Source organism: Caloenas nicobarica, chromosome Z, assembly GCF_036013445.1.
Source record: "Caloenas nicobarica isolate bCalNic1 chromosome Z, bCalNic1.hap1, whole genome shotgun sequence".
Classification (NCBI taxonomy): Eukaryota; Metazoa; Chordata; class Aves; order Columbiformes; family Columbidae; genus Caloenas; species Caloenas nicobarica.
Genome location: NC_088284.1, coordinates 13,433,368 through 13,546,032, shown reverse-complemented (window position 1 = coordinate 13,546,032; position 112,665 = coordinate 13,433,368). Strand labels below are relative to the sequence as shown.

The window sequence follows — 112,665 nt, the reverse complement described above, 5'->3', positions numbered from 1 at the left end:
GACCCCCCTTTCCATTTATTTAGACTTAACTAGGCAGCCATAGGAGAAAAAAAAAAATCCTCTAAACTCTGAGTAACCTCATAAAGAGTATTGCAGGTTGCCTCCTTGTTCTACTCCAGGCACTGTGGATTTGAAGGCTCTGGTCCCAGTCCAAAGCCTAAACTCGGTGTGGATAGAACCTTTCTCTGCCTTTGCCCAAATCTCTTCCTGTATCCCCCTCTGCCCTTGAAAGCGAGGAGTTGCCCTGCCAAATGCTTTGCAGACAGCAAAGCAGATTCCTGGGGCCAGGTGAAGGATACCAAACCCAAGATATGCAGTGGTGTCCAGACCATCTAAGGAAACAAAAGCTTTCACAACCCTCTCGTTTGTCTGTCCCCTCAGTATCACCCTGAGAGAGAAACTGCTTCTGACACATCCACCACCTGGGGCAGCTGCACAAGAGGTCAAGGGACCTGCACGAGAGATTTAGTTTTTAGGAATTAAATGGCAAGATAGGCATCACCAGATCCTGATAGAGGTGATTAACAAAATAACAGCTGTGTTCCCACCAACTAAGCAAAAAGGAAACACAAGCCTTCTTAGGTGTTGTGGATTTCAGGAAAATGCATATTCGAGATTACAGCCAGGTTATGCACCCTCTTTATCAAGTGACTCGAAAGAAGTATGATTTTCAGTGGGGCCCTGAACAACAACCAACCTTTGAGCAAATTAAACAAGAGATTGTATGCTCAGCAGCCCTTGGACCAGTCCAGACAGGACAAGGTATTAAGAACGTGCTCTATACTGCAGCTGGGGGCAATGGTCCTACCTGGAGCCTCTGGGAAAAGGCACTGAGTGAGACTCGAGCTCGACCTCCAGGGTTTTGGAGCAGAGGATATAAAGGCTCAGAGGCCAACTATACTCCAGCTGAAAAAGAGATACTGGCAGCATATGAAGGAGTTTGAGCTGCTTCAGAAGTGGTTGGTACTGAAGCGCAGCTCCTCCTGGCGCCCCGATTACCAGTACTAGGCTGGATGTTCAAGGATAAGGTTTCTTCCACTCATCACGCAACTGATGCTACACGGAGTAAGTGGATTGCATTAATCACATAGCGGGCTCGAATAGGGAAACCTAATTGCCCAGTAATCTTAGAAATGATCACAGGCTGGCCAGAAGGCAAAGATTTTGGAGTGTCACCTGAAGAAAAGGAAGTGATATGTGCTGAAGAAGCCCCACTATATAATGAATTACCAGAGAATGAAAAACAGTATGCCCTGTTCACTGATGGATCCCGTCATCTTGTAGGAAAACATCAAAAGTGGAAATCTGCTGTATGGAGCCCTACACGACAAGTCACAGAGACTGGTGAGGGACGAGGTGAATCAAGCCAGTTTGCAGAGGTAAAAGCCATACAGCTGACATTAGACATTGCCGAACGAGAAAAGTGGCCGGTACTTTATCTCTACACTGACTCATGGATGGTGGCAAATGCCCCGTGGGGGTGGTTAAAGCAGTGGAAGCAAAATAACTGGCAGCACAGAGGCAAGCCTATTTGGACTGCCCCATTGTGGCAGGACATTGCTGCTGGGCTAGGGAACCTGACTGTAAAAGTACGTCATGTAGGTGCTCATGTGCCTAAAAGTCGAGCCACTGAGGAGCATCAAAACAATCAGCAAGCAGATCAGGCTGCTAAGATTAAAGTAGCTGAGGTGGATTTGGACTGGCAACATAAAAGTGAACTTTTCTAGCTTGGTGGGCCCACGATGCTTCAAGGAAGGGATGCAACATATAGATGGGCTCGTGACCGAGGGGTGGACTTAACCATGGACGTTATTGCACAGGTTATCCATGACTGTGAAACATGCGCTGCAATCAAGCAGGCCAAAAGGTTAAAGCCGGTGCGGTATGGGGGGCGGTGTTTGAAATATAAATATAAGGAGGTCAGGCAGATTGACTATATTATACTGCCTCAAACCTGCCAAGGCAAACGCTATGTGCTTACAATGGTGGAAGCAACCACAGGGTGGCTGGAAACATACCCTGTGTCTCATGCCAATGCCAGAAACACTATTCTGGGCCTCGAAAAGCAAGTCATGTGGCAACACGGCACTCCAGAAAGAATTGAGTCAACCAATGGGACTCATTTTAAAAATAGTCTCATAAACAACTGGGCCAAAGAACATGGCATTGAATGGATATATCATATTCCCTATCATGCACCAGCCTCTGGGAAGACTGAGCCATAAAATGGCTTGTTAAAAACTACCCTTAAGGCAATGGAAGGTGGAACCTTCAAAAACTGGAATAAGCATCTGGCACAAGCCACCTGGTTAGCTAACACCAGGGGATCAATCAATCGAGCTGGCCCTGCTCAGTCAGACCTTTTACGTACAGTAGAAGGAGATAAAGTCCCTGTGGTGCATAGAAGGAATATGTTAGGAAAAGCTGTCTGGGTTATTCCTGCTTTGGGCAAAGGCAAACCCATTTGTGGGATTGTTTTCACTGAAGGGCCTGGAGGTACTTGGTGGGTGATGCTAAAGGATGTTGAAGTCCAATGTGTACCTCAAGGAGATTTGATTCTGGGTGAAAATACTCAGTTTCAAACTGTACGATGTTAGTTGCTGGATGATACTAACAGTGTTCCATAATAGTCTTTCAGGCTGATGCAGTGGTGGTGGTGAACCCTGAGCTAGTTTCATCAAGTGGCGCCCAGTAGCTTCCCTGAGACTGACGTTTCTGACCTGCAGTTCCTGGGCACGAACTGCACCAGATTACACATCATCTCTCCTGCCTAGAGAGACACTGCTGTGATAGACAGAGACCCGCAGTCATGAACTGGTGATATACGTATTTATGTATGTGTATATACATTTGAAGACAGGCAGAAAGCAGTAGTTATTTCAGTATGATTGCCTTTCCTTAGTGGGGAGGGCAAGGGTTTAACAGAGAGCATCTGCCACAGTTTATTGTCACCCTGCAGTAAACAGTGACACTTTGTGAAAGTTTTTGAAAAATTTCCCTACTCATTATCCTGGAGTCTGTATAGCTAAAGACCAAGGAAAATCTCCCAGTGCTAGAAGCAATAAATTTGCTTGCAGTCACTGAGCTGTGCACGCAAACAAGGTGACCAGCTGCCTAAATAATACTTGCCTGCACTGGCACTTATGATATAGCATTGCCAGACTTGCACATGCTAAGCAGTGTTAACAGCTCCACTGTTTTTCCCCAGGTGTGGGAGAGACCCTTCTCACAACAGTACTAGGCAAAAGAAACAGAAACCAGTCAACTGCAAAGCCTGTTTGGTATGTTAGCTTGAATTGGGCTGCTGTTAGGAAAAAAAAAAACACCAAACCCTGGCACTTTAAAAGTTAAACCTCTTCCTTTTAATTCAAAAAGCAGCTTCCCAGTTCAAATCCATGTCAGTCACCAGATAGGCTGCTGATTAGGCAAGCAAATATGTAACTCTTCCTCCCACAAGTGTCACTGGCAGAACACTTCCAGTGAAGCACTGAAGGTCATTATGCATTATTCACAAGAGAAAATTACAAATTTATTCCCTTGCAGCTCAAATAAGTGTTGCCCAAAGCCTTACACAGATGGACCCTATTTATGGTAACACCCAGCCTTGTCAAGATAAGGTTACTGGATGCTCTCAGACCTCCTCAGGTGCTGTGTCCTACACAGAGCGCTGGTATTGAGTCCCTTCCCACAGCTTCAAGCATCTTCTCCCTCCCACACGGACTTGTCCCAGCTGCCTGCCTGCCAGTCCCCAGCACTCTCTGAACACCCAGAACTGTGGGGCAAGCATGATGACCTACCCTAGATGCAGATGAAGTTTGGCTGGTACAAGGGGGTTTCTGAGCTGAGCAGCCATCACTGTGCCACTGAGACAGGCAGAAGACAGCCCGGGGCACAGGTTAGCCAGTGTCCTCTTTTCTCCCATCTCCTCAGGAAGCTAAGAGTCACAGCTACAACAGGGAATTCGCACCCTTGACTTTGAGGGAAGCAAGATGTGGGTCACTGAACAGTGTCTGATTCTGCAAGTACGGCTGCTGGTTTTGCTGGGGTTATTTCTGTAGAAATGACAACTGAACACAGAAAAATGTGTTTCTAGTGAGTATTTAAGCACTTCTGTGGAAAGTAAACTTAAATTTACCTTCCCAGAAATTTAATGATAGCTCTTTGATTGTAGAAAAGAAACTACTGCTGACATAAGTGACAAACAACCTGAACTTCAAACAGTGACTCTTTCAAAATAAAACTGTGAAGAATGAAGTATACATCAGGAATTAGTGACAAAATATTAATTTAAGAGTACCTTTAGATACTAAACATGTGATGGAAAACTGTGCCATGTACTCTGGGTCAGTCTCCCCATGAAAAAAATATATATCTTTCAGTATTCACAAACTTGTTGCTGAACTCAGCTAGTAATTGCATAGTATTAACTCTGTTGCTGCTTTCTGATAAACTCAAGTCCACTCAACCCATTCTAAGTTGCAGATGCCCCAGGCACAGAGATAACATTAGAGCCCCATTGACAAGCACATTAGATTATGTGGACACGTTAGATTATCAGGACAAAATTTAGCTTTCAATATATCTTGTTTATTGCATGTTCTGACAAATCCTACCTTAAATGAACTGGGAAAGAACTTAAAAGCCTATTCTGGTCCTTACACATGCTCCTATAATTACATCTTTGGAAACTGTAAACTCTTCTTGGAAATACTGACTTGTGCTCTAGGGGGTTCATATTAAGTATTTAAGTGGCTCAGTGGTTCAGTTTACCTTCAGCTCTTTAAGCTATGAAAGTAACACACCTGGGCTGAGATAAGATGAAGTTTGCAAAAGCTCAGTCAAAACTAATTTCCAGACCTCAACAGCTATACAGGGTGTAACCTCAGTGTATATAGACATTGTTATGAATATTCAGCTTTCTTTGTATTAGAATGGAAGTTTCATATGTTTCACCTATCTTCTCTGTGTAACTCAGACTGAGTTGCAGTATGATGCATAAATCATGGCATACGCTATTGTTTTGGCAAGGAAGCTGGCAGCAGATGTACAGTCACCCTCCATCCCCACCTTGCTGGCTATTCACACTGAGCCCAGTAACGCTGGAGGCGTTGAACTGCATAGAAGCAGCTACATCAAGTAGGAAGGATCCATAAGAACCAGTGAAAACAGCTCATGCAGACTACAGCACCTGCTGATTTAGTTCTTCATTTCTCCTTAGTATTTCATTTCTGGTGGAAATGATGCTGAGCATGCAGTGAAAATCCAGCAAATCACCTGGTAAACTGAGGGCATTCAGCATCACTCAGCCTCTGGTGGTTCTGGGCTGAATCTGAAGAACACTCATGCAGCACAACAGAGGACAATGCCCTGAGGCCTTCATGCTACTGTGTGCTGGTCATATCTGTGGGAGTTGAAAACAGGAACCACAGCAGTAGGGAGCGCTAAAAAACTGTTCACTGAATGAAGGACCTGGACAATACTCGTTTAGCAGAAGTACCACATGCTCAGAGATACCCTCCTTGGCATGCACCTCATCATGGCAGTCATCGCAGTGTCAAGCAAAACTATAAAGGCAGAAAGTCTGATCTTACAGTGTCCCTTTAACACCAGGAGAGTAAAAGTCCGATATTCATAAAGTCAAAAACTAAACTGAGAGCTCATCTTCCCTAGATGCTCCATCTACTCTCACTGGGATTAATGGGCAGCACTGGTGGTCAGGAAAAGTCCTTGTCCACTGGAGACAAGATGTGCAGTCGTTGAACAGCAGCAACTTCAGAGAAGACCTCTTTTCCAAATCAGGATGGGCACAGTTTGGTGTAACTTTATTGGGTATCATCTCTGAAACAGCCCCTTGAATGCATGTTTTCTCAGGCTGCTGAGGGATACAGAAATGAGAACAATGAAAAGCCACATCATGGTAAAGTTTTATGCCACAAGAGGTAAAAGTAATCCTCCACATTTGTTTTCCAGTTTCTAAATAGAGATTGGTTCTTATCTAGCATGTAAATAGTAATTGATCTTTTGAGAAAAATCCCATATAGTAGGCAATTACGATTGAAGGAAAGGGAAAACTTAAAATTATGTGCATACACAAAGACAAGAAGCATGTCAACACCACTTTGCCACTTTTGTATTTTATTGTGGAACGAAGTTTGTTTCCTTTACATCAAATATCCTCAATGGAAGAGGGGATATTGCACACAAATATCATAAAAGCACTACATATTACTTTCACTGGAAACTAATTTTCTACATTAGATATGACTGGATAGAATAGAAGTGATGCAGGATTATAAGACATAATACCATACACAGCTGCAGACTGACACAAACACCATTCAGAACAAGAGAGAGGAGGTGTGTGAGGTGCTTCTCAGCCAGCAACAAGACTGTTTCTTTCCATAGTTTGGAAGATAATGGCTGCATGCAAATGCGTGAAAGCATACTTCGGATTTCTTCTTTTACAGTTGTGATTACAGCCCAGTCTTGAAGAGGTAGCTCCTGCTGTCTGGAGCTCCTAGCTAGTCTAGTGAAGAGAAGCCACTTTTTTCTTTTTTTTCTTTTTTTTTAAAATTTTTTCTTTTTTTTTCTTTTTTTTTTCTTTTTTTTCTTTCTATATTTTTATGACATTGTTTTACTTAGTTACTTTTTTTTTAGATTTTTTGTAAAGTCACAACAAACAGACTTTTCTCTTTTTTATTTTAAATAGCAAACATTTTTTAAACCAGGTGAATAATATAATTACGTCCTAAGAAATGCTTACCTCTAGTTCCTTTTAGTGTTTTGTTCAATTATTAAGTGAAAAGATGAAAGCTTACAGTTTCTTTCAAGTGTAAACATTATACTTTTTTCTTTTCTAATAAATCCAGACCAAGAAAATTACTATTTCTCTCAAAACATCATTACTGAGCAAGAACCTCTGGCGACAGATGAACAAAGAGAAGCATATGACAGAAATGTCCCCAATGCACAGTAAGAGCTCTTTGGAGCTGACTTGCTTGTGGTGGGAGGGATTGAAAATTGGATTAACAAATTGATTAAATCTTAGTAAATGAGTATCGGAACTCTCCTAAAATGCATAAGCTATCGTAGACAATTAAAAAAACTCCATTCATCTACACAGTTATCTCCATTCACCACAGTATGTAAAATAAGTAAAAAAAAAAATCAAAAGCGATATCTGTGAAAGATGGGGTGAAAATAGAAGTCAATGAAGTCAGGCCCACCCCAGGACTTTGAAAAGGCATGCAAGAGAAGCCCTGTGCAAGTTCAGGAATGGGGTGGGATCCCCAAAGTTGAGCCTTCATTGAATCATATGAAACAGTATAGTAACAGCATAAAGATCATGACTGGGGATGCTGTTATGGGTAACAGCATCATTTAAATTGAGTGTCCTTTACACTCAAGTATTGAGTCTTTATAATTAGAGTAATCAATAACAAACCATGCTCCTAGAAATCTATGCTGATCAACAGCACTCATCGTTAATGTACATGGTACATTTTGATGACTGTTACACTAAACTAATTGTGTAGTAGTAGGACTAGCACAGTTAGACTAGTTCCACAGGCAGGAAAGACATTAAGGGCAAGAGGAGCTAATGGAGGAGTTCATCGTGTTGTTGCACCCAGGCGATGCTGCCGTTTGAAAGGGAATGGATGGAACAGGCATTACCATACCTCAGAATAGCCAGACCGGGGTTTTGATATTCTTGTAGCCACAAAAAAAGCTAATGTACATTTTAAGATCGGCTGTAATTTTCTAATTATCATTATTATTTTAAAAGTAAAACAAATACTTGAGCCATCACAAACTCGCGTGGGGAGACTTAAGGCTTGATTCCAGTTTCATTTACAGTAGGACCAAATGACTATAACTTCCCTGACTGTAGTGAAATTGCTCCTGATTCACAGGAGTAAGTGGCATGAGATTAGTCTCAGGACCACTGCTGTACCTAAAACCGATTTTCTACCAAAGCAGAGATAAAAACCATTTCAGACATTGTCAGAAAATCTGTTCCCACCCACTCAAAAAGTTTGAAATCTGACCTATGGAAGAAAGTAGACAAAGCAGAAAGAGTTGTAGAAATAGTACAACTATTCTGCTGAATGTTTTGCCTATAACTTTGTAGACTATGTATTACAAAAGCAATTTTAAGTGAATGATTATGAGCCCAGCAAACATGTTTGTTTTCACAATACATTTCCATCTGCCTTTTGTGCCATAGTCATTCTAAGTTATTCTTCACGACTTAAAAGGTATAGCAATAAATAAAACAGCATTGCTAGAGATACCTAAAAAAAGATAAGACATTAAAAATAAATCAAAACTCAAAATCCCCAACAACAGATAAACAGTAATTCACAGCATTAAATGGGCCTCAGGAGCCCACATTTAAAGGACCCTAAAGCAGTATTAAAAAAACCCTCATAAAAATTAAGAGTGCAAACATATACCTATTAAACAAAAATATCCTAACAATGTAAAATTGAAATAAATTATAAAAAAATAAAATGAGGTCATAGTTCACTACATTGTGAAACTTAATACCAACCATAATGGTAAATCATGCAGACCAGCACATATATCCGTTCTGGAGGCCCTTACACTGTCTTTAAATTCAGATTTACAAAACTCTGCAATGTAACATGATTTTTTAAATTGGGGTAAAACTTCTGAGACTGAAAAATCTAAACTGTCTGAAATCACAGAACAGTGATGCTGTTCCTCTGCAAGCAGTCTAGAGGAAGAAAGGAAGGGGGAGAGGAAGGAAGAAAGGAAGAGTAAAGGAAGAGTAAAAGAAAAGGCAAGGAAAGAAGAAAGGAAAAGTAAAAGAAGAGGAAATGACAGGAAGAAAGGAAAAAGAAGGGGAAGGGGAAGGGGAAGGGGAAGGGGAAGGGGAAGGGGAAAGGGAAAGGGAAAGGGAAGGGAAGGGAAGGGAAGGGAAGGGAAGGGAAGAGAAGGGGAGGGAAGGGAAGGGGAGGGGAGGGGAGGGGAGGGGAGGGGAGGGGAGGGGTGGGGTGGGGAGAGGAGGGAAGGGAAGGGAAGGGAAGGGAAGGGAAGGGAAGGGAAGGGAAGGGAAGAGAAGGGGAGGGAAGGGAAGGGGAGGGGAGGGGAGGGGAGGGGAGGGGAGGGGTGGGGTGGGGAGAGGAGGGAAGGGAAGGGAAGGGAAGGGAAGGGAAGGGAAGGGAAGGGAAGGGAAGGGAAGGGAAGGGAAGGGAAGGGAAGGGGAGGGGAGGGGAGGGAAGGAAGGGAAGGGGAGGGGAGGGGAGGGGAGGGAAGGGAAGGGAAGGGAAGGGAAGGGAAGGGAAGGGAAGGGAAGGGAAGGGAAGGGAAGGGAAGGGAAGGGAAGGGAAGGGAAGGGGAGGGAAGGGAAGGGGAGGGGAGGGGTGGGGAGGAAAGTGAAGGGAAGGGAAGGGAAGGGAAGGGAAGGGAAGGGAAGGGAAGGGAAGGGAAGGGAAGGGAAGGGAAGGGAAGGGAAGGGAAGGGAAGGGAAGGGAAGGGGAGGGGAGGGGAGGGAAGGAAGGGAAGGGGAGGGGAGGGGAGGGGAGGGAAGGGAAGGGAAGGGGAGGGGAGGGGAGGGAAAGGAAGGAAGGGAAAGGGGGACTTATTTTAGCTTATTGCTTATTCTATCTTTTTTCAAGATCTTGTGAGGGTAGAAGATGTAGGTTACACCCTTGTAAGTATTTGGAAAGCAACATTTCAAATCCCATTTTCTGTTGTGGTCAATCAATTCATTTTACCACCAGGGTGCCTTTCCACCCCTCCACCACCCCCCAAAAAGATATTGGCAGTTGGCTATTTTCACTAAATTTTACCTCAATATCCATTCTCACTAGAACCTTAAACAACATTAATCATTTATCTTACAAAACTACTAAAAAAATCGCCTTCATCTGAAAAATTTTTCTTTGTATTTTCCTGTAAATTAAAACATTTGTTAAAAATTCATCTATTAAAAGTCCACGCAACACTAAAAAAAAGGTTTCTGTACATTTATCCCCATCTTAAATTAAACAAAAAAGGGTAAGACAAAGGAAGTTTGAATACTGTACAGGCTTGCAGGTAACCTTTTTCATCACTCTGAATGTTTCACTAAGCATTGTAACTCTGATACTGGACACCACTTCAATCTTGCTTCCACAGTACAAAAGAAGCTTTCAAAAAGATGCTCATCTTGCCTTGTTGAGCTGTCCAGGCGCATCACTGAAGCTTTCACTTAACTAACATAAGGAATTCATAGCACCAAGCCACTAGACCAGTCAGATAGGTTTCTAGTACCACACATGCACACTCACAAATCTTTATTGGTGTAACTATGATCCTACACAGATGTTTTATAAATTTGCTGTCTCAACATTAAAAAATAAGTGCATCAAGTTTCTTTGTACATTCAAGTCACTTTCTAAGGCAAATTGTCTACTGTATGTACTCCCAACCGCTTTGGTATTTTGCTTCAGTTAATCAGCAGTGGACGTGGGTGTTCACACATGTGGACTGGTCATTTCTGGCTGGAGTGAGTGGACTTTCACTGGGAGCATGCCTTAGACGAACAATTCTGCATGTTGAAAGAAAGGTTTCAGAATTCATGCATATTTGGCCTATGATTGTTATGGTATGTCAGTATGCAGAGTTCAAAGTAAAGTGGAAAACTGCTGATGAACATTTAGGTTGTGTGTCCCTTCCTAGCCACATTCTATTTCTTTTTATTTTCCAGCTATAAGTGCTGCAAAATAAGGATCCCCTTGGGACAGCTCAGATTGATGAAAATTTCATTTTTATTTTCATGTAAGAGCATAAACACTGCAAGAAGCGATACATCTATTGCCATGAGACTAATGCAGATCTAATTATTTATTACTTCCTCCTCCTACCCATCCCTTTCTCTTTTTGTTCCTTTAGAGGGCAAATGCCTCTACCTGGTAGAAGTCAGTTGGGGTTGCTAGTGCATGGTTTCCAAATGTTCAGTGGAGATGAAACCGGATCTGTATTTTCACAGTAATTTGAACCATACTATGGGAATACTCTTTACTTCCCTTAGCAATCAGCAAAGACTGAAAAAATATTAGTGACTTGCATCACCATGACACAGGATAACATTTGGCAGGTATATAGTTCAGCAGTTGAAATAGATGGGTCAAATTTTTAGAAAAGGTATTTGCAAACTGAACAATTTCTGGAAACAAAATTAAATCTTGTAGAGCATGGTCTCATTTTTACAGTTCAATCTTGCATGCGGGAAAAGATTCATCTTGCATAACAACAGTGCTGCTGCTTGCCAAAACCATGATGTTGAGGTCCTGCTGTTTCTCATGGGTCTCTTGGTACCATTCCCTCATCACTTCAGAGTCATGGGTCGGGATTAAGGTCACCTACAACACAAAACAGAAGAAGTCCTGAGAAATGGACAACAGAAACAGCTGATAAGAAAAAACACCTTTGTAAGAAGCACCAGCCAATAAGTATGTTTCTGTTTGGGAAACAGTGGGTTTTTATGCAACAAATACTTGATGGGTGGATTAAAAATAAATAAATAATCACATAGGTAAAGTAAAATTACTGCAAAGAAGATTATCAAAATAAAACCATGGTTTTGTAAGGTGTTGAGATGCAGCTTTCCAGAGAAGTAGTAGTCTGTAGTCTGCACTGATGCTCTTCAGATTATGACCAAATATTTTGTTTACTTATTGATCATGATGGAACAGCACATGAAGTTTCCAAGTGTACATGATTAGCATACAATCCATGAAACATTCACACTCTTTCCTAATTACAAACTGCAACGTTTCCAAACTTGGGTCATATATGATACAGTAACAAGATGAAACAGTCAAGTGGCCCTGTAAATCAGCTCCCAAGTGTTTTATTCACCGGGAACAGGTCAGAAAGGCCAGAAATGGGGGAGCAGCTGAGTGCGGCGCAGCTCTGTACTTCACTCAGATGTCCTCTCACATCACCAGTGAAACAAGGTGCCCAGCCTGGTGACCCCGTTCCTGGGCAGCTGCCACCCATGCCGAGGCATTCTGGGTTCCTGTAATTGCTTCCCAGAGAAGGTTACATTTCCAGGTAGGGATACAACTGAAGAGCCTACCTGCATGTTACTCTCCCACTGTGCCTTGCCCTCCAGCAGGGAGTCCAGAACAGCCCTGCTCGGCTCCTCAGCTGCAGCATCGTTCCCGCTCACCACATAGTAGGATGACCGCACTCTTTTGAAAAACTCAACATCGACATTCTTGCTGTTGCTGTGGTTGGGAATGTACACCAGATCCAAATACACCGGAGGTCCTGGAGGCACTGCTGTAGATTTTGCCACCTTAGTGTTCCCGGGTCCTTCGGAAATCAAACAGCAAAAGAAAATACCACAGTCTGGTTAAAAATATGCATTTATTAATTACTGTTATAACCGCTGAGGTGAGATGTGTCAAATTATGGCATTACTCTTCTACACCTAATGACAGGTTCCAGCTTTGTTGTGTCCCAGTTAGAATAGTAATGGGAGGAAAAACCTGAAGAACTGTAACTATATAATACAATAAAAACTCACTACCACATAACCAACAATTGACTGAACCCTTCCCAGTAATATACTACTATCACCCAACAATTACTACGCAGGGCTGTGATTACTGAATTACCATTCAATAAATGGCGGTATTATTTTCCAGGTTAAGAAGTACAGCTTTTCAAAAGTCTCAGGTATGCACGATTATAAAAGCTAGGGTCACACAGGGAGCCATACAGATTAGAAGCGGTCCTGAGATTTGGGGTATCACCACATAGCAAGTCATGGTAGCTGTTGTGCTCAGACTGCTTTACAGGTGCAACACAAAGATAGTACACATGAGCAGAAAGAGGAGCAAAGAGGAACCTGGGAAGACATGTTGTAAAGCAATTACTTCAGGGAACTGAGAACAAGTGTTTGGTTGCCTGCTGGATCCTTATTTGCATACACAATTTAGCCGCTTATCACAAAAAGTAGAGGGAAGCATGTTTTTGCTGCTGTACATAGTAGAGCACTTGTTGTAAGAAAAGCTTCAGTCAAAAGGAAGTTCAAAATTTAAACACATTAAAAATACTACCTGAAAAAAGTGGCTTTTGCTATACAGAGGATCATGGTGTGAACTGAAAACCAGGATTCAACCAATAACTTTATCTAGATGATCGCCATCTATGTTCTGTTAGCCTTCTCATGTTGTTACAGAGGGTGAAGTTAGGCAAAAAATTATCTGACCAATACACTCTATTTAGGGTCACATACTGTAAGGTCAGCAAAGTCCATTACAGTTGTCTTGCATGCCCTGCCATTCATCACAGGGCAATGTGCCAAATAAGCATCATGATACAATATTTCCTGAATTAGAGAGTTTTCACTATGGATTATATTACAAAATATTTTATCATCAAAACATCTGTGATGTATCTTTCTGAATTGTGGATACCAAGACTGAATACAATATTAGACGTTACATTTCACACTTACATGTCATTATAAAATAGAGACTTGTCTTCTGCTCTAGTGCATACCTTAGAAGTATGCTTTAAAGAAGCAGCATCTCATATAGAGCTAAAGTGATGAAGAAATGTACAGCATGAGGAATTACACTGCTGCTTTGAAATGCATCTGCTAACAGAGACATGAAAATGATGTTCAAGAAAGGGACAATGGACCACTTAAAATGGGGAGGCTGAAGACAGTTGAATGCTGGTTTGTTTGTACTGAGTCCTAGACCTGCTCATTGTGAAAAAGCTTACAATAGATCATCAGTCCTGACAACAGCAACGTCAAAGTATCCCCCAAACACCCCTAACAAGATCTGCCAGAAAAGAGTGGTACAATGCCTCTTTCAGTAATCTAATTAATATTTTATTACTACTTAGAATACACAACAGTCATTCAAAATGACATTAACTTTCTCGATGTTTATTCATCATTGATGGCATAAAACTTTAACCGGATTATGTGATAAACATAGTTAGTTCACTAAAAATACCCTTACTACTGTTATAATTTTTTAAATACTCCTTTTAAAAATTAATGCAGCAAAGTAATAAGAGCATCCAATGGCTGATAGCACTTTTGGCTTCCACAATATTAAACTGCATTAATTTTGTGAAGAGAATTGCACCTACTTATTTCTTAGGATGAATATATAGGTTCACTTTGCTACCGATTTCAATTCATTTAAAGTGGTACTTTTAATTCCATTAGCTGGTTAACAGTTTGGACAGCTAGTGTTAAGTTCTTCTTACTTTAGGTACTCTCTGAGCAAACCAACACATCAAGCTTCTTAGATTACAAAAGTTAATTTAATTTCATGCATTTAAATATGGCCTTTACAGGCTGGATTTATATTTAAAGCCTGGACTTTCTTTAGGGATTTGCTACAAACCACATTCTCAGCTGATATAAGGCAAACTAACTTCACTGCAACAACTAAGAAAATCTTAACACTAGGGAACTGCTATCTGTCTTTACCTGAGGTTGTAGTCTTTGCTGACTTGGATGTTGTTGTATTTGCTGCATTCTTAGTGTCTTTATCTTTCTCTTCCACTCGGGACTTTACTTCTGCAGTAGAAATATTTTTGGTTGCCTTCTCTACAGACTCCTTCTTTTTTGAAGAAACTGTTTTGGAAATTTTGTCTAAAGATTCTTTTGTAGCTGGCTTGGGTAAAGCCCCTTGTTTTGATTTACCATCACTTTTTTTAACAGGAGAAGATGACTTGGTCTTAGTACCCTGCTTCTTTGTCTTTGTCTTTTCTTTGAGGTCCTTCTTCAAAGATTTTCCCAAATTCTGATCAACAGGCAGAGCCTCTGGATCAACCATGGAAACATCAGGGTGCCTAGGGGAAGGGCTGCGATCCTGCATGGGGACAGGCGGTGGGTCAATGTGTTTGTACGTAATTGTCTTGTCTGTCGGAATGGTTTCTGACTCATCTTCAGAGTCAATGTTAGCATCTGCAGTGATGGAAGGACATTCCTCAGTCTCAGGGGGAACATCTGAATCAGTTTGAGAGGGGACAGACTCACTCACAGATGTAGGAGGGGTTTCATCGCACTGCCGCCCTTGCTGCTTTCCCCCAGAAGGTGGCTGGGCTCCCCCAGATTGAGTTAATGGCTTCGCTTGATCTTGAGACTGTTCTTCACTTGCAAACCACTCAAGAGGGTTTGGGTTGATAAATGAGGGTGAAAGTTCAGTTTTGGGATGTTTGTATTCACAAGAGGACACAAGGCACAAGTCAACATCTTGGCGGGATTCTGCTAACGATTTTCCAGGAGTGAAATGTGCACTTGCTTCATAGGAATAGCTAGTAGCTTTGGGTGACCTGGTGGCTCTCCCAGTTGTTTCAAATGAGTAATCTGTGGCTTCAGGTGAACTTGAGACTTTCCCAGTTGTTTCATAGGAGTAAGCTACTGCCTCTGGTGACCTGGTGGTTCTCCCAGTTGTCTCATAGCAGTAACTAATGGCTTCTGGTGACTTAATAGTTTTCCCTGTTGTCTCATAGGAGTAATCCATAGTATCGGGCGATCTGGTAGCTTTCCCAATTCTCTCATAGGCATAATCTGTGGCCTCAGATGATTTGGTAGTTTTCTCCGTTGTCTCATAGGAATAATCCTTGGCTTCAGGTGACCTGCTGGTTTTCCCTGTCATCTCATAAGAATAATCTGTGGCCTCAGATGTCCTCATATCTTTTGCAATTATCTCATAGGAATAATCTGTGACCTCAGGCGACCTAGTAGTTTTCCTAGCTGTCTCATAGGAATAAACTGTGGTCTGAAGTGACCTAGCAGATTCTCCATCTGCTTCATAGGAGTAACTAACATCCTCTGGTGACCTAGTAGTTTTCTCTGTGGCCTCATATGAATAACTAAGATCTTCCGGTGACCTGCTACTTTTCTCTGAATCTTCTTTTTCTGGGCTGAGTAAAGGTTCTGGACTGTGCTTTGTTAGGGGTTCCTGGTAACCAAATGCTTTGACAGAGGACATTTGCAGTGACAATGAAGGTGTGTGACTAGCTGATACTGCTCCTGTGATTTCAGGAGGTGAATCTGGAAAACTAGGAGAGTACAGAGGAGAAGATTCCCTTGGAGTTAATGGAGATAGGTCAGACTTTGGTGACAGCTTTTCTCCTAGGCTCTGAACCTTTTCTGAGGTAAAAGAATGTAGTGACATATCTGTGGGAGGAACGGCACCTGAAAAAGTTTCCTCTGGTAGTGGGGAGGTTACCTGGGAAGGTGTATGAGCTGATGATGTTGAGGATGAAGCTTCAATTTGAGAAACTGAAATAATTTCTGAAATATCTTTCTCCTGAGAGTAAGATGACTGCTCCATGGGGGAAATCTTCTGTGCATAACTAGGCTCCTGTATATCTGAAGGACTATAATCCACTTCTGTTGGTCCATTTTCAGATATATGTTGCATACTAGTGCCTAAAGTAGGATATTCTGGAGACTGCCTACTGAAGTCCATTGCTAGAGACTGCTCGGGGGACTCCTGACCAAATTCTGCTGACATAGTTGACTGCTCAGGAGATCTGTGATCATGCACCAGTGTTCTTGATTTCGCAGTTTTAGGTGAGAAATCTGGTGGAGAAATTGACATGGGCCTTGGGCACTCTTCCTTAGATGGAGACATTTCTGTTTCCTGAAAAGTTGTTGGTGTTTGTACAACTGACACTGAAAGGGAATCATCAACTTCAGTAGAGTGTGGGGATCCAACTTCAGCATGCAAGGAAGGAGATACATCATCAGTAGTTGGCTCTGGAAATGAACTAGTAGCGACAGAAGCTGTAGAGACAGAAGCTACCCCTTCTATATGGGAATATGTGTCTTCTGCTACAACTTCATCAACAGGAGTTGCAGACTTGTCAGAAACAGTGCCTTCAGAAATCGACATTTTGGTATCTTCTTTTAAAGAACCAAACTGACTGATATCTATTTGAGTAGGCGAGAGATCACCTGCAAACTTCCTTTCATCCAAGGCCAGAGAAGACTGGGAACTGCTGGGCTCTGTATCTTCCATTTTCCTCTCTAGGCTGAAGCCTTCCTTAATTACCAGAAACTCCATGCTTTTTTCATCTTGTTTTTCTTGAAAGAGGCCCACAGAGCTGGCTTCAGAAGCTGGGCTCATCTGAACAGGTGATTTTTCTTTTTCAGTTTTCCCCTCAGAAGGACTTCCATAATCTCTGGTGGGAGACTTTAAATCAGGACTCAAAAACGTATCATAAGCAGTCTCTGAACCTATCAGTGGTGGACTCCGTAGAGGTGAGAGAACCTTTTCAATAGGAGATTCTGAATCTGGCACAGGCTCATCCATAGGGCTTACTCTGGATTTTGCAGACTCATCTTTGACTTCACTGAATTCAAAGCTAACAGGAGCTTCTGTTGACTTTTCACTGGTTTCAGAGGGAAGTTGACTGGACTTTTCATCAGTGGGAGACTGATAATAAGGTGTGTGGCCAGCACTACCAGCAGCAGACTGAGAAGGAGATGCTACCTCTAAGGTTTTATCTTCAGGGCTTGCACAGTGCTCTTCAGCAACTTCTTGATTTACATGAGGCAATGTGGAAATGGGGACAGGCTCAGATGAGACCTTGATCTCGTTGGGAGTGAGTGAAAAGTTCACGCTACGTTCACTCAGTGGTGTTTTAGCAACAGGTGATGGAGGGGACAAACTGTCAGCTGGACTCTTGGCTGGACTACGTTTTCCACCAACATCTTCTTGATAGGATTCTTTGATTTCTATTTTAGCAGTGTTTTGGATTTCACTTTCTTTCTGCCGGTATACATCTTGGAATGCAGATTTGCAGAATTTGTCTTCCTCTAATGAAGAAGGTGGTGAGATAGTAGAAGCTGAAGCATTATAGTCTTTACCTTCTGTGGCTTCTGTTTTGGATCCTTCAGATAATCCATTAAAAGCATCTGGAAGTGGAGAAAGTTTAGGTCTGCCAAACTCTTGAGAGTACAGTGATGTCTCATACTTGGTAATGTTCACGTACTCCTGAGAGGGTGACTCACTTTCCTCATTGTTAGTTTCATCACTCATGACGTCCCGGGGTGTTGACATCTCATCCATTGGAGTTGGTTCACTGGATATTTCAATGGTAGACTGTGTGTATCCTGAAGTAGCAGTGAATTCCTCGGGTTGATCTTCCCTATTTTCTTCATCAGAAACAGTGGCTTCACTTTCTGAGCCACCAGGTAATGTCTCATCATGGATAGAAGAGGCTGGTTCAACTGCTGGAGACTGAGGTTCTGAGCGTTTTGCGGGTGTAATTATAAGCAGGCCATATTTATCTTCAACTTCACCAGCTTCTGCAGCTTTGTCTACCACAGCCATCACATAATCTTCTTCAGCTTCTATTTTTTCAGTTTTCTTTTCATCTCTGACATCTTCTGCTTTGTTTTCCTCCTCTTCTTCAGTCTCTTCAGTTTCTGCCTTTTCTATTGCTTCTTCCCTGTCTTCCTCAGCCCGTTCATCTGATGCTTCATAATATGCCTTTTCAATATACTTTTCATCTCTAATGTTAGCATCTGCTTCAGCCATTATTTCTTCTGAGTTCTCATCAGCTTTTCTTGCTTCCTCCATATATGGCTTTGTGCTGTCCAGTGGTGTCTTTTCTTCTTCATCTTCACCACGTTCTTCAGCTTCTTCTGTCTCTGCCTTTTCCTCATAATCTCCTGCTTCGGATGATTCTTCTAAGCCAGTTCCCTCATCTTCAAACTTTTCATTGTCATCAGCTCTGTGCTTCTCCACAGGTTCCAATTCTTCAGGTGTCTGTTCACACTCACCCTCAGCTTCTGTGGTAGTTATGCCTTCGTCAGAGGACTCAGCAGGTCCTTCATTATCAATTTTTCCTTTTTGTACTGTGCCGGTGAGTTTCAGTTCATCCTCTATAAGCGCAACTTGAGGGCTTGTTTCTTTTATTGTTTCTATTTCTTCAGCTTTTAATTCCTCAAAATCCTTGGTTAAATCCTCTGGTGAAGACATAAGGGATCTCTCTGCTTCAAGTTCCTTTCCACTGGCGGCAATTTCTGCAGCTGCTACAGCTGCTACGGTTGTGGCAGCGACTCCAGCTGCTGCAAGAGCAGCTTGCGCTCCACTGACTTTGATCTCTTTCTTCACAGTCTTAACTTTTCCTTTTTCCTTTGGCTTTCCCGCAGGTACTGCTTCTTTTTTAGCAGGTTCCTCCTTCTTTTGTGGTTTAGGTTTTGCTGCTGGCTTTTTGGCTTCAGTCAAAGGAGGAAGTGTCTTCTTTGTTTCTTTAGGAACCTTTTTGATATCCTTTTTAGTTTCTTTTTCCTCCTTCTTAATTTCCTTCTTCTCCTCTTTTTTAACTTCTTTTAGTGAAGCTTCTTTCTTTACTTCCTTCTTAGTTTCCTTCTTCTCCTCCTTTTTCACCTCTTTTTTAACATCTTTCTTGATCTCTTCTTTTTTGGGTTTTTCTTCTTTTTTGATGGGTACTTTCTCCTCTTTTTTAGAAATCTCTTTTTTTGTTTTTTCTTTGTCCTCTTTCTTTTCTTCAGGTTTTGCTTTGACTTCCTTTTTCACTGGCTTCTCCTTTGACACTTTTGGTTTTACATCTGTACCTTGTTTTTCAGAAGTTTCAGATTTTGCTATTTGTTCTTCTTTACTTATGACATCTTTTTCTGCCACTATGGGTTTGGTCTCCACTTTTGCTGGTTTCTCTTTTTTAACTGGAACTTTTTCTTTGCTTTCCAACTTCTGAGGCTTCACAGGCTCTCGTATTTCTTCTTTAGATTCTTTTCTTACAAGCTTGCTTAGTGTTGTCTTTGCAGCAGGCTTGAGACTTTCCTTGCTGTCTGCTCGTTGTTTCAGCTTTGTTTGTTTCACAGCCTGACTAGCAGTGTTCACGGTTAGGTCTTTTTGTGTAACCATTGGTTGTTTAAGAAAGTCTAAGTGTTTGAGTTTTTCTAGTCCTTCTAGAATATTATATTGGGTGCTGTTTCCAGGAAACAGAACTCGGATTATTTTTTCTGTAGGATTAGCTGGGTGCCACACGATCAGAGATGAAACAGAGGTGAAGTAGGATAATGGAATGTCTAATTCTTGGCCATTTGGTAGCAGGAATTCAGCTTTATTTTTGATAGTACCACTCCACTGATGCATAAAATATTGCATCTCTTTGCTATTTTTGAGAGGATTAAGCACATACATCTCAAGCTTGCCAACTCCCAGTTTCTGAAATAAAATGATGGGGTCAATAGTATTTCCTGTATTTCTTAAAAGAGGTTCTGGTTTCAAAGACAATTTGTTTAAATACTGGAGAGTAAAACAGGCTTCTTCCACACTTCTTTTTACTTTAAGGCTGGGATCCAGATTCTTCAGGTTCTCAGGTACATTAAGGAATACAACTCCTAAATCAGGTGAGATCAGATTTTTCATCCAGTCACTGTTGGTAGTAGACCCTTGGGACTGCTCCTCTTCTAGTTCGGCTATCTTTCGCTGAAGCATGCTATTGATTCCTGGCAGGTTGTCATCTCCGATGTGAGTGAGCAGAATGGAATCTACCCTATCCAAGTGACGAATAAGTTTCCAAAAGCAGGATTTTCTTTCAGATCCTCCATTGATAAGAATGTTGAATCCATTCACTGCAAACAAAGCAGAGTCCCCTCTTCCCCCTGGGAAAATATAACAGCAGGGTTTGGAGAGTTTCAAGAAGCCTCCTGAGGTTGGAGGTTCCAAAATGTCAAAGGGTGATGGCACTTCTACCGATTCTGAAAGATACTCTGTGAATTCAGAGAGTCCTTCCATTTCAGGCAATATGGAGGCTGAGTTGAGTTTAATGTTAATAAAATCTTGAAGGTTGTGTCTGTCAAGGTTGGAATTTTTCCAGTCCCCTTCCTCAGGGCAGAAAAGAGTTAGGCTGGCTTTGTTGGCAGGGTGTGTGGTGCTCAGTAATTCACCAATCTAGAGTTGTAAAACAAAAACACAAGAAGATGCATGTAAATTCATTTTTTAATGACAATTAGTGTCAGAACATAATATCTCCTGATCAGATAGATAAAACCTTTTTTCATTTGCTTCCGCATTGGTGACTATCCACCCTAGAAGCTAAAGGAATCTGTCACGACAATTAGGTTTTTTTTAAACACAAAGAATGACCTTATTCCTGGACCCTATTGCCCAAAGAATGACAGTACCTCAGGGTTCCCCCTTCCCTCATCCTCCCTTTACAGGAGGATGGTACAAGCTTTTATACTGAGAAGGAATGAGGACTATGACGCTAATGCTGCTAGAGCTCCCACTATCCCTACCATTCGCTCCTGAGTCTCCCTGCTGCCTCAATCCATCCAGAAGATGCCAGCCGGGTATCTAAGAGACAAAACGCATCCTCTTAACAGGCAGAAAGGAACTGCGACCCAGAGGAGGCCAGCATTCTCCCAGGAGCAGCTGCCTTCCTCTTCTCTCATGGGATATATTCCACCACGCCATCGTTACTGCAGTTTTTTCTGCAGGCTGGCTCCTGAAAAGCCATCACAGCTCCCAGATTAGCATGACTGAATGCAGGACCATTTTCCAGAACACTAAGAAATGAGTTATTGCTTCAGAAATGCAAACAGCTACAGGTTTTGTATTTCTGAGGCTACAAAGTACATGGCTAAATAAAAAGCCAGAAAAATAAGTGTTAGGGTTAAAAATGCTCTTGACGTTATTTTGATTTAAAACTCATGGACCACGAAAGTTGAAATCTAGAATAACTCCATCAATTTTGACAGTATTTGATAACACACTAATACCAAAACCAGCTTCTGAAATAAAGGCACAGAGAACAAGAAGTTCCATGCCACAGTATGAAGAGCTGTTGTTCTATTCCTGTCTGAACTAAAAAAAAAATTTGATGGCCCCGGATTAGTAGACAAACAAACATAAAAAGGCATGGCATATTTCATAACTTGTCCCAGTTCCACAGATACTTTCGTTTGATTTTTTTTTTATTAATGGTTAGTTTATACGTAGCCCATTTCTGTTCTATTTGCTCTTAACAAAGAGACCACCAAATGACATAAACGACTTCTTTAAAGAAGTAATTCAGACATAAAATGTCAGTACAAAGTATGCCAGCACAACATCATGCAAAATACCACAACATTCTTTGCAGACACTCAATTGTCAGTTCAATCTGTAAGAAGAGTTTTTGTAAAGATAATATAGATTATGCTACAGCTGAATAATTTTAAAGTTTTGGACCATGAGCTGAATCAGCAGAATAAGTGAATATATAAAAAACTAATGATGTTTGATTGCGGTACATTTCTTCACGCCTCCACATGTGTATATCTCACTTCCTTTCTTTGTGTTACATAATTTATTTTCAGCATTTACCAAAAATAAAACTCAACAAAGATGCATTGGCTGTTATGCAAAAAAAATAATCCAGCCAATACCTAAATAAAGCAGAAAATAAAATTTTTCTATCTTGTTTTGTCAGTCCTACTTAGTATAAAAAACACTTGTCAGGAGTATAAATGAATCTCACCCATATATCAGACATGGCTTTGTCTGAAAAGGAGCAAAGGACAAAAAAAAAAAAGGAAAAAATATAAGGAGAAAAGGCTGGATAGGATGAAAGATAAGGAAAATAAGAGAACCGTTTCTGTTGTTTATTGCAGAAATTAGAAAAAAGGGGCAGGAGAGACCACAGTTCTGAAATGGATCTAGGCTCTCAAGTGTATTTCTTATTCTGTGTCTCTGGCTAGGGTTGAAAATACACTATTAGAGAGAGAAAAAAGTAGTAAAAGATCAGTTCCTCCAGATGAGTAAATCCAAGTCTGTTGCATAAATAGGGAGATAACTTGAGTTACAGACTATTTCTCACTTAGGTCAAATTTTCTGGCTAGAGAAAAAAATCGTATGGTAATACGCTGGGCTAATTAATATACTGGGGCTAGTTTTGGGGTTAGTCCTCTCCAGTTTATACGGTACCATGTTTGGATTTCTGCTTTAAACTCCTAAATTCTTTCTTTTCTCCTAGAAATGGCACTCTCAATGCAGACAGTTCTAAGCCACTTGCAGCACTGGCCAGTGAAAAGTTGGAGAATAATTATTGCAGACACAGAACACATCTGCTAGGAATAGCAAGTTCAGGAATGCCCCAGAAAAGGCCTCAATGTATTTGCATTTCAAATTCAAAGTCACTCTGGGAGTGAAGAACCATATCTGTGAACCTGATTGTCTTTTCAAGCACTGAGAGATACACATTGAGGAATCCTCAAGTTTTGGAAGTGTCACAGCTGGTGAAGGCAAAGAGCAAGCTGGCTGCTCAGAGAAAACACAATATTGCTTCCTATCCTGGATCACAAAGGCTGAAAGAAAGGTTTTCCTCTGCTAGCTGTTGTTGCAGAGGCAGTGGAACGGTACATCATCAGTCTTATGGCATGGAAGAAGTTGAAAACGCCACTTCAAGGCATTGCCTGCAGGGAGTTCTTCAGGCTAGAGATGGATTTCTGAATTAGACTTCATAATACAACCCTACAAAGAGTATTTACTGATTTGTAAGTACGTACCAAGATCATAGGTCAGATTTGGTCCGGTGAAGTAAAAAGGGGCAGAGGCCAGAAATATCAACTGTACAGAATACTTACATGCTTATAGAATTTAGGTTGGAAAAGACCTTTAAGATCATCAAGTCCAACCATAAACCTAACACTGCCAAGTCCCCCAGGGTCAGGACAGCACAGGAATTCTTTCTTGTGATCTCCGCTTACAAGACCACTAACCACTCTTTTCTAGCCTTTTTTTATCTTTCTTTTTTCCAGTTTGTAGACCACCTAAAAATTTCTTGGTCGTGAAACCCTTAAATAATGTCACATACACAGACTGCAGTATGGCATATGTGACCTTCCTTTGTTTCTGTGAAACCTTGTAGAAGCAGTGAGAGCCCAAGGCTTCAGAAACAATAAGCTGGAAGCCAACACTTTCCAAGAGCCAGGCTGGCTGGCTGGTGAGCCTGGTGCCAGCGACAGAGACGAGCCAAGTGAGCCTTACTCATCACCCACGGGAGAACGTCCTGCACGCCCACCAATGCGGCAATACCTCGTCAGCTGTTAACTCGTGGCCAACCACCACTCCCCTGCTTTCCAGCCAACAATCTTGTTTCCTAATGATAAAGGCAGAGTTTGCCCCTAGTTTTGCATGTAGGCATAAAGTAATTATATGTCACTAATTAGCCAGAGCTGCAAGGAGCGTGGGTTTGCAATTTCATAGAAAAGTAGCTCTGCAAACTGCCAGTGAGTTTTAGACATCGCACATGTTTCAGCAAGCAGGAATCTAGCTCCTTCCCCAACCCTACAACCGTAGGCTGAAAAAGAGGCTTTGAGAAAAGGATCAAATGGATACAATAAGGTCAAGCTGGAGCTCACGCAAACTTTGTTTTTTCGGTGCTGAACTTTAAGATCTCACTCCACTGACATGCTCCTAAATGATTTTAGAAATGAAATTTCTAGGGATGCAGCCATACAGTTTATTTAAATATATACCATATACAGCAGCCAAATTAAGTGTGACAGCTTGTTTACTATGGGTTCCTGCCCTATGGGAGCTTTCAGACACAGTACATTAAGCAAGACAGCAAAATAACAAGTCGTGAAACAAATGGCATTAAATACTGGTATACTTCATACTTATCTCTTTGGTACATAAAAATCACAGGATTTACAGACTTCACTGGCCAAATTTTAAGCACTACTATAAAGAAACCTAGCAGGTAGGCGGTACAAAAACCCACAACTATTCCAACAGACAGCCTCTGTCTTATTTTATGTCACCTATTCTTTAGCTGCCACCAGGCAAGAACCTGATGTCAAGATCAATTTGACTGCTTTCTATGTACACCTTAGATTAACAGCCTGTATATTTTGAACATGACAGTATCTCCTTCCATTGTCAAAAGGTTCTCTGATTTTCTGTTTCTGGAAGTTACAATTTAATTCCCCAAATTAAAATTTAATACTTTAGTTAAGCAGTTAAAATCAAATCTAGAGTAAATTAAATAAATGTTCCGAAAGAAAGCCTAAAATGAAGATTAAAAACCATCAGCATCTAGCTGCCAACCCTAAATCTGACAACACAGAGGCCCTTTTTATGTCTTGTAGAAGCCTATGCCATCACATGACAATATATGGAAGAAACTTTTCTGAACGCACCTCTTGATCTGTGAAAATCTCAATGAAGTTCTGAAAGGAGAAGGACCCTGATTGAAGAATGAGTTCGCCTGTGTTTTCAAAGCATTGTCCAGTTAGTACAAGGAGCTTGTGTCTTGCAGCATCTGTGATCATTAAACGCACCTAGAATGGAGGAGACAAACACATTAATAATGGAAGTTACCGTGTGTTTCTGTATTCCACTGAGAATGTGTAGTTTATCTCTCCTAATTTAAAACATATTTTGCACCAGAGTCTCCAAGGACTGTCAAAATATTATCAAGTTTTAGTGCTGTTTACAAAAGACAATGAGAAAGGGTAAAAAGGAGGGACAAGAAGCAATTAGAGAGAAGGTCTGATGAATAAACCAAACTAATGACAAGGAAAAAAGAGCAAGAAACAGAACAGAGTAAAATTTGATTTAAAAACCCCCAATATTTTCAATGAACAAATACATTCTTTGTTCACCAAGTCGTGGTGAATTTTAATATCACTGTATCAGGACAGCCTTGGCAAACTGTGCTCCATGTGCTAATGACGGGCAATTGCATGTGTCAGACTCAGTTTTTGGAAGGGTGCTCTTCTTTTCCTAGAGTACAGCATTATTTGCCATTCAGTTACAAAAACATCACTGAAACGTAACAGCCACAAATCACACACAGAAGTGTCACATCTGAACTGTCATTCTTTTGTAACCTGAATCATCTACAAAGGAAAGGACAATTATACTTCATCATAATTGTAAGCTTGAACTTCAAGTACTCAGTAAGTCACATGCACCATTTAAATCTTATGATGTCCCTAACTATGGACACCATAAGTTTTTAAGGTGTGTGAGCCCAAGACTGTTTTAAATACACAGTAGTAAGTAAAGCGGATGTCTGATGGCACAAATGAACTTGCCACTGAGAAATAACCTTCTGCATTTTGAAATAAGTCTTAACTACTTTAAAGTAGAAGCTAATTACTTTAATCGACCCTCACTACAGCTACTAATAATTCCTGTTTCCCCCCAGGAGGAGATTTACTCACATACTAAGAGAAATCCATATATTCAGAATAATTCTGTTGGATGAATTCAACTTTTAAGAACAAAACAAAACTAAAAACCTTTGTAAGATTCTGTACTGTTGAGTAAATTTTTCGCAAATACTTTGAAAGTCTTGTCCAACACCAAAAAATCAATTCGGCCTAAGCTAAGGTATGAATTTCAAGCACACTGATTCCTCTGTTTAAGGAGCAACTAAGCTAAACCAGAATAGTGATTCCAGAACAAGGCTATCCACACACATATTAAACTAAAAGAGTAGAGTCCATCTGGAACAACTCCACGTGATACTGCATATAAGCTCCATCTCCATGGAGATGACATAATCACCTCAGCTCTCCTAGCAAGCTATTCTTTCCATTTTTTATATTGATTGTTAAGCAATCAGTTGTTCTAAATAACTCCTGCTCACACCAGGGAGGCTGAGCCAGGAAGGCTCGGCCTGAATCTCTGCTTAACAACTCATGTTTTCAGCACAAGCAGAAAAGAGGCACTGAATAGTGTGTATCTGGAAAAAAAAGATCCCAATTCTACCACATTTTCATTGTTATTTTATTAAGTAAGCGACCCTGATGCTGAGCAGCAGAAAGCTCCTTTAACTAAACACTAATGCTGGTCTGTCACTAATTGCACTAAATAATTATAAATTCAGCAATATCCTTGCTGGATCAAGTACATCTATTTCTGTTTCAGACAAAAATATAGATAAGTGCAGCCAGCTGTCTGATGTGTGTTGCTGAAATCTTGTCTCTCTTAGCTGTATTAAAACCATAAAAGAACTGGCTTCCTCTTCTATGTTTTCTCTCATTGTGGGCAGCAGTGCTGGGCAGTCTGCCAACTTACGTGTAAATTCGCCAGATTTTCCAACAGTAAAATTATTTCCTGACTTGTGAATCGCTGATATGTGACTGTCACGTAATTCCCCTTCAACCTACTTTATTAATCAATGATGAAATAGGTTCTCCAGAGCTATGGCAAGAAAAAAAGTAAATAAATGCTTGCAGATTACAGAGCATAATATATGATACATATCAAAGACCTTCGAGAGACACATAAATTCTATGTCTGGGTATAACCAAGGCTTCCTGGAGGACTACCAGAAATTCATCTCCCAATTTCAAGACCACTCAATTTCAGAAGAAATACTGCAAGGTGATGATTCTTTTCAGCTTTACCCTTGGCTAAAGTCCCAGACAGTTTGAATGAAGTGAACAGAAAGATGTGGCCTCGATCAAAGTGGAGATAAAGATGGAGTGTGAGCAGAAACAGAAGCATCAGCAGATACACAGTTCTCCAGACTTCTGGTACAGTCGCGGACCATTACGGTCTTCTTCAGAAGGAAGTAACTGTTTGTGGAGGTTTCAGAAACTTGTTTTCTTTGGGAAACCACAGTCTCTCTCCTTTTGGGCTTCGCTATTCTGGAAGGTATTTTAGTGTTTGACAGAACACTACAGAAGCTTTGGGCAGAACTGTGCTCAGACTACAACCAGTATGGCTATTACCAGACAGATTAGCAAGAATTTCTTTTAATAACATTTGTCTTTGTTTTTCCTGAATGGATAGATTCAAATTCCTCTTCTGCTGAAGTCAGAACTCCATGGTATATCACTGTCTCCCCAAATGCAACCTGGAAATCTCCTGATCTATGAAACTAAGTTTTCTATTTGCTAAAAGTAGTAGAGCACATGTATTCCAACCTCTGATTTAATTTTCTTGCCTCTTCCTTATCGTATTTTTCTGGCTTGTGTCCAGTCAGAGTCTTGCTTAGCCAGTCAATGTAAATCTCAGCTTGTAACACTGGCCATGACCAGTTTGGCAAGATGAAACCAAATAAAAGATTGCCTCCCACTGTCTAACAAGAGGAAATTAACAGTAACATAGCTAAACATTTTCCAGAGCCAAAGGAGTAAAGCCAGTGTTCAAAAGTCATTAATCGACCTCAGACTGTGTTCTTCCATGTGGTCATCCATCAATGGTATGACAAGCAACAGCAACAGAAACAGCATTTCCTTACTTTTGGAAGGTCTTTTGGCTCTTCTACTCCTCCACACACAAACACAGTTTATAGCTGTTTAGCCTGAATGTCTGAGTGTATTAAGAGCTACTACCCAGCTGATCCCTTAGCTCTATATCAAGTACTTCTAATGCATTGTAAGAGATTTTCATACGTATTTTTTTAGTGAATGAGCTGTCATTAACTAAGGTGACTTATTTAGAGTTTCGCAACTTCAGAAATTTCATTTGTTTCAGTGTGCTTCCTCCTGTTTCTGTTTAATATCACTTACGGCTGGTAACAAAATAGATTTTTCACAATTTTTCACAATTTTTCACTACAGAGGAGAGATGCTTCATTTCCCAACAGAAATCATACTATGTCAGTGCTTTCCAGCACTGGCTAGCAATGCAATTATCCCTATTTTTTCAACCCTCAGTCTCACTAGCGAAATATGTCAGAATTGTCTTTGAGGTACACGCTCAGCTCTTTGACCCTACTCCAGGGAGTTCATGAGGAATTTTCAGTCTTCTTCTGAGGCACTCTCCAGAGTCCATTGATCATGTCATGTGCTTCTTGAAGGACAGGTAGAGCCACCTAGAGTCACCACCACACATATGGCAATTCTTCTTGAAGACCTAAATTTGTCTCAGGGCACCTGGTTTCTTTTCAGGCCCTTTTTCATGTGTAAAATACTAAACAATAGAGGAGCAGAAGGCAGGCATCTGCAGTTCTATCACAACAGCCTCCACTTCATCAAGAAAGGAATTTGGTGCATTTTGAGGAAAGGAATGCTGGTGTCAGAGGTGTGTTTCTGTCCTATGCCTCTGAGGTTTTATCGGGAGTCTGGGAAACCAGGGAGAAAATCAAGGGATGGCTGATGTTTTTGATGATATTTGCTCTTAACATGCCCTTTCATCCACAGTTATGACCTGCTTTCATCCTGCCCACTTAATGGAGTTTTTATGACAGGTCCAGTATTTCTGACTTACCTCAGTACTAACTGCTTCATCTGAGGGGTTGATCAGGACTACAGTTTCTAAGACATCACTTCTGTGGTGAAGAATCTTCTGACCTGCAAGCACAGAGAGGAAAAAAAGAGAAATTAAATTCAACCGTAATGGTTTAAAACAGCACTTTCCATCAGCTGGTTCTACATCCCGCTGTGTGACAGCTTTCTGGTTACCCAGAGAGGTGCATACCGGCCAAAGCAACTGCTGCACTGCTCATCTCTTCAGAAACACCCATGGTACATTGTTCTGTGGGCCAGAAACACCACTCCAGAAAACTCAAGGCAAGGAAAACAAACTAGCTACAGCGCTGGGTCCTGTTTCTTCCCCTGGCAGGAGGAGTCCCCGTAGCTCACCTTGGTCTCATAGAGCTGGTGCGGATCAGGGACTGGAGTAACCGTCACCAGCTGAGCATCTGGATCTGTGTTTCATGGGTGTATCTACACCACAGAGCCGAGATTACAGCATCCCGTAACATGCCCAGGTGGTTTTAAATAAGGTTTTCCAGGAACTATTAGTGGATAATTGCAGCAGCAGGGAAGACAGCACGTGCTGCAAACTTCCCCTGCAAGAGCGCAGCGAATACTTGGGCTGTATAGTGATGTTGCCCATCACGCTAACAAGCACAATTTGTGAGATCAGCTCCCCACCACCACCAGCACCATCCTGCATGGCACACACGTCCTCCCCATCACGCACCATGGGAGTGCTCTGAATCCAGGCAGCCCCTGTGCAGACCCCAGGTCTCCAGCTGCACCAAACCAACCAGGTGAAAGGTGGGACCCATCCAGCCAAAACTCCCTTTTCAGCCTTCTGCTAATACTGATTAACACCAGGACACTGTAAGAAAATCCCTAGTGGGATGGTCAGACACTTGCCACTCTGCCCTGCTTCATCTTTCTCCTGCTTACGAAAGCTGTAGTGAGCAATGTTAGGCAACAAGAGTGAACAGACATACAAAGTACAGCTACTTCCTACATGAATAACATCTGGGCAATTCTGGAGCAGCCTCGCAGCCAGCTTTCATACTCAGTATATAGTCTGTCTCGTTATTTAATAGTGATATTCATGGGACTGGGAGTGGATGCCAGAAAAACACGACAGGACTCTTGACATTTTTGTTTTCTTATGGTAATTGGCAAGTTCTTATCAGGGTCTTTTTCTGTGAGAACTGCAGTGAGATTAATTAGCAGTCGTATTGTCATTCAGAAATCCAGACTGGTAATTAGTCCAAAAAAACAGAAGAGCTGTCTCTTCCGAGCAAACTGCTCGTTGCAATATTAATCAATTAAAATAATTAATTGGACTTAAAAGGAACTATGAGGGACACAGAACAAGCCACCTATTTGTGAACTGCGGAAAAACTCCTCTGTAAATAGATGTGAAGTAAGGAGGCTGGGAATGGCCAGGCTAAAAGGAGCTCTGCGTTCTTGGGAGAGGCAGGCGGGTGGGGGCAGGCTGGGAGGGTGGGCAGCCAGCCTTTCCCACCGCCCCCGCGCTCCCTCCCTGCTGCCCCCGGACCCCCACAGGCAGCCCCCCCACCAGGCAGCCAGCCCTGCCTGCGCCAGTGATGCCCTCCTCCTCCTCACCCACCAGGCTCGCAGTGTGCTTCATCTTTTGCTGTTGCTCTGCGGAAGCTCTGCATTTAGAAGCGTAAGAGTTTGCAGTCAAATAGTAGAAAGTGAATGAGAAGGAAAACATTTTCTCAAGTAAAATGTGAAACAGGGTTGTAGTTTACTTTCTTGTGTATGACAGTGACCTGGACTTGCGGATAATAACGTAATTTGTTTGAGGAAATCTGGTTTTCTTAACATATATTCTTTTTGCTATACTTGAAAGGAGACAGACTGTATATTAGGAAAGGGGAGGAGGGCAGGCCTCCCTCTGCAGCATTACCCTTTGTAAATCAATCTATTCTAATAGTGCTGCTTTCTTGCCTAACAAGAATGCATATGTAAGGATACATTCGATAAAACATCCAGATGGCTCTGTTACCGCAGACTCCTTCAAAAGATGCTACGTGATCTGATATTTTAGTTATTTCCCTCAAATGAAGAGATTAGGCACTTCATTGAGTCTCGTCTTTTAGTGTTGGGAAGGAAACAAAATAAATCATCGCCTTCAGTTTCTACAGAAATTTCTCACTTAATAGTTGGTGACACAGAGCACAGACTTTGCTTCAGGCCAGACTAAGCCTCGTATAAGATTAGATATTAACACATTAAACATGGGTAGAAAAAAAATGCAATTAGCCGCATGCAAAGTTAGACAAAGATGCATAGTGTCCACCTGACTCAGGGCACCCACTTTGAACTTCACTGAAGCTGCTCCCAGTCATGTATCTGAGTAGCTGGGAGGGATGTGACCTGAGGAGTCACACAACTCTTGCTGACCAAGATGGTTGTTACTTACATCCTATGCTCCCGTGGGCCAGATGCCCAGCTCCAGTGGTTGCATTGTTTCATGCACCTTGAGACGGATTTCCAGAGGCAAGCATAGAGTTCTGCACCATGTTCATGATGCCTGTTTAGAGCTGCATGGGTGACTGCCTCCCTCTTGGACTCCTCAGTATCAACATGTGTTATGGCTTATCAGAGGGTGGGACCAAGCACTGGTAGGGTGTGGGTCACTACATGGACTCCCATCCTATGTAAAACTTCTTCAGTTGGTGGCTATTTGCTGCCATCAGTAACATGGTCCTGTGTCACTCCTCGAGAAAGAAAAAGTATGTCTTTTATTAAAACTGTCGACAATTTTGTAAGAGCAGCACAAGTTTACCTAGAGTTCTTTCTTCAACTCTGAGAAAGGGTCTTTAACAAATACAATCACTAGGGGAAAGATATTTTCCCAACAGGACGACATTGCATTGCAGAGCAGCAATGTGCAACCTTTTTGCTCAACATTTCTGGGTATAGATGGCAGGGAAGGCTTGATATATATTAACTCCTATGCAGGGCAATACCCTGTTTGTTGATATACACACATCTTAAAATCTTTAGTCCCTGCTGCCTTTACATCTGTTGCAAGCAAGAGCTGCTAAGACTCTGAAAGACAGTATTGGGGTTTGTCAGGCACTACGCTGGAAAGCAATAACAGATGTTCAAGAATTGCTTCAACTACATCTGTTTCAGATTTATTAACACCACTACTGATGAAGGTTATCAAAAGTTATCACATTCCTTGCACATGATGTATTTAAAGCAATACATTCCTTTGGAAAAAAGGAGCTTTTTGCCTAGTCAAGGGTAGTGCAATAATCCGTGCACTTCAAATAAGTTCAAATTGCTCATTATTTTGCCTTATTTTTCTAGTGGGAACTTCAAATTTGTCCTCCAAAAAAGACACGTTAACCTTGTGTTCAGCATGGTTGTTCTATGTTATCAACAGAGTATTCAGAGTTCTAGATGACTGGTCATCTGATGGTTGCTATTTCTTGTACTAACAGAATAAATCTAGATTTCCTTGTTTTTGATGGAAAGATCAATGGGCATGAATTGTCAAATAATGCTGTCGGTGTGACCAGCCCCAAACCTCCTCACTGTCAACCTAGAGGCACTACATTGCAACAACAATTCCAGACCAAGGAGAAAGAATCAACATCCCCCTCTATAGTAGATTACTACTTATGTGAAGAAATGATATGGAGCACTCCATCTCTTTCACCTTCTCTGTTGAGACTGGGCCACCAGAGCATGTTAAGTTTTCTGCTGACCTAAACTGCATGCTGGAGAAACAGGTAAGTGTATAGCGTTAAGCAAGGTGGTAGGTTTTACAGAGAGTTGCCAAAGCAAATCCTGATGTTTTAAAAATTTGGAGTTCTCTATCTGTAAGCAAGAAGAAAGTTATTTGCAGACTTGATGAAGAAATGGCCGCACAATGCCCAGGCAATGTACTATGAGAGTAGAACTTCACCAAAGCCCCTTCCAGGCACAGTCTGAAAGCCCTACAGGGGATGCTGGGGGTGCAGAAGCTAATCAGTCAGTCTGGTAACTAGCTGACATGATGGGGAGTGCATAACACTGGCATAACTCCATTTATGTCAGAGAAGATAGATTCACTGCCTCTAGGGTTCAGTTCAGCCCAATGACTTTCTAAATTTAAGTTGGGTGCAAGGAAGGTATAGTCAGTTTTTCCAACCAGAACTCATACATGTACAAATATCAGCATACTTTACACATTTCTAGGTGAAAATAAAATCCATACCTGCTAGGATGATGAGTTGGTGTGACAACTGTGGACAAAAAGTCAGCTCTACTAATACTGCTGAGCCCTCTGATGGTGACCAAGATTTGCAAGAGTGACAGTGACTGCAAAGTGACTGTTTTCTTTGTAATTATTCAAACCTGCTTGCTCTAAACACAATGGTTAATTCAGATTCATGTCTAATGTAATATACTTTTTATAGAGAATTATGTGTCATCTCTGCAAATTTATGTTACTCTTTCTTGCATCTGATCTGCTGGAATACTGAACTGTGTTGTGACTCTGCAGAAAGTATAAATCCCTGTTTCATCTTCTCCCTCTCCCTAAATAAATGGAATTCACGTTCAAGTTTCATATGGTTCAGCTGCAACCTGGTGATAGTCTAATGTTTTTTCCACTCACATTTGACTTGCAACAATTTATTAACTACAAATCCTGAGAGGCAATGTCCTGCAGCATATTGTATTTTAGGATTTTTAAGCTCACGTTTATTTAATGAAATAAGGCTAGTTGCATATAATTTCATTTTAATTCTTGGATGCATCCTTATCTGTCAGATCTCATTGGGTTTTATACTTCCAGGTAATAACAGAGCCCTGAAAATAGAAGGCTAGACAGATGATGATGATGCAGCCTGAACAGTAACTTCAAGATTCAGCCTCCAGTTACTGTACATGAACCCAGTCTGCCAGCCCTTGGTCAGTACTCTTGTACAGCAGTGAGGGAAAGCAAGCTGACCTGTTTGCACTATTATTCATCGCTGGATTCACACCTTCCCCCTCAAACTTTGATCTCTAATACTTGCAGACTTATGAACTGAGCTGTGCTAGGAGCTGCTGCAAGAACTCAGATGATTGCAGGAGACTCCACTGCTTTGAGACCCATTCCCACTGAAATGTCCCAAAGTAAATTCAAGGCATTAAATCATGTTTCCAAACAGCCTACTTGATCACCAGACTAATTGTATCAACTTCTCACACTAAACAGTGATTTCTTGCAGTATTTGCCAACTTTGTGTGACATCTAATTTGTTCTCAAAACACAGCCATTGATCAAGCAGAAGCAAACTGCTGGCCTTTCACTCCCATCTGCTACTGGCAGGGGCAAATTGTTACCCTCAACTGTCATTCCTGACCTTCAGAAACAGTATTTTTTACATAATTCTCGATGCTTTACAATCCCAGGGCTCTATGAAGGACTGCTAAAGCACTAAAAATCTCTTCTGAACGAAGTAGTACTATGAAAAGTACCCTGAAAAAAAAGTTGAAGCAAATTAGTCCAAAGAGCAACATTAATAAACATTTATAGATTATATTTTAAATGCCAACTCAAATAGGTATATCTGCCAAAAAGGGGATATGCCGCAAAAGCTGAACCAAGTTCCCTAGGGATTACATTATTGATTTCACTGTGACTCTGGACAGGAGTGAAATATAAAACCATGATTGCTGAAGACCTCAGTAAAATCAGAGTAAAAGGGAACAGGAATACACCTCCTGTTTATATACTGAACTTGCAACAGTAGTGGAATCTGATGCTCCTGATAAATGGGTTCAACTTTGACTTTGCTTAAGGAAAAATGTATCCACTAGTCAGTCAACAGCACCAATCTTTTCAATTAGTTCAGCTGCAAGTTATTGCTATCTACCATTAAAATTCACTACTAAGAGGCAAAAAGATAAGCATCTTCTTGAAGTGAGTGACTGCATTTAATTTATGGAATACTTTTTTATTAGGAAGCCAAACGTTCCTCACTCGTCCTAGGATAACTAATTATTCTCAATACCTAAGATTTCGTATTTCTACCCAATACCCCAGCCAGCTGTTGTAGAGACAGTGGGTCCCTGGAAGAATCTTTGCTTTCTCATTCGCTGCATAATTGTCACTGTAATCAGACACAGGTGTCTCTGAACTCTGCCACTTCTATTTAATCATTTACTATTCACATGGTGAATAAAGCTCAAATCCCAGAAGTCATGTCCACTACTATTTGGCAGCACTGTAATTTCAGTGAGAGGATGGCAAGAAAAGGACATAAATCTGAAATGGTATAGCTGGAATTACACTTTGCAGACAGGTGAGTGCAGCTTTATGACCCTACTCAAAGAAATTATCTCCTGTAGTTGTAGGACGGGGATGGGGCACGGGGAGAAAGTGTTTAGAGAGCAGGGCAGTTCAATATCTGGGCAGAAATACAGAGAAGAATGGTGGCTGTTTACCAGAGGGTCATGCAATATCACAATGAGAACTGCCTTGTTCAATAGCCTGGCTGCAGTCAGCATGGCTTTGAGAAGCCAACACCCCATCCCAACCCATCCCATCCCTACTGTCTGACACGGGCTCTCACAATTCCTTTACCTGAAGCCATTATCTCACTCAGGAATCACCCTTTGAACCTTGAAATAACAGGTTTCAGAGACAGCTAGAAGACTGCTGCACTAATCAACATGGAATCTTCATATGCAACTTTATGTCTTATTCTTCAACAGTTTTGCCCTTAAAGTCTTTTTGCATAAATTGTGTAGTCTTTTCCACTATATTCAAGGCAATACATAGCACTTATGAATGCTCCATATAGACAAAACTTAAGAATATTCACTGTTCAGAGTGTCTTCCTGAAATGCATATTTTAGTCTTGTTTAGGAACATTTCCACATATTGATTTTGTAGATTAAAACACTAGAGACACTGTGATCTCTGAACAACTACTTTCAAAACCAGTATTATTTTTAGAACATATCCGATAGGTTTGAAAGGGATAGAGATAAGGAAACAATTTCCAAAGTCATACAAACCCAGAAATCTGAAACTCTGGAAGCCAAGTAGAGTGTTCTAGGTACACAGCCCTTTTGGTTCTGCAAAGCACACCACTATGTTGTGCATTAGAAATACTAAATATTTTAAAAGCTATGAAAAATGGATTAGTTTTTTTAGAGGGACATCCTAATTCACTTTTAACTACTTTTTACAACTGAAATTCTTCCATAAACTACTTGCCTGGCTATTAGGTTATCTACATTATTCAACAAATAAGAATATTATCACTCCAGATCTTGAAACTCTAGCTACAGATGGCAATAGAAAATGGAAACCAGCACCCACTGAAATTCATGAGAAATTTGTCTTGGACCATCTGAAAAAAGCAAAGCAATTTAATCTTTTCCGGTCTTAGTTTTTGTATTTCATCAACTTGAGGCAGACAAGTAGTCGGATGTGAGATTCTTTGTAAGCAGTTGTCTTGTGTTACACAACTGTATTACAAGTAATAATATTAAAAAGCTGTTAACAGCAAATTAATAAATTAATGGCATGTATACTGTGGTCAGACCTATATTTTTTGGCTGTAATCCTTTCATTGTCTCGTTGTAACTGCTCTCCTATCCTTAAGTCTCAAATGCATAGACAATGCCAAGGGCAGCTCCGTGGTACACTGCAGAACTAAACTGAGGATCTGGAGCTCTATTTTTCAGCTGCACAGCGTGTTACCCTGATATTGCGTAGAAATTGGCAGCCAACACACGCCACAATGGGACACTGCAGTGATGCAGAGCTGACTCATCGGTCCTGAAGGTCAGTGGAAGTCCTCATCTGAGCCTGCATTTGGGACAATTACTAACCAGGGACGAGAAAGAGAACTGCACAACATCAGACTTTTTCCACAAAAGACCTTCTCTGTCTAGAAAGAAGTAAATTTCTTCTTTTACCACTGGAAAACATCTCAGACCCAGAAACTAAAATAATCCTGACCAAAGATGACTATTTCCCAACATAATTTATTTGCAGTAGTCCAAACAATACGATATTTTAACTTTGCTTAGTTACTCAGAAAAAGAGTCTCTCTTTCCACTCCCAACCTGGTGTTAACTGTTAAACAGCCAAACAAAATCTTATTTGGAAAAATACGACTTCTTTTTCAATACCTCTGTAGCTCATTACCTCACACTCCACTGTTTATCAAACAGCATTATATATCATAATTCACAGGACTGGTTAGAAGGTTAAGTGTTCTTTTATTTATCAAGTGCCCAATATACTCACATTACAAACAAAACCATTTACTGTGCTGTTGAAGATGCTACGCAAATTTGTGAATCAAAGGAAAAAAGCTTGGGACATTTTCCAAGGGCTGCATTTTTTGGAAGACAAATATCAGATTTATTTTAATGACTTCTTATGACTAAGCATGACTTTGCCAATCTGCATTAAATAGCATATCTAATTCAAATCCAAGTGCACTCCATGGCAAAATTGCCACTGACCTCAATGGGGAGTGGAAAAGGTTGTCTGATTATAAATATCAGCTGTTGAAAACAAGATAGGGAATGTCAGCATTACGGAATTTAAGCAAGTAGCCAAGATCCTTCCTGTATTTCAAGAAAATGCGAGCTTAGTTCAACACACTTTATCTCCTTTCAAATGTTGCCATTGCTTAAACCTCCTTTTAAGATCCTTCCATTTTACCTCCCTGTGCTGCAGTGCCTGGCTGTATCATCCTGTCCTCACCATCTCAGCTGCCAGGGAAGAGAAGTTTGCTCATAGTTTTCCCCTTTCCTCTGCAGCACTCTCTGCAGATGCTTCCTTCCACTGCACTGCAAGTCCCACCTTCATACGGAAAACGCAGCACAGCAGCCTCAGGGAAAAGCTGCTGTAAATGCAAAATGTGCAGCAAAGGGATAAATACTGAACAGAATATTTCAGGAAAAAAAAAAAAAATCAGAAGCCTGACTTTCCTCTTCTCAGAAATCTCTACCTGAATACATTTTTATTTTGCTCCCTCCATTCATTGAGAAGTCTCTGAATTTTGATCATTTCAGAAGATCTATGTTAATGTTTCCAAATTGTCGCAGACTACTCACTAATGGGTTTTCATCACTATAGCAGCTGAAGCCAAATGCAAAGCTCCAATTAAAACCCTCTGGGGGATATTTCTGGTCTTGGGGTCATTGCTACATATGCAACTTAGCATTAAGTTCATCTGCCATCTCTGTCAAAATCAGACAAATCAATACAATCTATAGGGGTTTCACACATGAGGAAACCATTCTTTCCCTCAAGCAGATCTTCTTTGACATGTAGTTATTAAAATATTAGAGTTTCTCAGTTTATATATAATTTCCATCCTTCCTTATAGTTCAACTCGGAGAATAATTTAATTGCCTTTGCAGTCCATGAATAATGAACGACAGATCTGTTCCCAAGCACTAAGGGCTGTCACAGGGAGCCTGACACTCCAGGATAGACACTCAACTTTGCAGTACATAAAATAATTAATGGTTGAATCTTCCTGCAGTTTGATAATCAATAAGTTTTCTTGGGGGAAAAAACCCACATCATATAACCTACCCTTGATATTTGTACTGTAACATTTGTTATGTACAATAAAAATTCCAGATTTTTTCCAAAATACCTCCTTAAACATAATTTGGCTAGCAGTGGTATTTGGAGAACTGTGAGGTTCTTCTTTCACAAGTAACATCACAGCTATATTGCTGTTTCCTGAACAAATCACACAATCATAATAGCTGTGTTACAGTAGAAGAGTTATATTTTTTAATACTTGTGTTTTACTTTCGTGTGCTTTAGAAACTTCTCGTTTTGTCAAATGTATTTTTACTATCAACTAATTTACCAGCTGTGAAATGTCCCTGAGCCTCTGCAACCACTGCAAAACCTAACAAGGTCCTCTATTCGTAAGCCTTTAATGAGAACTGGGTTTAAGCTTTTCCCCTGGCAACCATCTGGCTTCCCAGTCCCATGTGACAACTTGCCCAAGGTTGCTTTATATATAATAAGTGAAAAAACCCATGATGATAAGCAGTGTTGCTAACCATTTTCTGAACTCAAGTTCACTGTCCTATTCTAGCAGCAACCACTTTCCTGGTCTGAAAGAGCAGAGCAACTATCCTACCTGCGGCAGAGATCTTGCTCTGCCAGGAGAGAGACTCACCTGAAAGCTTCAAAACACTGTAATCCTCCAATTCCTTACTGAGTGTGTCCAATTCTCTACCGTGATGGTTTTATACAAATTGCAAATGTAATATAAAATCAATTGCCTCTGCGTAAAATACCAGCAAGTAATATTAATGAATCCCAGGTTTTACAAAGAAGACAATGAGAAGGCATACCTGCTAGCTAGAAGTTTCAGCACAAAATGAACAGTCTTTCGACTTTCATTTCTGGAGTTAAAACAAGCCATTAAGCAGTCACTCAAGTTTTTTGCCTTAAATTTTCTGATTATGTACTTAGGTACAACCAATTGGACAACATTATAAGACTGAAAAAGTCAATGCTATCCTGTAATTAGAACATCAAAAACAGGGAGGAAGGGGAAAGACAGCAAGAATCTTCAGGAAATATAAACTCATATCCAAATATTATATTGAAAAATCAATTTATTTAAATACCTAAACTCTAAAATTTAACAAAGCAATTACCCCAATCAATGGTTGAAGCTGTAATATCAAAAAGCCATGTATGAACAACAAATATCAATAGCTCATATCTACTGATACACTACAAGAGAAAACAGCTGCTATCAGAAGTCAACAGGCTTGGAAATCAGAAAGTAAATATAGCAAATGTGAAAGCAAAAGCTGTCCTAAATGATCAAAGTGGGCAGACTCCAGAGGCCAATCAAGAGCCTAACTTGCATAATTTTTATTCTTTGCTGTCCCTGTACACTCTCCCTGAACCAATTTCTGCATGGAAAAAATAACTGAGGAATGGATCTAGTTCTGAAAACACTTATTTTAATCTTCAAGTGTTTGAGTTATCATTTCTGATACCCCTTCTTACTCCCGGTCTTTTCCCTCAGAAGAAGCAGATGTCCCTAGAAACAGTTCAGACAGCCTCTGAGCTGGGGAGCTGAGGACTACTCTTGCTGACCCACCATGGGAGGGTACTTAATGCTTACGCAGCCACAACAAGTTTTTACAGCTAAGCACAGAAGATGCAACTAGCAAAACAGCTTCTCCCTGCACATGCAAGAACAGCCGTGGAGAACTATGTCATCTCTAACTAGACAAATGTCCACCCAGCTCACAGGAAGTCCACCTCAATGCTCAGTGCACATCAAAACCAGTTGCTTTAAAGTGAAAGAAGGCAAACACTCACCCTGTCATGGAAAGGAAAAACATGTAATTAAGTATGAGCTCTGCTTCAGGTTCTGTCTCTTGCAGCTAAGTTTTCTTACCTTTTCCTAAATCCTCATTGATATTTAGAAACCTCTAATCACCACTTATGCCTCAAAAATACAAATCTCTGAAAATACATGATGTCACCCAGTAGGAACAGTCCTAAGATTTTGGCCTGGTCTTCTGTGAAATTGTTGGAAACCTTTAGCATACCATGATTACTTAACCGTAAGGTCTATTCTTCCCTTTACGGGCATCCTTAACTCCTATTAATGCTGATGAGTTATGAGCACACAACAATGAAAGGTTAAACTCCTCATTGTTTAAGAGGTGGTGATCAGCCCTGTGCTGCTTTAAGGAAAAACCTCATGGATATTGCAAGTACTATGGGGAGTTAATCTCATTACACACTACTAATAGCATTTGTGGCAGTGTTTGCTTCTTAAGTCAAGCATAGGTGACCACCTGGTGCCCTGGAACTGGAAAGCTGCTTCCACAACACATGCACAGACCAGTCTCTGCTTAGATTATTCTGTAAGCTGCTGTGAATCTGTTCTCTTGACACTTTCTCCCCCGCTGACAGCAACATATGTTTTTATTTTCAGTTTGAATATTTGTAACTGAAAAATAGAGCATTTTAAATTAATTTTTAACTACACAAATCCTTAAAAAAATTGTTTTAAAGAACCATGGATTCAAATACAAAGATTTTTAGTTAGGAATGAATATATTGTGGTGCTTTTCAATGCAAACTTCACACAGGCTCGTCTTCTTGAGTTACCATAGGATTGGCTTCACCTAGTACTTTCCAAAGGCAAAATTGCTGCATGGATGATTTAAAGTACTCTTCAAGACAGCAATCAGAGAAAATAAAGACAACTGTAACAGAGAAACTAGTACACTGAAACTCAAATGTATTTTTAACTAGGTTGACTTAGTGCATACCAATTAATTTAGCAGAGTCATGTTGACTTAAACCAGCTAGTGACCTAGTCAACAAATCAGTTTTATGACAGATTTGAACAGAAAGGCCGCCAATCACTAAGCAACTGTTTGCAGGCATCAACTGAATAAGTAAACCTGGTTTCATCATGCAAATTTCATTATGCTACGAAAAAAAATTATGATTGGCCACTCCTGTTTCTGTATCTAAAATCTAGAAATTTACAAAAATCAAACTTCAGAAAGAGACTTGTTCACACTGGGTTTGGGATCAAAATTAATTCCTCTGGCTTGCATCCAAGTGCAATGCTTTAGGGTACACACAGGAAGAATGGTGACCATCAACTTCTTAAACAAATTTCATCTTTCTAATTACTTTTGGCAGTTAACACCAAGTAGCCTCCAGCAATGAATTGCCAAGATGAGACTTTAAAGATAATTGATACATTTACAAACATATCAAAACTGAAATCTAGCGATGTGCTGGCGGAATATTATTAATAGAGCTGATGTGTTGATATTGACATAAGAGAAATGAGGGCCACAATTAAAATGGAAATACCAAAGAAAGAGATCTACCCTATTTTTATTTCATGTGTTTTAAAAGATGTATTGTATCCATATTCCATCAGTGGATTTCATAACAATTGACACTGGTAATTTATCTAAAGTGGTAACTCTTGAGTAACATTGGGTGGATGTTAGAGATGTAAAGGCCCTGTTTAAATCAGGGGATCTAGAACAGTTCAGGTTTTCAAAGAGAGTCAACCCGCTTTCTCATTTATAAAGGTGGACCCTCCAAGTCTCCGGACCCTCTCTCCAGCAGGCTCCAGGCTTTGCCTTTATTTCTTGTGCATTGATTATCCCTGGAAATGTGCTCCAGGAGTCCTCCAGTTTGGAGGCTCTCAGCTGTAGCCCCAGGGGCTGTACTGTCAAAATTATCCAAATTATCCAAAAATTCTGCAGAATCTAGAAAGCAAAAGTGGGAATTTTATAGCAAGACTCCCTGAGGATATTCATAAATTTTAATACCATGCCCTTGGACAGGCACACACACAAGGTGGTCCATTCCCAGATACGTTGAAGAAGACCATGAGGAAAATCAAGAGAAAAGCATTTTCCAGATTCAGATACAACAGTGCAATGTTGTGTGTCGTCTGAGAGCAGATGCCTACAGGGTAAATCAAGAAAGTCAAGTCCAAAAGTAGCATTAGAACAGTCAAGTGCTGTACAAATTCAGACTGAATGTGCCTCAAGCCACATCTGTCTTATGGAGAATGGTACACACTCGGTCTGGACATTTTGCATGTAGCTAGGCAAAATCACCTTTGTACAAAGCGTGAGATTTCACTTTGTTGTAGTAAGAAAAAGAGCATTCTATATTATCTACACTTCTTAGTTTGTGGAGAGTCCTCTTCAAAGTACAGTCAGTTCAAAGGGTTTTTTTTAATTTTCAGCTGGTACATAAAATTACTCTCTTATTCAATTTGTAGCCCACGCAGTACTGCAGGATGTGCTCCCTATCCCACACCCTCATTACTACACAGTGCTGCCTAGACTGATGAAAACTTCACCCAGTCCTGAGAACCATGTACCTTCTGCATTTGAAACAGAACTGACACAGTGCAACACCCAAATAGCTGATTTATAAGCACCTGGAAAAAATAAATACTCAGTGATTATAAAAACAGCTGTTGGTTACAGTGGTTTTCAACATAAAAGCCTAGCAGTGTAGGCTAAATATCATACACTGCTACTCAATTTTTAATTGGTCATTGGGTAAAATTTCATTCATTTTTTATGAATGCTTAAGAAAAAAGTGTATATGACTGCTGGCAGGCATGGGGTAAGTGATAGTATCTTTAGATACAGAGTTTATCTATTTTTTCCTATAGATAAGAAAGACAAAAAGAAAAACATACATTTTTATTCTTACAGTGGGACTGCACTGCTGGGAACCCTCAGCACTTATCCTAACACTGCTCGTATATGCCCAGTTAAAGTAGAGAACCAGAAGACTCATTTACTGATCTGAAAGGCTTGGGGGTTTTAGAAACAAACCAAGGTCACCCTTGAAGAGAGCACATTATCACCCAGACATGAGAAGGCCTTGTCACAGCCTCAGGACAGTAGACATCATGAATCCACAGGAGATTGCATCCCAGTTTTAGGACCTGTCCTCTGTGATGGTGGGCACCAGGCTTGGCTGAGATCAGATTTGCCAAGGTGGGTGACTTTTCTTCCCCATCACTTCCAGGAAAACCTGGGGTGTCAGAGCCATGCTTTCCAGTGCTTTAAGTAATCACGAACAGGGTAGGAATAAATTAGATTTAGATTTCAAAACAATGTCTCTGGCCCTCTACCCAGCATCCTTTAGTTCCCAGTTGAAGGTCTCAGCAAGATTCCCAGATTTCCAACAAGGTCTTCCTTTTCCTGTTTTCCACAAACATTGAGAGACAGTATGTGCACTTTTGCTTTTAATTTAGAAGATGATGAATCACAGGCTAGAGTCCAATCAAATTCTATGTCTGCTATGAATATTACCCTGGCAATAATAATTCATACATTCATCAATAAAATCCTCACAATGACAATTAAAATCAAGGGAAATATTTTACCTTTCATATGCCAAAGAGTGAAAAAAGAAATAAAAAAATCCCAAGAAAATTGGCACATTTGTTTACAAACTGTCCTTGGCTTGTTTGTTATAAAATAAAGCACAAGTTCTTTGGCAGAACTCTCAATATGTATAGATTTAATATATTTGTTGTTAGTGAGTATTAAATCTTGATATGCAACTGTAAACACATCTCTGCTGTTCCCTCAGGTCAAAGCATGCGGACTTATATTTTATAGATGTATCATCAAGCCACAGTATGTTTGCTGTTATTTCAATGTATTTATAAATTCTCCCATGCCACTCTCCTTTGAATGCTGTAAATTGCTCCCATGACCTTTTAGTGATACTGAGAATTCAGCTGGCATTGTAGTAATTCATTTAATGAATGAAACTCTCAGAAAGACTGTATAACATTCACCTAAGTGAAATCAGACAGTTCTTAATAATATTAAGGACTTGTTTGTATTTTCAGACTATGCATCATTTTTCAACCCACGTGAGTTGTGTACAGAAGCTGTGTTGGGGGAATGATATATTCATGACCATAAAATCAGTTAGTAGGTCTGACTTGAAGTTTTAATTACATTAATACAGTTCCGTCCATCCCATATCAAAATTCTTTTCTTCCAGTTGACTTCTATATACCAAGATTCTTATATGTCAACATACCTATGAGATGGTATTTCTTTCTCTTTTCTCTGAAAGTTGATCTATGCCAGCATTAATATGCCCACATTTTCCCTATCTACTTCAAATGTCTGAGCACTTATCATCTCACCATTGTTGGACTTACTGTATATGCCATTCTACATCCATGCACATATCCACTGTTCCTATAGCATTCTCCTTTCTGTCATTTTAATCTCCAAGAAAAATATTCACTGCTCATCTTAGCCTTAGATAATATATTAAATGATGTGTTCATTTCAATTACGGACTGCAGTACATCTTCACAGCTTGTATGGCGGTAAATTCTAGACCTCTCTGAATAATGAAAAATCTTAATTCTTGTTCTGAACAAGTCATTCCAGCATTTACCTCTTTCCCATTTGTAAACCCAAGGTCTGAACACCCATCAGAGGAACCACTGCCATTCAGGTGCAGCCTGGCAGCTTACAGGAGTCTGTCTTCACCGGCCAAATCCATGGCAGGGCTGGTTACCTGCAGCCTCTGGTGTCCCAGAAAGGAACAGGAAAGCTGTAGGAAAACAAATTCCTCTGGGAAAGTTTGGTTCTCTTACCTTACTATGAGACTACGATAGCCCCCCACTTTAGGCTGTGGAATTTCGTCTCCTTGGCACTACTGTCATCGCGAAATGTTGAATACGTTTGTTCCCTTGTCCTTTTCTCCACTTGTCCGTTACCTCCTTTCTGTCTTAATTGTAATTTTTGAGGAAAATCTCTTGTGAGAAGTAGGTGAACTGACACAAATGTGCAATATATAATAATATAAATGACTGACATGGAGCAGCATGTGCTGCTCTTGAGGCCAGCGTGCATTAGGTGCGTCAAGGCGTCGAGGTACATGTCCGTGACATCCTCTGGCTGGAGGTCCCTCAGGGGAGTGGACATGGGCAGTATCAGCACATCAGGCCACAGCTATCACTGCTAGTTACAGCCTAAATACGTGTCCATGCCTCAGCTGTGCAGACTTTCCTCTTCGACCTCCCTCCCTGAATAGACTAGGGGAAGGAAACCTTTGTACGAATGTCCCTGATAATGCCAGTCTTACACTGTATGGAAAACAATGCATTTCTGTTAATATTTTTTAAATGGAACTGAATTTTTACGCCATGTTCAAGTTGGAAATTTTGGGGAAAGCAAAAAGAAAATATTTGACAAACTTCATTTACATCTGAAAAATCCTTCGTCTAAGGAAAAATAAAGAAGACATTTTATCAGAATGTAAATTTTATTGAAAGGGTATTTTCAATAAAAATATGCCTAACTAAAATCTTTGAGCAGCTTTGCACTCTTTATTTTTAGTGACGAAAGTAAAAATTCTACTTCTGGTTTCCTTTCAGCACTCCTTCCAGCTCACTTCCCTAGCTCTTGGGAGCTCTTACTTGCTTTATTCCTGACAAAACCCCTCCAGGCCACGGGGATGGGGGGTTAGTCCCTCTGTGCTGCATTTACATTTGGAGTGCGTGCTATGTTTCACAGCTGCAGCTGTCAGCCTACCCTTTCTGCTGTTATTTGCATTTCAAACAGAATCAATAGAAGCAATGAACTACAAAATAAATTGGAGTTCTACATAGAAAACAAATGCCTTTTATTAATCCGACTCAGCTGCTGAAGTACTAAAACATGGAAAACTTGGTAAGATTGCACAGTCCCTAATGCTGAGTACCATTTCAGGTGAGATCAACAGTATTTATATGACAAAAACTGTAATTTAAAATAGAAGGTTTTTCCACAGCTGGTGGTAACCTAGTTTTTAATAGGTAATCAGCTCTGTTGCCCATTTTAAACACATCAAAATGTTATTCCAAAACCAGTGCAACAGAGAAGAAATTGAGGCTTAATAACTGTTCCTCTTTTCTTTCACCAAGTATCTTATGCTGCTCTACAAAATGTTTCACATGTTATAGAAGTCTGCATCTTCTAGCTGGAAGTCTGATTTGCAGTTCACAGTCTGCTACTTATATCAGCCCTATTCCCATGTCTTGTAGGTTACTTCTCACTCACAATCATCCAGCACTTGAAAAATTACTTTGGAGGCTAGAATCTGCATATAACACTGCAGGCAGTGTTATAAAATTGAGATTCTAGGGGGAGATTAATAAGGCTGCAAAATCAGAGGGAATCTGCAGCATCCCTATGCAAACTCCGTAGACATTGTCTACAACAGCAGCTGAACACAACCCCAGTTTATATGCTTCATTGTGGCATGGTAGCATGTCTGCAAGGCATTCCTACTGTGGGCAGATCTGTGGGGAATAGAACCAAGGAGCATTCTGCCATCTCTACCACAACTAACCACTCTGGCCACTCCTGCTGTAAAGATAGCATTCGGTCATGATCCTCATAACAGTCCCGAGTGTCGTTTAATCCATTTGCTCCCCATTACTTCCAAACAGCATTGTGATCCACACTCCTCTGCACCTGCAAAGGATATATACCATTGCCTCTGAATATCAAAGAACATTTCTGGGGAAAAAAAAAAAAGTATTCCCAAGGTACCAGGGTAGTGTGGGAGCATTGGGATTTGAAATGGCCATACTGAGCCTGTGGCTGTGACATCAGACCTCTTAAGCTGATGGCTGGGACACTAATAATGAGAGTACTTTGTTTCTTAATGGACCTCTGGTTTCCTCAGTGCACCCTCAAGTGTGAATAGTTAGGCATTACTCCTCCCCCCTGACTCTTCTTCCTTTTTTTTAACTCTTCGGAATCAAGGTAGGCCTAGACAAATCATCTTTGTAAAACAGTGGCAGAACCCTTCCTGTCTGTGATGGGAAATCTTCAAAGGGTAACTAGATCCTGCAGGGACTCATCTCATCTTTTTGTAGAAGCCAGGATGCACTTGCAGCTGTGGTGACTCAGCTAGGCACAAAACCTCAGACCTGTCCACAAAGAATCTCTTGATATCTTGCAAAATAGTTTTTGTGTTACAAGAGAATTCCAACCCAGAATTAGTTTGTTTTCCACTTGCTTAGTATCTCCCTGGCTGATATACTTGCTAGTTTTTGTCATTATTTTCTGGATGCTGAATAAAGTCATCACACATTTTGCTCCACAGTTGTACTTCAAATAAAGCAATGTCTATATACTGTTTGTATATCTGGTTTTTAGTGAACATTTTGGAAATACTTGTGTTTTATAACTTTCTGTGCGCAGGGGTCTTTGTTCCACTTACGGCTATTTTGTATGATTTGTGATAAAAATTACAGAAGTACTACAGAATATAAGATATTGTTCTTCTATACAGAGATAATTTGACTGTGTATAGTTCTTGTGCACCATCTATCACAGATGCTGGGAACAGAAAAAACACCCTAAGTTATACAGAGTAAGGGCTAGTCCAGCTGGTCTTCAGACAACAGAACATTTTCCACTGACTTCAGTGGGAGTTGGACAAACTCACTAGAGACAGAGAGTAATTAAAAACAACAGTCTATAAAATACATTTTACAAGATAAAAAACCCAGGATTTTTCACAGTGCAAAAATATTTTCACTTGCTAATTAGCAATTCCAAGGAAACTTAATGTTGACAGACTTTCGATGAATGAATACATTCCCAATGCACCACAATGAATTTTCCCATGGTTTCAAGAATAAGTTAATTGTGAGTTGGTTCTGGGTCTAATATTGTGAAGTCAGGCATAAATTATTCATCCTCTCTCATATAGCTCTATATCCCATCTGTAAGCTAAATGGAAATTACCCCCCCTCCCCGGCTCAGATTCCATCTAATGTAAATTGGCATAGTAACAGTGAATTCACTGTTATTCTGTGTCTAGCATGCACTTAGCAATAAGCCTAAGAAATTCTACTTGAGAATGTGTTTAGTAACCGAACAGCTCCTGTGGACTGAGTTTTGCAACCTACGCATGCAGCACCAATCCCAGAATAAATTCTCTGGTTTGTCTACCAGATGGATTAAGAGATGTAGCAAATAGTATGAAGAAAAAAAAAACAACCAGTATTTCAGTGTAATGCTTAAAACCAATTCAAATAAAGGCATTAATACTAATTTCACTAATTTAGGTCCAAGCATCTGTGGGTATGTGTGTCCTTTTTCATCATCTTATTCAAGCTTTTCTTGACAAAATCAGACTAAGGAGACAAATCAGAAGACAAAGGGAAAGTTTAACAAACTCCACAGTTCAAAGTACTATTTTTTAAATATCTGTGAAATTATTATGCTAAAGCATAAGTAAGTCCCTAAATCTTTGAGGGACAGGATCCAGGCAAATCTGTAAGTTCACTGAATGAGTAAGAAGCTCAGAAGTAGACCCAACCATGTAGTAGTATAGCTATTGTGATTCTAAAATCTTTCTAAACATTTCAGAAGACAACCTCTTGTTTTCATATCTACTAACCTCATCTTTTTATTGTGTCTTATGATAAAGTTTAAAATGTATTTTTAAGAAATTTATTTGGGAAGGTGGTAACTATTTTAAATAATTACATTTTAAGTCTCACAGGTGCTTATGTCTCTAAGTGTATGTGCAAATCACCACCCAGGTTGTCACCCTTCTTTGGTCCACAAAGAAACAGTACCTTCTAGTTTATGTTCTCTTCTGCTGTTGAAGACAAGTCCTATCATATTAGATGCTTAACCAGTGACAACTTAAGGACAAGTGAAAGATGAAAAGAAGAGTTATTTCACTTCCGTCTCTCACCTCCCAGCATGTCTGATTCTATTCATGCCTGTCTTTTGTGATCTCCTATTGTACAGCACACAGCTTATCAACTGACACAAAAATAAATGCATAATAAATATTCTACAAGAGTAGAGAGAGGATTTTGCTAAATATAAATGAACTGCCTGGTCAGACTTCTACCCTCATCCCAAAAAGTAAATACTGTCATCTTCTGACATCTCTCAACTCCATGCAGTGCCATCTTAAGCACTACTAGCAACTAGTAAAGTAATTAGTCTAGTTCTCAGATGCCTTGAGTGTCAATAGAGAAAAAAAGGCAAAAATTCCTACACAGAGATATGTTAAAATCAACTGCTTCAGTTCTAATAATTAATAAATTGTTTGTAATGTTTTAATGTGCTGCTGTACTGGCAGCATACCAGAAACATAAGGTTAAGCAGTTGCTCCAGGCATTGAATAGATATGGCTTGGCAGAAGCCTCAAGCATCTCACATGCAGTATCAGTTCAAGCAGGAGACATGAGGACCAGATGAAGAGAGTGATGTCTGGGAGAAGAGGAGAGGACATCCAATTTCAATGGAAAAGAAAAATAAAAAAGGGAAAACAGCATAAATGGATACTAACAGTATTTTTTTTTCTTAACTGTCCCATCAAAGGCTCAAGGAACACTGACTGCAGAGCCAAAAGCTTCCAAACCTGACTTTCAGGTGGCTTTTACTTGCCCTAACAACGAGCAAAGGGCGCCTGTCTTTGCTGTAGGGCATGGGGAAATTCCTTAGGACATCAGAAGGAAAAAGCTTGAGTTAAAGAATTTAAGACAATTTTCCATTTCAAATTTTTGTGTGCTTTCCCATTTCCTGTCTTTTCCCACCTGACCTTAACAAAAAGGAGAAGAGGGTTTCCTACCTGGCTATTACTAATAGATAAAATCTGATTTAGAGAAACAGGTACATTTAACATATTTCACAGAGGCTTGAGTTAACAAAAAGAGATCCAGTATCATCCTCATGGTTTAAGCTTTCCTTTAAGTTTATATACTTTCACCTTGCAATGGAGCACACAATAATTCAAATCCTTGGATAGTGATAGCTTTTATATTTCTAGACTGGGAACAGCCTGAAGGTTGCATTTTCCAAATAATTGATCAAAATGGAAACATATTTTCACCCTTTAGCGTATATTTGGCTTACAAGATCAATCATTGACACAAATTTTATTATTTCTAAAGTTAAAGAAGCAGGATTTAGATTTCTCACAGAAATCACATCTTGGATTAAGAATATATTTGTAAGTACTATTCTGAAGGAGAATAAAACAAGTGGGATGAAATCACTGCAAATGTTATCGATTTTTATGGAAAAAAATCTGTTTTCACTCTGCTGTTTTCCTACATTATGTATCTTCACTATTATCATTACTGTGAGAAAGTTACCTGCACTTCTGATCAGACTTCCAAAAAAAGGCACTTAAGACTTCAGACAACCATCAAGACTGGATATAGTTAAAAATACTTCTCACTGTTTCTGTACTTTTTTTGTGCTTTTGCACAATGCAAATATATGATTTGTTCACACTGCACTTTCTCTTCTGTACTACAAGAGCTACGCAGTCTAAGGTACCAACACTGCATGGGACTTCAGAAGTAGAAACACATTTTATCTGTAGCATGAATAAAACATAATTTACCATCAGCAACATTTCTGCTAAAAAGCCCCAAGCCTGATTGTCCTTGTGAGACTGGCCAGAAGAAAAGACTCTCCAGGACATGAAATACCTTCCTGTAGAGAAAAGAGCATTGGTCAGCTATCTCTAGAATACTACCTGCCACTATTTGAGGTCTAGCATAGTTCTGGATGAATTCAGAGATGTGTGAAGATATGCTTCTCCTGGTCTCAGAGCCCAGGGACAATTTGTGAAGGAGCCAGTAGGGTCTGCAGCTGTAGTGTGAATTTTCCATGTGGTCAGACCTCACATGGGCAGCTATCAGCACAAGCTCAAGGATGAGCACTCTACTTATGCCATTGTTGCTTGGGAGCCTGAAGAGGTGTGGAAACAGCCTTACAGATAGTAAGAGACAGCAAGGCCTCCAAAGCCTTGACCTTCTGATCGTGGATCTTTCACTACCTCTGAAAAGGGTTTTTAAGTTAGAAGGGAATAAAATTTTAGTATATCAGAGTGTTGTTCAAGCTAGCATTGCCATTTGGTTCTTACAAACATTCGTCTCACACTCTCTTCTTGCAGATCGTCAAATTCATACTGATCTCTTTAGCTGAAGATGCATAATTAAGTACTGTCTGCCTAATTTCACTAGTTTTGTTTTAGTTACATTTCTAGTGCCCAAGTTGGTTTTGTTTTTTCTACAAATGAAGAAAAAAAATGAAACTCTCATTTAAAATTATGTCCCTCCACTTAAAATTTTCATGTGAATCATCTAGTTCTGTCCTTTATAATAATCTGGAGGCCTTTTCTTTTATGAAAATTGTCTATTTCCTATGTTGACAGGCTTAGAGTCTGACTAGCAGGGCAACCCACAAAGGAAGTGGAGCAACTTAAGAAAGTTATGAGAGAATTCAAGGAAGTGTTGAGAAAGGGTAACGCAGGCAGAGAGCACCACGGACAGAGGATCTTCTCCACAGAAGAGGAACCAGGTTGGCAGCTGCCAGGAAAGGGATCCGACATGCCCAGGAGTGCCAAGGATTTCCAGGAGGACCAAGGACACACCACGGGCCCCAGGAGTGCCAAACTCCTACATCCAGAATGAGGGCATACCTGGTTGCTCCACAAGGGGAACCACCTCCTCTATATGCCTTTATTTCTGTTAGCATGCACTGTGCTGTGGTCCACATAACCATATGGGCCATAGGATCGATGTGACATCGGCAGAGTTATCTGTAGATATAACAGCTTGTAGCACCACTGACTAGTCATAATTGATAATACATGGACCATACTGAGTTCCTCTGATATTAATGACAGTTTTCACAGCATTCTTTCTACACAGATTCAGAATGAGCACAAAGGAAAAGCTTGGCTTCCCATCTCTTATGTTTTATTAAAGAGGGAGGGAAAGAAAAATCAACACTGAAATAATTTTTAAGCCATCTTGTGTCAACTTTGGCATTTACACTGTTTATGAAAATTATACATACATGTATAAACTGCTAACTATTTATGCAAATTAAGCATTCCTGTGCAAGATTAGTCATAGCAGGTATGGTCTCCCACCTGGGGACTTAGTTTCTGTTTCTGCATTTAATTTATTTTTAACAAATTCAGATTTCTTTGTAATTAAACCAACCATTTAAAACTCTGAAGTATGTGACCATGTCAAGATTTGCTGCAATTTACCCCTAATAATCAAGTTAGTACAGTAGAAGGAAGCTGTTAACAAAAGAATGAGATAATAAAAAACCCCAACTATAAAGAAATAAAAAGAATACTGAAATATCTCTACCCTCCAATATTATTACACTGATGACTGGTCTGAAAAGATTGTCTCACTAGTGAAAAGCCACTCACCTAGTAAAATTTTAAAGGTGTAAGTTTTGTAAGAATTCTCCTTTAGTAATGATTAACCTAAAAATGATGTTTGATGAGCACATGTAACACGGAGTATGTACTATACTGATTTTTTTCATGGGAACACAAAAGCAATTTCCAGGTCTGATTCCAGTATAGGCTATTAATAAGTATTTGCTCCAGGGGAAAAGAAATATATTACTTTGGAAACAGTAAGATTTCCCTTGGGCTGATATAAGGGAAATACAGGTTTTTGAAAGGTCTGGATTCAATAGATTTTTTAAAAATAGTTTTCTCAAATAACAGTGAAACAAAGACAATACTAGATACGTTGCAGTTTGAGATAACCAACAAAACATTCTACCCAGTAAGGAATAAGGCCCACTCAGTGTGTCTCTGAGTAATACCCAGGAAAAGAAAGTTATCTCTAGTCTGCCTCATCACCTGCATCTCCTCTTCTTCAGTCAGGATTAGCCCAGTTCTCTTCTAGGGCTGGCTCCCGGGTGGATGGACATTCCAAGTCTAGCACTTTGGTGTGCTCTCGTTTTAAAAGCTATCTCAAAACAAACCTGGCACAAGAAACAAATCCAAGTCTTTTTCATAATGTCCAGAGTGATTCTGGAGCTCTCTTGTTGCAGGCTTACCTGGATGATGTTCAACTAGAAAACACAGAAAAGTAGTGTGAAAACCTGGGTCCTATTTTGATGCCTGGGTCAGCTCTGACTTATGCGATCTGAACTTATCACTGAGAGAGCAAGAAAGCAGCTGCTAGCTGTGAAAACTGGGGGTCTCTGACTAACCCCATCTTAGGTAGCTGGCCATTCTCGTTAAATGCTTGAGCCTGTCAGTAGATATAGCTACATGGCCAGGTACCACAGAAAGTCTGAGCAGACAGCAGCCTCTGCGGCACAAGAAGGTGACCGGGGGCATTTTGCTGGAAAGAGCACCGTTAAAGGCAGCAAAGGATGCAAAAAATCCCCCTGTCTTTCTTCGGAGCTTCTGCTAGAACAGCATACCCACCCCATCCCCGCCCCCCACAAAAAAGGAAAAAAAAAATAATGACATTTTGACATTAAAATATTGGAAAACTGGAATTGAAAGACATTCCTTCAGCCCATGTACTAATGAACATATGACAACAGTAAATTTCTGCCATTTTATTTTTTCATAGCCATGGGGGACATCCAGACATTTCATAGAAGGTGAGTAAAAGCCACCCAGTCTGTCTGTTTACCACTGATCTTCCCCTTGATATATTCCTCAGCCCCTATAGTGCCTCCCCCGAGAGCTGCTGTCACTAATCCATCACTCCTCCTCTGCCTTAGAAGACGCTATCTGCAGCCTCTGAGAGGCTGCGCTGGTGCTGCTCTATTCATCATCTGGCAGACAATGCTCTCACAGGCAATTCCATTAGCAATATCCATCTCAATGACAAAGTACGCCTTTTATGTGTCTGGTTTCCAACCACATAGATTTAAGTGTTGTGCTGGGCCCCTTTTTTTGACAATGGAAATGACCAGCCTAGTGCAAGTTGTGTTTATTACCCATTTTTGTTCAAACAGTTGGGTTGGCAGAAAATTTGCCCCAAAAAATGGCCTGTATCCTTTGGTGACAAGCACACTGCTTTTGCAGAACTAAGAGAACTAGTTACGAATATTCAGCTTCCCACATAAGGTCAAAAAAAAAATTTGAAATCCAAAGCTGTATTTTAAAAGATTAATCTTTGAAAATTAGGTAATGACTACTGGAAAGGGCCACTTGCAAGCTACTAGAGCTTTCCACTTATCTTTACATTAGTATTGTTTTTTAAATGAGAAAAGTAATCCAGTGAAAATTACATGAGCAATTTTCATGTGGATGCCTCTGGACATTATTAAGATTCACAGTACAAAGTGTCATGATGCTTCATAATAAATCGATCTGAACAAAGTAGTAAATACGTATTGCCTTTATAATGGAGAAAACATTTTGCATTACCAATGTTTCTGAAACAGGCTGGCTGAACTGATTTTTTTCCCTAAACACATAGCCACAGGTTAAATACTCAGCATTTTCCAGTGGTATCCTCCTATATGGCATCATGCAAAATAACCCTGATTAAATTAATCAGTGTCTTCAGCTACTGTTGTGCTCGTTATCAACCCTCTAACATTGTATGTTCTGAAGATATATTCTTAAGTGCAATAATTGTAGGCATTGGTTCATTAGCAAGTATGATCAACATGGGTTATCAAAAGCATTTTTCATGCATAACAAATAGAGCAAATTACAAAAACAATAAAAAAAATCTGAGATCTACAGCAGGTCAATCTACATGATGTAATATTTCATTAACATAATTAGAAGCAGATTTATAATAACTTAATTTTCCACCTTCTTTAGTCTAAAGGAGACTAGATTCTCTGCTGCTTCCTGCAGAAAGCTTGTGCCCTGGCTGGCAAAATGTCAGGTGAAATTAGACTATGCAATGAAGAAAATGTTATTTTAGATGTGCTACACTCTCTTCAGAAATCTTGCTGATTGCACACAGGCTGTGTAATTACAGACACTCATGAATTGTACTTCATTAGAATGACAAAGTGTCAGCACTGGTGAGACATTTAACTCACCCAGTATTAAATGAACAGAACTCAAGTACAATTTTAGGATCATCATCATTTGAAAAAAAAAAAATGCAGGGAGATGCTTAAAGGAATATGATGCCAATATATCTGCCTTTTCCCTGCAGAGACTGAAATAACTCAGTATTTAATTTATTCTCTCTTTTTTGGGGAAGAGAAATTCTGTCAGTTTTAGTGTTTTCTCTTGACAAAGAAATGTAAAGATTACAATTAGACTTCCATTGGAAGCTTCCACTGTCTTGTATGATAGGCAGAGTTGCATTATTTTTGTTTTTTCCATTTGAACCATGAAATATTTTAAGTCCAGCACACATAGTTTTCTAAGGGAGTTATACTAAAATGTGAACTCTTAATAGATGTTAATCAACTAACTTATGTCTGATGATAGTTCTAAGTTGTATAAATGCACAATTATTAACTTAAGAAAAAGATACTTATCTCTGGAGAACAGGAATAATCAATAATGTTGGGATTAATCCTGCCTTCATTGGGATCAAGAGCAAAATTCTGATATCAATTTTGGATACAAGACTTTTCTTGCTACAAATTCCATTTATGTTTGAAGACTCCAGCAAAGAAAAGGAAGATTCATTTATGCTGAATTAGTCAAATCAGCTGTATTTGCCAGTTTGAGCATAATTTTTGGCTTGGTGATTGTGTTTCTTACTGCATTTTTTTGAGATGGCTACAGTTTTTCAAAGTTACATTACCGTGTAGTTCATAAGACATTAATCTGAAAAATGCAAATTTTAGAATAGGAATCTTTACAATATGTAGTTTTATAAACATATATTAAATAATATAATATATGACAAACATGTACAATAACATGAGTATCAAACTCAACCGTGCAGATATATACAAATTCCACAAAACTGTACAAATTATATAGTTTCTTCTTATTAGTTGATATCACAAAGTCATTCACGTTGAATTTTTGTTGAAAAGTTTTGATTCATGGTTTCTGTCTCAGGTCTTTTGTGAATCCTCACAAATGAACAGATTTTGCACATTCTTCCAACATCCTCCCTAAAGGGAAAACTGCTTCCCTTGCACACAGCACTAAAATTAATTTGAAAAATAAAAAGAAAAATCAGGGGAAAAAAAAGATCAACAATTACTTGATCGTGCAAGTTCTCCTCATGTGGCATTTGCTGTATGGCCACTGTAAACCTGGCTACTCACATGAGTGTTAAGAAGGCTGGACCGCTTCATACTCGCCTCTCACATCAAATTTGGATAATCAGGATAAATTTTATGGAGCTAGTATCTTCCCAGCACAGAGGCTGTATACTCCTCTACAGCTACATCTTTCTGTTCAGGCTTGATCATTTTTAGCCAATGCCTTAACCCATTTTACATCCTCCCTCTACACCGATGCAAGGGATGGGCAGTGGTCCCCGAACCCAACTCCCTCTACTAAACCTACGTATCAGATGAGAATAGCAAGGCACAGGAACACAGTCAAAACCAGAGAGAATACACGGTCTACCAGCGTTAATCCTTTTTAATATTCTGCTTCACACCAGAGAGGATTTAATTGTTTCTTAAATGGCTCTAGGGCTTCCGAATGAGCAAACCTGTCTAATGGAGCACACATTTATTTGAAAGAATCTTTGTAATAAATATTGATCTATCATACCCATAGATCATTCTGGGAACACAGCAATCTCTCCTTGCCTAACTAAACTATGCTAATATGAAAATGCAAGCCAAGCCCATAAGGCACAACATCTCCCGGAGTACGGAAATGCCGTGAAGTCGTGAGCTCTTGGAAGAGAGGCAGAGAGGAGCACGAACTCTGCCTGCATGCTAATGAACTCCACCAGATCATAATCCAGACTGATGCAGTTTAAATTCCCTTCCACAACTTCAGCCTCCAAGTTTTCTAATTAACCCTCAGCCATGAGATAAGCAGCCATGCAGAGGTGGGGGTGGCACAGCAGAGGCGACAAAAGGTAAAAGACTTCTTCTTGCCACTTCTCTTCCCTCAGGATTTGAAGGTTCTGTCCATCACTAAAGTAAACTCAGAGGGGTAATCGAAACGTAATTTATTTCATCTCCCCATGACATTTTAACTTCTACCCTGTAAGTATTCCTGGATTTAGGACTGGCAAGAATGTTTTAGTAATTGTAAGGCACACATTTCCACAGACACGTGGCGGCGCTTGGAAGCATTTCACTCCCACTTGACATGGAGCTTTGTTAGACATGGCAGACAATATTTCACCAGCTTGGCTTACTCCTTGCTCAGACAATCAGCTTCCAAGAGTTTTAGGTCTAATGGAAGTCTGACAATTTATAGCTAACTCCAGCACCACCCAGACTCACAAGGAAACCACAGGACAGAATTGCTGGGCTTTATTTCTAGTGGCACCACAGCAACTCAGCAGTGCTGTATTTCATTTTATGCAGAACCCTGTTCCAAACTATAGACTGGCTTCCCACAACCACTTCGCTCAAATTGTCTATAGATGGGATCTATAAATTGCAATTCTGCAACAGCACTTCAACATTGCCCTAACATAGAATGGGGTAGATCTGGAGGAATTCTTCTGTTTTCAGTAGAATTACTCATAATTTATACATGTTAAAAGCAGAATTTCTCAAAGTGATGTAGTAATCACAATTTAAGATAAACTGCTGGCTATGTTTTTAGGCATTTGAGGGTTTTTTTGGGGTTGTTTTTGTTTTAATAAGTGGTAACAGACAGCTGCTCCCAGGGAGAATCCAAAGCCCTGCTACCTTGCCCACAATTACATCAACTGAAAAGTACTTGAATGTCCATTTTGATATATTTGCATATATCAAAAGTTTTTGCCCATGTGGATGTATGCAGGTGTTCAGTGTCATAAAATGGTTCTCATGTGGTTATTTGGTTTTGTTTTGGTTTTTTAATGAACTCAGAAATCTGAAGGAGTTACACAAATTGGTGAATGGCTAATCTCAGCTTTTCATCTTTAGTGTTATCAAGTTGAGTGATCCCTGTAGTGATTACTTTCTAACATCTGTCTGGTAGCTTATTTGAAGAGAGTTGGTGGCCTCATTTTGAATTCTAATGAAGACCATGCTGCATAAATCACTAATGTCAGATTCCCTACCGGCACACTTGGCAAAGCAGTCCTCAATGGGAAGCTGAAGCATGACAAAAGAAATGAAATGTCTACATAAAATGAAATGCAGCAACTGAATAATCCAGATCAAGGATTGTCCACAGCATTTGAGTGTGACAGTCACAGTCAGTTTTTATGTAGCTGAGGGACAAAGTTAAGGACTAAATTTCAGGTCTCTAGATTTAGGACATGTCACGTGTTCTACAGTTACTTAGAAAGCCATGATTTTTTGTTGTTGTTGTCCATCCCTAAGAAAGGCAAAAGGCCACACGGGGATTTAACTTGTATGAACAGGTATTTTTAGACAGACAATAATGAAACGCTTTGTCAAACTACATGCTACTGTATTCCTATATTCCTAACAGACAGTCATAGCACAGACTGAGACAGGGGAAAAACCTGAGATACACTAAACTTGACAAGTGAGTATGAGTCTACTTGCATAGGTTTCAGGTCTTTTATTCCACTCTGTGCTCTAAATTCGGCATGGGAGTAGAGACACTGCTATGTGTTTCGGTGTGATTATATAGCAGCTTCAAAACAGAGGAAGCTCAGGTCTGTTGGAAACATCCTGAAAATACAGAGGATACATGATCTGTAAGGTTGATTTCCCCAGATGTATCTTACAGCATGTGTTAATTTATGCACAAATGTAGCTGTGTATATAATGGTCTCACTTTTCCCCCTACTGGCTATGCAAAGTTAATGTAATGTTATGCATTATCATAAATGATCACTATCTGTGGTCTTCAAACTGAGACAGCTCTTGCCCTGCATGAGCTATACTGTGCTTTTCCTCCATTGACTATGAGAGATCTGAAGTTTGCTGAGCTCATTTCACACTGAGGGATTCGTCTTTCACATTCAACACAGAGGAAGTGTCTGAAATTTAAACTCCAAGCAAGATCTCAGAGCAAAATAGAAGTATATGTCTCACATTAAGTACTATTACCCAAAACCAGTACAGAAGTATTCATACTGACTTTAGCATGTGCTTGTCTACTGCACTGCAGTGAGTATGGACATTGAGAACGCCATCTACTGGCAAAGAAAAAGCACAAGGGAGCATAATTCCATGGCAGGCGATTTCCAAAAAATGGAAAGGGTAAGAAAATATTATGCGGATTGTTAGTTTGTTTGGATTGGGGTTTTTTTTGATTGCGCATTTCAAGTTTTTTAAATCAAGTGACTGAACGATATGAAGCTGAATTTTATATAGAAACTTTGGTGGGAATTAGTTTTGAACCTGAAGTGTATTATTACAACTTAATTTTGTACTGGAGAAGGATAATGTTTGGAAAAAAAAAAAACCTATTTAAAAGACAGAGATAACGAGAAAGTACGAATAAAGCTGCAAGACTGCAATTGTTCATAGTTTCCTATGCTTTCTTTTATTTCACAGGATCTCAAAAATGACTCTCAAGAGTTCTTTAAATATTTGGGGAGAATATTCAGAGTCTAAACTTTTGACACTAAAATCTGAAAAAGCATCAAACTCTGCAGTGAATTTGTTTGTTATTGTGCTGTCAGCTATAGCAACCATGATTCCAAGCTTTACTCAGTCAATGTTCATTCAATCACGAATAGTCATCTCAGTGGAGAATATCTGTATTATTAACTCCATTTACAAAGTAACTGTTGTCCTAATAGTATAACAAGGCAGATCCACATAAGCTATGTCTCTGCTGGTGTGCAAATACCTTGTCTGTTTTTTCCCCCAGTGATTATTGATGAAATTTTTTATTGTGTCCAGTCTACAACTAGCCAACAGCCAGGTAACCCAGTCTATCTAATGAAAAGCAGTTGGTTTAATATTGACCTAATGTTCTCTGACAGTGTCCCATCTTCGCAAGTAAGTCAGACATGGAATTGTACAGGGAGTAATATTTGGTGGGGTTCAGCAAAGACTTTGGTCTAAATCTAATTTGATCATTGCCTAGATTAAGGGAACAATCACTGACAAAAAAGACAGCAATCTGCTCAAAAAGGAAGACCAACAAAAAGTTAGAAGTGTCAGAAGTAGCCTCCAACTTATTTAATAGCAGAGAAAAAACAGAAGTAGGACAAAAAGCTACAAAACATCATTTGTGCATTTGTGAGCAGAGACATCCCTGACCACAGCTTTTTCTAAACTCATATCTCAAATAAGTAAACATTCCTTTGTTGTTGCTGTGGTGTGGCTCCAAGAAAAGCAGCAATCCTTGAAGTGCCAGTACTGACAATATGCCATTCACATCTTACCATTAGATTACTGTCACTTACTGTGACATGTAGGTAGACTGCAGGAGGAACAGCATGTGGAAAGGAAGAAATGTGTCATCTAGGATGAATCCAAGCTTCTCTGTAGTCTTGAAAACACCTGCTAATATCAAGACTCAGCATTTCAGTAATTTTAGGAAAGCAGAAGGTAATAGGATACAATGTTTAAAATAAGCCGAATTAAAAAAAAAAAAAATCAGAAAACTGGGAAAAATAGTTTTGGATTTCAGTGTCACAGCATAAAGTTTTTGATCTATGCTTTGTCAATGCAAAAACTGCCCTTGCAGAGACAGCAAAGCTATCTCTGAAACATGGCAGTAGGGTCCTGCCAACTCAGAGCTGTGGTGAAGCCAAAGACTGGTGTGATTAGACCCTCCTAATGGTCTTCTGATAGGCCTGTCACTGAGATCATTCTGCTCCCAGGGACTAAAGTCTGGGACTGCACTGTCCTCATAGACGTACCAGCTCGTCTGGAGTTGGTGAAGTAGCTCTACATAGACAGCTGCCTTGCACCACCACTCTTTCAGTTCCAATGGGGAAAGCAAGCTTTTGGCATGGTCCCTTCTTTTAAAGTCATCTCTGCTTGTTTTGTGACTACACGTCAAGACAGTAAGGAAGAAGGTATTACTGTGCCAGGACCAGAACACTGCACTGATCTGAACATACCACACTATTCCTCCCTGGAAAAGCAGCAGGCACTGTGTTAAAAACTCAAAGCACTCTAGGAAGGCCTGAAAAGCATGGGAGGGCACAGGTGATTTTGTAGATGCCCAGCTGTCTCCAGTATAATCAGGGAAAAAGACTCAAGTTAGGAATGGACTGAAAGTTAGAGGAGCATAAACTCTGCAAATAAAATAAAGTAAATCTCCAAGTTTCTTCCAGATTCTCTGCAAGAAACTGGTTCCGTAGCCTGGGATTTGCTTTCAGTTTAAACCAATTTAATTACAAAGGGAGAACACAGGCCATGGATCAATCCTGAAGTCAAAACCATACCTTTTTTGGTAAGTACAGCTCTAATGTATCATTGTACTGTGTCGTTCAGTGGACTGAATAATAAGTCTATACTGTCTAAGGAAAGCTGAATGCTTTCCATCTCCTCTTTCCTGTCATTACTGTCTGTGAATGGTTGTGAAGCACCCACACCCATTAGCATAGCCCAGAAATGAGTTTCCCCCACTCAACAGCTCCTCATAACAGATTAATACTATCAGATCCTCTTGTTCAACACAAAATGAGAATGTCAGCAAGGTCTCCTTCCACGTGATAATCCTCTACTTGACATACAGTGACATTATCCCACCAAAGCTGGAGACAAATTTTAATTCTTGCTGTAATTACAGGCTTTACTAGTTATAGAGGGTTGTTAGGTGCAGAGCAACTATTCCCACTAGGGACTCTTCAGGAATACAATTGGTGCAGACAGACTATTCATGCATTTGAGATAGTGCTATGATCAAAGGAGCCCATTCTGACTCTTTTAAAGAGTCATTTAAATAATACACCATCTCCATTTGGATTTCTTTTTGGTGACTTCCATGTCTTCCATGTGTTGTGTTGAAAGGTGGTGTGTTTTTCATTTGACCAAGCAATGCATATTGTAGGACACAATAAAAGGCAAATAAGAAAAACCACACACACACACTTCAAGCTTTTTTGTACCTAGTGGATTGAAATGTAATAAGAATGCCATTCTGTAATACAATTATTGAAAAAATGGACAGAAAAATTAAAATATATGAAGTTGCTAGGAAATGTTAAATGTACAAAAACCTATTTAGTATTGAAAAATATTTAAATCTTCCAAGTCTAATAAACTTTTAGAATCTGAGCTTTGTAGCTACTGTGATAAGTTTGAAAGATTCGGTAGTGCTAGACAAATTATTATAAATAATGCCATTAAATTATTAGCTTGCAACAAGAATTAAATCCTATCCAGAGATACTCTGGAAGGCATTGCCTTCTATATCTATTTAAAGTACTGGTCACATAGGAAATAATTTTTTATTCATTTTTTTTTCAGCCTGTCTAAACTCCAAGCAGGTTCTAGAAGACCAAGAAAATTTCAGGACACAGTCTCAGGTTAACAAAGCCAGCTGGGTGGCCGTAACACCCATGTCAGAATGTGCACTGGATGTTTCAAAGTCCCAAGATCAGAAGCAAGAGCCCTCTAGTTGGTGTGTCTTCTTAGGGGTTTGTCAAACTTCATCTTATTTCACAGAAGTTCAGGAATGGTGCCAGCCAAAAAGCATGGCTTGAACACAAAAAGATAAAAGCAAGGCTTCCCTCATCCCTGTTTCAATATTTTTTCTGGTCTGCCTTGGCTGTCCTGGCTGTCTGGGGAAATTTTCACTCAGACCTACAAGGATCCAGGAAACTTCAATCCTTTCCTAAGGGTCTTTTGAAAGGACTCATCCAAGACCGGAGTCCTGTTCGTGATAATGGATACACATATAAATATTGAGAAACAAGCCTTTCTAGAAGAGTTTACTGGCTCTGACTGGGATGGACTTAACTTTCTTCACAGCCGCCCTCAGTAAGGTGCTGTGTTTTGGATCTTTGTCTACAAGGGTGTTGGTAACACACCAATGTTTTGGCTGTTGCTGAGCAGTGCTTGCACAGCATCAAGGCTTTCTTTTGCCCCACTCTGGCCACCAATGAGTAGGCTGGGGATGGACAAGAATTTCAGAGGAGACAAAGCTAGGACAGCTGAAGCAAGTTGGCCAAAGGGATGTTCCATACTATATGATAACATGCTCAAGAACAAAACCTGGAGTAGAGAAAGGAAGTGGGAGTTTTAGCTTCCAAGGTGGCTGTTGTTCAGAGACTGGCTGGGCATCACTCTGTCTGTGTGAGGTGGTGAGTGATTTCTTTCACTTTCCTTGTTGGTTTTTTTTTTCTTCTTTCTTTCACTTATTAAGCCATCTTTATCTTGACCCATGAGTTTCCTTGCTTTTGCTCTTTCTCATCTCTCAGAGGTACTAGGGGAGCCCAGTCCACCATAAAGAGCTTAAAAGACCTAGAAAAGCTCATTTGTGATCCAGGACATGGGAGCCAAAGCTGGGATCAGTCTTTTCTCCAGAAGAGCTGTGGAACTGCCCTAAAACTGAGACAGCTTCCAAAGGCTGCCTTCGGCAGGGGAGTGTTTACTTCCAGGTGAAAGTCTCCATACCTCATCAGAATCACTTAGAGATTACAGGCTCAGAATACAGTTTATCTCATTGGAAGTGGGTTTTTTGGCTGGTTGGTTTGGGTGGGGTTTTGTTTATTTGTTTTAAATAAAACCCTCAACTTCCCAGAGTTCTGATGGGCAGAATCTCCTACAAACAGCTATGCAGGAGATTAGGACACAGGTACACAGGACAGTGACTCATTTCACCACTACAGAAAAGCTCTCAAGTACCAAAATACACAAAGTTGCAACATTAAAATAATACTGGAATTCACACAAATTTGTTTCTGAATTAGTTATTTTAATACTTTTTTAAAAAAATACCTTAATTTTGTCTTGTATCAGCAACTAGTTTTGAATCATAAACAGACCAATGCCAACCAGTAGAGAAAACAGGAACCAGAAGATTCATGTCCTTACATTCCTGAGTCTATGCTGCACACACAGACAGCATGCAAAACCCAGCTCATCTGAACCATCGGCTTTTCTTCTCTACTCTAGGAACAGATTGTCATCAGCAACCATAAGCCAGAAGTAACCATCATGTCTTTTTGGTGGGACCATCTGGAGGTTTCGTGTGAAAGCACAGGCCTCTGTCACAGAACTATCCAGTTTTCTATTTGTGACTATTACTGACTAAAGTGTGTATCTTCCCTATCTACTCGTAAGGACTGTGAGGTACCATGAGACACTCCCAGCAATGCACAGACAGGTGCACCTGGATCTGCAACCAGCACTAATACACCTCTTGCATTTGTCTCTACAAGGTAGATGACAGCTGGAGCTCCTCATGCTGTTGGAAGGCTGATAGCCCCAGCCACAGTGGAAACTCTCATTCTGCATTTGGCAACAGGGATGAACATCTGCTCCCCATTCCACTCAGAGACAAGGAGTCATTCAACTCTTTTTCCCTGGGTCTGGTCCTACTACTGAATACTGCGGTGCAAATAAAACATCTTTTTTATCTGGCTAGAAAGAAGTTAAAATGTTCACCTTCTCCCTCATTATGTGAAAATTTGGTCCTTGTTCTACCTTAAAAATTCTAGATAGTATATCCTCTAATCCAAAATCTGATCCAATTATTTCAGCAGCCTTTGGATCAAGTTTTTTCTCGTTATGAAGTCCTGTTACAAACATTTAATATTTCTCTAAAGTGACTCAAACTGTACCAGAAAGAAGCAGAAAATGCAGGCAATTTTTTTTTAAAAAAAATAAGCAAGTCTTATCAAAATTAAGAAAAACATACATCATCCAAGAAAAATATTGCCCATGACAACCAGAAACTAGATTTTAAAAGTGGTAATGATGTTCTGGTTACACATTTATTATAAATCTATGATGGAAGAGATGTGAGGTAGGTCATCTGTAAATGATACTGGGCAAAGGTCAAAAATAAAATATCATTTAAGTCTTCAGTTTCTGACATCACGCATAGACAAAATGTTAGGAAAGAAAGATTGAGCAGTCTTGTTAGGGACTAGTTAAGAATTATAATTCTGTAAGCTTTTGTTAAACAACCCTTAACAAAATAACCCTTGTGAATATACCATTAGGTATGCTAAATTATCATTCTAATGAAGACGAATGGGGATTCAAATTTCATAACGGAGTTAAAATTTTAACATTATTCACAACTAACTTAATCCCATGTCTCTGGTAGCTGCCTTGCACAGGCCAAAAACCTTTTCCCATGAAATATGGGCTATTCTAAGACTGCTGAACTCATTGTGTGTACTTGTGATCCAAGGCATTTAAAAATAACCTCTCAGTCATTTTGCTGATTCACTCTTAACGGCTTAGCATCAGCAGGTACTGATGTTTTGGCAGAAATGTAAATTCATGCTAATTTTCTTTGAGATCATTCCTAAAAGAGCAGAAATGGAAGTCAGTGCCAAAATAATTGTCACATAAGTGCAACAACTTATTCACTGGAAAAAAAAAAAAAAAGAAAGAAAATATGAAGTCACTTATTAAGCCATCTCTGGAATTTTCATTGGTGCTGAGAAATGAAGGCTTTGACAATTCATGCATCCAAACATATAGGCTGTTGCACTGTAATCCTCCCCTGCACCACCAAAATCCTAGCATCCCACACAGCAAAGCTTGCGAGTGGACCGCAGCCCATTGCCCTCATGCTGTGGGGCAGCCCCATGGCTGTGGCTTTGGACCGCTGGCAGTAGCACCCTGCAGGGACACCATTTGCAGCCACGACAGCATGAGTCAGCTCAGTTCCCTATTCAAGTCCTATTCTGCCTCCATTTTCTTTCTTCCAAGGCACAAATACTTTGAGACACAAAACAAGGCTGGTAGCCAAGTGAAATTAATCTTTCCAGCATATAATGAGCTAAAACGACTCCACTCAATAGCTATTACAATCCCTAATAGCTGAAGACTCATATTTAGAATATGGCCCTAAATGTGTATACCAGACTACTTGAGATTTTAAGAAAAATTAGTTCCTAAGTGCGTAGTGATGGTGCTCTCACACCAGCTGAAAAATCTGGTCTCAACTTGTCAGCTCTTTTCAGGTTCACTTTAAGTGATAGGTACTTGAGCGAAACTTGTGCCCTCTTACTTGACAAATTTTGATGAACTGCATTTTTCAGTAAGACAGCACTAAAAGCACACCCTTTAGGATTTTATCAGCAACTCCCTGAGCTCCCATTGCAAGCTACTACGTGTGATATTAACTAAGTTTAGATCTGCTTTAACAAAGGTAATGGAGCTACACACCACTTTGGCAAAGTATGAAGCTCTAGGTATTGATGACCAAAATTCCCCGATAAAAAAAGTTTCCCCAGGATACTAACAGTCCTGAACAGTAACTTTTGAAATAGTAACTTCCAGAATGAAAGCTGTTAAGGCTTGTGGGTGTAATAACAGTTTCACATAACAATGACCTTATTTAGGAAGCCTAAGAAGGCAAGCCTACAGCTAATGATGCAGGTGGTTGCCAAGGGGACACCAAATATATCTTGTGCTTTGCCAAGGTCCCCCTGGCCACAGGCAGGCTTGTAAAAATAAAGCCTTGTGCACAGGTAAGGAAGGATTCACTTAAGCCAGTGTAGTCACCAATTGCTGAGTTATGAGCAATGGGAGACCTCCTGGTACTGCTCAGAGAGAAGACGTGTCTTCCACAGATACATGTTTTTCATACCAACAGGACAAAGTATGAAGTAGCCACAGTGCATTTCTTGAGCAGCATTTCTTAGAAGGTTAGGAGTGAATAGCTACTGAACAGCTATTTAAATTTTAAAAAATGGATTTCATCTAGACAAGGGCTTGAATACGCACCAATGCAACAGTAAAGTGTCCCCAGGTGGAAACTGAGGGACAAAACAGCAGGTGTGGAAGTCTTGCAAAAGAGCCCTCAATGGGTTTACCCTCCCACACCTCAACCCCAAAACCTATTTACTTGGTCTTTTGTGAAGCTGCTTTATGCAGCTGAAACTTTTTTTTAAATTAAGATTGGTAGATACAGCTGCAATTTCAACAGAGCTTTTCACAAGTGTCTCCACTTGCTCTGCCTCACTACCAGATACACAATTTCTTTTCCAGCACGTACATGTTACAATTCATTGTTTGAAGTTTTTGTCCTTGTGATGTTAACATAAGATGGAAGTTATCAGTACATGACAGAAAAAAAAAAGAGGCAAGCACTGGAGTACCCATTTTAAGTCATGTTGCCTGTTGTCTTGGCAACCAGTTAATCTCTGTTACTCATTTTTCACCAGCACCCGACAGGAACACTTCTGCAAGATTTGGTATTATTAATGATACTGCTAACTTAGCTGCTTTACAAGGTATCAGAAAAGATCTGCTGCCATTTCCATTCTGAATCCTATTTTTCTGGAACCATAAATCATCCATAAATTGCCCAGCAACTGAATATAGGAAGCACAAATACCACTGACAATCCATTCCCTTGAAAAGAGCACAAAAACACTGCTGGGTTCCAGTCATTCTTCCTGCAGTATCAATATGTGCATTGCTATTCACTACACAGGGAGAAGGATGAAACCTCACATTCCTCAAGTGAAAACATACGAATGCTTTGACAAATAATATTCTCTCACATGCTCCTCCTTCAGCATGGCAGGTGTATGGCGTGGGGACAGGGTTGGCCCCGCTTTGTCCGAGGTTCCTTTTGGAGAAAAGTCTTGCCCTTCACATTGCTGCTGTATGTAACCTCGAGCTGCATAAAAACACATACTGAGCCAGCACTGCAATTACCATAATTAAACATGATAATCAGGCTTCAGTTAGCAGTCAGACCTGACTACACCAAGAGCTGTGCAGACACACGAGATGACTCTGCCCTTTCCTCAAGAGTAAACTGTCCTGATGTGGGAGTCGCACAAAGAGTTCCGTCTCAAAGGACTGAAAAGAAGGCCGGTTTAATTACATCCCACAGACTACCCTGTCACTTTGGATGAATACTTTCCTTGGACAAAAGGTCACCTAGTTACCTGAATTCCACAGAATGTCTGAGTTTGGGACCATAGGGAAACACATACTTAGAATCATCCCTTTAGTATGAACGTTGACCATTTCACTGGTTAAACACTCAACATTCAACCTTTGGTGTTGTAACAGAAATCAAACATTCTGAAATTTTATTAACAAATGGAAACAAAAAAACCCTTATCCCTACCAAACAATAGAGAAGATACAAAGGAGCCTCATGCAGATTCAACATCAGAGAACCACAGAGAGAAACTAAAATAAATGATCCTCTGATCTGTGCAGTGAGATTCTTGAGGTGCCTATAAGCTTCCCCACAAAACTTTCAGGCAATAAACTAGTCAAAAAGGCTAGCTTTAGTCCTGGATGTTCCCTTTATTCAAGTTCCAGGGTCCTTTAATGCTCTTTCAACATAGATTTTGGAAATTTGTTGTTTAAATATTGAGCAGTGGTGAAAAAAAAAAAACCATTCATTACTGATTGTCACAGAGATGTTGATGAATTCCAGTCAAATGCAATTAAGCTATAATTCAACACAATGACAGACTAAACAAGCAAGTCTAGAAAAACAAGAAAAAAATAATCAACCAAAAATACAATTCCTAGAGAAAAATTCCTAGATGATTCTATAATCTTTCTGCTGAAAAAAGGGGTGCAAAATCTTATTTTATCATATGAAAGCAGAATATTTGCTTTATTTTAATTCATGCAGTGATATCAGGAAGTGTCATCTAAACAAGACAGAAACAGATATTAGGCATGCTAGAATATTTTTTGCTAAAGGAGAGGTGCAGGATCTTTTTTCTCTCTGCAGTTTTGAAAGAAAACAAATATATGTTAAAAATGGGATGCATTGTTTCTTTCATTCCTTAAAGGTAAATTCTGCTAATTCCACTTATCAGAATACTCTCTGTAAAACAAAGCAACTAGGGTCACTGAGAAGTTCAGTTGGCTTAATGACATTTAAACTAAAATGAAATATATGTATTCCAGGCCTGAGTTTACTTCCATGTGAATGAGGAATTACATGCTTTGACTTTAAATCTTCACACTGAGTATTGTTGTATTGGTTCTGTTGCTTTTCAAACCAGTGGAAGAATCATAGAGGTAGATAGTTTTTTCTTAACTCTGGCAATGTTTTACTCTCTATAAATATGGGAAGATATAACAAAATCTGCTATAACTTATGCTACCAGAGGAAGAATTAGTTACAGAATACATTTCAGTACATTATTCAAAACCATCAGGTCAATGTTGTCATGCTACCGAGACATCAGGATCTCTTTGTCAACAGTGTATAGCCACCGCCCCTAGGAATGTGATGTAGTAGCATGATGCATTTCGTAGCCCTTTCTCACCACACATAAAAGATCTTCTGAAGCTGGAATTTATAACACTCATCAGTACCAGGTTGTACTGCTCAATGTGCACATGGCATGATGATTTCACCAATGAAAGCAACTTCTGCTCCTTTGATAATGTGATTTATTTTTACATGAAAACCATGATTAATTTCACCCATGCTCACTCAGCATTTGTGTTAAAGTAATGAGATGTTGAAAAACTTACCAAACAGTTGATTCCCATACAACCAGAACAAAATCAAAGTTTATACTTCACAAAACTGGATTTTTTTTTGTTTGCTTTATTGTATGAATCCTCTAAAGAAAGGACAGGCTTGAAGAAAAGGCAGCAAAAGAGATTTAGTCTTATGAGCTATGCAAATTTCTGATTTCCCCGTAGAAGCCAAAGAAAGTTCCTGTGGGTATAGGCAGGCCCTCCATCCCTCAGCTTTTCATATCAAGAAAGAGAATTAAAGCCCTCTGGGAAGAAACACAAGGCCTGAGATGCACTTGCACAACAGCCCTGATTTCATTTCTGGTTCTATCAAACTGAAGCTAATCTTTCAGTTTTTGTATGTGTTCTACCTATCACAATAAGCTACAGTCTCTGGGACTACTAGGTTGGTGCTACATAAAGAAACTGTTCAGCCAAAAAGTGAGTTTTACTTAGCTTTAATGTGGCCCTAAAAACTAATATCTCCTACCAAATTCATCATGGTGAGGTACATGAAGCTAACCTAAAGGGCTGATTACGTTTAGGTTGTGAGAAAATTAAAACAAATTGTAATTTTTGACTCATATTTTGAAATAAAGGAAAAAACATATTCTTTGTAAAGAATCACAAATTAAAGTGGGCCATACAATTCTAGAATGTATTTATTAATTCTGCTCTTAAACCAACAAAACACCTTCGTCAAACGCTTCCCAAAACTCACCTCGAACTTCAGGAGAGAATCGAGCTGAATGGCGAGAGACAAAAAGTTTCAGTTCTTGATCCAAGTTGCATTCAACCAAGTTTGTGTCCCATGATCGGATTCCTAAAATTCAAAATACAAAACACATCTAGCTTGATACATGAGCACTGGAAGTTTAAAATTTGCATTCAAGCTATTTGCATATTTCTAAATTCCAAACCCAGCCTCTCTTCTTTTCAAGGTATATAGCTATTTTTTGAGGGCTGAGTGCTCAGAAGGAGCACTCTAGACAAGAACAAGTCACAAGCAAGAGGAATTCTGCCTTTCCAAAGAGTGACCATCCTTGAAGGCCCCAGATTTAAGACTGCTGGTCCCGCATCCTAGTAGCCACATTATGAGAAGTTACTGATGTCCCAAAATCGACTTTAAAATAGCAATACACTGACTTACAAAACTGAAAGAGTGAATCACTCAGAGAACAATTTAGTCACATTGCAGGACCATTGCATTTGTCCCTCTGAGGAAAAAAGACAGCATCACCTAGCATGTTGCAAATTAATATTTAAATACAAAGTCGTAAACTGCTGACTTCTTCGCTCAAAAGCTTTGAAGCATCCCGTATTTTAAATTAAAATTTAAGTGATCTTTTATTTATGAAGTATCAAAATTCTAGTTTTGAGATTTAAAAACGCTATGCTTGATCTTTTTTCTTTTAAAAGCTAAAGAGCATGTCTACATTCCCTACCATTTTTCCCCCAGCTACTTAGAAACTGAGACACTTGACACACAAAAAATTGATTATTCCAAAATATATTTTTAAGGATTGAAATTTGACGAGAAAAAAAAAAAAAAACATTGCAGCCAAAAGAGAAATTTATGGTTTCCTTCCATATGATTTTGATGACAAAATTTAAAAAACAAACAAAACAACAACAAAAAAGAAACTATAAAAAACACAAACAAAAAATAAAAAACACAAACCAAACAAAAAACAACCAACCAACAACAAACCACCACAGGAGAACACACTTAACATTTTTCTATAATTTTCCTGGTTCTAAATTGTTCTGAAAAATCTTCTAATTTTGAAAAATAATGAGCAGGCTATTGCACTACAGGTAAGTCCAGGCACTGCTGCCATTTTGAACACCAATATTACAGTGATTTTTTTTTTCCTAAAGGAAAGCCATTAGACTTACACAGATTAGCTGGTAAATGCAGAAGGGACTGCAGGTGGGGAAATGTCTGGCAGCCCCTTCCCACGTGCCTCCCTGTGCCTTTGCATCAAATTGTTGAGTTAAACCACTTTGGGGTTTTGCGAGGAGATGCCTGAAGAGGTGTGTGGCCAATCCCTCACCACGAGACTGGCGTTAACACTCCTGCTGGTAAATCTGTCAGGTTTCGGGCTAGGAATGTTACTGTCAAAGCCACCTCCCATGCTATATTCTCCTTCAAGCAGTGAAAATGTCAGGACTCAGGCTGGCAGAGGCCATGTTGTACGGCTGAAGGATGAGGAGGAGAAAGCAAGGGAAGAGCAGAGAAACCAGATCTGCAGTGCTGGTCTCCCACTGCAGCTCTGGGTAGGTTCTCCATGCAAATAGGAACATCTGCATTTCAAGAGCCTGAAGCCTCTCCAGGGAGAATTCATGCATGGCTTTTCCTTGTCAGCAGCCCAGTCTGGGTAGGAGCATGCTTACTACTGGAATATGCTACCAGCTACTAACTAGCTGCTATTTGAAACTCTAAATAAATTCGGAGATACAGTATTACCTGTGTGTTTCATAACCACTCGAGAGAAAAATAACTGAATTATGAGCCACCTCCACTTCCTGAGTGATGCATCATTTTTCAGAGGCATAAGTAGTGAGTCTCTTCCGCAAGTCTCCTTATTTCCATTTCTCAAAAACATCTTGGCCATATGGTGCATTTTTGGGGGGTAGTTTTGGCAAGCAAATACAGCTCAGCAAGCTTTAATGTTTTCCAGGTGTTTGGATATTTGAGAGCAAGAAAGTAAAGATGATATAATGCCACACAAGTACAGCACATATGAAACTATGACTAGTAAACTGACACCGATCATGAAGCTGAAGTATTTTGAATGAGTGAGTGCTGAACTTCAAGAAGCTAGAAGGTGAACAGCTCACCAGCCTCTGATAGCAAGCTTGTGTGGGGAGAGTACAAAGCTTTCTGGAGGTCAGCTGAACAACATGGACTATGATTCAGCAGTGCTGCTAATGACAGGGCCTGTCCACCCTCCCTAGCTGCTTTTGTTGTGAATCCAGACTAGCTGTAGGGATAAGGTTCTGCTTAGGTGTAGTCAAGACTCCAGAGCCAGGCAACATCCAAAATGCAGGACTCAATGCACAATACATGGTCTGGGGGCGTGTGGGAATCATAGACATCCCATGCACATAATAGATCTAGAAGACGAAGCTGGGATTTGGGTAGAATATCCTAAATCCGCAGCTGCATGATTCAGCAGTTTGGATGCAAAAATTATACATGTACCTTATAAAGTAGCATAATGTATTATATACATTATATAACAAAATAAGATTTGGGCAGAACAGACGTAAACCTGGAACTAAAATCCAAGGTCAATCCAATGATGTAGTTCAGTAAGAGCATGGATGTAACTACTGGAAGCATGGCTGAACTGGAGCTATTTATTTCTTTCTGCAGTCTTAGGAGTGCAATACCACTAGACACCAGACTAATCAGACAGCAAGCAGGGCACACCCAATAGCATCTGCCAAACCAGTGGAAAAATCTTGAAGGTCTCTTCACTCTCCTCTTCTTTTTTGATGGATGGTGGGTTGGAGGACTGCCTCCTTAGCAAAGTCACATCCCTAATGTTGTTACTTAATATGCACCTCACCACGCCATTCCCTCTTCATAATATACTAAGAAATGACTTTGCATTCCACCAGGTTACGTAGCATCACGCCACTGATGTGTTATCAGCAGATGTTTTCTTTGACACGTTGCTCTGCAGTTTGGCGCATGAATCCACAGTATTCAGTGATGGTACTTGGGAGGCGTACCAGAGAAGACAGTGAGGCAGAGTTATCAAGAACCCAAAACACATTTAAGGCTTTGTTCAGAATAAAGGTTGAAAGAAGAGAGATTTTTCCAGACTACAGCACACTTTCCAAAGAGAATAACAGTTGAGCCCATATCTGCCTCATGCAGACAGAGCTTCAGACTGCCAGTGTTCTCATCCAGAACAATGCACCTCAAAATTTCATCAAGTTTTTTTTTCCTAGCAGGCAAGATCTCAATCAGATTGTCTGACACCAGGAGCAGCGAGGTGACTTCTAATCCAAAATGATGAATAAAAAGATCAAAGTGTTCCCTCTGAACATCTAAAACTGTAAGTGGGTGTTACACTTAGTGGCAGCAGGTAGCAGCAACAGAGCTATGCAGCAGCAACTGTACAACAGAAGCTTCAAGAAGAGACTGAAGAGCATTTCTTCAGAGGAAGGATGACATCAGCTGTCTTGAGGACAGTTTTATCCATTTGCTCTGTAATTTTTAGTAATTTAATTAAAATGCAGCCAATTCACTTCTGGCCCAACTGAAAATTAGATAGAATTAGGGAAGTGCAATGCTGAAGAGGCTCTGCATGACAAAGCATCTGCCTCAGTAGTTCTCTCTAGGAGACAATGGTAGCAATAAAGATGAACAGGTCATGGTGAAGCAGGTTAGCTGTGACGAGGCAGCCCTTTACCACAGTCATAAAAAAGATGTACAAGAAATAGTCAACTAAAATAACAATGCTTGAAAAAGCAACAATGGAGACAAATGAAGTCCTAGCTGGACTGCTGAACCACACCTACATGACAAGGCTGCTACTAAGTCCCCATTCCAGGATCTCTTCCTCCCCTCTAACAATAGCAGGTTTTCAAAATCTCTGCTTTCACCAGCCCAGAACAAAAATATATGTTGCAAAATCAGTTATCAATTGACTTTAACACAATATAGGGTCTGGCAATAATTTTCTTTGTGCTTCGTAACACTATTACTGCAATGAGGGGGTTTTTAATTTTTTTTTTTCCCCTTCTGCAATCTATTGTGTCAGGAACCAAAACAAGAGCTTATAAAACTGTCATTTCACTTGCAATACCTTTCTGTATCACCATCTCAAGGAAAGGACGAGTAAACAGCAAGTCAAAGCAGCCCGTAGCCAGACAATAATGAGGCTGGACACTCAGGTATTAGCGTCGTTACTCATATGGTTTTTCTTTATTGAAATATATATATATATATATGCATATAAGTCTTGGGTCCTGAAAAATTTTCTGGCCGAGGGAGAAGTCTCACCGCCCAAAGTTAGACACAAAGGCAGGGCTGCGCTCCCGCTCGGGCAGCCCTTGCCGCCGAGGAGGAAAACGCCCCGCATCCCGCCGGTTCGGTTCGGCGGCGGGGCCGAGGGTTTGCGGGGGGCAGCCGCCCCGCAGCCCCATCCCCATCCCCACCCATGCCATCCCCAGCCGCGCTTGCCGCCGGTGCCGCAGCCGCCCTTTGTCCGCTCGGGGCTGCCATAGGCACCGCAGTGCGGACTGCGCCACGCCCACCCGCCGGTGTCTCCGGGCAGACGGGCTCGGCGGCGCCGCGGGCGCTGCGCTCCCGCCTCGGCCCCTCCGCCCCGACAATAGCGGGCGGGGGTCTCGCTGCCGGGCTGCGCACCAGCCCGCTGCGGGTCTCTGCGCGGCGCCGGCGGGGCCCGGCCCGCAGCCGTGGCTCCGCAGTGTCCGCACCCCACCAGGGGAGGCTGGGGCGGGGGCCGGCGGGGGGGGCGCTGCGGCGGGACCCTTGTGCAATAAAGAACCGCAGACTGCGCCTTGGCGGCTCGTCTGCTGGTGCCCCGAGCGGGAGCGGGGTGGGTGAGCCCCGGCCGCGCCCGGGGGGTGGGAAGGCACCGGCGGGGGGGAGCCGGGGCACTGCCGGCGGGGTCCCCGCTGCCCGCAGCCTCACCTCTCTCGATGTTGACGATGGCCCGTCGCAGGTGCTCCTCGGTCACCAGCTCACCGACGACCACCAGCAGGTAAAACTTGCTGTCGAGGAAGCGGTGAGACAGGCTGGGCGACGGGGAGGTCAGGCTGGGGATGCTGCAGGACGGCTCCGAGTCTACTTCTACCAGCACGGTGGCCATCGCCGCCGTCCCGCTCCGCCCCGCGGCTCCGAGGGGAGAAGGACCGCTCGGCAGCGGGTCCGCAGGCGGCAGGGAGTGAGCGAGGGCGGGCGGGGAGGCGGCGGCGCTTTTATACGGAGACGGTGCAGGGCAGGGACCTGGCGAGGAGGAGGAGAAGGAGGAGGAAGGGGGGGAGCCGGCGCATCCCTGCGCCGCCGCCGCCGCGGTTCCAGCATCCACAGCTGATGTCATCTGCGGCAAATCCTCCCCGCGGCGGGCCCCGGAAGCAGGAAGGACGCGGGGGGCGAACAACGCCCCGAGGGGTGCGCTCCGGGCCCGGGTCCCGGCTCCCCCGGTGGGACACCTCGACCCGCTCCGGCCGGCGCGGGTCCCCAGCCCCAGGGCCGTCCCGCGTCCCTTGCTCCCGGTGCCCTTCCGGGCGTCACCCTGCCGGGCTGGTCAGCCCCGGGATCAGGGTCTGCTGCCTCGGCTCCCCGAGGCCCTCCTGAAGTCCCAGCCTTGAAGGACGGCGGTGAGGAGATACAGGTGATGCCCTGGCAGACCTGGGGAGCTCGTCTGCGAAAGCCAGTGTCGGGGTTCCAGCCACACCCCTGACGCCAACAGAAAAATAAAGCAGTTCCACTGTCCAAGACCAAGGGCCCTGTCTCCTGCATCTCACTGTAGCACTGCAGCAAAATTTGAGTTGTAATTCCCCCACAGACACAACTGGGCAACCTAAATATTCTTGCTACCTTTTTCATTTGAAAGCAGTTCACTTAATAAGATACCTTAAATATAACCTTTCTGCACATATTGAAGGCCATGGGTATATGAGTTATACCAGAAAAGCACTGGTTTTGGACAAGCTGCTCAAACCCATACTCTTAAGGCTCCAGAATTTCAATGGGCTTTGGGTAACCAATTTTGACCAGGCAGAAGCAACTCCAGGGAGCAATGGTATTGAAAAACATCTACAATTACAGAAACAAAGGTTTCATTCCTTTCCACATATCTGCTCCCCAATACTGACTAAGACTCACTTGAGAGAGAAACTCCATCACCTCCCAGAAGTGTTCTATCCTCTCCTAAAATGGGATAGAGCAGTCAGATAAATCAGCCTCTCCAAGAGGTTTCTCTCACTTTACCGACAGAAGCCAGGCACTGTTTCACACTAACTCTGTTGTTTATATGGCAAAAGTGATGTGGGAGAAAACTCACTGTGACCTAGGAAAGGATATAAACGTATACAGCCTGGTTTTTAAGATAAATTCTGGCCCATGACTGAGAAGACACTTCCTCTGTGTGCAGCTCCTTCCAGTGCTGACTGCTCAAATTCCCTGCCTGCTGCTCAGAAACACAGTAGTTGCCTGGATGAGCCAATATCAGTCCTGTTTTCTTAGAATATGTACTTTGTTCCTGGGGATGCTGAACTCCTTGTAATTAACATGCAGGTTGTCACTGCTAAGTTATTTGTTTTACTTGGCTAGAGGCATTCACAAAGATTGAGACACCATTGTTGTAGGTGCTGGTCCGTAGTGTTGTATCTGCCCATAGCACCTAGTGTTTTTAATATGAATAGCTCCTCTGTGTAAATAGAGCATTGAGAGCCTCGGCTAATATGGCATGATGTATTTGCATGTTGCATCCAAAATAGACAGTTTTTCTGAGTTGCCATTAGTCTGAAGGTTGTAGAGTGCAGACAAGCATTTTTACAGCCATGTCAGGTGGCTGAGACGACACGGTGGAAAAGAGCAACAGTGCTCGTTCTTCACTAGAGCTGATGCTGCTGATAGAACAAATGCAACCAGGAAAGGTTCTTCAAAAGTTGGCAAGGTAGTCGTAGGTACAGGGTGCTTCTCTCTGTGTCCTCCCACTCATCTGAGCCCAGCTGTGACTTTGGTGTTTCCCTGCTGATCCTGGCAGTTTCCATGGGGTAGTATAGATGCCTACCTAGAAATAATGTCCACTGCTCTGTGGCCATGCCCTGTATGACCCCCACCCTAATAATCTGTTCTACTTATGGGTAGCCTCAAGAGTTGCTATGCGGTCTGCACTATAAGGAGGCCGGCTTCTGGCTTGTCCTGCTGCAGTACGTAGCTTTGGGATATGCCTTTATTTCAGTCACTAACAAGAGCAGGTAGTCTCTGGAGTGCGGAGGGGATTGCCAGGAGGACTTGCTGCCCGGTTGCAGAAGAGACTGGAAGTCATCCCCAGACATAAAGGTAAAGCAATTATTTGCCTCACAACCACAGCAGATTATATGCATTACTCTGAGAAATGTACACAAGTACACAAAATGCATTATGTGTGCTTTTTAGCACTTTCTTATTTTAAGAAAAAATGAAGACATACATAATTGGAAAAGTGCCTGTGGAACTGAAAAGTGACAAGTGAAAAGAATGTATTGCACCAAAGAAGAAAACACATGCAGGTAGGTAATACAGATATACCTGAAATAGCCTGCTGAGGCAGTCCTCTATTTTATATTCCACTGTAAAATAATATGCAGCTAGAATATGTATGATAAAATGTGAACACTTACAGTCAAACTGTATTGTGATGGTAGATGTGTCACACATTAAAACCCTGAGGACAAGAGGCTACCTGTGGAAGAAAATGGTCTTGTGCTAAACTCTGTAGGGGATGTCGACCTCTGGTCTCATGTATTCACAAGCATATGCCACTTCATCTGAGATGGAGGTCAGGCAAGAAAAGATGCTGTAGCCTCCTGGATGTGTCTTTGAGGAAGCTGCAGGTTCCCAGCTCCATGGTCAGTGTTGATGCTGAGAGGTGCCCTGTCAGTATCTCACTTGGGCAGTTTTGTTTGTCATCATCTTTCCCTACCTGGAAACTCATTTAAATTCTGCAATATGGAGCATATCAACAGATCCACTGCTGGATGAAATGTGGAGCTGTGCTGTATAAAGCTGACTCAGTGCCATGTGATCCTCAGTGCTGGAAAGTGATACCAGCTTCCTAGTGCAGCTCAAGACACATAGGTACACCACTTCAGCACAAGAAACAGCAAAACTCATGCAGAATACAGAATATGTCTTGCTGTTTTAAAGAGACAATGATTGATACCCACTGTGTCTGGCTTTCTGTTTGCTTTGTTTTGGCTTGGTTTTGTTCCTTTAGTATGCTCAATACCAAACTGGTGTCCCACAACTGAATATAGTAGAACATTACGTGTAGAACTGTACTTTTCTTGTGGATCTGGTATTTTTTTTAAGTAAACAGGCAGTTTTAATTAAAGTGCTTGAAGTCTAAAACTAGAACACACTTCTTGGTGATGCATGCCATTCGTTACGCACTAATACTCAGGTTTCATACAAGTCCTATCTTCAAGTTTCAAATGAGGTTTCAGTGATACGCAAATCCTTAGTCTGGCCCTTTGTCGAAGGTTAAATATCACCTCTAGCATAAAAAAATGCATATCCATATGCATTACTTCAGACCAATTTAAGATCTATAATGAAAGTGAAGTAGTACAGAGGGCTGTTGAATTTTCTGTCTTCACTGAGAGAAATGTCAATATGAGGACTGCACAATGTGTCATGAAGCAGCTTCAGAAAACAGGTAGGTTTTCATAAGGAGAGACAGTAAGGCATAACATATTTTAGAGATGAAGCTTTGCCAGCCTATATCTGAGATTACAGAATGGTTGAGGTTGGAAGGGACCTCGGGAGGTTGTCTAGTCCAACTCCCCTGCTCAAGCAAGGTCACCTATGGCTGGAGCAGACAGCTTTTGAATATCTCCCTGGGTAACCTGTGCCAGTGCTCGGTCACCCTCACAGTGAAGAAGTATTTCCTGATATGTGATGACGTCAGGAATACGTGACTCATAGTACAGCAAATAATACCCATAAAATTTTGTGCCTCACCTGATGCCTTCCCAATATGACCTGCGGTCACTCTCAATACTCCCATAAGTGACCCCACACTCCTTGTTTCCTGCACTCAGCAGCTCCACAAATCTCGTGTGGTCCAGCCTTTACCTCCCAGAGTCTCCTCTGCACGGTGCTTCTTTAGGACAACTGAGCAGAGCACACCACAGCAGCACAGGCACGGAGGGACAGTCACACATTGCTCCGACCCCAGCAGAGCAGAAGTGTTACCCTGCAGCCACTGGCCATGATGCGACTAGTCAGGAACCCTGTACACCCCTGCAAGAACCTGGCCATGTGGTTCATAAAGACAACTCCCCCATTTTTTTTAGACAGGGAGGCATCCTTATCCCGAACAGAAGCATCCTCAAGCTAGCGCTGCTGGAGGAGCTTTCTCCTGCAGCAGTGACATGGCAAAGGCCAGTGGTACCTGGTACCAGAGAGACCTGCACCTGAGTGTGTAGCCAGGGACTCGGGGACAAACAACCTAAGAGAGGAAATACTAACTTCACTTTTAAAGATAGTGACCTTTATGTTTAACTACATGCTAGTTAAAAATTACTTGGCTGACACTCATTTCAAGTATTTTAAATTATATTACTTCAATTTTAATGATTACTTTTTAAGCAGTAAAAGCAGGAAAGTTTTCATTTGCTTGTGGTGAAATAGTCATTTCATTCAGTATTTCAGCTGTTTCCCACTTCTCCCACTTTCCTTATAGAAAACAGGGAGTTAAATATTAAAAAAAAAAAAAAAGTGAAGAAAGCAACACTGTTGCTTTTAAAAATAACATTTTCTCTCACTTTCTCTTGAAGTGAGAGAAGACTAACACAAAGTAACATTTTGCTTTAGTTCCCAATGGAAAAAGTTAATTTTTTTTAATCAAAGTAAATTCTATCTTTTTTGTTCAGTGGGAAAAGAAGTTAAAAGTAAAAAATTGAGGTGAGTGGAAAAATATTTTATTTAATTTTAGTAAGAATGAATTTTTTTAAAAAAAGTATTTCCCTCTTAACTGTTAAAAAAACCCCAAATTAGAAATTAATGCTTTTGAATAAACTTATCCTGAAATTTGCTATTAAAAAAAAAAAAAAAAAGTAGTTTTTCAGGAAAATAAAATTATTGCTTCTCTGCTGGTGGAGAGAAAATAGAGCCGTTTAAGTAATTAGATCCTGTTTACTAATTAGGATGACACGAAAAATTCAGCAATAAATTATAATAAATACATGGAAAACAATTATATCCATAGTACTGCAAAGTTGGATGTATAATTAAAATATCATCAGCAACAAAACCAGAGGTAACAGAATGTGAACCAGAATCAGACAGTAGTTTTGAGCTTCCCTTGAGCCGTTGCTGAGAAGTATGATTTACAGTACAAAAATATAGCTCCACAACCAAACAAATTTCAAAATGCAGAAAAGAAGCATTATTTTTAATTATCTTTTCCAAATATTCCATTCGGTTTTACTCAAGATAGCTTGAGCTTCTTTGGGGTTTGTGCTATTTTTCTGTTATTGTTTTTATTATTTGTTGGGGTTTTTTGCTGTTGTTGTTGGTTGGTTGTGGTTTGTGTTTGTTTGTTTTTTCCTTAACTACCATTTATGTTTGTTTCAACAATGTTTTGGATTCCAAATTTAGAAGGTCACGGTTTAGACTTCAAAGCTCAAGGAAGGCAAGATTTATATTAGCCAGATCTGACATATTTTACTTCAGTCACCCTGCATACACGCTTTTGAGATAGCAGCTATTATATTGTCACTATGCGGTAAAATAACATGTATTTATATATATATCGTGTACAGGACAGATGTAGTCTCTTTCTCTTCCTGGTAGCTCTGCAACTGCAACTTTTTACATACAGAAGTATGCTGCCATTGCATTCAGTTTTGTGAAAAGACATGAAGAAATATATCCTGTCCAAGCAAACTCATAGAAGTACATTACACAGACAGAATGTAATCCCTGTTTTGGGGTGATACGAAGGCTCTGGATTTCAGCAACACTCAGTCAGAGCTGGTTTTGCACATTTCACTGAGAAAACCCCAGTTCCATAAGCCGTAATATGTCAGCTGTCTAATAGGAAATAGGTTTACTAATAAATAAGGGAACAGTCTGGGGTTTTTTTGTAATATCTGGACATCCTTACCACAACCACTGCATGTTTTCTTTGGAGGATTCTCACTGGGTAAGTTCAGTCACAGTAGCTTTTGTCATCATTGATAAAAAGCACCCAAACAATTCCTTGTGAAGCAGGGTGATAAAATAGTTCAGTGTTATGTTCCTGCATTCACACGTTCTATTCTTAACAGCATCAAAATTGTTGTAGATGATTCACTCAATGAAAAGTTTTGCTTATCTCCAGAGGAGTCTCTGATTACCTTTTCACTTTCCAACATCTCAAAGCTCTACACTCAGCCTTCCAGTTTGACCACATTTTGCTCGGGTTCAGTTGTGTCTCAGTCTCATTTCATATTAACGAACTCAGTGGGGAGTATAAAGCAGCTGTCCATAGCCACTTTTATGGAAAAAAAAAAAATTAACACTGTGGTAGAAGGACCACTAAAACCCCTAGCTTCCAGGAGAAGACCAGCTTATAGTGCAAAGTACTGAGAAAAGTTATGAATAGAAAATAGTTATGAATGAAAACAAAAGATTGGGAAACAAAGTACAAAGGACATCAGTGAAGTTAGAAAGAAATAGACAGAGAGTTATTTTCTCCCTCAGAAATATTCTCTCAAGTTTAGATTTTTGTTTTATGCTCCAATCATGATCAGGGTTGATAAGCATTTTTGCCATTGTCTTTTCAGAAGGTTGAATTAGGTGGCTAGTGCCCTGGTCTTGGCCTGAAGGACATTTCCAACAGGTAAAGCCCATGTTCTGCTAGCATCCTGCACAGAACAGTGGTAAACATCAAGGACTGTAAAATATTTTTAAGAGGAAAAGTTTCTGACCAAGAACCATATGAAATAAGGGAAGATATGTTTATTTTGGCTGAGAAAGGTGCTCCAGATACTGTGCAGCTTTCTCTGGTAATAGCTATTAGTACCTGCTCTCAAGTTGTGGGCACTGGGGGAAGAGTAGAGTAAGAGCAAAGAGGTGACTAGTAAGGCGGCCATGTCACTGTCAATTGAATTTTGAAAGCAATTAAGTAAATGAAGAATGGGCAGCTGTAGGAGGAGATTTGGACAGGTATAGTAGGAATCTTAACAAATATTAAACCTGGTCATGTCTCTTCGCATGTGCTCTCAACAGTAGAATCAGTGTCCCAGATGCAGGATGGGAATTCATCATTTGGGGAAAAAATGGGGAGAGAGTGGATTCTGGCAGGATTCTTCTTCAGCCTCAACTTACAAAAAAGGTAAGTCAAGGTGGGCACTGGCCAAAAGAGTCACTTCATCCCCTCAGACAAGCAGAATGATTTTTTGCAGCAGTGGTTGGCTGCATTCCCCATGGAGCAGAGCAGCAACCATGCAGTCAGCACCTCCGCTGTCTCCTGACCCCTGGAACTCCTGTAACAGCTCTCATTCACTCCTCTGGGCACTTAGAAGAGGTGACCGATACTGACTGCACTCACCTACCGCCTCCAGGGTTTTAAGACTGAGCAAACAAGTCCTTATGATTTAAATCCAATTTCAGCCTTTATCAAATGTGTGGGCTGTCGTGCGGGGGAGCAGATTACTACACCGAGTATTTAAACCTGTTGATGATAGACTAGATTTTCTGAGTTGCCTTCTACAGCCCCCGAGAGGGCACCTACAGACCACGGGCAAACCCCTGCTGTAACCAACAGGACTGTTTGTCCAAAGCAGGGTCACAGCATCATGTTGCAGGCTTGCTATACAGTGTGCTTTTCAAGTAGTGCCAACATGCTCTGGCTCCAAGTCTGAAAGACAATGGGATGCTCTCATGAGTAAGCATTTTCCAGACTAGATGCACTGTGATCTCTTTGAACTCGACTTATTTTTGGGGAAATTTCTCAATATAGCTTGCAGACCCCTTCCTCCCTCTGTTTCTGCATCATGACACTGATGGCTTGGACTATCCATCCAGTATTGCACCAGTAACAAGTGCATAAGGACTTACCAGGGACAACTAACCTATCTCCAATTTGTTATTGCCTTGTTATTGCCCATCTGACCAGTGGTAGCCACTAGAATTTTCATTCCATGATAATTGTTTTCCAGTGGCTTCTAGACAATTTTCCATTTAAAAGCTTTTTTTAGAGTTTTGTTTTGCTTGCTGAGCATAAGCAGGAAAACATACACCAGAATCTAATAAACACTGAAAGCCAAGCTTGGTTATTTTGGGCTGATGCATCTACAGTGATATTTTGCACAGAGAATTTAATTAACAGTTCTTTTGATGATAAATAAACCAGAATAAAATCCAGCTCATCTTCCAAGAGCTGAATTTGTTCTCTACTGCTAATGGCAGTAAAAATTAACAAAATTTTATTTTAGTGAGGATAGTAGGATAGGATAATAAACTTGTGTAATTCTGAAAGAATGAAAGAAGCCCACCTGCCAAGGGAAAGAATGTATTTTACATTTGTCACATAAATACATTTATATTAAATCATGTGTTTGACCTTCATTAGTCACCTGTTTTCTCATTTATAAACTACATGTTTGCTTGGTTTTGGAGAAGTGTTTGAAATACATGGGAGACAAGGTAGATATAAGAAGGATTAATAATTTTTCAAATTATAGGCCATGTTTACTTTTGTTTTCTTCTGCGTGTGTTTTTGTTTGTTGGCTTGTTTTGTTGGTTTTGTTTCTTTGGGGGGGTTGTTTGTTTGCTTGTTGTTGTGGTTTTACTGGGTTTTTTTTTACCTTGAGCATTTATGCTTTTGGTGTCTTTGGTTCAAAAAGCAAGAAGATGTTATCCCTATGCAAATGAGTGAGGGTGAGATTTCATAGTATGAGAGGATGATCATTCTCCCTTTACTTTCCCTTTTGCTGTCTCCTAGCCTGAGCGGTCTCCTCATCAACTCTCCAGATACATTTTAAGCATACTGTGATAATATTAACAAAGGGATTTTATTGTATCAGCATATCTATCATTCACAAAGAATTTAAGATCCAGGCACACTGAAGAAAAGTCTGCTGTAAACTGTTTTTTCCCTAGTCAAAATAGAGTGAAAAGTTTACTGTGTTGTAGTAATAATATATCCAGTACAATACAGTAGTGTAGCTCGCTCTGTTCTTGTGTTACAATGACTCTGGTTCAGTATAACTTCATTATGCAGAACGCCCAGTTTACTGAAATTCTGGAAGATGATAACAATAATTAAGCAATAAGACATGACAAGTAGTATTTTATTATGCAGTCCCAGAATGCCTAGGTGAGTTGTTAGGCACATGGCCAAGTGCTTTGAACCACCTGGAAGAGTTATTTCTATACATTTCATAGATAGTGGTAGGGAATTATGTGATTTGCCTGCAGCTATGCAGTTATCCCATCCTAACCACCCTGATAAGAGTTCATCTGCTTAGAAACTAGACTGATATTGACTTAAGTAATAATGATCAGTGATGAATACTGCTGCTAGTTTAATGGCTCATGGGGACAAACGCATGGCCCAAGACATAGCGATAGGCCATTTGTCCCCAAGCAGAGCCCTGAAATGCAGATGCAGGTGTTATTATAAGCTGAGACTGACTACAGGTATTTCAGACTTGGAGGAAGCACCAGAAAAAGCCAGCATCCTTGGATAAGTGTAAGGTATGTCTAAGGGATAAGATGTGCATGAGCCACACGATTTAAATGCATGCTCAACATTTCATAGGGGCTGTCACAACATGTAAGCTTCTAGTCTTCTTTTTTGAAATACTTCAGATTTTTTGCATTGAATTGGCTTAACCTGTCCTAAAAGGTTACATTTCCAGAAAATGGAATATCCTCAGTGTTGACACTTCATCTTCTGATATGTAGTTTAATCAATTATTGCCTTGATTTTCAAATTTGGTTGTGCACCTTTCCAAGCCTTAGCTTACACTGGATCTAATCTGGGGCATAATGAAGTCATTGCAAAATTATCACTTGTTTTAATGGAGTAAGAATTAAAGCCCAGTTGTTTTACAGCTTCAGGATACTACCAGATGAAAATTCGTAGCATTTCTCCAGTCCAGACCACAGTGACTGCAACTATTGTCTTCATTGCAGCCTTACTAACCCAATAGTCTATGCTTGTGCATTACTACTGATGCTGCATACGTGTGGGCTGGATAACGATCACATCAGGATTTCCCAACAACACCCATTGCAAGTTAAGTTGGGAAACTGCACTGTGAATATCAGGAAAAGTCATGCTCCCTAAGAAAGACACCAAACTTGGGTTTCTATTTTGGGAAGGAAATCTCTGTCTTTTCCCTGTATCATCAGACAAGAATGAAATGTTGTTCAGAGCAGCAGCTTAACTGGGGTAGTCAGAGCAGCACTCTGCAGGAGCAGCTCTTTTCCTCACCTCCTTACAGTGGGGACTGAGGATGCTGAACACCATTGAGGACACCGGATTAGATGCATAAAAATTAACTGTGGTAACTAAAGCTTATAACGTTAAGGTTTTATATCGTATATGGAAAGTGACTGAGTTACTAGTTTGGACTGAAAGCTAAAGTGTAATATTTTTCAGTTGTCAGGTGATAGCAAGTCATTGGTTCTTAGAAGACATTGGATATCCACCATTGGTGTGTAAAGGAAGCCCAGCTGAAGTGAATGAAAGCTTTTTCACTTGTTCAGTGAAAGAACTCATTGCTGAGTTTCTTCTAAACTTAACTGCCTAAATAAAAAGGTAGCTGGAGACCAATCTCCTGATTTTGCTTCTTGAAATATTCATTGACAACCAGGATGCCCTGAGGGAAAAAACATTGATGTATACTTTATGTGAAAGAAAGCTCATTTACTTTGCCTTTTTCCTCCTGCCCTGATGTCATATTGGTAGACACCGACCCATAACCTCATCCCATAATATTGGTTTTGCTTTGTTCTCACCGAGTATCACCTGGTTCTCCAGCAACACACACAGCTCACAGCCATTTTGCAATGCAGGTCATTCTATAAAAGGTTTGTTTTCTATCAAGTAAGTGTCACTGGTATCAAAATTGAAATTTAATGAAATAATGGAAGGTACCTCAAATGTGCAAATAATACCTGAATAATTCATTGCTGCATTAATATCTCTTCAGTACAAATTATTTCCCTCAGACATACTAGCACTGCAGTTTAGTTCTTCCTGTTTTCAAGATAGGGTCTGCACCACCACTTTGTCATCACTATGGTGCATGGGACAACTAAAGTATCGATAGAGGTTACTTAAATATTATTTGTAGTTGGGGTGGTCAGGGAGTTGAACTCAACTCTGCAAGAGCTCCTCTGGCCTTCACTGCCTTGACTATATGGGAAGGTGAGAAAGACAAACCTTCTAGCTGAGGTCTCTGATATAAATGCCTACAGTGAATATGTACTGAGCAGTATGTAAATTATGCTGGATTTCTAAAAATCATTGTCTCGGAGCATGAAAGGCAAAGTTAGCCCAATCCCAGAAAAGGAGGAGATTGTGCTATGTGTTTTTACTTTCTCAATAAAAAGAGCTTGACAGGACTTTACTAAGCTTTCAGCTAACTCCAGTTCTGTACAATGAACCAGTGACTCACAGTACAAAATCATTAATAATGCCTTATTTGGACGCTTACAAGTACTGTCCAATAAGGTGTTTGAAGGAAAATTGATTTTCTGGTCTCAAGTCAAGGGTCTATAAGCAGTTTTGCCATGAGTGTTGCCTCTGGAACCTGATTTTGTAGTGCTTTTTCTACACTTCGAAATGCAAATTCAGTAAATGCATTAACACAAAATTCTATGCATCGATTACAAACGAACGATTGCAGATTAGGTTTATTTTCTTTAAAAATATTTCTAACTAAAATTGGAATGGAGTCGTTTTATAAATTAGCAATGTTCATGGTTAGGCAAATAGCTGCAACTCAGCTTCTTCTCCTGCCTGTGATGTTATCCTTTCAGAAAACCCATCATGTTCTTTTCCCATTTTTATGCTAAGTGCTAAATGAGAGTGGTAATCATCCTTACCCAGGAGGCCTGACTGGGTCCAGTATTGACGTTATTCCCTTTGTGAGTCTGTGACTGACAGTGAATATGGTAGATTCCTTAAAACAATGTATTGATCAACCTGATGATAGGAGCAGAGCAGGATATAAAAGAAGAGCAAAGCCTCTAGACAAGCTGTCTAATTCCTGTAAGAGCTTCCAAACAACTCTTGCAAATTAGTCACTTTTTACATAGCAAAATTTTGTCTTGGCAGTTTCCTGCTCCTTAGCCCACAGTTCACCACCTGTTTCCTGAACTTCACAGGAGGTCAAGCCGAGCCCTTTGGATCAGCTGTTCACCAAGTCACCTCTGAACAAATTCCCAAGAGTTTGTGGGAAGGTCTTTCATCCTCATTGCATCATTTTTCTTCATTATTTCTTTCCTGAGAGTTCTGCTGGCAACTCCTAACATAGTTACCTATTCCAAGGTCTCAATACAACATTAATGAATATCTGACTATGAGTACAAATTTTAACTCGTATCCAGTTTCAGGCTAATAGAAGTGTATTCAGTCACAGCCACAAACACTCAAGCAGTTCAACTGTATTTTCTGAGAATATTTCACTTGCTTTATGTAAGGATTTGGATTGCAGGCGCAGCTTTGGGGGATGATGGCTCTTGACTGCAACCTCAGCTTGTCACCTGCTCCTGTGCTCCAAGCCTCATGCACAGGGTGAGGAAAACGGTGAGCATCTGCAAAAGCAAGTGTGTGTGTGGACACCCATGGACATGTGTGTGCTGAGGGGATTTACTGTGATTTCATGTCAGTGTAAAAAGGACCAAGTTTTCTGAAAATATTGGTACAAACTGATGCAAGTCAGGTCTTTGTCAAACTCTAGGAGCATGACAGCAGAGATTTTGAAAGATGAGCTCCTGAAGACAGAGATCCATGTTTGTATCTAAAACATACTTTAATTTTTAAGTGGAGTTTCCCCACTGGCTTCCTGTGTCAAAGGAATCTTACTGTAAACACCTACAAAAAAAATCATGGCTGTACATATGCCAATATATATTTCAGTTAGAGAGTAGAAAAGCAGAAAAGATCGTGTATTTAATGTATCCCACTGCCAACACTGTTGTCTCCTTACATTATATTCTCTAATCTTTTTTTTCTTTGGGGTCTTGTAAATCTGTTATTCAGGTTTAAATTAATGCAGACTAAGTAACTGATCAATAATTGGTATGCCATGGATCCACAGGACAATGTATAGTAAATCAAGAGTCTCTCTTGAATTAGTTTCCCACAGCATTCTCCTGGAGAAACTGGCAGCTCATGGCTTGGACAGGTGTGTTCTTTGCTAGGTAAAGAATTGGCTGGATCGCCCAAAGAGTTGTGGTGTGAGTCAAATCCAGTTGGTGGCCATTTCATGAGTGGTGTTCCCCAGGGCTCAGTATTGGGGCCAGTTCTCTTTGATCTCTTTATCAATGACCTGGATGAGGGGATTGAGTGCACCCTCAGTAAGTTTGCAGATGACACCAAACTGGGTGGGAGTGTTGATCTGCTGGAGGGTAGGAAGGCCATACAGAGGGATCTGGACTGGCTGGATCATTGGGCTGAGGCCAGTTGTATGAGGTTCAACAAGGCCAAGTGCCGGATCCTGCACTTGGGTCACAACAACCCCAGGCAGCGCTACAGGCTCAGGGAACAGTGGCTGGAAAGTGCCTGGTGGAAAGGGATCTGGGGGTGTTGATTGACAGCGGCTGAACATGAGTCAGCAGTGTGCCCAGGTGGCCAAAAAGGCCAACAGCGTCCTGGCTTGTATCAGGAATAGTGTGGCCAGCAGGACTAGAGAAGTGACCATCCCCCTGTACTCGGCACTGGTGAGGCCGCACCTTGAATCCTGTGTTCAGTTTTGGGCCCTTCACAACAAGGAAGACATTGAGGTGCTGGAGAGGGTGCAGAGAAGCGCAACAAAGCTGGTGAGGGATCTGGAGCACAAGTCTTGTGAGGAAAGGCTGAGGGAACTGGAGCTGTTTAGCCTGGAGAACAGGAGGCTGAGGGGAGACCTTATCACTCTCTACAACTACCTGAAAGGAGGTTCTAGCATGGAGGGTGTTCATCTCTTATCCTGAGTAGCAAGTGATAGGATGAGAGAAAAGGGCCTCAGGTTTTTCCAGGGGAGGTTTTGATTCAATATTAGGAAAAATTTCTTCACAGAAAGTGTTGTCACGCGTTGGAACAGGCTGCCCAGGGAAGTGGTGGAGTCACCATCCATGGAGGTGTTTAAAAGATGTATAGATGATGTTCTTAGGGACATGGTACACTGATGGATTTGGCTGTGTTAGGTTTATGGTTGGATTTGATGGTCTCAAGGGTTTTCTCTAACCTAAATCAATCTATGATTCTAAAGTAACTCCCAAATGAAATGTAGAGAAATACAAATTCCCAGTCATTGCACAACTCAATGCAACTGAAGCACAGAGCAACTTTTGAACCTTCCTGAGTCCCAAGACTTTCTCACTCACATATTCAACCCAAGCATCAGAGCACCTTTGCAGTTGTCCTTCTTTTGTTATACACCCTCCCTGATGTTTAAACAATAATATAATAGAATATGAAAGTACTTATCCACTGACTGAAGCTCTGGTGTTCTAACATACTGTCTGTGTGCTTAACTGCCTGTGTGGTCAGTGAAGCTCAAGGGGGAAAATTGAACATGCAGTACGGGCAGTCACTGACAAACTTTTGCATCGCCATGGTGGTGAAGGAAGCGTCAGTAAATATCAAGAAAACGAGTTTGGGGTTTGTGCATCTGCAGTGTTTTGGGAATCTAACTCAACTGCCTTCAAGATGTTAATACGAACTTCACACTTCAACTATACTGTCAGCAGAGATAATTAATAGTATACATGGTTCTTGCTGGCAGCCATGCTTGTCCTGCACTTTATTGCATATTTTGATGTGGTTTTATAAATTTGAATTGCATAATAAATTTTGTTCTTTTAGTAAAACGATGTTACATAGCAAAATCCAGAGGAAATACCACTGAAAAGTGAATGTGTGAAATAAGAATGTTAAAAGTAAACTCCTTTTTTTCACTGCTTCTAGACTCACATGTGCTTTGCTTTTATGGATTTCTATTTCTAAGCATATATAAAAACTATTAAAAAGATGTATACTTTTCAGCACATTCAGTCTTCAGATAACACACTATAAAAGCTGGAAAAGCTTTAAAAATTTCTAACTTAAAAGCAGGTCACACATAAGAAAAATATTTTTTATAAACATGAAGTTAAAGGAAGTTTAAATATAGTAAAATATGGTCTCTATCTTTAGAGCCCAAATTGCTAATATTTTAGTTCATTATTACATCTATATGCAGGGTTTGGTAACCATAAGCATTATACTGATATTTTATGTATAAGGTTTATTGACTTGCTTTCCCACCAACTCATTAAAGTGTTTTGTTTTGGTTTGGTTTGCTTTGTTTTAGAAGAAACAGGTCTGAAAATGAGCTAGCTACTTGCTTTACATTTTCCTTCTTGTGATCAGCTCCTTGGATGCCTACTATTCTGCTTGTAGAGCAGCATACAGGATAGCAGGTTTCAGCTCAGGGAAGTAAAGGAGCAAACAGTTTGACTGCAGATGCATCATTATACTCAGCAGAGCATTAGATAAAGATCTTGCCTTATGAAATTCAGCATATTTATGACATTAGGAAGAAGTTCTGTCCTTTCACCTCCAATCATGAGATTTTTTAAAATACAATGAGGGGGTTTTTTTCCTAATTTGATCTTTGAAACTCATAGGTTTTGTTTCCAAGCTTTTCTCAAAAAACTTACAAGCTAGAAACTATTGCTAAATTAAAGCAGAGAGTCTCATAATCACAGGATTCCAGGAGTAGGCACTTTCCTTTACAAGATGCTAAATATTCCAAGAGGGGTGATTTCCTTTATTTTGATCCAGCTATGACGAGCCTAGCTTTCCCTCGCTGTGTTTTCTGCAGCACTGCCACCTGACTACACCTACTGAGTCTAGCCAAGTGTTACACATACTGTTGAGCAGGATACAGTCACAGGCTCACCACAGATTAATGCCAAACAGTGTACAATAATCATGTTCTACTGCCTTTCTCTGTAATGGGGGTGCTAATTTGTCTGTCACTTCCTACCTTGCCACTAACGCTCATAGTATGTCCAAGAATTTAATTGTATTTGCAAGAACTTAACTGTATTTGCAGCATCATCCACTCTTCTCAAACTTGGTTGAAATCTGCCTGTAAGTCCAGAAGTCACAGGGAGGAGGGAGGAGGGAAGCCGACAGACAGACAGGCAGCATGATCATGCCAGTCTCATGCCCTTTGAAACCCAGGTGGAAATACAGCTCAAATTCCATGAGTCCCTGCAATTCACTGTAGCACAAAAGGGGATTTGCAACATGCAGTGGTAATTTTGGCTGCTTGGCAGAGATGCAGACCAGTTTAGGTGGCAGCTAACAATGGCTTGCTCTTGCACATGCCTTGTTCAGACGGATTATGGCAGAGGGACCAGCTGGGGACAGAAGATGCCATTTGATTTCTCACCTGTGATGATACGGTCTGTTGGCTTGCTTGTATTGTACTTGATGTAGCACTTAATAAAATAATTACCTGGAAACCAAAACCAACCAAACAAACCAATCACGACATAACTGTGATCAATAATTGGGCTGCAGCAGAAACAGTTAAGTCCTACAGACAGAGAGTTGTGAGCCCATACAGAGGCTAGGAGAATATAGAATTAACCTGTAATTTAAATCAATCGTGTGAAACAAAAAATTCAAGCAGACCTGACATTCTGCTTTGGGAAATCAGGAACCCGCGAAATTTATGTGTAATAATTAATAATGAGAGTGTGCGTATGTATATTTACATGTCATATAAACCTTCCATCTTAGGGAAAACACTTAGCAGAAATCTCTTGCCAGACTTTATTCATGCAAGTTGCTGACTGCAGTGAAAGGGTGAATGGCACAGGGTATTGTCTCTATAGTAACACCGTCACCAGAGGCTTACGGATGGTGTTTCCAAGAGCCGAGCTGCACAAGAGAAGTGGAGCTATCACAGCTCTCCTCTCCCCAGCTTTGGCCCTGCCTTGAATAGCTACACTGCCTCTTGCTTCTCTGGCAGCTTAGAAGAAATGTAGCCTCTGACTATACTGCTGCCAGCCCAGCGCAGCTTCTGCTTCTTTTTATCAAAATGTTCAGCATGGTGTGTAACACTGGAGAGCATGGACAAACACAGCAAACCCCTTGCTTTAAGTTTTAGTTTGCTATTGTAAGCCCAGATGAAATTGTCATCCATGAAGTCTTCCATAAGGCATAAAAGGGGAATGGAGTGGAAAAAAAGAATACAAGCGAAGATTTTCCTTTTCCTTGGTGGTATGATGATCTCAAAAGCTAGTTTGAAACCAGAGCTCTGCAGGTGGCCACAGAAGACAACCGCAGCCTGTACCACCAGGCTTTGAAGAAATTTTCACTTTGATTGCTGAGAAGAAAGTTGCCCTGAAAGGTGCTACACCAGCAGCAGCTGCAGCCAAATATGCTCCTTCTCTGGAAGTTTCAGGCTTTTAGCTTTAGGACTCCATCCAACTAGAGGCTCGGCAGTGATGATAAAGCAGAGGTTACAATCAGCTAAGCTAGATGGAAAGTAATCTTTGATACAGGCAAGGAAGGTTGCTTGTCTCAAACAGCAGCACTTCAGGTTTCCTTTGTATTGTTTGCTTTTTTCACGTTATCTGGACCAGAGAAATGTGGGACCTTGAGGCTTCTCACGCGCAACTTGTTATGAAAATAGGTTAGTATTGCATTCCAGCATCAGTCTAGTACAAAACAAAGGGTTATCTATTACAGTGTTCTCATCCTTTGCCTCCTAAAGATATTGTCACCTCTTTCTGCCTTCAGTTCTCAGTCTTTGTTAATCCTAGCTGCTATCAGAAGGCAGTGCTGCAGGGTGGCTGAGCTCCCTCGCGCAGCACAGGGAGCTATGCCAGAGCAGATTGCAAGGAGAGTGATGCAGCACAACTCGGCTCCCTCCTTCTCTCCTCAAGATAGAAACTGTGCTTTGGAAAAAAACAAGCTTCCCCACTAGGCATGCTCAGAAGCTACCCACTGTCTGCCAATTACTGTCAGCATCCATTTATGGCCTGAAAGGTGAAACAAGAAGTCAAGCTTCAGTCTTTTTCTGAGGTACAATAGAGTGAATCACTGTTTTTGTAGTCTTGAAAAATATAAATACTTCATGAACTACAGATTACCATTGTCTCTAGCTCCTTTTCCTGCACTGTGTTTATCATTCAGGGACCAACCTAAAATCCATCACATATCTACCCCTGTGAAATGAGCTGTTAAGCTAAATGCATTTAGGTGAATCCCAGATTATAATAAAATTCCCGATATACTATACTTTGTATGAAAAAATACTTTGCCGTGACTTACATATTTCCTCCTGTAAGAGCCAATTTCTTCAGCCCTTTCTCTTGGATTTTTCAAATGTCATAATTTTTCAGTGCTGTTAGTTTAATTCACCATTGGTAAAAAAAGCCTGAGAAATGCTACAATAGTGGTAAATCTTATCACCTCCACCAGAGTGATGAGAGGATTTGAGACTGGACAAGCAGCCCCCAGCTTATTCCTGAACACAGCAGAGTGTCAAGCTGACAAAACAGACATAAAGTTTTAAATGTAAGGTCACAAGTAAGTGTGAGGACAGATATAGCACATTCAGAGCAATGCAGAAATTTTAGAAGCCAACTAATTAGCTGAAATGTTGAGGAAAGACTAAAAATGACCAAATTAAAACAAACTTTAATTTTTTTGCCTTCCATTTTTTAAATTTAATTGCAGTTTTCTAAAGCAGAACTTGGCCAAAGGGCTTTTTGAGAAGGCTTATTCAAGGAGCTTATAACTCCCTTGTAGTCACTAGCAGACAGGAATATTGTCTGTTGATTTCAACAGTTGAGAAAAATCAAAGCAATCTTGACATTAGGGTCAGCATATTGAGAGGCTCACCTGGTAATTCAAACTACATGGGTTTTGACAAAGAACATTCACTGAAACTGATAGTAAAGTTTGTTCCTTGTTTGCTCTATAGCTAGAACAATTCTCATGGTTTATTGCACTATTTCACTAAAAACAGTTTACTTTCTAATTTTCAACAGTCCTCAGTTCCGATAGAAATTCCAGCCCAACCCTATTATGTTATTCCATGGAACTCGGTATTATGCATCTTCACAGCTAACACATGCTTTTAGGTGAATACCCTTATTTAGATTATTTCAGCTGGCACAGAAAGAATCATTTTAACATCTCCTTGATGAAGAACACAGTCTGTTGCAATGCACAAAACATCATTGCATTTGGACCATGGTGCACCACACAGCTTTGACATTTCATGGCTTCAGATGCTACTAATAAGCAATAAAGAATATTCCATCTGAAGTCATGCATTACATGTAACCCTCCAACAGGCTGAACAGTCTCAATTCTATTCACCCTCAGAATAAATATATTAAGTACACAAACCTGCAAGCCTCCTTACTTAGGAACATCCTAACTGTTTGGGGCCAAATATTTCTCTTCAGTAATGCTCCTGTAGCCTCTTGAATTTGATGGATAACCAAGAGTCAGATTCTGTGAAAATGAATGGGAGAATGAAAGAGACATCAAGTAAGAGCCATGCAGCCTCTTTTTTTTTTTTTTTGTCATTGTCATGGACACTTTCACCCCCCAAAAAGAATGAAAATAGTATATTAAACTCTGATCTCTCACCTGGATTGTTTCAGTTACTGGGCCTTATTTTTTTCTAATCAAAGCACAGCAACCACTTTGATGAATCAACTTTTGGCTAAGAATCAACTTTAGTCAAATAACAGCTTTGAGTTTCTAAAACAGTTCGTGCAGACTGGGGTAAGTACAACTACAGATGAGGACCAGAGCTATCCCCAGGTCCATTAGTGAAAATAAGAACAATGCTCTGGTGATCAATGGAGTTATTTTGCTCCAGATGAAAATGGTTTGGCAGGGACACTGCAAAAGGATGTTAACTGAAATGTTTTTTAATGAGAGAAATTATGAGAATGGTTCTTGTATTGTTTTAAATGCATGTTTGTTCGCTTCTGTTTTCCAGTATGATACCTGATGTATAGCTTTATAATCAGTTGTTCAAGCATAGTATTTGGTAATCAGGACACACGATATCCAGAATAGCAATTCAGTAGCTTGTCTCTCACTGCTGGCACCTGAAACTGGAAAATACAGTAGAAATATAAATATAGAATAAATATTCCATTACTTTTTTTTCCAAGACTGCATTTAACAAACAAGAGGCATATGGCATGGGTATCATTTTGCCTTCACTTAAACCCATCATATTAATTATTCCCTCTTTTCCACTGAAACAAAAAAACCCCAATGGGTCATAGTGGTGATGGCTGAGCTAAAACTTGTTTTAAGGCTGCCTACATGCTTAATATGTGTGTACAACAGCATTCAATGTTTGAAAAAAATAAAGTGACATGAAGTTTACTTTGTACAAATATAGGCTTTTAAGACAAAACAATGGTATAAGATTGCGTAGGATGTTTTTTGACAGCTCCCCTTTAATTTGCAACCTGGGTGGTGCTGGAGCTGTTGGGTGGATGTAATCAGTATAACTCTGAAAATGACTATCCAGATCATTTCAATCTTGTCCTCAATCAGTTTAATGATATCCCAGGAGGCTGATAATGTGATTTCTTATGGTTGTGGCGTGTCACTCCTTGCAATTTTGATTTTCATACCCTGCAGTCATGAGCTTATGGTCCAAGGTCCTGGAAAGGAACACTTCCATACTTCTGCCATTATGTGTCTTTTTTTCCTTTTAAGATAGACTCATGGCCTTTGCATTGTCATTTTGCATTTTTGCATGTCATCTAGCACTTTCTTGCATACATATACTAGAACTGGTGTATGTGGTGCTTGCCAATTCAAAAAACAAATAGTTCACAGATGTGGTGAAGGCTCACTATTTGTTCATTTTTAATGAAAACTTTGAACCACAATAAGACCTTGTTATCTGTGCTTTTTCCTTATTTCTTTAATCATTATTTTACTGACTCTGCTTTCTTTCACTCAAAAATAGCCCATTAACGCAAACTCTTCAGTGGTATGATTATTTAGTACCAATGTAGTGAATTTTTTCACTCAATTTGGCAAAACTCAGACATCTTCATTTCACTGGGGTTCACCTTCCTGCCTCAGCTGGCAATACTGGTAATGCAATAACAAAAAAAGTTACATGCATACAGAGATCGTCCTATAAACAAGAGATATCCTCTGGCTGTCAAAATGGAAAATCATATTGTGTTTTATTGACAAATGGTGTGCACCTTTCATATTTAATGCATGGGGGATAAAAAATTAAGGGTTTTTTTAATGCTACAACTGACAAAATGAAAAAGAAAATACAAAGGAGCAGTGCTTTCTTTCAAAGCACAGACATCTATGCTTCATATCACAGTAGTGACACACTGCTTCACAGCAGCTACAGCGTCTGTATCATGCTTCTGGATTAAAGTAATATAAAATAAATGAAATGTTTGGGTTCCAGAATCTTGGACAGAATTTTTATTTCTTAATTTATGTACAAAAATCTTGCATTTCAGCAGACGCAGGAGAAGGCTGGTGGGCATTTGGATGTGCAGTAATGAAACACCAGGAGCAGAATTACAAAGCAGGCTTTCTTCTGTCAGAAAAAACATTGCCACCATCTTATTGTCCAGATCCAATCACATCAGTGTGAGACTGGGCACTGCTTTCAAAAGACACCATGCTGATCTATACTAATTTATTAATCCAATCCCTTGAGCATGCATTATTTAATTGCACACACAGACGATGTTTACTAGCGGTAGGGCCAGAAAAGTCATGGAAGAATCATGATGGGGCTGGATTTGATCCTAACATTTACACTGCTTGTCAAATTTTTATTCATTAAATAAGAAATGGTACAGACTTTCCACCTTGTGATGCTGTTCTGAGACTGCACTGAACTGCTAGAAGTGGTTCAGCAAAGTTTAGGATATGGGGCAGAAAAAAACCATCTGCCAGGATTTTTAAAAGGGGATCTCAAGGGCTATGAAGTCACTTGGAGATTTCTGAAGAGCTGACTGATCCCGCTCTTTAGAATTTAAGGTCTTCAGACAATAATGGCTCTTCGAACCATCAGGCGAAATAACATGCGTTTAGCTGTCTGCTATGTTAAAATGTCATGTTCTTTGGGAATGACTCTCATCTACTCAGTGCCATCTCATCTCCATGCATATCCTCTGAAAAGAAAAAAACAAACTCCACAGTTTGAAGGTTGCCCTACACCAAGGGCCTCTGATGATCACCCACAGCAGGCCAATGAGCCTGGTATAGGCAGAGAAACTCATCCTGATGTGCTACCCAGAGCCAGCTCTCACTGAGAAGCTCAGGGTGTCTCTACATAGGCACAGAGATCCCATCAGAGGTACTGCTGTACGTACATGGCATCGCACATGTGCAAAATCTGGGCTCAAGGCCCTAGGATTGACTAGGATGGCCCTTCTGCTCTTTAGGTTAAGCAATATTTTAGGAGTATGCAACCAGTAATTAATACCTGACAGGTGGTAAATAAACGAGCACACTGAGCTGTCAGATTCTCGTTGCCATGTGTTGACATCAAAGCCAGTCAACTTATTCTGGATTCATACTAGTAGAAGTGAGATCAGCATCCTGCCTGCTGTACGTGAAGCTACAGTAAATAGAGAATGGGATAGCATATGAAAATGAAACATATGCCAGCCTTTTATATGCACTTTGATTAACTTCAAAGTGGCTTCTGTAGCACAGAAACCATCTCATTTATCAAAAAAAAAAAAAATCAGAAGCAAGTTCATTTGCCTGGATATGTTTATATTAGTTGCAGTGTGGTTCTAAAGATAAGAAAAATAGCAGTCCTATATGCACTTTTTTTTCCTACTGCACATTGATGTTCTGTATAAGACACATTTTATTCCACAGCCTTCCAATATAACACTTTTTCCATACCGTCTGAGTGGCTGTGTGCCTGAAATCAGGCGCATCCTTTGTTCTACAGGATGAGGGGGGAAGGGTATGCAAACGTGCTCTGGGTTGCCACACACACATGCACACAAGCCCTGCTCCTGCCTGGGAGCATGGGAGACCCCAGCAGCCACACAGACCCCTGCCTGCCCCCCTTGCACCCATCCCGCAGCTGCACCCAGGCTGGACAACAGGCTTTCTTCCCCTCTCCACGATCTCTGTGGAAGCTCCACCAATGGCAACAACAGAGAATTGGGATTGAGTATCAAGTGATGCCTGATGCATGGTATATTGTGGGCTCCCTGGGTGTGCACGTGCAGGGACAGCGGGAGTTTTGAAGTCTGAGTAACACCTCCAGGCAGTGCTTTCCTGTGGTTTTTTGGGACATGAGGCTGGACCTTGCTCAGCTCCCAGTCTAGTGTGCATGTGTGTGAGGGTGCTACCCACCCAATGTCCTGGGAAAGCTCAGGTGCAGCAGAGAATCCATCCCTCAAAACACTGCAAAGGGACTGGGAATAAAAATACCCAGTGAAGTTCGCCCTGTTTTCATAGTCACACTGAAGTCATAAATTGCTTGATTCCCCAGTCTTCAAGAAAGTCTGCCAGAACAAAGAAAATACAGTTTCTTAATGTAGGAAACAAGCACATTGTGCTACATAGAGCAAAGACACACTCACACAGATGTCACGAGCCCTTGCTTACTCCACCTGGATAAAACTATATGTTTTCCTTGGAAAATCTTTGGTTGGATTATTTAGTTTTGCTTCATTGATACACAGGAATACTTTACCATTATTATAATAATTCATTTGTGTTACATCATTACCCTTTAGGCCAAATCTAGAGTGAACAGTTTGGTGCTGGATGCTGAAGAAATTTGAAAGGAAACAATGGTAACTACTCCAGGCAGATGAAAATATTGTTCTCTGGCTCAGTCATGGCTCTTACTATAAAAGCATGAACTATGCCGTATTCAGGGCGAATGTTTTCCCACCAACAATTGCCAGAAACACATAGATACATGAGGAAGAGGATGATAAAGCAGAGATAACCTGAGCATGTATTTGCATAAATTATCTGTGCCCACAGTTTAATGCACCACCTGCCTCCTTGTTACCTGCATGTTCAAGATAGCACCGAGTTTCACAAAGGAGAGAGAATTTGCCTGATATATTTGGCTGAAATGGCTGTTTCCCATACAGTGGTTTGCTAATGGTCCTCTTTCCACCCCATCATGATGGCTGCATTTCAGCTATACTAAAAATGTACACCACACACTGGCACAGTGGTTCTTGAAATATGTATAACGTATATGCTATGTAAAGAGACTAATGTCTACATGTGTGTGCTATGTCTGCACACATACATAAATGCACATGCACACAAACACTTTTCTCTATAAACATGACCCTCCTCAGTAGGGTTGTTTAGGATGAACAGTCTTTTAAAGGTGTATTAACAGCACATATCTAGACATTCATGAAAGAAATCTAGCAATAGAAATTCAAATTCTGGTTTCAGCACATTAGTTGCTAATAATTACAATAAACATCTTGTGTGTAAGAAAAATTCCCTTTTGCAGAATCAATGGGAAATTAACAAGTCTTGATATATTTCATGCATAAGTTGCATATTCAGCTTTGTATCAGAAGGAAACAAACATATTGACTAACCACTCTTAAAACTACATTTGCAAGCACCTGCTTAAAATAAATCAGTGGCTAAAAATGTAATGGATGATGTCATTTTCACTTTTATGGCTATGGATTCTGTTTGCAACCTTCAGACCTGGACTCAAATCACTCTCCCTGAAGGAGCTGAACCCATGGCTCCTTGGGCGCCTGGCTTCCAGAGGAAAGGGTTTTTCCTGGCCTGAAGAGCCAGCTCTCCCTGTCCCACCCACACATCTCGATCTTGTCCCCCCACCGCTGACATTTTACAAAGGCTACTCTCTTCCAAGCAGAGAGAAGCATCCTCTAAGCTCTGAAATATGAATGAGCAAGAAGGGTCACAGACACATTAAGGTGCCCCAGCCCTGCAAATCCCAAACACAGTAGCCCAGGTTTGCTTCCAGTTAAGTGCACTGATCAGCAGTGTAAGTAAATTGTTTTCAGGAACACATGCTATCCCAGCAGTCCATTCCCACTGTCACAGCTTTAGGGTTTTTGTAAGCAACCATGAAGCTTTGCTATGAGTTTTGAAGGCAAAATGTAGAGCTGAATAATTCAGGGCCCATAGGTTTATTATTACACTTCAGAATTGGCCCCATCTATGTTTTTGACTGCTAATTTATGGTCCACAGCACTCTTTTGGCTTCACAAGAATCCTGCAAGATACAAGACTGGAAACACACTGCTTCCAGTTTTTCTGTTAGCTATAAGCAATCATGGATATCCTGTCCCTGGCACTGTACTTTACCCAAGGTATTCATTTATGCCCTCCAAAAAATCTGCTTTAAAAGCCAGGGTAAGAAAAAATATGGAGATCCAAAAGACTTCAGGGCATGCAACAGCTGACAGGCCTGTGTGGGCTTTGGGTGAGCAGTAGGAACTGGTTGCCTTGCTCATCACTTAAAAACAGGAGAGGTGCAGAGTCCATTCCTTGCACATAAATACAGAGGTGAGCTTTGTAATAGAGTGCAAGGATGCCCTCCTTTACTCCAGTAGCCTCCTAGATGGCCTCTGCCTGCAGAAAAGCCTTGGGTTTCAGTTTTGTAAGTGACACCTTCCCCATTTCTGCTGCTTTCTTTTGTCTTATATATTTGATTTTTACCTTGTTGAATCGGTCTTTCATAATCTCACAATGTTGCTTTCCTCTCTTTCCTCTTTTTTCTTTCCTAACCAGACACTTCCAAGATGCACTTTTTTTAACTAGCCTTAGATACAGTCTACGCTGTCTTTTCTAACCATTATCTATTAGTTTGCATGCTTCCTGTAGGCAGAATTTGAGCACAAAAACATTTGTGATGAATCAGGGACTTTAAAAATTGATCAAACCTATCTCTCCCCCCTGTTTTTTAATGATTTACACCCTTATTTTCATATTGCCATTTTATTAAATGAGCTTCTTGACTTACTTTTTGCTGTCTACAGTTTCTAATGACTTTCTAATTGCCAAAATTTGTCAAGCAAATTTTGTTTAATAAAACTGATGATTGCTTTCTCAACAGAGGAGGACATTTGCTAACAAGAGGGCATTTAAATTATTAGGAACACAGCCTTCAGGAGCCATGTGAGAAAACAGGAAACTGCAAGTCATCATGGATTTGTGATGAAACATTACCCTTCACCCAAACACTTCGTGTGACAGGAGCACCTGAGCTCTACAAAATCAGCTCATCAGGGCCATGGAGACCTTACTCGCATGAAACAAAATCAACACATAAACAGCATCTCAGGACAAACTGGGAAAGCAAATTAATGAAAAGGGAAGATCTTAAGCCTGTGGCTGTAGCCTTTTCCAAAGTAAGGGCCTTTGTTCTGTAGGGCTTCAGAGAAGCCCAGGCAGCTCTCACACACTGCCTGGATCCCATCAGAAGATGACTCCTATTTCCTTCCCTTAGCTGTAAAGTTTTCTCAGATACTCTCCCCCTCTCATTTCAAAAGTGTTGTACTTAACTTTAGATGTTCTGGGCTCATTTTTTCTAATTGTATTTAGTGTCATCTACCAGAATCTTTGCAGACTCTCAGGTTTTCTTGCTTTATATTTTTTGGGAATTACAAAACTGAAGATGAAGTATGTCCTAGAATATCTCTCACAAAGACTCATTAAATGATTAGTAGCTGGATTTGAATCCCAGCATGCCTAAAGTTGCTTGATAAAAAAAAAAAATATGGTTTTTCCATTTCTGATATTTTTGGGATGCTGCCACCTGCCTCAGAGCCTTTGGCCATTTGCCATCACCCTGAAAGTGGAACTGCCACAAAAGTCAACGGGAGATTAGCATAACACTCAGTGGCAGATTTGTCATGTTGCATCTCTAACACTGAATTTGCTTCAAGGATCATAAGATTTAATCACTGTTCATATCAACCCCCCTTTGGCCGTGTAACAGTATACTCCATGACTGACAGAGCATTAAAATCTTGGAGTTCATTACCCACTGAACCATCCATAGTAATTTTGCTATTGCTCACCCTTATGCAACTCAACTTTGGTATTGTAGATTTGGCTTCATGACAGCTCTACAGTTCTTTGTAGTCATCACATCAAGTTGTCTCCAGCCTCTTTCCCCTGCTGCCTACTTTAAGGTTCTATTTGCAATACTGTTTTTTAAACTCTTGCCTCTAAAATTGTATGTGAAACATACAAGCATGTATTTTTGCATGCAAGTGGGTATTCATTCATTCAAATTCATACATTCATTGTTAGATACTTCCTAGCTGGCATTTGCACGCATACACAAATGTTAATTCTGGAAAGAGAAATAAAGGAATGTTCAGCATATGTACACCTGAACTCAAATACCAGTTTGAATCTCACAGGCGTTTTGACCTTTAACACTCACCAGCTCAAATTCAGAGGCAGAAACGTGCAAAAATAAAAAGAGGGGGAGGCTGTGTTTTCGTCAAAAATATGAGCAATAAGTGCAACTACTGAAATTGGGCAGTCATTTAAGCACCAAGAGAGTGAAACTATGTCAGATTTATTTTGGATGAAAGCACAAAGTGTTTCTAGTTCCAACTGAAACACAGAAGACACAATTACCATTCATTTGGAGAGATAAAACTGAAAATTTACCAAATTTTTTTTACAAACCAAGGGAAATTAATAACTGAACTCTCGCAACTGAATCCAAATACTCACATCATAGTGTCTAACTCTTAATAAGCAGCAAATAACCTCTAGAACAAATATTAAATAAACTCTAAACTTGGCTAGTAAGCATCTTCAATCAACAGTGGGGCTGCCAACCGGGATGTGCACCAAGAGCTTTCTGCTGTTATCTGTGGGCTGCTCCTGGGAAAGCTGAATAAGAAAAGCAAGGACACAGTCAGATGCACAGACACGCACACAGACACAGAAACAGAAACAGAAACAGAAACACACACACACACACACGACATTTACCCAGGGAAATGCCCCTCCAGCACAAAACAGAAAGCATGTCTGGCTCTGCACAGAGTAGCCTGCAAGTCCATTTCCAGCTCATTACTTATTATCCCGTGTTATTTCACCCTTACTTTCACAAAGGTACTTGCTACACCTTCCCTTCTGATTTGCCCCACTGTTCAGTGTCCATGGGAAAAGATACCTGTGTTACGTCTTGCACTGTCCCTGGCAGCACAGAGATGAAAGATGTCCTTTTTAAACAAGAACCCTTGCTGATGCAATTCCAATCCACTGGGACAAAACAGAGGCTGACAAGCTTAAAACTCTTTCCTGCAGTTCCAGTTCTTCTTTCAGCATTTTGCTAGCTGAAATACTGCTTTTCTAGCTTTGTTATTGGGCTTGCATCCAATGTTTACATTGCATTACCAATATCTGTTCTATATTGTTTCTGTCACAGTGTTTCAGATAGCATACGTTTTCATTTTATAGCTCTCCTGCTTCCCTTTAACTTATGACCTTTATTGAAAATGAATGCATTTGTCTGCAGACTGTCAGGCAAAAGAGTTGAATCACAGGGACTTGGCATCTGTGAAATGCTTTGCAAACCACTGCAGCTGTATCAGGAAAACAGTGATAGGAAAACCATGAGCTGTCTGAGATTAGAAGTTTATTCTGTACAACTCCAACTTTCCTTTGGAAAGCCAAACACATTTCAAACCCTCACCAGAATAAAAACAAAGGCTTGTTGGGAATAGACATCTTGATGCTTCCTTAACACATTTCTGTGTTGACTTTTCAGTTTTTTAATCCTTTTCTTCATACCTGTCCATCCTTTTCTTCATACCTTTACTGCTCGTGCAATTCAAAGTCCTCCTTAGTGGGTGCAAGGTGCTTGCATGAAGTGTTTTAAGAGCCAGACTGGGACTGGATGAGCTCCAGAAGTCAGCAGCATTTGGCAGTGAGGACCTGACAGCAGTGCCAGGACATCACATATTACAAAGCAGAGGCAAAATGCCATTTTGCTTTTATTTCAGCAAGCATTAAACCTCAACCACTTAGGTTCTTATGATATCTGCATTGTTTCCCAGCAACTTAAAGGACGCTCTCATTTTAAGAAATGCATATTCAGCATGTGTCGTGTTCAGAGAGGAGCAAGGTGAGCTCTGCACCAGTGCCCCTGACAAGGGGAAGGGTTCAGCGCCCTTACCAAGAGGAGGATGGACAGGTGTGAGGCTGCATGTGTGTATGCCATTGCTGCAGACATTCCCCTAACGAAAGCCTCTACACACCCAGACCTGAGGCTAAGCAAGCCCTTCCTGAGAGGGCCATTTAGGAGACTGGACAGTTTTCCAGGGGTTTATGTGGAAGCTGCCACTGGATTAAGTAATTTGTGGAGGGAAACGACAGGTTAAGCCAATCTTCTGCCTGCTACTCCCCACCTCCCCCCACCCCAGTAATGCTCTGGTACTGTGAAGTGGCAAGGCTATGTACGTTTGCCCTCATTGCAGGCCACAAGAGGATGTCTTTTCTCCTCTGAGTGTAGCAAAATGGAAACCCCTTGGTGGTTTCCCCTAAATGGGCACATCCTTCAGAGTGGCAAAGGGCTGAAACATGAAAGACAAGCCAGTGGCATGTGCCTTCCTTTATTTACTTGGCTATTAAGGTAGTGCTTTGGCTCTCCTGCTAGCTGTATGCCAGTTATTGACAACTCTCACAAGTTCTGATGGCTTTGCACTGACCAGAACAACAACAGCAACTTTATCAGACCTGAAGCTTTGGAGTTGGAAGGCTTAGAGATTCTGGGATAGGGTGTTTGGAACATGTTTAAGCGTAAAATTCATCCTCAGAACTCAACTGTGATATTAGAACCAATGCTTGTCTTCCATTAGAAAACTATGCAGGTTGTTTCTGGCACTTCATGAAAGAAGTAAGATTTAGGAAAAAAAAAAGTGTTATTTCAATCCAATCCTCACTCCAATTTTTTTTTTGCAGATAAACAAGATTACTTGTAGGCTGTGACATATTTTGTGATCTCTTCTTGGACTATTAAGCACCTTGATCACATCGTTGCAAAATGAGACTTCATCTCTAAAGCATATTTATTGTTACTTGCTCTGCAGTTGAAATACCTAACCTTGTCTTCTCTCTCGTTTTTTGTCACTGCATAAATGACATGCTTCTGGGCAGGCTTGTATTGATCTACAAAGCCATCATAAGTTTTCCAGGTTCAGATTCAAGTTGCATTAACTGGATAAGGCAGATCATTGTAAAATGCAATATTCTCAAGAATCAATAGATCTTGCTACTGGAACAGAAGAGGGTTTTCACTGCCTCTCTCCCTCTTCCCATTCTCCTCTTCAGAGGGCAGCAGGACATCTCACCACACAGAAGGAACAGTCATGAACCGGGTCGTGCCAGTGTTGCTTCTTCCCATGGCAGCAGTATCCGCAGTCTGGCTGCTGGACTCAGTGCAGCTGCGGGAGCATGAGAAGGAATGAGTTTGGCAGGTTAATTCAAGTAGCATTGACAGAGCATTTCAGGCCTACCCGTCATCTCCGTGCCTTAATAGAATTGAGATGTGCCAGACCTGCATAAATCACTTGCCCAATTTCCTTTAGCGTTCCCCTTTTTAGTAGGATTGAGTGTTAAAATTTAATGATGCATGTCAGTGTTTTCTAATTTAATTCCCACAAAGGATTTTTGTTCTTACAAACATCCTTCAAACATCGAGAAAAACAATAATGCCATTTTTGGTTTTGTCCTCTGTGCATGTTGTTCATTATAAAATCACTACTGTGGGCATCTGGTCACAACAAAATCTCATTGCAAGACATGTTGCTGCATTGGACTTACTGCTAGTGCTTTTGCCATGAACAGCTGGTCATAGAAATTTTATCATGCAGTATTTATTCCACGGTATGGATTTGTTTCCAACAAGTGGAGATGAAGTTTCACTACAGTTTCTAAAGCTACTACAGTTCTGCAGCTTTTTACTGTACAGAGGATTCATGCAAAGACATTTCTCACTTGGCCACAGCAGCCCAAGTATTCTGGGTAACTGGGAAATGATAAAGGAACTGGTGGTTTTACAGAGAGACTGGTCAGGGTGAAATCACAGATTCAAGTGTCTGAACCCTACTTGTTTGCCTCAGGGCAGAATTTTAATCAAGTCTTTCAAAGCCACTTTTCTTTTATTCTTAACACAAGGAAAATGACAGTTCTCACAATGGTACTGATGCCACTGGCAAGAGGAGTTACATATTTAACTCCTGTTCCTTTGGTCCCAGTGACTTCAGAAGTGGCTTTATAAGCATTCACCTCTCTAATGATCAGGATAATTGCTTAGAAATCTCACTCCATTTATTCCTTTGCAAGTCCTATAATAAGCGCCTATCAGTGAAGAATGGTACACTTCTTTTGACGACTGAAAACACCAAATTAAAAGCAATGTCTGACTTTACTCTTAGTTGCCTTTATCACCTGGGCTAAGGTCTGGCATAATACAGTCCCAACAAGCACTAATTGAGTATTAGCGCCAGCAGAGCAGCAGCACAATTAACTCACGCTAACTGACAGGCCCGGTGGGATGTGTTCTCCCTTCCCCCAGACAGCCTGCCAACGCCTTCGCTGGAGGAAGGACTGCCGCATCCAACAGCAGCTTTGCTGCCTCAAGCACCAGTAGATCAGCCTGCTCTGGACCTCCAGCCATGACCTGCCGTCAGGGTTTTCCCCCATACGTGGAAGTGGCCAGTGTGACAAGCTGATCAGAAAGAATGAACCAGACAGCTGGGTCAGTATCTCAAGTCATGAGATGGAGACAGCCAAACCTGGTGGCTCGCAGTACCCTACCGGGGCTCAGTGGGATGCCCGCTCTCTAAGTGTGAATGTTGCCTTTTTCTAAAAAAAGGTCTAACTTCAGCTTTGTGAACCTGAGTCCATCCTGGGCAGCCCCAGTTTCCCTTGACGTACAGTTAGAACATTTTGATGTGGTTTTCACGGAAAGAATAAGCTTATTTCAGGTCTTTTTGCTTTAACCTGCTGATTTCAGTCTTGGTTTTATTTCTAGTCCCTATATTTTGAAGTTTGAAGTACTATCTATCCCTGTTTAAATTTTCTGTTTATTTGAGAATTGCTTATTAAAAACAGATGACAGATGTACCTACCAAATCTGTTTATTTCTGTGGGAAAAAAAAACCCACAAAAAACCAAAAACCAAACCAAAACAACAGAAAACCAAAACCAAAACAACAAAAAAACCCCACCCACCAAGAACAAACAATATCAGCTTTAGCATTAGGGAAAAAGGGGTCACAAATTGTGGAGGCTGGCTGGCACCTCTGGCACCTCTGGAGGTCCTTTAGTTCCATGCCCAGCTCAAGCACGGTCAGGGGCAGCAGGTTTCACTAGAGCATGTCCATTAGTGTTTTTATTATCTCTAACAGTACAGAACAATGTTGTTTCATTGCTAAGAAAGTAAAAGTCTCCACAGAGAGCCAGAGTTAGCTATAAAACTTGCTTACTAGTTCAGTGTGTGAACAATTTTAGGAAGTACTATAGGCTGAGACAAATGATGTCTCATTAAAAATTTGGGAACTCCTTCTTCTGATACCAGGATATTTCCAGCTACTGCACTTTTCTGTCTAATCTAAGACAAATACTTCTGCTTTCTTTTTTGGGACAGAAAACAGTTTTCAATGCCAAAAATTAACTCTTTTCATGGACAGGTTGTTTTAACAACCCACATGATGGAAAATGTCATTGCAAGCAGAGTTTCTTATAATACTGGGTATTTCAGACTGTGTTATTATACTTCAGGAAAGACAGTTTTGGGACACGGTATCTTTAGTTATCCGTACGTGCAGGCTAGTCCTATATGCTACTTCCTACTCCCATTGATATGCCAGCAGCAACCTTTGGTTGCATATTTCCTCTGGGCTCAGAATCACTCATATCTCAGATTTTCGTTCAGGTTATTCTCTGTAACAAGTAAGATTTTACTGACATGAAAGCTTTCACAGAAGTGAGTGTGCCTCCTGTCTCTTATCAGTTTATTATCTGATGATCCCCAGGCTTTAGGCTCCTCCTTGTGACATATAACATGGCAGAGCAATTATCTCAGAGAGTCCTGGACACTTACTTGCAGCTCAGGAAAGTGCTCTTTTAATGAGCCCTCCTCCCAGTGTTCCGCCCACCCCAGATATACATCATTCAAGCCAGGTATACCACCTTCTCCTGCCCTTGCCTGAAGCAAGTGCTGCCTGTTTTGCATCCCATCTGACCTGCCTGCAAGGTCACTGGAACCTTATTACTTGGATGAAGTGATGTAGTTGCACAGGGCAACCTGCAAAAGCACATTTAGTAAGCTGAAAAATCTTGCTATCGTTTTTCCTCTTCTGATTTGAATTTATGACAAAACCTCACTAGGAATTCAAAACTCAATTCTGCAACATGGAAACAAATGAGATTTCATTGAAAATGGGCACTTTTGTACTTGCAAAATGAAGCATGAAAGGTGTGAAAATGCAATGGGTGAGGCATTATTACCTGGAGGGGAATGAAACAGACCCTAGACCTGGGAGTGTTTGAAGTCACCAGTCCTCCTCCCCTGTGCATTAGAAATGTGTAGATAAAATTGCGATCAGCACAGTGAGCCTCAAATATCAAGAACAAAACTAGCTCAGTTCACTACCTGCCTGGGACCGGCGGGTGACAGAGCACTACGCTGTGCAAGGGGCGACAAGGAGTGGGAACAAGGGGGAAACAAGCTGGAAAACCCAACTCCTTACGGGCACAGAAAATGCTGAAGTGGCAGCTTGCTCCCGTGTAGCGGAGAGCATGAGGTTACAAAGCAGTCAATGAGTCACAGCAGCAAAGTCTGTCGCTTCTGTTGTCTCCTGGGAAGACTAGTTGTGTTTCAGGGAGGTGATTTCTGAAACAAACATGCTGTTTCACATAAAAGCCTGCCTGTGCATCTCGAAATGCAAGGTCTCTCCAAGCTCCTCTTCAGCCTGCGTGTAAATCTCACAAACACATCTGCGTTCAAATAAAGTCAGCTGAGGTGATAAATGTTTCAATAAATCATATGGCTGACTTCTTCTTTAGTGTGTCCATTTACAATCTGTAAACAAACCCAGCAGGTAATAAGCCCACAAACTTTGCTATGAAATTCTTTATTAATGTTCTCCAAATGCCCTTACAATATAAAAGTCACAAAAATTATATGGATGGCATTTTCTGTTCCTATTGCAACCAAATCAGTTAATGCCAGCAACATTGTTGAAATGACACCATAGGTCTAGATTTTCAAAGCCAGCTTGCCTTACCTTGATTCTGATACCACAGATGAAAGCTAGGTAGACTCTGAGAAATACTGAGAATCCCAGCCATTAACACTATTGCTTTTACCCACAAAGTATTTTCACCTCTGAAAAGGCAATAAGCCATTAAGTACAAAGCACCTTATTCCAGCCTACCTTTACACCCTTCCCTGTGGATGGCTACATCAGTGAGAGTATTGCAGCCAGACCATGCACCACAGACTGCTTTGTGTTGACCGGGCTCCAAGAGTTTGTTCGAGGCCTCAGGAAAAGTCTGTGTCAGAGTCAGGTATTAAAATCAGCTTCTCTAATTTCTGGGGCACTGCTGTAAACACCGTTTTTACCAGTTTGTCACCCTTTCTTTGGTATTTATGTGTGGACACCTTATTAATCTATGGTGCTTCTTTGTGAAGTGTGTCTAAAACAGGTGGATTTGTTGTAGGTGAAGAAGTAAAATAACACATCAGACTGAAGATGAGTTACTGAGATCATAATTCCATCCACAACTCAATCTCATCAATTTAAAGGCAGTTAAGATCTACTTGGGTAACACACTTTTAAAAATTATTACCTAAGCGCCTTGTATGTTTAGAGCAGCAACAATTTTGGTGATGCTTCTCTTGCCAAAAACCCACTTTGCAGCATCCCTTTTTTCCTTTTCAAAGCTTTTGTCTCATTCTGTATTAGAATATTAATACATGAAAACTAGGATTGTCCTTCCAAAAGCACAATATAATTGTACTCAGTTTTAGCAACAAAACATCATTCAGCAACAATGAAACTAATTACCACAAGAACAGTTCATGGCCAATGTGCCAGCTTATCTTTTAAAGTGCCACTAGCAAAGGTATGCACATTTTTCTCTGACTATTCCTTGAAATACATTCTTTCCTTTTGTACTCATTTCTCATGATTATTGGTGCAATTTCACTTTATTCCCATGGTACCTGCAGAGAGCAAATTTTGCATTCACGTTTGATACCTAAAACACCCCTCTCTGAACAGAAGTGTCCACCCAGCTTTTAATCACAAACTATATCCATCCAGAAAAGGCATGAAACCCAAAACACAACAAAGCAATGCCATGTGATTGTTGCTGCAGTCAATGTGCCTCTAGTCTTAAGCACTGAATTCTCACAGCAAAATATTTGCCAGAAATCCAGAGTTCAGGAAGAAGGAGGAAATTTTACTGAGAAACAAATATAGGAAATTAGGATTATCTCATTTTGTAAGCAGAAGGAGAGCTGAAACAAATCAAATAAATCCTACACCACTGAATTATTTACCCAGAACTAGCCAGGACATATTTGGAGCAATATTGCTTTAGAGATGAGGTTAAATTAAATGTTACTGCAGCCTGCACTGTCAGGTGAGTCATATCTCTTTGGACACTGTTTTTTTCTGGTGGTGGTGGGTTTGGGGGTTTTGTTTGGTTGGTTGCTTGGTTTGGAGGTTTTGTTTTGGTATTTTGTTGTTTTTCCCCATGACTAAAGTGCTTATACGCACTTCTTGTCCATCAGCCATAGGGGACGGTCTGGCAGCTCTTGAAGCACTGAGTGATAACATCAAGGGGGACACTACTAACATAATAGGAGCAGCCACAGGGGGGAAATACTTAAACTTGCGCTGAGCCTTTCTCTTTTTCTCTATTCTCTAGGAATTAGTGCTCAACAAGGCATTCATAAAAATCAGCTAAAAACTTACCATAGGAATCAAGCACCTGATTTTGCTCTGTGCTCTGCCATAAAGTTCTCATATCACAAAGCAAAAAACTGTTGCTGTTAAACCCCTATCAAATAAAAGTAGGGCAAATATGTTGGAAGAGAACAAAGGGCTTCAAGACAAAAAAAAAGCAGCTTTTCTTTTCTTTTCTTTTTCCTTGAAACCACCAGTATGTATCTCTCTCCCAAGGTCTGTAACTGCACTCTGTGTCACCTCACAGCACTACCCAGAGGTTTTCAGGAAGCCTAAGTGTAATACTGTGCTTCTGTTAATTTTCTTAACATTATTCTGCTTTGTGTCTTACCTCCAAGGACAGAGTGGCTGAGACAGCTGCGGTGCCTCAGAGGCAGGGATGAGCATGCCTGCTGGGCAGGATCCCTCCCAGGGTCTCACCGAGGGTCCCACCAGAGCCAGCCAAGTACCAGACCACAAACCAGAAGCCAGTTCAGCTGGCTGACTGATTTTCTGCTCTCCACACCGCTGCTGAGCCTTTTCTGAAGCCTCCCCCTCCATTATAGTGTACAACAAAGGCTCTTTCATAGGGAGGGGCATTTCCAATTCA

The 112,665-nt window shown here is 40.6% G+C and overlaps 1 protein-coding gene across 1 annotated transcript; it reads right to left on the bottom strand.

Annotated features, from left to right (window-relative positions):
- Positions 1-10,868: 10,868 nt before the first annotated feature.
- On the bottom strand, positions 10,869-76,014 carry MAP1B (microtubule associated protein 1B). The gene is made up of 7 exons (XM_065656012.1): positions 75,822-76,014; positions 70,866-70,967; positions 29,196-29,278; positions 25,166-25,306; positions 14,477-20,930; positions 12,092-12,330; positions 10,869-11,372 (listed from the first exon to the last, which is right to left on the bottom strand). Exons 1-7 carry the CDS (start codon positions 75,997-75,999, stop codon positions 11,217-11,219), a joined length of 7,353 nt encoding a protein of 2,450 aa, XP_065512084.1. The 5' UTR covers positions 76,000-76,014; the 3' UTR covers positions 10,869-11,216.
- Between the last annotated feature and the right edge of the window lie 36,651 nt (positions 76,015-112,665).

What these genes read in the sequence shown, in the direction of transcription:
- MAP1B (XM_065656012.1), bottom strand. Translation starts at nt 75,999, where the DNA reads ATGGCCACCGTGCTGGTAGAAGTAGACTCGGAGCCGTCCTGCAGCATC. An exon ending in CATCGTCAACATCGAGAGAG is followed by an intron (nt 70,968 to 75,821) that starts GTGAGGCTGCGG and finishes TTTGAATTTTAG; the next exon opens with GAATCCGATCATGGGACACA. An exon ending in AGTGGGAGAGTAACATGCAG is followed by an intron (nt 11,373 to 12,091) that starts GTAGGCTCTTCA and finishes TTTGTGTTGTAG; the next exon opens with GTGACCTTAATCCCGACCCA.